Source organism: Polistes fuscatus, unplaced genomic scaffold (assembly GCF_010416935.1).
Source record: "Polistes fuscatus isolate 324 unplaced genomic scaffold, CU_Pfus_HIC Scaffold27, whole genome shotgun sequence".
Classification (NCBI taxonomy): Eukaryota; Metazoa; Arthropoda; class Insecta; order Hymenoptera; family Vespidae; genus Polistes; species Polistes fuscatus.
The window spans coordinates 854,897-977,750 of record NW_025113104.1 but is presented as its reverse complement, the minus strand read 5'-3'; the positions used below and the strand labels follow the sequence as shown (position 1 = coordinate 977,750).

General features: G+C 33.6%; 5 protein-coding genes and 10 long non-coding RNA genes across 17 annotated transcripts in view; 10 read left to right on the top strand and 5 right to left on the bottom strand.

The window, feature by feature from the left end:
• Positions 1-5,108: 5,108 nt before the first annotated feature.
• On the bottom strand, positions 5,109-5,816 carry LOC122518928. Its single transcript, XR_006304187.1, has 3 exons — positions 5,637-5,816; positions 5,214-5,400; positions 5,109-5,138 (listed from the first exon to the last, which is right to left on the bottom strand). It is a non-coding gene; the product is annotated as an uncharacterized LOC122518928 (long non-coding RNA).
• A 5,381-nt stretch (positions 5,817-11,197) lies between these two features.
• Positions 11,198-12,359, bottom strand: LOC122518937. The gene is made up of 2 exons (XR_006304196.1): positions 12,142-12,359; positions 11,198-11,515 (listed from the first exon to the last, which is right to left on the bottom strand). It is a non-coding gene; the product is annotated as an uncharacterized LOC122518937 (long non-coding RNA).
• A 6,002-nt stretch (positions 12,360-18,361) lies between these two features.
• LOC122518859 (4-coumarate--CoA ligase 1-like) lies at positions 18,362-21,235 on the bottom strand. The gene is given in 7 exon segments (XM_043637976.1): positions 18,362-18,950; positions 19,079-19,155; positions 19,157-19,605; positions 20,138-20,432; positions 20,514-20,645; positions 20,786-20,997; positions 21,063-21,235. Coding segments are annotated over 7 exon segments (1,398 nt in total). The 5' UTR covers positions 21,177-21,235; the 3' UTR covers positions 18,362-18,831.
• A 13,036-nt stretch (positions 21,236-34,271) lies between these two features.
• LOC122518931 lies at positions 34,272-34,962 on the top strand. The gene is made up of 3 exons (XR_006304191.1): positions 34,272-34,443; positions 34,575-34,757; positions 34,842-34,962. It is a non-coding gene; the product is annotated as an uncharacterized LOC122518931 (long non-coding RNA).
• Positions 34,963-35,039: 77 nt separating this feature from the next.
• Positions 35,040-35,296, top strand: LOC122518933. Its single transcript, XR_006304193.1, has 2 exons — positions 35,040-35,128; positions 35,240-35,296. It is a non-coding gene; the product is annotated as an uncharacterized LOC122518933 (long non-coding RNA).
• Positions 35,297-40,734: 5,438 nt separating this feature from the next.
• On the top strand, positions 40,735-41,254 carry LOC122518930. Its single transcript, XR_006304190.1, has 3 exons — positions 40,735-40,788; positions 40,918-41,100; positions 41,185-41,254. It is a non-coding gene; the product is annotated as an uncharacterized LOC122518930 (long non-coding RNA).
• A 20-nt stretch (positions 41,255-41,274) lies between these two features.
• LOC122518932 lies at positions 41,275-41,637 on the top strand. Its single transcript, XR_006304192.1, has 2 exons — positions 41,275-41,471; positions 41,581-41,637. It is a non-coding gene; the product is annotated as an uncharacterized LOC122518932 (long non-coding RNA).
• A 215-nt stretch (positions 41,638-41,852) lies between these two features.
• Positions 41,853-42,866, top strand: LOC122518858 (cytochrome P450 4C1-like). Its single transcript, XM_043637975.1, has 5 exons — positions 41,853-41,864; positions 41,944-42,012; positions 42,121-42,295; positions 42,395-42,571; positions 42,659-42,866. The coding sequence occupies exons 1-5, from the start codon at positions 41,853-41,855 to the stop codon at positions 42,820-42,822; spliced, it is 597 nt and encodes a 198-aa protein (XP_043493910.1). The 3' UTR covers positions 42,823-42,866.
• A 4,831-nt stretch (positions 42,867-47,697) lies between these two features.
• LOC122518927 lies at positions 47,698-54,457 on the top strand. 2 transcript variants are annotated; one of them, XR_006304185.1, is made up of 2 exons: positions 47,698-48,451; positions 54,201-54,457. It is a non-coding gene; the product is annotated as an uncharacterized LOC122518927 (long non-coding RNA). The 2 variants fall into 2 exon arrangements; XR_006304186.1 differs by lacking the exon at positions 54,201-54,457 and adding an exon at positions 48,914-49,015.
• A 22,766-nt stretch (positions 54,458-77,223) lies between these two features.
• On the top strand, positions 77,224-82,124 carry LOC122518857 (probable cytochrome P450 4ac2). Its single transcript, XM_043637973.1, has 8 exons — positions 77,224-77,305; positions 80,212-80,394; positions 80,481-80,550; positions 80,640-80,760; positions 81,234-81,302; positions 81,411-81,416; positions 81,464-81,629; positions 81,961-82,124. The coding sequence occupies exons 1-8, from the start codon at positions 77,224-77,226 to the stop codon at positions 82,122-82,124; spliced, it is 861 nt and encodes a 286-aa protein (XP_043493908.1).
• LOC122518936 lies at positions 80,668-80,928 on the top strand. The gene is made up of 2 exons (XR_006304195.1): positions 80,668-80,760; positions 80,872-80,928. It is a non-coding gene; the product is annotated as an uncharacterized LOC122518936 (long non-coding RNA).
• Positions 82,125-100,205: 18,081 nt separating the features above from the next.
• Positions 100,206-105,094, bottom strand: LOC122518856 (cytochrome P450 4C1-like). The gene is made up of 9 exons (XM_043637972.1): positions 104,986-105,094; positions 104,810-104,879; positions 104,593-104,719; positions 104,414-104,483; positions 101,163-101,269; positions 101,016-101,084; positions 100,733-100,907; positions 100,460-100,633; positions 100,206-100,372 (listed from the first exon to the last, which is right to left on the bottom strand). The coding sequence occupies exons 1-9, from the start codon at positions 105,092-105,094 to the stop codon at positions 100,206-100,208; spliced, it is 1,068 nt and encodes a 355-aa protein (XP_043493907.1).
• An 11,681-nt stretch (positions 105,095-116,775) lies between these two features.
• On the top strand, positions 116,776-118,089 carry LOC122518923. Its single transcript, XR_006304183.1, has 3 exons — positions 116,776-117,250; positions 117,325-117,546; positions 117,884-118,089. It is a non-coding gene; the product is annotated as an uncharacterized LOC122518923 (long non-coding RNA).
• Positions 118,090-119,233: 1,144 nt separating this feature from the next.
• Positions 119,234-122,854, bottom strand: part of LOC122518922 (cytochrome P450 4C1-like) — a 9,830-nt gene continuing 6,209 nt past the window's right edge. Inside the window, exons 4-12 of one of the 2 annotated variants that reach the window (XM_043638077.1) lie at positions 121,778-121,960; positions 121,623-121,692; positions 121,406-121,532; positions 121,226-121,295; positions 121,014-121,120; positions 120,866-120,934; positions 120,583-120,757; positions 120,311-120,487; positions 119,234-120,223 (exon numbers count right to left, since the gene is read on the bottom strand). In XM_043638077.1, the coding sequence (XP_043494012.1) occupies positions 120,060-120,223; positions 120,311-120,487; positions 120,583-120,757; positions 120,866-120,934; positions 121,014-121,120; positions 121,226-121,295; positions 121,406-121,532; positions 121,623-121,692; positions 121,778-121,960 (1,142 nt within the window). In that variant the 3' untranslated portion in view covers positions 119,234-120,059. The remainder of the gene's footprint in view (positions 120,224-120,310; positions 120,488-120,582; positions 120,758-120,865; positions 120,935-121,013; positions 121,121-121,225; positions 121,296-121,405; positions 121,533-121,622; positions 121,693-121,777; positions 121,961-122,854) is intronic. The other variant, XM_043638078.1, reaches the window with a different exon arrangement.
• Positions 122,524-122,854, top strand: part of LOC122518924 — a 1,790-nt gene continuing 1,459 nt past the window's right edge. Inside the window, exons 1-2 of the long non-coding RNA XR_006304184.1 lie at positions 122,524-122,672; positions 122,743-122,854. The exon at positions 122,743-122,854 is cut by the window's right edge and continues 1,459 nt beyond it. This is a non-coding gene — a long non-coding RNA (uncharacterized LOC122518924). The remainder of the gene's footprint in view (positions 122,673-122,742) is intronic.

Here is a 122,854-nt window from a genome sequence, read left to right as displayed (position 1 = left end):
TTCATACCCACCCTCGGATTTACCAACGAGACGTCGGATCCAGTATCCACCAATATCCTGCACGGCTCCCCATTCACCTTCCCCGCGAAAATAACCGACTCCTGTTCTTCTTTCGCGTGCACGTCCTCCACCTTCCTCACGAGGGGCCTAGATGCTTCAACCGGACTGGACCCCGTCAATCCGGTTCCTGTTAGTTTCCCTTGCGCCTGCCTTCACGGCACTCCTTCTGGAAGTGACCCGTCCTCCCGCACTTCCAACACGAACTTGCGTTTGCGGAACGCGTTTCCCGCGGAGCCGCCACCTTCGGTCTCCCTTCCCGGCGGAGAGAACCACCCCCGCCGGCGCACCCATCCGAACATCTCTCCGTCGTCCTTTCAGCCCTTCCGCCACCAAACGCATTGAAATCCTGCCGCCTAGGCATGGGCTTATAGGCGCAAGCTTCCCCACGTTGAAAGCGTGATACCTCCGACGACCTGGCTCTGTAGATCGTTTCGAGCTCCAACGCCCTCACCGCTGCAACACGCAACGACTTGACCCCCTCGACTTAAAGAGTCGTCCGAACCTCAGGGTCCCTGATCGCATTCAGGAATTGGCCGCAAGCGATCTTATCTTGAGTCTCGGCCGTGCACTCTGAGTACACAAATCGGGCCAGGCGCTCCAAATCCGCGGCTAGCACTGCCAAATCCTTTCCAGCCTTCTGCCTCCTACTCGCGAATTCCGTGTAGCTCTTCTGCTGATTCAGTCGCTCCCCGTAGCGCAGCTCCAGCCTTGACTTCAGCGCTGCAAATGAAAATTCCTCGCGGTCCCCGAAAGCCTGTAGAACCGCGCGCGCCTCTCCCCGTAAACTCGTCGCGAGAGCCAGAAACTCCGCTCCTTGAACCCGCTCCTTTTCCTCTGCCTGCCTTCCCCGACGACCTCTGGCAGCCATACAAAACTCACGCACTCGTTTCCGTACAAAACGGATCAAAACGTATCCCGGACGAGCCCCCAAAAATGTAACGCTCCCGCCCAAAACACAGATTTCGAAAAACAACAAGAACAGAACTTTATTAAACAGCGCGAACTCTTACAACCGATAAGGCCCTTTCTACAGTTTCCCGTTTTACAAACACGTCCGTGCTTTCCGAGCTCCTGTCAAGTTCTCCCGATCAACAACTCGTTGCTCGGAAACGGCCTTCACGTCCTTTTTCCAAGGACGGCTCGAAACAGGGTCGTAACAATATGTAAAAATATCTTCGATATTACTATCGTATTTTTTATTTAATTATTTTTTTCTCCTTCGTATAGAAAGGAATTCATGGAAAATTTATTTTATTAACAAATAAGAACAGTTAGAATTTTGTATTTTTGAAAATACTTTCGATATATTCAAAGATAATATTTTCTTTATTTAATAGAAAGGAAATTTGAAATATTTTATTTTACCTACGCATGCTCATACTTATCATATTAGGTTGTCCCGCAAGTTCTTTCCGCGCCTTGCTATGTATGACTTTGAGCCGGCTATGTTTGTAGACATGCAAGCTTATCTATTGTCAATTGATAGCATCGATTTCAGTCTTCTTACAGCTCTTTCAAAGTACATTTCGTTGCTGACAAAGTCTCTGCTCAAATCTTTTTCTACGTCGTTTAATATGGATAGCAAAAAGAAGCATTTGCGACATGTTATGCTTCATTGCTTTAAATATAATAAATATTTTATATCCAACGATGTGTCTTAGACAATGCTGTTAGGTAGTTCGAAAAAAGATTTCGTTATTTTCAACGGAAAATAAAAATAATTTATACATATTTCGAATTCAAGATGTTTTGAAATAATCGTGAACGATCGAATTTGATAAATTTAATTAATGGACTATTTCTCGCGTTGTTATGAAACGATTAACAGTATCAACCGGTACTTTATGTTGCCCTAATCTCATTCAACAGGACGAAACTAAACGTGCCGTATCTTTCTAATCGAAATTTCGAAAACTAATTTCAATCCTCTTCGTAAACTGCATATAATTTTGTTCTATCTCGCACTGCATTGTAATCCTTACTATAATAAAAGATATTGACTCTGATTTCTCATTTCTGATATGATGCAAAAAGAAAAAAAGAAAAGAAAAGTAAACTAGTTGATAGAATTTTAAATGATTTTTAAGTTTGTAATAAGATTTGATATCGATAAATGCGATTAACGAAATTTCTGTGCAGAAAACAAAAAAAAAGGAAAAAAAAGAAACAAAATTACTCTACGAACAACCTAATATTCCATTTTATTTAAATTTTTTTGTTATTTATCGCAAAAAGACTTCGTACATAGACCGTTGTTGCAGGGTTCACAGTTCAAGCTCTTGTCGCTTAAAAGGGTAGGTAAATATATAAATATGCAGATTTAAAAAAAAAACAACGATCAATCTTGCAGCAATATCCAAACGATTTTCTCATATATTATACTAAATTAAGAATCCTTTTGCCATTCTATTTATAAAGAAGCAAAAAATTGATTTTTATTAAATAGCGAGAAGTCTCCTCGTGCGGGGTGGCCTTCCTTCCTCGACGAAATTCCGATTTTGCGCAGATTCGAGTTCTTTTATCTACTTTACCCTTTCTCGTTTATCCTTTTTTTTTGTTTCTTCTTCTTCTTCTGCTTCTTCTTCCTTTTAACCGTATTTTTATATTCGGGAAAAAAAAAGAACAACAAATTTCTTTTCAAAGACGAATTCGTTGTTAACGGAAATCGATGAAATCCTTTTTTATCGTTCAATTATTTTTACATCATTCTTAAAATTAATAAAAGGTTCGAAAAATTTCAATAAAACGAACATTTTTTTTCTGAAAATATTTTGATGGTTTCGTTTTATACACGTGAACGAGCGTTTAAAATTCTTTTCTTGTTAATACGATATTCAAACATTTTAATAATCCGTAATTGCTTCGTGCATATAATCAAAACATATTATTTATATTATTTTCATATGATTTTGTATTTACATGGGAAAATCGATAAATCGTACGATTAAAAATTATTTACAAAAGAATTTTGAGGTTCACTCAATTAAAAATCTTGTTAATAATGAAAACAAAAACCTAATTTATGTATTTCATTGACACGTGTTTGTACTCGATTAAATTACTATCGAATTATCATCTCACAATCGATAATCAATACGGAAAATAAAATATTTGATTTAAACTGATTACACGTTTGATAGTATTTAACATTGGAAATTCTCGTGTATGTGTGTGGGGGTGTGCACGTTTTGATAATATATTATATTAATTAATGTTTTAATCAAGATAAACTAAAATTATATTTGCAATTTTATATACTCGAATTCAATAAAAGGGTTTTGTTCATAAAATTAACTTGCTAAATGAATTCTCATTTAATATTACGAATATCATCGCTGTTTAAACGATATCAAATTCGCTAAAAAGAAAAAAAAGAAAAAAAAGAAAAAAAGAAACGTGAAAAATAAAATAGGCACTCTAGTTATTTATCTATCGCGATATTAACATTTAATTATTTGATTTAAATATTTTCTATATATATATATATATATATATTTAAAATGCTAATTGTGTTATTAGTTAAAAATAAAATTCTATTTTTATTTTTTATTTTCCGTATTAGATTGAGAATGGATAGTAGGACAAGCAACAGCATTAATAAAACACGAGATGATCGTAAACTTAACCTTGAGCTGAGGTCAACGTGCTACTGTATCATTCAAGCGTACGACTCGGTAATGTAAACAGCTATCCTTCCTACAGCTTGACTCTCTTTCTATTTTTTTAGGATAAAAAAATAAATACTTTTTATCGTCTAAAACAATAATCGTAAGAACGAAACGGAATAATTCATTTCAAATAAAATGTTAGTACAAATGTTATCGTTTAATGATTTAATTAATTCTATGGATTAAAAGTAAAATATATTCCTGTTTCTTTTTTTATATTAATTTGATGTTCATGCATTTTTGTAAATCTATAACTCTATATATATATATATATATATATATATATATGACGATTAAATTTATCTAAACCTGAAATAATGCATGCAGGAAATATTTTCATTTTTATATTATTTAACAATCTTTGTTTTTATTAATGTATGTTGTGTTATTATAAATTCCTAATTCTATCTTGTATATAATTCATTTTATATACACCTATTCTCTAACTTAAATTTAAATATATGTTTTAATATAAATTAAAATCTAGGTAGATTGACACGTATAAAATAAATTCGCTAATAATAAAACATACTATTACTATAAATATATTATTTAAATATCATAAATGTGTGTGTGTCCTGGCTTCTTAAAGTGTGTGAATCGCGAGTAACTAAGTTTAAAAGTCACAGAAATTGCAGCAGAATTAAACATTTTTTAGACGTGCGAAAACCGAAAATTAATTTAAAACCAATTTAACAAAACTACGCGTGTGATATGTCTGTGAGTTTATTATAGTAAAAGAGAAAATAGTGTAGAATCTACATTTACGCTCGTAAAAATATTTGTTAGGATAAACGGGATTTGAGAAGCTGTGATACATTAAATACTAAACTAATATTAAACTAATACTAAACTATTATCTAATTAAAAAATAATACTATGATGTTTTTACTTATACTTATTTGTTCATACGATTATTTTAGTTAACTAGATTTTTTATTATTATATCTTATAATTAATTATGGATAATATCCTCATTAAGCTCTTTAAGAATATTTTTTAAATTATAGTAATGCGCTTTCTAAAATTTAATTTATGATTTATTTATATCTAATACTATTTCTTAATATTAAAATTCTATTCTAACAATGAGATTCAATTCTTAAATATTAAAATTTTATTTTAATAAGAACTAAGTGCTATCGCACTTTGTAAAATTTTTGAAAATATTTCCATACTTGTTTTGATACTCCTTTCAGCATTTATGAGAGTAAGACTTTGTAAGTATGGCAAATATTATTTGCATATCGAGCCACCATTATCTCTGAAAGAATATTAGAAAAATTCCTAACATACCAATTGTAAAGTTTTGTTTCCTGCCATTAGGGATTCTCCTCTCCTCAGCGGCTTACGGAGAAAGTCATCTCGTCTTCTTTTTTCATTCGCTGATCATTAGAGAACCTTGGAATCCTGTGGCATATAAATAATTGATTATTTTAATGCTAATAATAAGATTAATATGATGACAAATATAAAAATTTCGACCTTATCAGTATCCATTCCATCTTCTTCTTCGTACCAGCAGGAGATTTTTCTTCGAAGCGTTACCGTAGAAGATGTTCGATCATGTTTGTAGATTCATGTAGAGATTCATTCTTCTTGGAGAGTTTTCTTTAATTTTGTAGAGCAGATTATCATTGGTTGTATACATCTTCTTTCTTGTAGAATTTTCCTGTAACGGAAACCAACTAAGTTGAAATATCTAACCAGGTTATGCATGCATATTAATTAAAAAATACTCTAACAGGCTTAATTAGTTTAAAATACTGTACATACACTTACACGAATGCTTCTGAGCAGAATTTTATCATTGTTTGATTTGTAATTCATTATTGGAAACTGACATTAAACCTCTATTTGAACAAGATTAATCTAAATATGCAAATTATACTAAATAATATAAATTACCTTTCTCTTCAGCTTCTCTTTTTATGATTACTGGTTTTAAAAATGTTATATTTATAATATATTTTTCTTTTTTCCATTATTTTAATAGAATTAAACATTACTTTAATCACTTTAACAAAACTTTTAAGATAGAAAACCGCCTACTAAACTTTGCAATTTGACCACTAGTTGACGCTACGTGTAGCGGAAGGAACCGGGAACTTGAATTCTATTGGTTCAAACACTGATCGCCACTACTATTTTTTATGTAACATTTATTTATTCATAAACTATTACAAAACAAGAACGGATAACAAAAATGCGTTGTTGATCGAGCACGTGTAACTTCTTAATTCATTTCTTTATTTATCATAACGGAAGAAGAAAGTCTTTGTAACTATGGAAACATTAACGTTCCCATAGAAACGTTGTTAGCCGTGATAGAGTGCTAGCGCTAAAGTAGCTTGGACAAAGAATCAGCGGTGAGGATGGCAGCGCTAGTCGTCGCATAAAATAAGATAGAAATCTGCTTATCGACAGCAGGCCGCCACATACCTCAGACGTGTATCGCCATCTACTCGTCATCGTAGCTATTAAGGAGTGAAAAATGTTCCGTTGGATTTCAAGTTCTTCCATTAATTATTTATTTAATTGCTAAGGTATGTTTATTTAAATTAATTTTAGATATATATGCATGTTTGTAGTAATAAAAATTACAATTAAGATTTCTAACAAATCTAAAATTAATCGAGGTGATAAAAAAATCTAAAATCATACATCTAATCTAACCTACATCTAACCTAAATAGTTCAATTTTTTGATGTCCCTGTTTTATCCTTTTTTACTACTTATAAGGGCGATTTATTATTTGAATTTTATTAGTTTAAACAAATAGTGCAATGTATAATGATATTTTTAGTAAATATAATGATTAGTTTCGTTAGACATGTGTTTCATATACTATTAAGGTTCTCACTTTACATTTATTATAATAGTGTGTGTGTGTGTGTGTGTTTGATAGGTTCTTATTAATTATTTTTATTATATTTGTTTATTCGTATACTTTTTTTTATTAATATTCATAATGATCTTATACTTGTTTGTTTCTTTTTACAGATTGTGAACGTGACCGTAGCATCGAAAGAAAATCAACTGAAGGAAGAGATCTTCTTCGAAAGTTAAAATTCATAAGCGTACATACTTGCCGAAGAAGTAGACGACATGACGCTGATAACAAATAATAGTAATACTTATTATATATGCATTTATAATTCTAACATTTGCAAGATTATAACAATATTTTAAATATATCATAAAATGCATAAATACTTCTAGGTCAATGGCCTCGCTTCGTTGAAACAACTAGTTCCTGTTCGATCACTAAAGTTAAGCAACGATGGACATGGTTAGTATTTCGATAGATGATTGCTTTGGAATACTGTGTGCTGTATGTTAATAAATACAGAAATACTTACAATTAATCTTTATTTTTTGTAGGGAAGACTTCTAAATAAATGAAGGTAAATCCATCTATGAAATTATGAAGTTATGAAATACGCACTATGAAGTGGAACAAGACTGAAATTTCCATCGAATGAAAGTCCTTGTAAATGCAGGAAAAGCGGAAGAAGAAAAGTATGTTATATTTTCATATTTAAGTAATTACTATTAGTATAAATATTTTACAATGTTCTTATTTACATTGCGTTTTTAGGAAATTGGAAGGAGAATTAATGGCTCAAGATAGAAGAAAAGGTATTACAAAATAAGATATAAAATTTTTAATGTAATTGATTAAGAACAAAAAGTTGTGTTTTATACAAATATATACGCAACAGAGTTGAGCGAATTATATTTAAAATATCATATAAGGTAACAAAATTATTTATAGTGTTCACAGAGGTGCGTTAAAATGCATATCTATAATATGCTATCTTTTTTATTTTCTGTGTAATATTTTCTATTTTCCTTGTAAAAAGGCAATGCGTATGCATCATGATAAATACAAGGATTATCGTCATTTATTAAAGTTCTTCTATGCAAGACAAGTACTAATATCAGTGTGCACCATCGTTGGCACCGTTGTAATTCATAAATCACCTGACATCCGACATGAAATACAGAGTACTTCTAATTCTTTTACTGACATTTAAAAGATTATTAAGATGAGTTACATTTAGCATATTCAAATTTTGTTTTTTTTTTACTATTGTTCAAATATTACAGACTCATACATACATCTGTTGGTAATTATGACAGTACACTAAATTAAAAAGTATAATAAATCAAATGTATGATTTAATCTATTTATATCATAAAATCAATTTTATCAATTTCTTGATTTGTAGTCAATCGACTGTCATTATTACCAGCACACATATACAAATGATATATCACATAAAAATACTGCAACACCTATCAATAGAATTTTCAAATTATAAACAATTCTGTCGTTTCTAACGTGTTCTACCATCAAGCAAGGAATTCATCGACACCATACCTGCCACTAACACACACCATAGGATAGAACAGAGAACAGAGTATAGTCTATAGAATTCACGATCAATCCTATTCTTGATCTGTCAATTTTCGTTAAGGCTTGTCAGTCTTCGAACGGCTTCAATTAAATGAACCGATGGGAACGAGTTGACCTTCACTGTCGAAATTTGAAAACGAATATGTTAAACGAGTCAAGCTCGTTTATAATCGATAGAAACGTTTGACTCAAAACTGTATATATATATATGTACATGTAAATAGAACATTTGTAAGACGGAAGTAGATTGAACTTATCTAAATTGAGTCCTCATAGTGCTAACGCGGTTAGATTAGTCTCTCTTGCATATAGATCTGTCCGTTTGTCCGTCTGTCTGTATTTCTGTCTGTTTCATTTGTCCATCTATCTGTCCATCTGTCTATCCTCTCTCTCTCTATTCACTACTGTTACAGTATGAACTAACGTGTCACTGCATGCACCGTGAAATTAAATGATCTCGATTAACAGAATCGGTTGGAATATCCGCTTGAACAAAAGTGGATTTTCACGAAAATCTCTTGGGGAAAATATTCCTCCTCTCTCTTCCCTCTCCTATTTTTTTTTTTATCTTTCTTCCTCTTTTTTTTGTTTCAATCCATGCAATTATCTAACGTTCCGGTACTCTGGTATAAATGAACATTTTTACTAATCACTACGATTGCATTAGAGAATAAATATGCAAATATTTTTTAATGATGTATAATAATACATAAGAAAGATAATATAAATGATAATAAAAATAAATAGGAAATAAAATAAGAATATTAATACTTTTTATTAAATTCTTTTAAATATTACCAATGTATATTTTTAAGTTAAATAAAAGTAATATAAGTGAATGAGAAGCAAATATATGAATATTAGGGCTTCTTTAAGTTTAAGTAAACTTTAATATATATGTTAAATAATTTCGATCTAATATTTTATTAAATTCAAAAATTAGAAATTCGAAGTCATCACTGATCAGGAACGCTAAAAAAAATGTACTTTTGTTTAAACAATTCAAAATATTAGTAGAGTATATTAGATATATATATTATCGATATATCTTAAATAATTGTTAATTAATCGAAAGAAATGCCTATTGTTGTTTAAAAACACGGAGTATATGATCGGAGTACCATCTTCTTCGAAATCAAACAATAAACTGTCTCGTTATCCTCTATTTTATTTAATGTTGTTTATAATGACTTTCTAAAAGATGCGCATGTTTATACCGAAAATAATATTCGTAATTAATAGAATTTCCTTTTAAGGAAAGTCATATAAATAAAATTTAATAAAAGAAATTTCATAGAGGATAATTACTCAGTTCAACGGTAGATTTCGAAGGGGATTGTACACATATCATATATTCCGAGTTTTTAGACAACAATAGGCATTTCCTTCGATTAATTAACAATTATTTAAGATGTATATCAAACTACAGACCAGTGTAATTCGTTTTAAAGCAGGAAATTAATACATCGATTGCAATTATCACTATTATAGAAATAAATGAAATTTTCGGATAACAATATTGCAAATTTATCTGTTGCATGATTTCTAATATCAAATGGTGATCGTTAAAAATAATTATTCACCTATCTTTTATTATCTTTCATATATTTCAACTATTAAAAGTTTCGCCTTCAATTTACCTTTTAAAAAAAAGTATTTCAGTAATTTTATTAAAATATAATTAATAATAGATTCAAATGTTTTCAATTAATTGTATGTAAATTTGAAGTGTAATATAAGATCTATTTATTCCTTCGTATAACAGTTATGCACATTTTTTGTTATTGTTATAAATTTCGAATGATGGTTAATAATGGATTATTGTAAAGACAGTAATAGAAAATCTTGTATTATTTTTCATATATTTTAAGTAGGTATAAAATTTCGTTGGATAAAAGAGCCATCAATCTTCATCCGGTCGGGAGTAATATAATTAGTTCACGTTTTCCGCGGTATAAATATTTTCGTATGTAGGAACGGGTTATCTTAGAGGTTCATTGCTTTGACCATCCTCTAAAATAAATGCATATTCATGACACGCATAAACAAGGGAAGACCAACGGTTGTGATACACTCTCAACCTATGTATTTGTATATGTAAGGTACAAATACATCTGCACACACATACACACACACTTTATATATATGCACATATACGCATAAACACATAAATAGACGTAAATACATGTACATAGATACTCGAAACTTTTAAGAGATTCATTTCATAGTTAAGTACCGTACAACGTGGTACGTAAATGATTAAGTCGATTATACGAGGAATGCCTGGAATTTCGTAGCAAGGTTTAATTAGATCATCAATGAGTACGATCGTCGATTGGAAAACGATTGCTTCCCGTCGAGGGAAGTGCGTTCATCCAACGGATTATAAACTGTATTCGAGTATATTCTCAAATTGATTTTTTTTATTTTTTTTTTTTTTAATCATCTTAATCGAAAATTCAATAAACTTTACCAGAAATATCCTTTCAAAATAATTACCGATATTAATTAATATATATACATTTAAATTTAATAAATAGTACTAATCTCAAGAAATATAATGTGTGCGTGTAAAGGGGTGAGAGATGAGAGATGGATATGAAACATAATTTTTAGTTAAAGTAATAATAATAAAAAAAAAGAATGTCGACACGATGTAATTCAAGTTTTGCATAAAATCACGAGAGATTATTTTCTATTTTTTATTTGATATTACAAAAGTTAAGAATGAATAATATGAGGGATTACAAAGTTGAATATTTAATCACACGGGTGAATAAATAAATTTGGTAAATTATAATAATACGTAGTTGTATTAATAAAATCGTCGTGATTGTTGAACATTATCGGTGAGCATATCTTTTATAGTAAAATCAAGTTTGCTTTATGGGAATGGTAGTGATGGTGCTGGTTTAAACTAATTAGGTATACAGAAATGGCATCTCGCTTATTGAAATACTGTGAATCAGGCTTTGTGTGACCTCAAGTTATTACCGTGGCAGAATTAGTTAACAATTCTCTCTCCCTCTCTCTCTCTCTCGTTTCCTGTGCTAATTACTTCATAATTTGTAGTTATAATAAGATTAATTTAAATACACGATGAAATATGATAGTCGAACCGTTGTAAATTCATTAAATACATGAAATTCTTTTCATATTTTTACATAGATATCGTGCAAAGGTATTAGTATAACTATATAGAGGGTCGAACCCGATAGGTTCGAGCTGACCCGTTACGACTAATTTCGCATGTCGTCCGGTGAAATGTAGAAGCCAGTTTTATTGGCTTTAGACAGGACCGTACGATATCCCTGGTTATTTTTCACCAAAAAGCTGCACAAAATTTCCACTACCTTGCTGCAGTCTAGCGAAACAAGCAATGAGCAGTTACGAACGCTTACAATGCGACAATTTCCTCTCTATGTATGTACATGTACACATGCATTCATGCATGCATGCATACAAACGTATCTGGAGAGTGCATTTCAAAGTTGCATGGTCAGTGAATTTGTAACAATATTATAAACATGTCGAGAAAATGTTCAAGACGATTATAATAATAATAATAATAATGTAATAAAAATGGTAATGTTAATAACTATTATATTTTATCAAGAAAGTTTCGATTAAATAATATGTGTGTGTGCGTGTAGAGATCTTGGTAAGGGGATTGAGGGGGATGAATATTATAATATTTATGTAAAGTAAAGAAAAAAAAAATATATTAAAAATTATTTTATTTAAATTCTATTCCATGATCAAGAACAGTTTCATTTTATATATTAAAATCGGAAGTAATGATTTAAAAAATAGTGCGACATTATATTTTCACCTTGCGTGGAGATAACATGAGAAATAATCTACGATCGGAAAATAAAAGGGTCAGTCTCGTTTCAACGTAAACAGTTTCTCGCCTTTGTTATTCGCAAAATAACGTAGAAAGGGAAAAGACATGGTTATCGTCGACGTCGTAGTAGCTAATTAACTTACAACTCGGAGTTTGTAGGGCTCGTAGATAGTAGTTGTTGTACTTGCTTTCATTTTAATTCCGGATGTATATGTACTTTAGAGAAGAAGAGAAAGAGAGAGAGAAAGAGAAGGAAGAAGGGGTAGGGTGAACGAGTTTCCACGTCACATAAATCGACGAAGAAGGGCGCGGTTGGTAGTAGAATGCGATTGCTAAAGAATTATGGGGAAGCGTAGTTCCGTTTTCAGAGAATGCTAATTTCAATAATAGTTTCACGCGCTTTACTCTTTTTGTCCCTTGTAGAAAATGAACAAAAGACTGCATAACGGATAGAAAGATGGAAAGAGAGGGTGAGAGAATAAGGGAGAAAGAAAGAAAGAGAGTGAGAGAGAGAGAGAGAGATAGATAGAGAGAGAGAGAATAAGGGACGTTTATATAACACAAAACAACAGAACGTAACGTGACACAATAAGGGGTTAGAGGGTGGGGTTTGGGAGGGGGGTGAAGGAGAGTAGGGAGTAGTAGTAACTCCCGGGTTGGGTGATGCGCGAATGCACACGAGCGCACGTTTATACGACTCCACGAAGCGGTTATTGTCCCAATTCGGGGGTCGCTTTGCGGATAATGGCTGCGCTCGAGAGGTCATGTGAGCCTGACGTTCCAGCATGTCAACAGCAACTATGCATCATCGGATGTCTGGCGCACGTAAACGCGTCCTCCTCCATACACCCCTCTCCCATCCCTCTCCCATCCCTCATCCCTCACCCTTCCCAACTCCTCCTCTTCCTCTTCCTCATCCTCCTACTCCTCCTCATCTGTTCACCCTCCTCCGCACGCTAGCGATTTCCTCCAGCTCGTATCTGTTATCCGCTTCTCCACCATATCACTCGACGCTTCCATCCTCCGTCGGATATACAGGCAAGCTCGTTCATTATAATAAACAAAGGATCGGCCTCCGCACGGTGATATATCGATTCGATTTTACGTCCTGTAAGACTTTGATTTTCCATTCGGTCGACGACGATCATCATGACGAGATACCTTCGATACGTTTAACTTACATAATCATTTATTCGATACCATATATTATGTATTATGTATATATATTTTCTTTTTTGTATAGGTATACCGTGACGGTTTAAATGTTAATACATTTTTTAAGTTTATTGGAAAGATTTGTTGTACGCGATCTCTACGAATAAATCAATGTTCGTGCGTGGGCGGATACGTGAAATAATTTTCTTTTATGTAGATATATTTTGGGAAAATTAGATTTTGGAAATGTTGTCGAAGAATATTAAGTATGATCATTTATATTCAAAATTAGAAATTATAATTTATTTTTAGAATTAAAATTTTTGTAAATGTTGTTGAATCTAATATAAAAAATTGTTAATAGTTTAGTAAAAAAAGATGCTTTAACGATTCAAATTCGATCGTAATAACGTTAATTTATTTATTTTATTGTTGTATTTTATTACACGCGATTATAATAGTTATAATTTTTTTGCAGTTAAAATTGGTGTTATTTCCAGTCAATAAAGATTACTAAGTTGTTAGAAGATTGACGTTGTTCTCGTAATCACAGATTATTAATAATACTTCGTGTGTGTTATAGGAAATTTGTTTTCAGTTGAAAACGCAAACATAATATAATGAATAGTTCGGTTACATAGGAGATAGGAAGAGTATTTCCCTTAGTAATAGTACGATACCTGCGCGTGACAACATCATACGGCTTTACTCTGTACTAACTGCTATTATTTTCTCTTTGATCATTCCTATCAAATAAAACGTAGCTTTTATATAAAATAATTCATCTCTTGTCCGTCTATCGTATAATTGAAATTTAATTAAATTATTTAATAAATGAAATAAATAAATCTTACTGTTGTAGCACGAATGATGCTTCGCCCTTTGTCTACTTTTAGGATTATCTTACTGTGATAACTTATCTTCATTCGCTTAGTAAATGATAAATATTTTATCCCCAGTACCTACGTGATGGACCTTTATTCGGATAACATCATAAACTAAAGAAAACGTATATATATTTTCTATTTTTTAGTTTATAACTGGGCATGTAAATAATATGTAATCTGATATAAAATGTAATTTAAGACTGTGGGTCTCCAAAGCAGCAACCTGTTTCACGCGATGAAATCTAGAAAACATTATTACTTATGATTTATCTTTATCTATATCATGTAACACAAATACTATCGAATTAATAACTACATATTTTGATATAATTCAAAATGATTCTATTTGGAAATCGCGTTTGAATATAAATTATATAAATATTTTCTTTTCGATATCAATTTTTCCAAATTTTTGTACGTATTACGAATGTTTTCCCAACGATATCAAAAAATATGTTATTTTTAGATAAATTTATATTAAAAATATGAACGAAATGTGTCGGGGGAGTATATTCGTGTTATTTCATACGAGATGAAAAAAATACATTTAATAAATTTCAATAATAATAAAAATCATTTAACGCGAAAAAATCGTTAGAAAATAAGCGAAGACTTAAAAATATTCAACACATAGAACGAAAATCAGGAAAGTTACTTTAAAAAAGTGATCGATATTGTACGGAATGACCCTTTTCGGAAATGCCGATATGACAAGGTGTCCGGCACGTGATCGTACTACGTTAGGTTACTTTTAGAAACGTGTAAGAAACGAGTTTAACGTAACACACCTCTGTGAAATTGCGTCAAGTTTATAGAAAATGGATGAAAGGGATTAGGAAGTGTGGCACGTATCTTGGAGGCTGCGAAATGTTCAAGAAGAAAAGAAATAGAGGAAAATAAGAATGAGAAAAGTGAGTTAATACCAATCCCATTCCATCTCTTTCTCGCTCACTCACATTTTACATTTTTTACCTTCACTTTGTCTTACCTTATCCTGTACATACAATCCTATCTCTTTTCCACTCATTCTTCTCACCTTCCAATTTTAGACATAACTCGTTCTCTTTCTCTCCTTCGTTCCCTCGCACACCGAAACACACACATAAATCTTCGTACAAACACGTATATAGAGGTAACTTTAGCAAATGTGCTCTAGTATATAGAGGTTTAAACGTGGTACAAAGTGCAGGCTCGAGCCCTGGGCTGCATATCTCAACCCTAGGAATTGGAGTGGATGGCGAACGTGGGTACAATAGTTCGCATTGTATTGGATCCAGTCGAGCGATAAGCTGTCTTTCTCTTTCCTCTTTCTCTTCCTCTCTCTTTCTCTCTCTCTCTCTCTCTCTCTCACTCTCACGATCTTTCTCGTAGCGTTCTTTTACCGTTCGGTATCCATCCTGTACCCATCCTGTACCCATCCTGTACCACCGATTCCTTCCTCCCCTTCCTTTCATGCTATATCATTTTCATACGAAGGTTTCGCGAGCACGTTATTATCCGCGTTATGTCCGATAATCTTGGTTATATCTATTGTCCACCTACAATACGCACACACACACACATATATATATACGTACATAGATAAATGTATATACCTATGTATTATGAATCGTGTAACGAATGTACTAGTATTATCGCATATATGTAACCGTAGGTAGTAGTAAGGGCCGATTTTGTATCTGGCTCCTGTAAATCGGTAGTAGTCGATCGAACATCGGTTAAAGTGGCCATGCTCGATGCATGTCACGAATGGTTAGGTGAAAGTAGATTGGAATGATCTCTATATATCGAACACTAACGGATACTACGGATAAATCGCGATCGATGAATGAATTGATCGTATCAATCATGTTGGATCCGTAAGCGTCATCATCATCATCATCATCACCATCATCATCATCATCATCATCATCACCATCATCATCATCATCATCATCATGGTTGCTTTAGTTGTCTCGATCGTTACACGTTCGAGAACCGGCGTTAATGTTGATTTTGAGCTACGCATCTACGTCGTTTCCGCTTCTGCTTCGAATTAATTCCTCGAATATTCCCTTCTCTTCTCAACTACTCACCTTCTATGTATATATGTGTAGGATTCGTGAAAAAATTGGGCCGTTGGACAGATTGGACCGGGACTCGAACCCGGATCTTCCGCTTTCCGGGCGACTGCTCTTTAACCAACTGAGCTATCCAGGGCCCACTATCCAATCTCCTTACGAACGCCTACCCAAGTGTTTGGCTTGGAGGTGCTCGCATCCCACATTCTACCCCCCCGCAACTACATTCGACCCCGAATGTTCGTCATTTCGACATCTTATAAATCTTTTCAACGAACCGACAAACCAAAAACTGCGTCCAACCTCGATCCCCAATACAGACTTAACCACGCTGTATAACCCACACGAGGGTGCCACACACTATTTCGCGCGACACGAAAATTGTCAAAATATTCCCAACCTCGATCCCTAATACAGGCTTAACCAATGCTGTATAACTCACACGAGGATGGAAAACCCCTTCCCTGAACCATCTATCCTTCCTCGTCGTAGACCTCTTACTACACGTCTTACGTCTTTAGTCCTGAACGCATTGCTGTCTAAAGGCCGACTTGCCTAGTTCCCCAGCCAATCGTTCACGTCGCCACTATACGTTTTACGTCGGCCTAACCTCCCTTTGATAGATGTTCAATTAATTATTTCTCCCTAATTATTGCCCGGTCGTAGAAGTGTGACACGAAGCAAACCTCCATTCCGGCTGAGCCCCCAAAATGTAGGATTCGTGAAAAAATTGGGCCGTTGGACAAACTGGACCGGGACTCGAACCCGGATCTTCCGCTTTCCGGGCGACTGCTCTTTAACCAATTGAGCTATCCAGGGTCCACCGTCCAATCTCCTCACGAACGCCTACCCAAGTGTTTGGCTTGGAGGTGCTCGCATCCCACATATGAATATATGTATATATGTATATATGTATATATATATATTCTCTTTTAACCCTTTCCCTCTCGAACATTCATCCCTGCCAAATGCGTTCGCAGCGTGAACGTATGGCTAATTATAATTTAATTTTGCGTTTAATCGTACCGAACACTGATCATCCTATCAACATTACAACACGTTTCAAAGTCTTTTAGATAGAGAGAGAGAGAGAGAGAGAGAGTATTGTAAGTAGTAGTAGTAGAGGTACGTACAATATTTATTTCGTTAGATCGTTTGAATTCATTTTTTCAAATAATTACTATTCGATTTTTTTATTAAAGTTCATTCTTTAACATTACTCGAGACATCGATGTTTCGTTAAGTTTAATAACGGTGTAATTTTGATGGTACAACTTTTGTGTTTCTTTTGTTTTTTCAACAAGGAGAACAAATTTTCCATAAGATTTTTTTTCCAAGACACCATTAGGACGAGTACTTAAGGGTGGCGTCGAATTTGACGTTGTTAACGTCAAATGAAACCTTTACGCAATCTTTCATCCACCTATTGAACCTAACTTTGATGCAACTTTTATCGTAAATTTATAATTAAATAGTATTTAATTGAAGCGCAAACTTATTTCCATTTTTATGGATAAAAATGTAAACGATGTTGAACTTTGTGAAAAATCGAATAAATTATCTCTATTGCAGGTAAGATAGTTTATTTAATCGTATTCAAATAAGTAATATACAATGTTTTATTTTTCCCTAATTGAATTAACATTAAATATATATATGTATGTATCTTTTAAAATATCCCCATAACGATTAGATAATAATTATATTTTAAGATACGTGCATATGTAATAACGAATGAATTATTGAGATATTTGTTATTAAAAATTACGAGATATTTTTCTTCAAACTTTATTACACCTAACCTGTTACACATTTTTTTTTCTCTGTAAGAGAATGGTTCAAAATGTAGAAACACCTATTTCCAAAAACGGCGTAGAAGTTCGTTAGGAAAGCACCGTGAAAAATAGAATTATCGTTTAAATCGCGGCCACTGGCAAGTTGGAAAGGGAATTAAACGGCCTTCGTTCGCCAAATAATTGATGCACGTCAATTAGATTTGTCAGAGGGCTATCGTTGTAATTAAATCAACAGGAACGTTAAGCACGAATGCACAGACGATGTTAACTACGTGTATGTATTGTATGTTCATACGTCATATATAAGTATCGCACATTCACGTGTCTTCAATTGTAGTTGTAAAGAGTTTCTCTGATGTAAAATTTAAATTTCTCCGATAGTGGACACTGTTAATTAACGTTCGAATCAATTCAATTGAAATTTATTTCTTATCTTTTTCTTTTTTTTTTTCTTTCTCATTTTTCTTTTTCCTTTTTACCCACCCAATAAGATTCTTCTTATAAGATATGAATTATCGAACAATTGTTATCTCCAATATTATTAACGAAATTAAACTATTTTTAAACCTAACATTTATAAATATTACAATATTTTTATTATACGTGTATACATTATTTCACATTTGGGGTTGACGTATTTGACTCGAACGCAACAGGTATCACCACTTTATTTCGCATACCCATACGAAACTTAAATATTATCATTGCTCGTTGTTATTAGATTTTCTATATCCGACATAGTTCAAATAATAAATTACATTCGTTTATAAAGCAACTTCATTATCAATTTATCGATCGTAAATGTTGCATATTTGGACTAGTTGATTTTTCATAATATAATTTAATATACGAAGTATTCATTTGATTCATTTTTGTTAATTTCTCTATACATGTTTATATAATATTCGATATATAAAATACGTTTGTTCTTCTATTTACAAACGAGATGCCAAATTTCTAAGTTCTCGGCGCATTACTTTTCCCGTTGAATTTCTTGGAATAGATTCGAGAAAATGTACGCCACCTCTCAACCATTTTTGCGGTGACAATTGATCTGCAAATGATATCATTTTTTGTAATGTTAACAATTCGATTATAAAGAAAATTTGTCCTTATAATTTAGTTAAATTAATTCAGTTAAAACGATATAATAAATAAAAAAATGTCGTTATATGCACGTACTTTTAACGAAGTCAATAATTTCTTGAGGATTAATTTTGGAATTAGGTTGTTTGGCTATGAAAGCTGTTGGTAATTTCGCCAGCAACGGCAACGTCTTTACCAGCTGGATGAGAAAGCAAGAGTACTTCGATTTCAACCGGTGATACCTGATAACCTTTATATTTAATGAGTTCCTTTAATCGATCGATGACGTACAAGTCACCTGCTTCGTTGTAATAACCAACATCACCGGTATGAAGCCAACCATCCTTATCGATCGTTTCATTGGTAGCTTTGAGATTATTGTAATAACCCAACATTACAATATGATCACCATTGACGCACAATTCACCCTTCTGCATTGGTCCTAAGATCTCTTGTGTTTCTGGATTGATTATTTTACATTGTACACCGGGTACAATGTTACTAAGCGCGGAATCATTGTTACCAGTTTTGTCACTGATACCGGTCACCACCGAAAGTTCCGTCATGCCGTAACCATTTTCAATTGATTTTACGTGCAATCGTTTTTTCGCTTCCATCAGGATCTGAAAAAATGATTATCGCGCTCGTATTATTTTATCTATCCCTAATAGTAATTATTTTCATTTGTTTTATAAATTTACAACATTGTTTATTTGTTACCGGAATAATTGACGTAAATAATTATGAAAAATATCATCGGGGACGTGTCGTTAATAATTAAAGAACAACGTACGTAATATCAATCTATAAATGTAATTCCTACGAGACACGGTAAACGGCTTTTTTCCCCTCCCCCTCCCGTTAGTAGCGTTTTATTTCCTCTTTCTTATTTTTTTTTTCTTTTCTTACTCGGGAAAACGAGAAATGGTTTTCTTTGTTCACTTTTCCGCGTCTCAAATTCGACTTCCCTTTTTCCTAGAGCAAAAGTAAAAGACCGGCTTTGGCATTTAGCACTTACATTCCCTCTTTTTCCTGTCCCCACCCCCTCCAACCCCTTTCTCTCTCGTTTTCTTTCTCTACCATTTGATTTTATTTTTCCTTTCGATAACTTATCGGACCTTACACGCCGGACTATTACAGAAAAACGTAAGTTACTTCTTTTGGTAAAGGAGCTGCACCACAGAATGCTCTTTTCACGCTTCGAAAATCATAGGTAGCTGCTGCCGGATGTTTGGCAAGAATAATTAGCACCGACGGTACCAACGGTAACAAATTTATACGATATTTTTCGATAGATTTGAACATTAGATCCGGTGTGAAATTGGTTATTCGGACTGCTGTGGATCCGTTATATGTTATCAATACCATCATAGCAAACCCATAACCGTGATAAAGCGGCAGGAACGCTAACATTCTTGTATCTCGCGTAATATCTAAATAATTAGGTGTACTGAAATTCAAAATGATTGTATTTTAAAACTTGACCATATTGAGATATCGTTTAATTTATAGAATATTATTGTAAACTTACCCAACAGTAGTAGCCATATTTAATAGATTCCAATGAGATAATGCAACACCTTTTGGTAAACCAGTTGTACCACTTGAGCACAAAATAACAACCGGACGTTTCTTGTTATCACCGATATCAACGAGAGTGTAGCTCAACTAAATAATAAATTTGATCATTATAATTAGCTTTATGTTCAATTGTTCAAGTTGAATTATTATCTATAGTTTCAAATGTCTAACAAATTTCATTGAGATATTGAAAAGTAATCATTATTGTATATAATTTGTTGCGAACCTTCTGTATAGGTAGGATTCATCGGTGCAACAACAGCACCAAGGTATATGCTCGCATACGCTGCAACCAACCAATTGCAATGATTTTCGGCAATGATGGATACCTTGTCTTCGACTTTGATGTTGCGTTTTTTTAAAACCTCGGCTAGTTTGACCGTATTTTCCAACATATCTTTATAAGTTAGAAATTGACCAGTTTCAGCGTCAATCTGCACATTAGGGAATCATTTAATTAGCATTCAATTAAATTTAATAGAATTTTGTACTTGCTTACCTCAAAAACATGGTCATAGTGTTTTCGTAAATTTTCTAAAATACATTGTCCTAAAGAAATATTTGTTTCTAAGGTTCTAGGTGGTCCTTTGAGTATTCTTGCGTTCTTAGACATCTTTGTTGAATTTTTCTATTCCTGCTACGATAAAAAATGAATTTCATTTTGACATTATCGACAATTGATGTTAATAAAATGTGTAAATCGTAATAGCATTAGAACGGTCATAACCCAATCATTATCTCATAGTTTTCAGAAGTGTAGCTTATTGTTGGTAATGGTAATAACACTGTCACTATCAGATGGGTTCACGTACAAATCCTATATGCTGGTTAATCGATACTAACGACAGTAATAACCCTGCGATAACATTTCCACAGCTGTTCGAATACACCGAAGTTAGGCCAAATAGATGGATCAGTTTGATCTTCTAAATATCCGTCCAAATTCATGAAATTATTTCCAACCTTCAAAAAAAAAATCGATCCTCCTTTCCAGAAAATATATTTTTCGATTGTATCATACGACACATTTGTTTTGGAAATATTAACAAATTTATAATTCAAACAACTATCAATTGCTAAAGATTTGGTTTAGACAAAAAATATATAAAAGTTACGTAGATTTAGTGAAAGTCTCTTTGATCTCGGAATAAATCGGACGAGAATAGCATTAAGCAATATCGGAGTATTCTTATATCTTGAAAACAGAATATTGCTGAATGGGATCAGAGAGACCAACTGTTTCAAAGGATCAGATCTAACAGGCGCAGCCTATAGAATCTAACAATGCCTTCAGGTCTATTGGTATCTATTTGAACAACTAAAGACATCAGTGGATAACGATGCCATTGCAGATAAGACATGTAGCAAACGTGTTTCTAAGAGAATCGTTACAGAGTTTGAGATTTCGTTTTAGCGAATTCTCAAAGCAAAAGGGAGATTGAATGCTCGTGTTTATTTGATTTTGTAAATTTACAGTTCGCAAGGGAATTTACGTAACACGTATACGTACACACTCTGCTTTTTTATATTCCATTAAATATACAATTTAGGCGTATGCCTTTAACGTTGAATAACAATTAATAAAACAAATTAAAAAACGATTGATATTTTATTTCAAGATTGCGCCCAAAGTATGGAGATGCATAGTTCACTCGAGAATACATGGTATAAACATGCAAACCATGCTCAAGTACATTTAAAATTCAACATTAATTCCAAGTGTATAGGGAAAATATTTGAACCAATTTTAATCTTGCAGGTATGTCATGAAAACATTTGGGTCTTGTATGTTGGGATAGAAACTGATAGAATGTGTGTATCAGAGTGTTGCAGGGGGATATCCGAGAGACGAGAGTAGCATCCCACGTGGATGTCGTCACACTGTTTCCAACCAGTAAGTGAGGAAGGAAGGAAGGAAGGAAGGAAGGAAAGAAGGAAGGAAGAGAAGAAGGAGAAGGAGAAGGAGAGATGAGAATGCATTGGCGGGAATCATTGAAGTGCTGGAGATTCACTCTTCAGGGTTGGCTTCTAGTCTGGACGTGTACGCGGAAGTGGTTCCATGCAGGATGGAAGGTAGGTAGGGTTGACCAAGGTTGTCCTGGGATGGAGCCGCGTGCCACTCTGATTGTAGGCGGCCATACTGGGACACGCGAATCGCATACCGGCAATTCTTGGTTTCATGCGGCGTGCCTAGACACCCCTGGAATACTTATGACCGAATAGACCGAGAGACCGAGCTGGCTTACTGTTAGAGTAGGTACAAGGGAACAGGTGAAGTGAGTTGGATAGGGGGTTGAGAAGGTGTCAGAGTCTCGGCTTTACTTGTACACTTAGAGAGAAAGAGAAAGAGAGAGAAGGAAGGGAGGGATTGAGGTGATGGGGGGACAAGAGGGGAAAGAAGAGACAGGGGCTCCTTTTTATATAAAGCTTCCACGGTACCTTTCAGCCTCCCCTCAGTTGGATTTTGTCTGCATAAATGATAAAAGTCTGGCGCCGAACCATTACTCGTATTCTGGCGAAAGAGTTTAAACGCTGTCTATCTTCTTTTTTTTCTATTCTTTTTTCATTTTTCTTTATCTTTTTTCTTTTTGTTTTTATTTTTCATTTTTTTTTGGACTTTGGAAGGATATAAAGACTATTTGTAACAGTCGTTTTAGACCATTCCTTCGCAATCAACGCGATAGACAATACGCATTGTGAAAGATATTGTTAAACCTTGCTCGCTCTCAATCAAATTCTAATTAATCGAATAATAATAATAATAATAATAATAATAATAATATCGTAAAATTATTACTTTTTAATTGGATTATTATCGTATTAACAATAATCTTATCTCCTATTATCGGCGGCATTAAATAAATTATTTGATTGACTTAATTGAGGAAATAAATGTAAATATAAAAAATAAAACAGGTTTATTAGGTCTTGCGGTATAGTAGTAGATAAGCGAGAACTCGAGTTATGTATCGTTAATTACTCATACGAATGAGAGAGGGACGGATAGATAGATAAACAGACAGAGACGGACAGACAACCAGACAGACAGACGGGCAGGTAGAGAGACAGAGAGAGAGAGGGAGACACACGTTTACTATACTTGTGTCTGTCTTCTTAATCGTTTTCAGAACAGATCCTGAGCAATATATCTCAGAGTCTCCAGACATATCCGTCAGAGCAGCCACAGCTGGGGATGCGATCTGCAGCCAACCACCACCCATCCTTTCCCCTACAACCTACCCCCGTTACCCTTCTTCAAACCCCCCCCCCGCAAGCAAACCCCTGTGTATCATCGTCATCCGCGTTCGTAGAATCGAGCGATTTCGTAACTTCTCCTTCTCTTCGTTGCGTATTAATGCGCGGCTAAGACTTAACGGAATTAACGATGGCCTCTTTCTCGCACTTATTGAATAAAGGATGCTTCGACGATAAGTACAACGACTGAGAAAGAGTCTGAGTAACAGAGAGAGAGAGAGAGAGAGAGAGAGAGAGAGAGAGAATTCAGAATTTTGATAACATGTGACTTTATCAGGAATTCTCGAGCGCGCAGGTAGTCTGTTTACTTAAGATAATGGCGAAAGCGAAATGCCTGGGCGTGGATGGAAGGGTGGAAGAGGGAATGAAATAGAGAGAGAGAGAGAGAGAAAGAGAGAGAGAGAGACGAAAGGATATTTCAGCAAGCTACGTTGAGTTTCTGCGTGGAGATGGAAAGGAAGGTGGAGCTTCGGAGTGGGGAAGATTTTCGTGGTATATCAGAGAAGTAGAGGGGTTGTGGAAGTGAGTTGAAGGTTGATAGCGAAGGGGCTAAATGCGAGAGAAAGAAAGAGAGACGAAAAATAAGAGAGAGAGAGAGAGAGTGAGAGAGAGCGGGAAGGGGTGGTTTACCGGAGGAAGAGAGTGAAAAGGCTCGGAGGACGAGAGAAAGAGAGAGGGTTGGCGTTAGGTGAAATAGGGTGACAGGGTGAGGAAGGGGAAGACGATGAGATTCTCTCGCAAGGCTACAAGAACTTCATTTTTCGAGTCATTACGCCCCGTCCTACCCCGTCCGCCCCTTCTCCGCCCCCCTCTTTCTTTCTTCCTTCCTTTCTTTCTTTCTTTCTTTTCTGCTTTCCTTCTTCCTTCTTTCTTCTTTCTTTCTAAAGGGTGCGTTCGCTCAACCCGCGTGCTTTCGCTTAAACCCCCCCTTCCCTTCCCTTCCCTCTTCCCCGTTTGCCTCTTAAATTAATTTATATCGAAATTTAAAATGACGCTCATCGGGCCGAACAATAAATAACAAGGACGAAGTCGCGCGCGCACCCCCTCTTTTCCACCACCATTACCATCACCACCACCACCACCATTACCACTACCACCATCACCACCACTACTACAACCCCCTTCAATACACACTCTCCAGGCTATACTTTTTCAAACGTTGCGATTTCGGTTTGATTGGTATTGTTTAGGAAATTCCCTATCTTAGCGAGAGATTTAATTCTCATTTCAATCTTTACATTCTATTTCTATTTCTCTTTATCTTTATATTATTTTCTTGCTTTGTTTTTATAATCTAGGTGTTATCTAAACACGTGATGCTTATTTAGTTATTATCTCGAAGCGTGATACTCATTTAATTATTATCTAGAAACGTAAGTGCTTATTCGTTTATAAATAAGAGGATAAATATCACGTGTTTTAATTGATTACAACTTGCAATTATCCGTCGACCGATTTTGTTTTTTCTTTTTTTTTTAATAAGTTTTCTTATTATTTTTTTTGTTATATTTTCTCATGCAATGATTAAAATTTATATCGTCATGCTCATTTTAATTATGTATTATATTAAATTAGTTACATATATGTATGTGGGAAGGGAAATTAGACAAAGGGGCTATGAATTAAGATATGAATATTCGAGAACGATCGTTACTAAATATTCGAATAAGTGAAAAGACATAAGAAATATCGCCCTTTATTGTGATGGTGTGAGGGAAATGAGAGAGTATGAGTGAGTACGTTGCTATGTAAGTTAGTCATCGTATAGCCTTTAAGCAGCAAACAGCTATTATTGCATTTACATGGAAACATTCTATTCACTTTGTATTGAATCCTACATGTATGTATATTTTATCTTTTTTTTATTTTATTTTTTGGGTCATAAGTTGAAATAAATATCAGACATTTTATCGTGCAATAATTTAAATTGCATTGTAACCATGACTTGTGCTTTTATGATACTAAAGTTAACTGAAACATGAAATGTTATACCTTTATAGCCCAATTGTAGTCATAGGCCAGTCAACGCGGGCCTAACTTCCAGTTTTTTAGCTAAACGCGTGCATCTTTGTCCTAAGGGTAAGTTGACGACGCTGAATCGAATGGTGCTAATTTTATTTAAATTTGATCCCGAGGTTTTGAGAAAAAGGGTAAAAAAGGGTAAAAAATGGCCTTATCTTAGAATCTAGGCATTTAATCGAAAAAAGTTTCAAACAAAAGTTGTAGAGAATTGAAAAATACTAAAAAAATGTTCTATGAGTTATCTTCGTATTTTCAAAAATAAGCGAATAAAATTGGATTGAAGATGGGGAAAAAATTGTAAGAGTGGGAGAAAGCAAGCTTATCCCTCCGTCGCGTTTTACACGCGAGCGAGCTAGTATGCGTGCGAGCGTCCGTGTGCACTAATAAACAAACGAAGGATCTTCGGCAATCTTCGGGACTCTCGGTCTTGAATGAAAGTGCGAATGAGAGAACAAACCAATATTTCTCTCTTTTTATTTATCATGCGATAACGAGTATTATTGTCCTTGGCCATCGATTGTTGAGCGTTCTGATATTTCTCTTTTTATATTTTTTCTTTCGGTAGCAAGAATTTTTCTTCTTGTCCATCGAATGTTGAACGTTCTATATATCTATATATATCGGAGTATAGGCGCGGCATTTTTAAATCGAATCTTGATGCTTATTGCACGCCGTTTCTTAATTTATTGTCAAAAATAATGAACCTTGAATAAAAAAAACTGGTGTGTGTACTTATGTACGCACGTAAGAAGTTATACTTCTTTGCCGTACAAAAACGAATATAGCCTCAATAACCTCAAAAATAACTTCAAAAAAAAAAATTCAAAGAAAAAAAATAACTTAAAGAAAAAAGTAATAATAATTATTATTATTATATATATAAAAGAATAAAAAAAGAAAAAAAAATATTAATATATAGATATCAGTCTACACTAAATATAAGAGAGATATATCGAATTACTTTATGCGTCAACAGCCATGGCGCGGTGATTGAACTACTTCCCGCTCGATCATTTTAGTAAAGCAGCGCTAAGTACGATTAGTTCTTGGATGGGTGACCCACTTTGAGAAAAAAAAAGAGGAGGAAGAAGAGAAAATACGTATGTATATGAGAACTAAACCATATTAGAGCCAAAAGAGATCTTTTTTTTTCTATTCTCAATGATACAGTATTATTGTATTTACTTGAAATAACATTCTTCTTTTTTGCAGTTCATTACAGTAGCGGTTCTATGTTAAATATTTTTCTAGTATATTTTGGAACAACTCCGCCTGCATGATCGCTGGGCAGATCGAGATCAGCGATCATGTTGCCGGTCCTAAGCCCGGGAAAAGGAGGAAGGTTGTTGGATCAGGTTAGCTCCCTACCCAACATAAAAAAAAAAATTGCTCATAGAAATGGTACTCTGCCTCGGAATAGGACTGATCCACAGATGACGACCCATGCAATCAAAAGGACAACGAAAAGAACAACGAATTGGAAAAAAAACACATAATACGTCTAGCTACCTGGAAAATCAAATCATTCAATAATAAAGATCAAGAAACCCTAAAAGAACTGAAAGGTAATAAAATGGATATATGCGCCTTACAAGAAACCAAAAAGAAAGGCAAAGGTCAATTGCAATACGATGACTATTTAGTGATCTATAGTGGGGTAGAAAAACAAGTCAGAACAAAGGAAGGGGTAGCCATCGCAGTATCTAAGAAATACAAAAACAACATACAAGAGTTTAGCTACGTATCTTCACGAATATTGGTGGTAAAAATGAAAGCGGAAGACCAAAAATTAAATATAGTGTCAATTTATGCATCCGAAGATAATAAACCAAAAGAAGAAAGAGAAGCCTTCTACGACCAACTACAAAATATAGTCGGATCATTACCAAATAACCAACAAATAATAATCCTTGAAGATTTTAACGCCCGCATCGGAAATGAAATAATACCTGGATTTAAACAAAGGTTCAACGAAAATGTGTTAAATGATAATTGAGAACTTATGACACAATTCTGCACATTTAACGAGCTAAGGATTAACATTACATTTTATAACCACAAAGAGCAATACAAATTCACATACAGAAACACCTGAGGCTTCTGGTCCACAATTGATTATATTGTTACCAATAGATACATCCAACCACACCAAATACTAGATATCAGGACGTTAAATTCCGCGAATGTAGGAAGCGATCATAGCCTGCTACTAGCAAAAATAAGAATGAAGTTTAAACCCCAAAGCAATCTTGCCCGAGCAACTCAAGAACCGAAAATAAACATCGAGTCACTATGGAACTTACCAACTAAACAACTATATGAGAACAGGTTAAAGGATAATATCGAAATAAACCCAATAAAAGAAGAGGATAATATAAACACAACCTGGAAGAAACTGAAAACTAACATTTTAGAAGCTGCATATGAAGCCCTGGGAACACGAGCTGTAAAAAACCGGGCTAGAATGATCAAAACTCCTTGGTTCCGCCCAGAGATTAAGGAAATATGCAAAAAAAAGAAAATAGCATACCTTAACTATAGGACATTACGAACACCTGAATCATACGAAATGTATAGACGAATCCGGAATCAAACAGCGACATTAGAAAGGCAAACAAAACACCATCATTGGGAGATTTTTTCGAAGAGAATGGAGAGTGACTTTTATGGACTCCAAAAACAAATCTAGCGCTTTATTAGAAATCAAAGAAAACAGGTCAATGAAATGGTCGAAACAAATCAGATCACAAGAGAAACCTGGATTAGTTACTTAACAGAACTCAATAAATCAGAAGACCCTCAAGTGGAACTAAATACGCCAGAAATAGTAACTAAAAACGACATACAAATTGAGTCCAATGATGAAGAAACAGCTATCCGAAAACTAAAGAATAGGAAGAGCCCAGGGCAAGATGGAATCCCAAACGAACTACTAAAATATGGTGGCCAACGTCTCACACAATAGTTAACATTTCTAATCCAAAAAATACTATACCAACACAGAATACCTGATGAATGGAGAACTAGTACAACTATAGTTATGTTTAAAAAAGGAGACAAAAAACTCCCTACAAACTACAGGGGAATAAATCTTTTAAAAACTTCACTGAAACTAACAACAAAGGTTATAACGAATAAAATTAACAGCTTAACGAATCTAGAAGACGAACAACAGGGATTAAGATTAGGCAGATCGTGCACAGACGCGATTTTCATCATAAGAAAGATAATAGAAAAATCAATTGAATACAACAGACCAGCATACGTGTGTTTGATTGATTTGGAAAAGGCATTCGACCGTGTGCAGTTAAAGGATGTTATACACCTCCTTTATAACCGGCAAATTCCGAATAATCTCATCAAGACCATAGAGAACATCAACAGAAACAATAAGATCCAAGCAAAGATAAACGGGGTCCTGACTGAACCTATTGATGCAGGTCATGGTATCCGACAAGGGGATTCCCTAAGCCCCCTTCTTTTTAACATCATTATGGACGAAAGAATAAGAAATCTAAGACTACTAAAAGGATACAAAATGGGCAACGAAGAAATAACCATCCTATGCTACGCTGATGACGCTGTATTAGTGGCCGAAAATGAGGATGATCTACAACGTCTACTACACCGATTTAACTGCATAGCCAAATCATTCAATATGAAGATATCGATCTAGAAAACTAAATGCATGACAACGTCAAAGACACCGTTAAGGTGCAAACTGGAAATTGAAGGGAAGGTTATTCAGCAGGAAATGAGATTTAAGTACCTAGGAATAGAAATCTCAGGGTATGGTGATGTTGAAGCAAAGGTAAGAGAACAGACAATGAAGGCATCCAGAACAGCGGGTTGTTTGAATGACACAATATGGCGAAACAATATATAGAGATATAATAATAACAATATATAGAGACCAAAGCAAGAATTTATAAGGCAACGGTGAGACCTATTATGACATATACCGCAGAAACTCGACCAGACACAGCGAAAACGAAACAGTTACTAGAGACAACTGAAATAAGAGTTCTTCGCAGAATAGTTGGAAAAACACTACTGGACCGAGAGAGAAGTGAAGATATAAGAAGAACATGCAAAGTGGAGAACGTTAACGAATGGATACTAAGTAAAAAAAAAAGAATGAAACGAACGTATTAGCAAAATGGACAACAGAAGAATCGTCAGAATTGCACGGGATAAGTCACCGGTTGGCTGCAGAAGTACGGGGCGCCCACGAAAACGATGGTGCGACAATTTAACAGTACAATAGGCAGAAAAACGTCGTTACGAAACAGGCAACTTGCCTAAACTAAAGAATGAAGAAGAAGAAGAAGATGTATAAATACTTTTTGTATCTCTAGACAGTGTGCGCGCAATTAATGGACCAGGAGGGAAAAGACGTAAAGTTTCCTTGATGACTCGTTCTAAATATTTCATTTTCTAAGTATCTTACATTGAAATATGAATATTTTTCGGATTGCTTGAGCCGTACAAATCGTACAACTCTTCGTATACTTGATTCTAGAATCAAAAAAGCCGAATACATGATACAAGTTTTATATAAAAATAAATATGATTTTTAAAAATAATGACATATAAGGTACTGCTTAAGAGCTATCTGTGCGTACTTGAATGTCCGGAAACGTGGCCAGCATTAAAAATAAAAATGAAAGTATATTAGTGGCAGTATCGCTTCCCTAAAAAATAATACATATTGTATTGTACTTTTAATGGATGAAAAGAAATTTTATCTAATCTGAAATAAATTCATCTTACTGTTAAAACTATTGTATTTATTTCATCGCGAATATCTGCTTCCGAATATTCTCCGGTCTCGTAAAATGATTTGAAAATAGCGTCTAGAAATGAACTGGTATCTTTTCCTTTAATTAAAGAAGGGCATATTTATATATTATTTATAATTATTATAAAAGGAATTATTCTATAGATACATTATTAAAAGAATATTTTTTCAAATGGTTATTTTTACTTGAATATAGACATTTTCCTTCCTGGGTAAAGTTTTCCTAGTGCTTTGACTCCTTCTTTTTCTTTATAATCTTGATGAATGAAAGTTATATACATGAATAAAATATTAATTTTTTTAGAAAAATATATATTAAGGAAAATTGAGATAATTAAAAGTGTGAATAATCGTTTTGTTTATACCTCGCTCGTTATTTTATTAATGTGGGAAAGATATTCTTGTAGACGTTTTCCCTTAGATGAATTGTTAAATAAAATATTTGGATGTAACCAGAATTTCAGTGCTCTTTGTATAGTTATGTCCATAATTCTAAATAAAAATAAAATTCACAACAAGAAGACAAATATGCAATAATAGTAGATTACAATAGAAATAAAAAAATATTTTACTAATTATTACTTCGACATATATTCACCAAGTTTATAATCCGGATTGCTTTGCAAATTTAAATCACTTTCCAATAGGCTTTCTGTCAGTATAAAAAAAAATTGTTTTTAGAAAATTTTAATGGTTCCATACATATTTTTTAAACTTTTCAAAATATCCAAATCTCACGGAATATTATGTCTAACGTACAAAGATGTATGTAATGCATGAAATCAATGTTTTTTCCGTTAATGGTTTCTAAAATGTTATTTAGTCTGTTTGAATTTTTTACCATTGAGTCCACATAAGAAGAAACCATTTTTTCTATGAATACTGGATTTAAGATTTTTCGATGAATCTCCCATATAGATGCTTTGAATTAGAAAATATTTCTTACTTTAATTTTTTATAATGTTTTTTTTCCCTATATATTTATTAATTAAAGAAGAAACAAAGGAAGATCCGTATATATAGATGTCTGGGTGTGTGGACATTATATGCAATCATAAACAAAGAAAACTATTTTTACCAGAATTCCTCTGGAAGACATACTTAAAAAATACTGTATTGTAATTTGATATAGATTGTTTTTTTGTATTAATAAAGAAAGAAGAACGTGTAAACTTATAGTTTACCTGGTGCAGTAAACAATCCATTACCCAAAGAATTTTTTACAAAGTCATATGCAGAACTTTTTTCATAACCGTTAGAACTTTTTGATAGAAACTAAAAAGAAAGCAAAAAATTGATGTAAACAAAAGCCGAAATAAGAGAAAATCTAATTCGAGCAAACCGTTTCTAACGAAGTGCAGTAAATTTGATAAATCTTACCTCAATACTTTCAGGATCATCGAAGATTATGACTAATTGAGGGCCTAACCACAATAGCCACGGCGAAGGATAGTTTTCAGATAATTTCTTTACTTTATGAGATATTTCTAATTGTAAGACAATGTCATTCAATAGAGATCGCATAAATATAAACATTATAAAAATATACCTTTTAAATCACCAAGAAATAGATTCAGGTTTCCAATTAAAGGGTAAGCTTTAGGTCCCGAAAATTTTTTTACCATGTTATACTCACGAAATCTATTTATATTTCAGAACATAGAATAACATTATTATTGCTGTTTGAGCAATAACTTTATTCATATATCACATATTTAGTTAAACAAATACAAAATTATAAAACAAGCAAAAATAGTTTTAAAATACTGCAGGGCCCTCTCTTGTAGGCCAAGAAGTGATATTAAGTTTAAACTCCGCAGCGACTTCTTGTATCTTACGAGATTCAACAGATACTAGAAAAGAATCATCACACGGGGAACCTATTTAAGCAAGATCGAGATCATACTTTGTCCAGGCGTCAAGATGTCAGGTTAAACACGTGTTGACAAAATTAGTCAAGAAGCTGTATTTTATTAATTTATTTATTCCGTGCGTATCGATACTAGTTTGCATACTCGGAATGAATCGTCTACGTAGTTTCTTAAACTAGAAAAGAGAAGTTAATCGATGTTAGGAACATAATTGCTTCTTAAAGAAATCTTCTCTTTCCCTTTTCTCTGTTTGACCTTGTATTATGTTAATTAGTAATTACTAGATAAACGAGATACATTAAGAGGGAAGGAAAAAGTGTTTCGAATAAAGGTCAAATTGAAATGACTTTTTTTTGTATTATTATATAATCGTTTCGATTAGTTATAAGTTAATATTCAAGATAAAATAGACAGTTTTTCTTATCTTATTAAAATGTTTAATTAATGTTTAATTAAAGAGCAAAACGTCGAAAAACCCTTACAATATATCAAATATTCAAATTGTGTTACCTAAAAAATGGCCAGATTTGCTCTTTTTGACTGGCCTATTAGTTAATTTTCGCCTAATGTATAGTAGGTATTAGAGATTGACTGAACGAAATTGGGATTTTTGTAAACTACATGCATTTTGCTGACCACTGACTCTCAGACTATTATGATTTTGTCTAACAATAACTTTCTAACGAATTTCTATTGAATCTGCTTCAGCCAAGACAGTGTAATAAAACACGTAGTAGAAATACATAACAAATCATACGAGAAAAACACGTGCCATAAAAAAAAATTATTCTAGCACATTAATTAAACATTTTAATAAGATAAGAAAAACTGTCTATTTTATCTTGAATAATTATAACTAATCGAAACGATTATATAATAATACAAAAAAAAGTCATTTCAATTTGACCTTTATTCGAAACACTTTTTCCTTCCCTCTTAATGTATCTCGTTTATCTAGTAATTACTAATTAACATAATACAAGGTCAAACAGAGAAAAGGGAAAGAGAAGATTTCTTTAAGAAGCAATTATGTTCCTAACATCGATTAACTTCTCTTTTCTAGTTTAAGAAACTACGTAGACGATTCATTCCGAGTATGCAAACTAGTATCGATACGCACGGAATAAATAAATTAATAAAATACAGCTTCTTGACTAATTTTGTCAACACGTGTTTAACCTGACATCTTGACGCCTGGACAAAGTATGATCTCGATCTTGCTTAAATAGGTTCCCCGTGTGATGATTCTTTTCTAGTATCTGTTGAATCTCGTAAGATACAAGAAGTCGCTGCGGAGTTTAAACTTAATATCACTTCTTGGCCTACAAGAGAGGGCCCTGCAGTATTTTAAAACTATTTTTGCTTGTTTTATAATTTTGTATTTGTTTAACTAAATATGTGATATATGAATAAAGTTATTGCTCAAACAGCAATAATAATAATGTTATTCTATGTTCTGAAATATATAATAAATAGATTTCGTGAGTATAACATGGTAAAAAAATTTTCGGGACCTAAAGCTTACCCTTTAATTGGAAACCTGAATCTATTTCTTGGTGATTTAAAAGGTATATTTTTATAATGTTTATATTTATGCGATCTCTATTGAATGACATTGTCTTACAATTAGAAATATCTCATAAAGTAAAGAAATTATCTGAAAACTATCCTTCGCCGTGGCTATTGTGGTTAGGCCCTCAATTAGTCATAATCTTCGATGATCCTGAAAGTATTGAGGAAAGATTTATCAAATTTACTGCACTTCGTTATAAACGGTTTGCCCGAATTAGATTTTCTCTTATTTCGGCTTTTTTACATAAATTTTTTGCTTTCTTTTTAGTTTCTATCAAAAAGTTCTAACGGTTATGAAAAAAGTGCTGTATATGACTTTGTAAAATATTCTTTGGGTAATGGAGTGTTTACTGCACCAGGTAAACTATAAGTTTACACGTGCTATATATATATATATAAGGATCTCTCTTTGTCTATTTTTTAATAAATAAATATAGAGAAAAAAAAACATTATAAAAAATTAAAGTAAGAAATATTTTCTTATTGAAAGCATCCATATGGAAGATTCATCGAAATATCTTACATCCAGTATTCAAAGAAAAAATGGTTTCAACTTATGTGGACTTAATAGTAAAAAATTCAAACAGACTAAATAACATTTTAGAAACTACTAACGAAAAAAACATAGATTTCATGCATTACGTACATCTTTGTACGTTGGACATCATATATGGTGAGATATGGATATTCTGAAAAGTTCAAATATATGTATGGAAATATTAAAATTTTCTAAAAATTATTTTTTTTTTACTGACAGATAGCCTATTGGAAAGTGACTTAAATTTGCAGAGCGATCCGGATTGTAATCTTGATAAATATATGTCAAAGTAATAATTAGTAAAATATTTTTTTATTTATATTGTAATCTACTATTATTGCATATTTGTCCTCTTATTGTGAATTTTATTTTTATTTAGAGTGATGGACATAACTATACAAAGAATAATAAAATTCTGGTTACATCCAAATATTATATTTAACAATTCATCTAAGGGAAAACGTCTACAAGAATATCTTTCCCACATTAATAAAATAACGAGCGAGGTATAAATAAAACGATTATTCACACTTTTAATTATCTCAATTTTCATTAATATATATATTTTTCTAAAAAAATTAATATTTCATTCATGTATATAACTTTCATTCGTCAAGATTATAAAGAAAAAGAAGGAGTCAATGCACAAGGATAACTTTACCCAGGAAGGAAAATGTCTATATTCAAGTAAAAATAACCATTTGAAAAAATATTCTTTTAATAACGTATTTATAGAAAAATTCCTTTTATAATAATTATAAATAATATATAATTATGCTCTTCTGTAATTAAAGGAAAAGATACTAGTTCATTTCTAGACGTCATATTTAAATCGCTTTACGAGTCCGGAGTATATTCGGAGGCAAATATTCGTGATGAAATAAATACAATGGTTTTTGCAGTAAGATGAATTTATTTCAGATTAGATAAAATTTCTTTTAATCCATTAAAACTAGAAATCAATTTGTATTATTTTTTAGGGAAGCGATACTGCCGCTAATACACTTTCATTTTTATTTTTAATGCTGGCCACGTTTCCAGACATTCAAGTACGCACAGATTGTACTTAAGCAGTACCTTATTTGTCAATATCTTTCAAAAATCAATTATATTTTCATACAAAACTTGTATCATGTATACGGCTTTTTCAATTCCAGAATCAAGTATACGAATAGTTGTACGATTTGTACGGCTCAAGCGATCCGAAAAATATTCCTATTACAATGAAAGATACTAAGAAAATGAAATATTTAGAACGAGTCATCAAGGAAACTTTACGTCTTTTCCATCCTGGTCCATTAATTGCGCGCACACTGTCTAGAGATACAAAAGGTATTCATACATCTTCTTTTTCTTTTTCATTCTTTAGTTTAGGCAAGTTGCCTGTTTCGTAACGACGTTTTTCTGCCTATTGCACTGTTAAATTGTCGCACCATCGTTTTCGTGGGCGCCCCGTACTTCTGCGGCCAACCGGTGACTTATCCCATGCAATTCTGACGATTTTTCTGTTGTTCATTTTGCTAATATGTTCGTTCCATTCTTTTTTTTTACTTAGTATCCATTCGTTAACGTTCTCCACTTTGCATGTTCTTCTTATATCTTCACTTCTCTCTCGGTCCAGTAGTGATTTTCCAACTATTCTGCGAAGAACTCTTATTTCAGTTGTCTCTAGTAACTGTTTCGTTTTCGCTGTGTCTGGTCGAGTTTCTGCGGTATATGTCATAATAGGTCTCACCGTTGCCTTATAAATTCTTGCTTTGGTCTCTATATATTGTTATTACTATATCTCTATATATTGTTTCGCCATATTGTGTCATTCAAACAACCCGCTGTTCTGGATGCCTTCATTGTCTGTTCTCTTACCTTTGCTTCAACATCACCATACCCTGAGATTTCTATTCCTAGGTACTTAAATCTCATTTCCTGCTGAATAACCTTCCCTTCAATTTCCAGTTTGCATCTTAACGGTGTCTTTGATGTTGTCATGCATTTAGTTTTCTGGGCCGATATCTTCATATTGAATGATTTGGTTATGCAGTTAAATCGGTATAGTAGACGTTGTAGATCATCCTCGTTTTCGACCACTAATACAGCGTCATCAGCATAGCATAGGGTGGTTATTTCTTTGTTGCCCATTTTATATCCTTTTAGTAATATTACATTATTATTTCGCCAATAATGATGTTAAAAAGCAGGGGGCTTATAGGGAATCCCCTTGTCGGATACCACGACCTGCATCAATCGCTTCAGGAAAGGCACTATTTATCTTTGCTTGGATCTTATTGTTTCTATAGATGTTCTCTATGGTCTTGATAAGATTATTCGGAATTTGCCTGTTATAAAAGAGGTGTATAACATCCTTTAACTGCACACGGTCGAATGCCTTTTCCAAATCAATCGAACACACGTATGCTGTTCTGTTGTATTCAATTGATTTTTCTGTTATCTGTCTTATAATGAAAATCGCGTCTGTGCACGATCTGCCAGATCTGAATCCCTGTTGTTCGTCTTCTAGATTCGTTAAGCTGTAAATTTTATTCGTTATACCCTTTGTTGTTAGTTTCAGTGAAGTGTTTAAAAGATTTATTCCCCTGTAGTTTGTAGACAGTTTTTTGTCTCCTTTTTTAAACATAACTATAGTTGTACTAGTTCGCCATTCATCAGGTATTCTGTGTCGGTATAGTATTTTTTGTATCAGGAATGTTAACTGTTGTGTGAGACGTTGGCCACCATATTTTAGTAGTTCGTTTGGAATGCTATCGTGCCCTGGGCTCTTCCTATTCTTTAGTTTTTGAATAGCTGTTTCTACATCACTGGACTCAATTGGTATGTCGTTTTTAGTTACTATTTCTGGCGTATTTAGTTCCACTTGAGGTTCTTCTGATTTATAGAGTTCTGTTAAGTAACTAATCCAGGTTTCTCTTGTTATCTGATTTGTTTCGACCATTTCGTTTTCCTCCTTTCTTTTATTTCTAATATATATCGAATTACTTTATGCGTCAACAGCCATGGCGCGGTGATAGAACTACTTCCCGCTCGATCATTTTAGTAAAGCAGCTAAAAGCAAATATTGCTCAACGGCCGGTTATGCGACATTGATGTCACGCACAAAGCGTAGCTCTACGCCCGGCGACATTTCCAAGATACAGTAAGAGCAGTTGCTCTTTGGATGGATGTAACTCAAAAGTTATGAGCTTTAGCAAGATTTTGTAAAGAATACTTTCGTTTTGAAATTGCCCAAAATATAAGAAAAAATTAATTCATCTCGAAAAACTAAAATTTTTTTAAAAATTGTTTGAACAATGGGTTATAAAAAATTGAATGCTTGACTTTTCGACAAAAAAATTATGATATTCGGATTCTGCGGATCAAAATACATAATAAGAGTTTACTTTCATTCATCGAGCTCAAAATTTTACGAAAATATAATACCGTATCCAAATAAAAAACTTTAAATGCGTTTTTCTCGAAACTCTGTGTTTGTCAAGTCGGTGACTACTATAATTGAATAAACACTTGATGGATTTTGAGGAAATTTCTACTACTTATTAATAGAACTAAAAACTAATCTAGCACTAAAAGGATTTTCGTTTATGTGGAAAATTTTAATTTTTGAACAATTTTTTTTAACAAAACATTCATGATTTTTTTTTGAAAATCGAAAAAAATGTAAAAAGCCGTTATTTTTGTTAATTTAAAAAATAAATAAAAAAGCTTTGATGAATGAAAAAATTTTTTATTAAAATAATGATTTATATTTTTTTTGTTTTCTTTTGGATGATCTGGTAAGATGTTCTGATGGTCACCGCAAAGCACTACTTGCAAAACGGGGTCTAACAAAGATGGCGATATTTTTATAAATAATTATTATTTTTTTTGAAGTTTTGTAGAAGTCAAGTAGAAATATAATATAAAAACTCCGTGTAACCAGTTTTATAAAATCAAGCTTCATTTTTATTAAAAAGAAATTATTCAAAATTCTCCTTTTTTCTCTCCTCTGACTGCATCTCACCCCTTCAGCGAGTTGCAACAAGACTGTATGTTTTACAAATAGAGCAATCATAGATATACATGAACGTTCATAAATTTTGTAAAAATGTATCGAATGTATCATTACCAGGTGGTGCTCGGTAATTTCTTCTAAAAGCTTCTATTTGTCGATTGTCACTTATTACACAAATGTACGAACGTATTGCCTATCACCAGGCGTTTAATACTGTAAGCGCATGTAATTATATTTTTATAGTTTTATTATAATATCAGTAATTTATTTCAGTATCAGGATATTCCCATATACAGCACATAATTTCTTTCGTGCCTGGGATTCGTTCTTGCCTTTTCGGAAATAATACAATAAAATATGTCTGAAGTGTACGTCTTGTTTTCCATGTTTAAATTGAGATAAACACAACATTAAAGAATTCATTGATGTACTTTTTATACTAAATTAAAGGTAAAAGTCTAAACAGTAAGAAAAAAATAAAGGTTAGGGGCTTTGAACACGTTAACGATAACGAAGAAAATTTTTCGTAACGCCCGAACGTCGATGCGTATAAATACATTTTAAATTTTATTTTTCTTGGAACTTCCTATAGTGACTGCCATAACCTCAAAACCGTTACAATATTGTCTGCAATTATTTTTTTATAATAATAATAGTAAATAATAACATATCCAGATGACAGTCTTGTTAAAATGCTTTTAAAGTTGATCTAAATTTTGTAACTGTGCTATCTGGGTAACGCTATATGGACCGTCGCCGAGGTTAATTAATTTCCGCCTAATGTATATTAGGTATGAGAGATTGACTGAACGAAATTTGGATTTTGGTAAATTACGTGCAGTATGCTGGCCACTGGATCTTGGATTATTGCGTTTCTATGTAACAATAATTTTCTAATGATTTTCTATTAAATCATTATCAGACAAGACAGACGTGTAATAAAACACGTAATAGAAATACATAACATATCATACGAGAAAGACACGTGCGATCAAAAGAAAATTTGTCTAGCACATTAATTTAACATTTTAATAAGATAAGAAAAACTGAGTATTTTATCTTGAATAATTATAACTAACCGAAACGCTTATATAATAATACAAAATAAAGTCATTTCAATCTTACCTTTAACCGAAAAACTTCATGCTTCTCATTTTATGTATCTCGTTTGACTAGTAATTATTTATTTGCATAATACAAAGTCAAATAGAGGGTAGGGAATAAAACAAGATTTCTTTAAGAAGAACCTACGTTTATAACATCGATTAACTTCTGTTTTCTAGTGTAAAACACTACGTAGATGATACATTCCGAATATGCAAACTAGTATCGATACGCACGGAATAAATGAATTGATAAAATACAGCTTTTTGTCTAATTTTTTCCATACGTGTTTAACCTGACATCTTTGACGCCTAGACAACGTATGATCTCGATCGTGCTTAAATAGGTTCCCCGTGTGATGATTCTTTTCTAGTTTCTGTTAAATCATGAAAGATACAAGAAGTCGCTGCGGAAGTTAAACTTAATATCACTTCTTGGCTTACAAGAGAGGGCCCAGTTGTATTTTAAAACTATTTTTGCTCGTTTTATAATTTTGTATTTGTTTAACTAAACATGTGGTATATAAATAAAGTTAGTGTTTCAACAGCAATAATAATAATGTTATTCTATGTTCTGAAATATATAATAAATAGATTTCGTGAGTATAACATGGTAAAAAAAATTTCGGGACCTAAAGCTTACCCTTTCATTGGAAACCTGAATATATTTCTTGGTGATTTAAAAGGTACATTTTTATTCTATTTTTATAATGTCTATATTTATGCGATATCTATTGAATGAATTTGTCTTACAATTAGAAATAACTCATAAAGTAATAAAATTATCTGAAAACTATTCTTCGCCGTGGAAATTGTGGTTAGGCCCTCAATTAGCCCTAATCTTCGATGATCCTGAAAGTATTGAGGTAAGATTTATCAAATTTACTGCACTTCGTTATAAACGGTTTGCCCGAATTAGATTTTCTCTTATTTCGGCTTTTTTACATAAATTTTTTGCTTTCTTTTTAGTTTCTATCAAAAAGTTCTAACGGTTATGAAAAAAGTGCTGTATATGACTTTGTAAAATATTCTTTGGGTAATGGAGTGTTTACTGCACCAGGTAAACTATAAGTTTACACGTGCTATATATATATATAAGGATCTCTCTTTGTCTATTTTTTAATAAATAAATATAGAGAAAAAAAAACATTATAAAAAATTAAAGTAAGAAATATTTTCTTATTTAAAGCATCCATATGGAAGATTCATCGAAATATCTTACATCCAGTATTCAAAGAAAAAATGGTTTCAACTTATGTGGACTTAATAGTAAAAAATTCAAACAGACTAAATAACATTTTAGAAACTACTAACGAAAAAAACATAGATTTCATGCATTACGTACATCTTTGTACGTTGGACATCATATATGGTGAGATATGGATATTCTGAAAAGTTCAAATATATGTATGGAAATATTAAAATTTTCTAAAAATTATTTTTTTTTTACTGACAGATAGCCTATTGGAAAGTGACTTAAATTTGCAGAGCGATCCGGATTGTAATCTTGATAAATATATGTCAAAGTAATAATTAGTAAAATATTTTTTTATTTATATTGTAATCTACTATTATTGCATATTTGTCCTCTTATTGTGAATTTTATTTTTATTTAGAGTGATGGACATAACTATACAAAGAATAATGAAATTCTGGTTACATCCAAATATTATATTTAACAATTCATCTAAGGGAAAACGTCTACAAGAATATCTTTCCCACATTAATAAAATAACGAGCGAGGTATAAATAAAACGATTATTCACACTTTTAATTATCTCAATTTTCATTAATATATATTTTTCTAAAATAATTAATATTTCATTCATGTATATAACTTTCATTCGTCAAGATTATAAAGAAAAAGAAGGAGTCAATGCACAAGGATAACTTTACCCAGGAAGGAAAATGTCTATATTCAAGTAAAAATAACCATTTGAAAAAATATTCTTTTAATAACGTATTTATAGAAAAATTCCTTTTATAATAATTATAAATAATATATAATTATGCTCTTCTGTAATTAAAGGAAAAGATACTAGTTCATTTCTAGACGTCATATTTAAATCGCTTTACGAGTCCGGAGAATATTCGGAGGCAGATATTCGTGATGAAATAAATACAATGGTTTTTGCAGTAAGATGAATTTATTTCAGATTAGATAAAATTTCTTTTAATCCATTAAAACTAGAAATCATTTTGTATTATTTTTTAGGGAAGCGATACTGTCGCTAATACACTTTCATTTTTATTTTTAATGCTGGCCACGTTTCCAGACATTCAAGTACGCACAGATTGTACTTAAGCAGTATCTTATTTGTCATTATCTTTCAAAAATCAATTATATTTTCATACAAAACTTGTATCATGTATACAGCTTTTTCAATTCCAGAATCAAGTATACGAAGAGTTGTACGATTTGTACGGCTTAAGCGATCCACATGATGTGCCTATTACAATGGAAGATACTAAGAAAATGAAATATCTTGATCGAGTCATCAAAGAAACATTACGTCTATTTCCTGCAGCTCCATTTATTGCACGGAAACTATATATAGACACAAGAGGTATATTTACATATAATAAAATATTTTTTAGTATATATTTTTGTCCATTGACATTACTGTCTTATATAGTAATAATATGTATTTATTTATTTTATTAAGTGAACGACAATGTGATAATACCAAAAAATTGTCACGTAGTTATTTCAATATTTTCACTGCACCGAAAATATAAATATTGGACTGATCCGTTAAGATTTAACCCGGATCGGTTCTTGCCGGGAAATTATAACGAGAAATGTTTTCGTCCGTTCAGCTTTGGGAAAAGAGGATGTATAGGTAAAAACATATTTTTATCCATTCTTGAATTAGTATTCTAAATAGTTGATCAATAAAGTATTAGTTATTTTAATATTTCTTTTTTAGGTCAAATATTTGCTATGATTCAAATGAAGGTAATTGCTGCTAGTCTATTGAGAAAATTTACTGTTCGAATAGACGACCCAGTTTCCGTTGAAAATATTGACCTAATATTCAGAATAACTTTGCAACCAACTGAAACTATATTCTTGAGATTTAACAAGCGATAATATTTATAAATTTTGTCGAAACTATTTTCCTAATAAAATAATTGTAATACTTAACTATACAAATAAAAAATAATTCCTAAAAACTATACGTTTCCAGTTTTCATTCAGAATATCGGTATTCGTATTCTTAACAATAGAGGATGCAATATCACAAATAGACTGAAAAATAATTGTATTTAATTTATAATTAAGTATTTTACAAAATAACTACAGAGACATTCAAATTGCTTTTATCGATGAGTTGGGTATAATGAGTATATTTGATTTTATTTGTGGGGGTCAAAGTATTGCATAGTCATTTTTAAATTTTATACAAAATATTATTAGTTTTAATGAAAAGAGTGAGTCTTTTCACTGCATGCTCGGTTATAGGTCAGGGTGAATAATAGTTAAAACGACGTAGTACAAGTATGGATCTTATATTTTAGCAATAAAAAAGAATATACAAACTCCATAGCGAGGCAACTAGCAAGAAAACTCTTATATATTTTACTTTTTCGAAAGGACTTTCGCACTCTGGTCTGGTTTCTGTCTATTTAGCCAATATACAGTGGAAGAGGAAGGACTCTCTTTGTCCAACAGGGCGTTTCTTATAAAATTACGGATTACTTATTAGTTATCAATAGATCTTTTTTTTAAGAGTACGTAACGCCTTAGAGTTGGTGTACATCCCACTCTAAGGTCCTCGGAATTTTCCTGTCCATACCTTCACGTGTAAACAAAAACGAGGACAAACATTAGATCTCTCCTCTTGAGGGGATCTCAATAATCTCTTAGATTATTACTATTTCCTGTAAACTAAAATCGAGAAAGAATTATATATGTTATCGGCATAGTCGGAAATCCGTCATTGCTAATAATACCCCGGCATTGTCATCAATGCAAAGCGCCTTTCAACAAAGTTGGAAATGTATTCATATTTCTAACATTTCCTAGAAATTCTCCCTAGAATATTTCCTTCTAAATTCACTTATCTTCCGATACCATAGGGAACAAAAGGTACAGATTTTCCGAGGGAATCTATATGAATATCGGTCTAAAGGTAATATATCTTCTCCTACGATAGATAACAGTGGGCCCTACATAATAATACACCAACATTGACTAAGTTTCGGTTTATAGAGATACGCATAGTATATAGGCCAGTCAACGCGGGCTTAACATCGACTTTTTTAGCTAAACGCGTGCATCTTTGACCTAAGGGTAAGTTGACGACGCTGAATCGAATGGTGCTAATTTTATTTAAATCTGATCCCGAGGTTTTGAGAAAAATGGTAAAAAAGGGTAAGATATGGCCTTTTCTTAGAATCTAGGCATTTAATCGAAAAAAGTTTCAAACAAAAGTTTTGGAGAATTGAAAAATACATAAAAAATGTTCTAAGGTTTATCTTCGTATCTGCAAAAATAAGCAAGAAATATTGAAAAATAATAATTGTAGAGTGGGGGAAAGCAAGCTTATCCCTCCGTCGCTTTTTACACGCGAGCGAGCTAGTTGCGTGCGAGCGTGTGTGCACTAACACAAACGAAGGATTTTCGGCAATCTTCGGGACTCTCGGTCTTGAATGAAAGTGCGAGTGAGAGAACAAACCAATATTTCTCTCTTTTTATTTATCATGCGATAACGAGTATTATTGTCCTCGGCCATCGATTGTTGAGCGTTCTGATATTTCTCTTTTTATATTTTTTCTTTCGGTAGCAAGAATTTTACGTCTTGGCCATCGAGCGTCGAGCGTTTTGTATACGAGTGCGAGTGAGAAAGAAAACCGATATTTCTCTCTTTCTATTTTTTCTTTCGGTAGCGAGAATTTTTCGTTTTGGCCATCGTGCGTCGAGCGTTCTATATATCTATATATATCGGCGTATAAGCGCGGCACTTTTAAATCGAATCTTGATGCTTATGGCACGCCGTTTCTTTATTTATTGTCAAAAATAATGAACCTTGAGTAAAAAAAAAATAATTCATTTTAACAGAAACTATTATTATTTAGTTGAGAGTAAAAATAATGAATTAATTTTGTGTCTCGCCATTAAATTAATTAGAATAATTAATTGATATAAATTCTTTGCCTCACAAAAATTTATTTGTATATCAAATTGAATACGTATTCTCTTTAAGACGAAATTTAAAATTTAAATATTTTTCCTATTAAATTATGTATTTTATAAAATTTTAAATTACTGACTTTTTGTCTCGTAAAAATTTATTAGTGTATCAAATTAAATACATATTTGAAAAAGAAGAATTTTATATCCACACATAAAATTAATTCAAGATATATATGAAAGGATATTCTAAAAACGTGGAATTTATTTTTTGTCTATACATAATTTTAATTCATTTTTATTATATTATAAGAAAACAGTAATGCATTCTGATTCATCTTCGAAGTCTTAAGAATTGTACGAAAAAAATTGAGCAATTATCAATTGGTGCGTTAGCGTAAGTAGTAACGTCTTCGCTTCTCGCGCTGGGTATTAACGTTCAATTCTTCGTGGGGGAATTATTTTTTTTATAAGTTTTTCTATTCTTAGGTTATATAAATTATTTTTACATTTCCTAATTTCTAATTATATATAGAAAAAAAATTAAAATTATTACAAAAAAATTCAAAGCAATAAATTTTTTTACATCCTGCACAAATAAACGAAGTTTATTACTTAAATTACAAATTCATCCTGTAAATATCATCCTAAAAAATGTATCGTTTCGGCACGTTAAAAATTAATTTTTGTTATTTATTGGATATTATTTTATTTATAATTGGTAATTTTATTACTCGCGTAATAATGTTGATTTCTTAATAAAATTTATATCGTTAGTGCAAAATTTGAAAAAAATCTGAGGTGAGACTCACTGATCGTCTCCTTGTTAAGGATAGAAAAACTTATAAAAAAAATAATTCCCCCGCGAAGAATCGAACGTTAATAAACCAGCGCGAGAAGCGAAGACGTTACTACTTACGCTAACGCACCAATTGATAATTGCTCAATTTTTTTCGTACAATTCTTAAGACTTCGAAGATGAATCAGAATGCATTACTGTTTTCTTATAACATAATAAAAATGAATTAAAATTATGTATAGACAAAAAATAAATTCCACGTTTTAGAATATCCTTTCATATATATCTTGAATTAATTTTATGTGTGGATATAAAATTCTTCTTTTTCAAATATGTATTTAATTTGATACACTAATAAATTTTTACGAGACAAAAAGTCAGTAATTTAAAATTTTATAAAATACATAATTTAATAGGAAAATATTTAAATTTTAAATTTCGTCTTAAAGAGAATACGTATTCAATTTGATATAGAAATAAATTTTTGTGAGGCAAAGAATTTATATCAATTATTATTCTAATTAATTTTATGGCGAGACACAAAATTAATTCATTATTTTTACTCTCAACTAAATAATAATAGTTTCTGTTAAAATGAATTATTTTTTTTTTACTCAAGGTTCATTATTTTTGACAATAAATAAAGAAACGGCGTGCCATAAGCATCAAGATTCGATTTAAAAGTGCCGCGCTTATACGCCGATATATATAGATATATAGAACGCTCGACGCACGATGGCCAAAACGAAAAATTCTCGCTACCGAAAGAAAAAATAGAAAGAGAGAAATATCGGTTTTCTTTCTCACTCGCACTCGTATACAAAACGCTCGACGCTCGATGGCCAAGACGTAAAATTCTTGCTACCGAAAGAAAAAATATAAAAAGAGAAATATCAGAAGGCTCAACAATCGATGGCCAAGGACAATAATACTCGTTATCGCATGATAAATAAAAAGAGAGAAGTATTGGTTTGTTCTCTCACTCGCACTTTCATTCAAGACCGAGAGTCCCGAAGATTGCCGAAGATCCTTCGTTTGTGTTTAGTGCACACGGACGCTCGCACGCACACTAGCTCGCTCGCGTGTAAAAGCGACGGAGGGATAAGCTTGCTTTCTCCCACTCTTACAATTTTTTTCCCATCTTCAATCCAATTTTATGCGCTTATTTTTGAAAATACGAAGATAACTCATAGAACATTTTTTTAGTATTTTTCAATTCTCTACAACTTTTGTTTGAAATTTTTTCGATTAAATGCCTAGATTCTAAGATAAGGCTATATTTTACCCTTTTTTACCCTTTTTCCCCAAGATGCCGGTTGCTGATCTTATTATAATTAGCACCATTCGATTCAGCGTCGTCAACTTACCCTTAGGTCAAATTTTGAAGCGATCAGCTAAAAGGTCAGTTTTTGGCCCGCGTTGACTGGCCTAATGTCGCAAATGCTTCTTTTTGCTATCCATATTAAACGACGTAGAAAAAGATTTGAGCAGAGACTTTGTCAGCAACGAAATGTACTTTGAAAGAGCTGTAAGAAGACTGAAATCGATGCTATCAATTGACAATTGATAAGCTTGCATGTCTACAAACATAGCCGGCTCAAAGTCATACATAGCAAGGCGCGGAAAGAACTTGCGGGACAACCTAATATGATAAGTATGAGCATGCGTAGGTAAAATAAAATATTTCAAATTTCCTTTCTATTAAATAAAGAAAATATTATCTTTGAATATATCGAAAGTATTTTCAAAAATACAAATTCTAACTGTTCTTATTTGTTAATAAAATAAATTTTCCATGAATTCCTTTCTATACGAAGGAGAAAAAAATAATTAAATAAAAAATACGATAGTAATATCGAAGATATTTTTACATATATATAAAATATGATAAAAATGAGCTCGCGTGCAAGTAAAATAAAATCCTTGAAACATCCTTTCTATTAAAAAAAATAAAAAAAAAAAAATAAAATAAAATAAAATAGTATCTTAGAAGATATTATTAGATAAAAAAATATAATATGATAGAAAGAATGAGTCTGCGTGGGTAAAAGAATATTTGTGATATTTTTGTTTTCTATATTGATAAATAAATACGAAAATAAAATAAAATAAATATATAAATGTTAGAGAGTACGCGTAGGTAAGAATAAAATGATTTCGAGATATTGGAGAGGAATAATCGAAAGTATCTCGAAAGGTAAAGTAAGAAGTAGATGTGGTAGATGTTCTCAGGATGGATAAAGATGATTCGGGGATGAGAACGAGCTAGAGGGAGGGTCTGTACGATTCGTGATACGCCCCGCGTTATATGCTTGCGCTTCTTCGAACGAACCGTTCAGTTAGATTCAAGCCGTGAACGAGGTAACTTCTGTGACGCGAAATCATTTTAACAACAAAAGCTTTATTTCCTTTAACAACAAACTCTCCTCGTTATTTGATTATTCAGAAGAAAATTAAAAAAAGAAATAAAAAGAAAAGAAAGAAATAAAGAAAAATCGTAATTGTTCTCACGTTACGAAACATATCATCCCCTGCTTCGATCAGAATTTAATCTCGTTCGACCTAATTGATATTGACCTTGAACGTTATTTCGGTTCTTTATAGTGAAATATTTCTACGTAAGGTTTAAGTGAGTTTTCCCCAGTGACGTTGTAAACACACGGTAGATAAAAGAAAAGAAAAAAGAGAGAGAGAGAGAGAAAGGAAAAAAAGAAAGAAAGAACGAATATAATAATTCACCCCCGAGACAGCATGAATCCCAAACTTCGTTCATCTTTTTACTCGGAGGTGAGAGATTCCGAGTTTTATTCGAATTTATTTATTTTTCTCTTCCTTTTTTTTTTTTATTATCGAATGGATACAGTTAGATCGAATTGTTTACGTTGTATCTCTTTTAATAATTATATTGTCAAGTATATTAACGTCGCAATATTAAACACCTTCATCGATTGTTCTACGTTAGAAAGTTCTATGTTTATCTATGATAATGTTTTAAAGTTATTTTATCGTCACGTGAATAAACGTTTACGTGTTTTCAACACTGATCGTATCTTTTTACTCTTCACAGTTATGTTTTATTTTTTTCGTGTTTTCATGTATTCGATAATCTTTTAATTAGGAATTGTGTATTCAAGAAAAGTAATCTAGAGTATCCGTTTATTTAAGAAAGAAATAATCGATATTTTGTCATGACAAAGGCACAAATCAGAATGTTGAATTATAGCAAAAGGGGTTTTTCATTTGTTGCAGAAAATCAACGAATATTGGATCGTTGCATATTTTAAAACCGTTCGTTTCAATCAAAGTTAATTTAGTTTAAAAATAAACGTATTATAAACAACAGGAATGGAATTAAATGAAAATACGTAAGATGGGAAAGAGAGAGAAAATATCTTCAACTACTTTCCTTATAATCAATTATTTTTCGTATAATAATAATTATTATCATTATTAGCGTGCTCCTGTATTCTCATACGTATACAGAAATATAATTGTACCTTTGGGTCCGCTTAAATGTACAATTAAATTTGTGTATACGCATAAGAATACTCGTGTTTTATACGGATAGTTGTTAAATACCATTCTTGCCATTTTAAGAACATTAGCTGTGATAATTATCGAATAACCATAACCGTTAATCGCATCTTATTTACAATTAATTTTATTTAATTGAGTGCATGCGTTTTACACCTATTTAAAATTGTTCTTAGAAGAAACAATGGTATTACCAGGTTCAACTATGATATCGATTACGATGAGGTATGATTAAAACTAACGTTGAACGGTATTGTTACCTTGATTGTTATTTTATTTTTAAAATACATGGAAACAGAGGAATTATTTGGATTTATTTGCTTTTCTTTTTTTTTTTACTTTTTTTTTGATTTTTTAATTTATTTCATCCTTCTCGTTTTTTATGAAAAGAATAAAAATAAAAAAAACGATATGTATCGTTAAAACGAATCGAGTTAATGTTTTACGATATGTAATAAGTGACGGTGATGATTGTTGCGTGCACAAATGAAAAACCCCAAGCACGCACGCAATGCTTTGGTAAATTTAACGTTTTGCCTTGTTTGCTTCTCGGCAAAAGGATAAAATCATTTTAATTGATAACCTTTGAAACACGTCGCTTTATTTTTATCGAAACGCAAAATTAAATAAACCCGTTGTTATTATTTGTTACTTTTTTCTTTCCCTCTCGCACAATTCCCTCTCGCAAGTGATCTTACATTTGCGTTAAGATACAAATTTCTTCGTATTGTTCTATTTCATATTTCGTGATGCACTGAGAGAGATCCAGAAAAAAAAGAAATGTAGAACTATCCATATTAATCATAAAAGAAAAAAAAGAAAAAAAGAATACGTAATTTTCTTTTAATTAAAAATATAAAGCGTACGATTTTAATACGAGAGAATATATACGAGGGGGTGGGTTGGAAAAATTTGAGCCTCAATCAAAACACAGCAGGAGTTTTATTTCCTTTTCTTTTTTCCTTTTTTTTCTTTTTTGTTAATTAAAGTGATATTGATAGACAAAAAATGATTTTGACTATATTAAATTTAATATTTTTCAACCCACACACTTATATATATATATTTGCATAAATATATACATAAATGTACACATATACATATATATTGAAACTATGAAAAATATTGATAATTAATTTTTGATCTTTTTTCTTTTTTCATCTTCTATTATTTTTGTTATTTTTGTCGAATAAATATGCGGTAAGTTTGAGATGATATGAAAGATAAATTATACTAAAAGGTTCTTGCAATTTCTTAACTCTCTCTCGTTTATAAAGACGCGTTTGGTTTTCCAGCTTCTTCCACTAGATTCCAAGCCTATCAGAAATTAATCATACGTTAGGAGATTTATATCTTGCAGTATGGTTGGATGTAAAACATTAGTTCCGCATGTGTATGTGGTTGGGTACAATGTACATCATCACGAAAACTTAACTATGACATCGGGTTTATCGCTTGATAATTTTCATGCTCTCACGGAATTGCACGAAAACAATTGCACTCAAGGTGCATGCTCGGTGGACATATGTAATTTCCTATTTTATACACACACACACACACGCACACAAATATTACTTTCTCCAATTTTCAAAATGTTTTTATTTAATTCTATTCTACATTTCGTTTTGTTTTCTAGAAACTCAAATTACTTTAACGTTTAAAATTTTATTATTTTCAAATTACGTTAAACGTTTAACTCGAAAGAAAATTCTTTTTCTCGCGCGTATACTCGTAATAATAAAATATTTCAATATTATCAAGTTTTACACACACGAAGAAACTTCTTTACAGAAAATATGTTCTAAATTTTTTTAGAAATTCTTAAAACAAATGTACACAGTGGATAAACAAAAAAGTTAAATTTCTTGCACGTACCTCCTACGTAACTGAATATTTAAATCTTAACAAGTAATCCAGAGCAATTTTCGTTCCGATTAATTTTATATATTTATAAAAAAAGAACAAAAAGAAAAAAAAGGTAACTTTCAAGAAATAGAATTAGAAAGATAAAAAGCTTTCGTTTCGGCCATGACAATTTCACAGAAGGTGGTTGAATTTTAAAGAGAAACGATAATACAAGGGTTCTAAATAAAGAATCTCCTTCAAATTGTCTTTTTTTTATTCTTTTTCTATTATTTTTCCTCATTACAACACTCGCTCCTGTTTCTTTTCTTCTTCCCCCGTTTCTTTGACTTCACTAACTTTATTACCTTCCTTCCTTTCTTTCTTTTTTTTTTTTATATTCTTTCCCTTTTATTTTATTTTTTGTTTTTTTTTTAAGTTAGAAATCTCGTATAACTATAGGGCTGTAGGGTAAAGTATGTGGTTTAGAAACAAATGATTTCAGTAATTCAACAAAAAGGATGATAAAAATGGAAATGTTTAAAGGAAGAAAGAAAGAAATAAAAAAATGATAGAAAATGGTATGAAAAGAAAGGTAGAGAAATCCGGTCATTGATCCGTACTCGGGTTAATGGAATCTTTGTCCGTAAAACCGCAGAGAATATTTTGGTCGTTCGATAAACGCCCACCGGAGTTTTTTTTGGTCGGTGAGAGACAGTCAATGTGTTCATCCCCGATGCGGCTACAACCACATTTTACTTTTAATCATATTGTTTTGCGACGGTTCGATTGAAATCCAACGATATGTGAGGAGGATGGTGGTGGTTCGTTTAACTGTTATCATATATAAACAATAACAAAATAATATCAAATAAATAATCCAACCCCTATTTTTTTTATTAATATTTTCTTCTTGTCTCTCTTTCTCTCTTTCTCTCGTACACACATTTTTTATTCACGTTTTGTCTTTGATTTATTTATTTATTTAAATGCGTTCGGTTGAAGGATTTAATTTACAAACGATATTTAAATGATTGTACAAAATAAAATAAAAAAATAATTTGATATTTTGCGTTACGGTACAATTGGTGGTGTTATTTTAAATAATCATACTGGGTACTAATAATTAGTGCAAAATACTGTAATAATTTGCATTCCTTTTTTTTGTACAAAAATACAAAATACAATTTCTGATTGATACATAAAAATGATAAATGTCAAACAAACAAAAATAAGAGTAGTTGTAGATATATATTAGAAAAGGTTGAATAAAAATTGGTTAGCAGGTTCAAGCAATAAATTGTAAGATGAAGCGACGAGACTTATGACGGTTGTCTCATTTCTAACCTTCCAGGATAATATAAGATTATTTCCACGTGCAGTGGTGTCGACGATAGAATAACAAGTCCCTTGGAAAAAGTGGTGGAAACCGAATGTCAAAACACAGAGTGCGTAGTATATCTCTGGAAGTTACATGTAGAGAAGGGTTTAAAACGTGAGAGAGATATGTTACCAAGGGCTTATCTCCTAAACCCAGCAATATGTCATACAAGAATGCTTTGTACAAGGATATCGTTATCCCTGCTCCCACATGTAAAGTCCCATTCTCAATCCCCATACCTATTCCCATTCCAATATTCCTATCACCTACCACCAATCATATCAACCCTAAAGAGTTTGAATGTTATCATTACAATGAGATTAGAATAGGAACCTATCCGTTTTGTGATAATATCAAATTTAATATTGGTTTGGGGATAACAAAATTTGTTCGTATTTTCGTTAATCTCAAAGATATTTTTTTCATATATTATATATTTCTCGTTGATTTAATATTATTCTGATTTTTAAAATATTGTCCTATAGATTTTATGTTTGTTTTACATTTTTTTTTTAATTTTCTTAACTCTTTGTTTTTTTTTTCTCTTTTTTCTAAAGGGGATAATATAACATTACATTGTTTTCTCTTCTCAAGGATATTTAATTAATTATTTTCCTTGGACGTCATTATTATTACGGTTAATATCAGGGAAAAAGTTTGTTTCTTTTCTTGTCATAATTAGTTAGTTAGAAGCTGTATTACGATTGTAAGATTGAAGTGGTTTGCTTGATGGTATAATTAAAGAAGTTTATTGAGCGAATAAAACAAATTTTAAGTACTTTATAAGTGTTGAAAGTTTTCTAAGGTTCTTTATATTTTTTTGTGTGTTAATTTTTATTTGTAAGGAATATATATATATGTACGATCGGAATCGATCGTGAGCGAGAAAGTAACATTTTGTAAAACGCGCCTTTAGTCCGATATTAGCGATCGTATCCCCACCACTCGGCGCCGAGCGTGTGCGCGCCCTGCTGGGCCCATTATCGAGGACATTCGTTCAAGTCTTTCGCCAGACGCTTAAGAGAACACTTCATTTTTCCAACGAACATAGTAGACGATTCAACATCCCAGGGTCGACGATAGAAAGGTGACGGACCGCAGAGGCGGTAATTAACGATAAAGAAAGGGAGAGGCGATACGAAACGGTAAGAAAGTTCTTTATTGGTACCAATCATCTTGAACGGATAAACGAGAGGAGCGGCACCACGTGCTTTGCCCGTAGGTGACCGCTGGTAGAGAGAGGAGAAGTTAACCACGGGTTTATCCGTGGTTGATCATCATTTTAACGTAATGTAATATTCAAACAGGGTTTTTATGCCGTAAGGCTTTTCCCTGACGAGCCAATAAAGCATTAGCATTTTCATTGGCTCAACCACGTGTTTTATTTTGTTCTAATTACCCTTTCACCTTCCTCACAATTAGCTGAATCCAATCGCCGGAGGACTCCACGTAGGAGGAATTTTTGGCAAATACAATATATATATAAAATTAAAAATTGTTCTAATGAATATAGAACGACGTTTGTAATTTGATATAATAATTAATTACATCTGAACAAACTTCTCTAGTTCACAGATAGAACAAATCAACATTATTATATCAATTGAATTAATATTGATAAAAAAAAAAAGAAAACATCTTGCAAGGTATTTAAAATATATAATAATGTAAATGTAATAAAAATAATCGCGATACGAGTGGACAAATTTTGATGTGGGTGAAAATAAAAAACAAAAAATAAAACAGAAATAACAAACAAACAAACAAAGTTTGTTAAAGTTTTAGAATTGAGACAATGTGTACGTGATGTTACACCGAAGCGCGTCGTCGCGACGCCGTAGGGTGTCACGAAGCGTTGCAAATTCGAATCATCCTGCCGGTGCATCACCAACGATTGCTAACAGAGGACGACGTGCAAGCGTAGCTACCGAAAAGCCGGATCTTTTGACTCAAATCAGTCCCTGCGGAACTATGGAAAGGCAGAAATCACCAAGAGGAAGCGTCGTACCAAATAAAGCCCTCGACGTTCAAAATGATTTACCAGAAGAGGTTGTGTTATTTTACTCACCCCCTTTATACTTATATTTCACTTTGATAAGACGTGCATGCATGCCTTGCGAAATCAGAATTTAAATAGGATCTTATTTAGAGAAATCGTTTTTAAAGAAGTGCAGTAAATTTGACGGATCTTACCTCAATATTTTCAGGATTATCGAAAACAACCGTTAGTGTAGGGCCTAACCATAATCGCCAAGGTGATGGATAATTAGAAAACATTTTGAACAAATTACCGGTAATATCTAAAAAAAATATATTTAACATCGTTAGTGTACATGTAGACATTATATATACATATTAAATACAAATATACCTTTCACATCACCAAGAAACATATTCAGGTTTCCAAACAAAGGATAAGCTTTAGGGCCCGAAAATTTTTTTGCCATGTTATACTCACAAAATTTTTTTATTATATATTTAAGAGCATAGAATAACATTGTTATTATTGCTATTGAAGCGATAATTTTATTTATATACCACATTTTTAATTAAACGATTACAAAATTATAAAACAATCTAAAATAGTTGTAAAATACTGCTGGGCACTCTCTTGTAAGCCAGGAACAGATATTAAGTTGACACTCCACAGCGACTTTTACTATCTTTCGTGACTCAACAGAAACTAGGAAAGAATCATTAGACGGGAAACCTATCTAAGCAAGACCGAGATCATACTTTCTCCAGGTGTCAAGGTTACCTTTGACTCGTGTGGACAAAATTAGACAAAAACCTATATTTTATCTATTCATTTTTTCCGTGCGTATCGATACTAGTTTGCATAGTAGCAATGTATCATCTACGTAGTTTTTAAAATTGGAAGAGAAGTTTATCGATTTTATAAACTTAGTTTCTTCTGAAAGAAATCTTTTTTTTTTCCTTTCCCTCTGTTTGACCTTGTATTAGGCTAATAAATAATCACTAGACAAAGGAGATACATTAGGTGAGTAGCAAGGAGTGAATTGATTTATGGTCAGATTGAAATATTTTCATTATGCATTATTATATGAAAGTATCGATTAGTTTTTATTAATCGAGATAAAATTCGTAGTTTTTCTTATCTTACTAAAATGGAAAATTAATGTGCTAGACAAATTTTCCTTTGATCTCACGTCTTTTTCTCCTACGATTTATTATATATTTTAATTACTTGTTCTATTACACTATCTTGTCTGATAATGACTCAATAGAAAATTATTAGATAATTATTGTTACATAGAAACGCAATTATCTAAGAGCTAGTAGTCAGCAGACTGCATGTAATTTACCAAAATCTTAATTTCGTTAAGTCAATACCTACAGTAATATTAATACCTACAGTACATTAAGGGGAAACTAACTGAGCTCCGTGGCGGTCCATATAGCGTCACCCAGGTTACACAGGTACAAAGTTTAGACCAACTTCAAGAGCATTTTTTTAAGACTGTAATCTGGAAATTTTATTATTTATTATTATTATTATTATGCAGATAAAATAATGGCAGAAAATTGTGACGGTTTTGAAGTTAGGGCAGAAACTTTTGACAGTGCCAAAAAATATTTTAAATGTATTTTGTATACGATCTGAACTTTTTATTTTATTTATTATAGTATTAGAAGCCTATCTTTTATTATAGTATATTATATTTATTTTTTTTTATTTATTCTTACTCCGCCCCTTTCGGGTTTGAAGGACTTCCCTTACAATCTCCCTTCTACAATATCTTATAATACTTTGCCAATTAACCATAAACATATTATATATAACATCCTAGATAAACTATATTACCAACATAACAACTTAAAACTAACAAATTCAACTTAATAACTGACTTAATATAAAAACAAACAAAAATTATCTTAACACTCTTCTCTCAAACCCTCTCCGCTTCCCTTCTCTTTCCTATCACTCGTTTTAATATTTCTGCCTCCTTCGCATCCTGACTTAGTATCTCTTCTATTCCAACCTCGCTCCTCGTTACTTCACATGTTCCCGGTATGTGCATGTAATCTTTCTCTCCTTCATTGCACAATCTAAACCTCTTCTCCTCCTCCCCTTTCCAAAACTCTCTGCCTTTGCATTCATTCCCGCATCTGAATCTTGCTATTATTTTCCTATCCCTCGTTGACATATCCTTTTTCATATACTCTGGTTCTTCCTCTATATATTTCCTCTTATATACTTGTATATCGCATTATACCTTGAGTTATCTATCTTATCCCTTCTCTCTTCCTTGAATTTCCTTTCCATGTTCAATAATATCTTTTCTCTTACCTCCTCTTTGAACTCCATACCTCTCATATATCTTGATTCCTTTATTCTCTCTCTTCTTATTATTCCGACCCTCATCTTTGACTCTTTCCCTATTTTCTCTCTTTCTCTGTCTCTATCCCTTTCTCTTATACATTCCTTCACCAATTTTATATCCGAATCCCTTATCTTCTATTCGAATTTTAACGCTCTTCTTAATGCTTTAATTCTCATTTTTTCATATTTACATTCTTCCTCCACTATATAATTTGGCGTATTACTATCTAACCCTAAGGTCCATTTCATATATCTTCTTTGTACACTTTCCAACCTCTCATCTTCCTCCCATCCCCATATTTCCGTTCCAAATAACGCTACACTCTCCACTAACGCTGTAAACAATTTCTTTCTTCTTTTGTAGCTTTTTTTAAATATCCTTTCTCCTATACTCCACGCATTCTTCATTACGATTATTGCTTTCCTCTTCCTCTCCTCCATGTGCCTCTCATTCCTTCCATTCTTCTGTAGTATATAACCTAGGTATCTTATCTCCTCCACATCCTCTAATTCACTATCACCCCACTTCCACAATCTATCCTTTCCTTTTCTTTTTTCAAATACTATAATTTTCGTTTTTGTTTCGCTTAATATCATCTTCTTCCTTTCCAGATACTTCTTAAACCTTCCTAGCATACCTTTCAATTCTTCTTCTCTATCTGCTATCAATACAATATCATCCGCATATGATACGTTCCACACCTTCTCGTTCCCAACTCTACATCCTCCTTCTTGCCCTTTTCTCATCTCCTCTTCTAAGTCCGCCATATACACATTAAACAGAGTTGGACTTAACGGGCATCCTTGTCTTACTCCCTTTTCCGTCAAAAATTCCTCCGCTTCTTCCTCTCCTACTTTGATTACATTTATTGTTTCTCTGTAAATGTCCATAATCCTCCTACTTAGCTTAATCCCCACTCCCATCTCCCTCAACCTCTCTTTTAATACTTCTCTGTCCACCCTGTCAAACGCCTCTTTAAGGTCAACAAAACATGCAAAAACTTTTCCTTTCGGTTTACTTAGCTTATCATCTACTATATGTTTAATTGTATATATCGCTTCTACTACTCCTCTCTTCTCTCTAAAACCAAACTGGCTCTCCGCTAATTTACCCTCTATCTTCTTCTTCAACATTTCATTCAACATACTAGCATATATTTTATATGCTGTGCATGTTAATGTTACTCCTCTGTAATTTTCTATAGTATCTTTATCTCCTTTTTTATAAATCATGCACAATGTCCCTCTTCTCCACTGTTCCGGTATTTCCCCCTCTTTCCATATTTTCGTCAACAACTCCCACAGCGCTGTCTACACCTCTTTTGGCATATATTTCCACACTTCATTCTCTAACTTATCCTCACCCGGTGCCTTTCCTAACTTAAGTTTATTGACCTGTCTCAAAAATTCTTCCTTGTCCAATTCTTCTTGCTCCTCTATATGCTGCCCTACCTCTTCCCTCCTTCATTCCCTCTGTTCTCTTCCCCTTCTTTCCTTCCCTCCTAACTTTTCCATGAAATGTTTTCTCCAATGTTCTATCTTGATCTTTTTGCTTATCTCTTCTTTCCGCTTCTTTCTGAACCTGTTAATATACCTCCATACCTCTCCTTCACCTGTTGCATTTTTTAACTTCTCCTCCTCTAAACTTTCAAACCTTTTCCTTTTTGCCTCACACCAATTCCTGTACTCTCTTTTTTTGCTTAAATAAAAACTCCTTTGTACTTCCTTTTTCCTCCATGACTTCAGAGTTTTCCTTAATTCCCTCTTTTTTCCTTTCCATTCCTTATCATACCATTTTCTCTCTCCCAACTTCCATGCCTTGACTCGCTTCTTCATTTTAGGTACTGCGCTTTCTATTACCTCCTTTATCTCTTCCCACCACTTTCCTTTATCTCTATCTCCTCTTCTTTTCCCAACCATCCTTTACACCTTTCATGATACTGCTCAATCACCTCCCTGGACCAAATTCTTCTTTCTATCTCCTTTTCTACCTTCTCTTCCTCAGCCTTTAATTTTACTTCTTCCTCTAAATATACTTCTAATGGCATATGATCTGCCTCCGTTCTATGCCCTATTCTCATTTCCTTTATCTGGTCAAAAGCCTCCTGATTCCCAATTGCATAATCTATCACCGATTCCCCTCTGCTTCCAATATATGTGAACTCTCCTTCTTCTTCTTTCTGCCCAGTTACTATGCACCATCCTTCCTCTGCTATTTCCTTTACAAGTCTTCTTCCTTCCTCATTTATTGTCTCATCTTTTGACTGTCTTACTTTAACTCTCTTACATTCCCTACCCGTTTCTTCTACCCATCCTCCCTCATTACCGGTTCTTGAATTCCAATCTCCCACTAACAAAACACATCCTTTTTCCTTTGACTTTACTTTTCCTCTTATAATTTCCATTGTCCTTACTATATCTTGGCTGTACACCCCTACTATTTTCCAAATCTGTCCTCCCTGCCTTATCTCCTGCATAACTATATTCTCACTCCAAACCTCAAATTTCCTACCCATCACCCTTTTTATAGTATATTATATATTATACTATAATATATATATATATATATATATATTATACTTATTATAGTATAGAAGCATTTCTGCCGTATAAAATATAGGCTTCTAATAATATAATAAATTAAATAAAAAGTTCAGATCGTATAGAATATACATTTAAAACTTTTTCTATGTAACAATAATTTTCTAATAATTTTCTATTGAATAATTATCAGACAAGATACTGTAATAGAACACGTAATAGAAATATATAATATAGTAAATTATAAAAGGAAAAGACGTGCGATTAAAGGAATATTTGTCTAGCATATTAATTTAACATTTCAATAAGATAAGAAAAACTGTGCATTTTATCTTGAATAATTATAACTAATCGAAACGCGCTCTTATATAATAATGCATAATGAAGATATTTCAATCTGACCATAAATCGATTCACTTCTTGCTACTCACCTAATGTATTTCGTTTGTCTAGTAATTATTTATAAACATAATACAATATCAAATAGAGGGAAGGGAAGAAAACAAGATTTCTTTAATAAGAAACTATGTTTATAACATCGATTAACTTCTTCTAATGTAAGAAACAACGTAGATGATATATTTCAAGTATACAAACTAGTATCGATACTCACGGAATAAATGAATAGATAAAATACAGTTTTTTTTCTAATTTAGTCCACACGTGTTGAACCCGACATCCTTGACGCCTGGACAAAGTATGATCTCGGTATTGCTTAAATAGGCTCCATGTCTGATGATTCTTTCCTAGTTTCTGTTAGGTCACGAAAGATACAAGAAGTCGCTGCGGAGTTTAAACTTAATATCACTTCTTGGCTTACAAGAGAGGGCCCTGCAGTATTTTAAAACTATTTTGGCTTGTTTTATAATTTTGTATTTGTTTAACTAAATATGTGATATATGAATAAAGTTATTGCTCAAACAGCAATAATAAAAATATTATTCTATGGTCTTAAATATATAATAAATAAATTTCTTGAATATAACATGGCAAAAAAATTTTTGGGACCTAATGCTTATCCTTTGATTGGAAACCTGAATATGTTTTTCGGTGATGAGAAAGGTATTTTTTCATTTAACATATATCTATATACTGTCTCCATTTTTACGCCAACGATGTAAAAACAAAAAAAAAACAAACAAACAAAACTTCTCCTTATTCCTATAATATCATTTGTACTTCTGAGGAATGCACTTGTAGATATGTAGTGTACGAGGTCGGTGGTCCTTTATGAGGTAATCAATCCAATACCGATATCCTTGCCATTATCTTGTTTCTCCTTGCCTTTTCAAACAAGCCCAAAAATCATCAGAAGGAGCTCCTACTTATCGTACATCCTTTTGGTTCGCTTCATCAGCCGAATCGCTTCTGTGGTGTGTGTGTGTATGTATAGGATCTTGGTACGGGTTGATGGGGGGGGAGTCCGTATGCCATGCTGTGCCTGTGCGCGATAATGTATTCTTTTCAACGTTGCTTAAATAGTAATTTGAAATTCTATAGGATATCAAAGGATTATGGTCAAGCTGAGGAAGAGCTGCAAGGATTCTTCGGTTTCAGACTTTGTGTAAACGCGCTTTGCATTGCTGGCTGTGGCTACGTACAGCTAGTAAGGGCGGATTTACGGCTTCGACGGTAACATATATATATCGACGTAAAAGCGCGGCGCTTTTAAATCGAATCTTGATGCTTATAGCACGCCGTCTTTTTATTTATTGTCAAAAATAGTAAACTTTGAATAAAAGGAAAACAATAATTCTTTTCAACAAAAACTATTATTAGTTAGTCGAGAGTAAAAATAATGAATTAATTCTGTGTCTCGACATAAAATTAATTGGTATAATTAATTGATATAAATATTTTGCCTCGCAGAAATTTATTTGTATATCAAATAAATTTGACAATAAATAAAAAACGACGCGCCATAAGCATCAAGATTCGATTTAAGAACCTTTTTTATGTTTAATTGAATAAATATGGATTATGTTACGATCAACAATCGAGATTTTACGTGTCCTCTGCTATCTGCTATCCAGCGCTTTTAAATCCTCCACGTCCCAGTCGTTAGCTCTAGAAAATAATGGATTAAACTTGGACGTTACGTTTCTCGACATCGATGCCATTCGAGAAAACGCGAATGCCGTTCTCGAAGCCATCTTCGATCTTTTGCAATGGTTCAACTTGCACGAGAGCGAGATCGCGTTGAAATTCGAATTGCGCGAAATCGACAGCGATATCACGCTATTCAATCGTCTCAACGTGGCAATTTCTAAGCTAAAACAAATGCGTTCGTCGTTGGACTCGTGGTATGCCGATTTTCAGAATTAATTCTTACAAACGGTCAATCTGATCACCAGATATCACGAATCGTTGTCGCTCATACAGAGCAACGTGTTCGCGTAGACCTCATCGATAGCCGGATAGTCGCAAAATTGCGTGACTGTGGCGAAACAACGCGTGTCTCAGGTCAAAACGATGCAACGACAATTTCGCATTCTCATACAGACCGAGGCGAAGATCAAGGCGCAATTGATCAAAATCCAATCTCGCGTGGAATCCTTTTACAGCGGCATAATAATCGTACCGTCCAACAACAAACTAATGAATTTGAGTAATTTCGTTACTCTGGTGAAGGGACTGTCGTCGAAAGAGACACCGTTGCACTCGGTCTAAACGCGCTTGGCCGACATCATATCCGACAGCAAGCAAACGTTTTCCCTCAAAACTACCGATCCCAAGCCCATAAAAATACAGTTGACAACGATTTACGACATTGACGGCAACTTATCGATAGATTCGACCATCGAACGTTTGAAAAATCTCAGCCGACAAGTATTGTATTTCGAGAATACGAGAGAGGAAATCGACATTGTCGCTTCGTTGATACAGAAACTACTACCTAAAACCAATCTGTGCAAAGAGGAAGCATTGAACATAATCGAAACGATCAAGACGACGCGCAAGCCGTCCAACGTTATACCATTTTACAAGTCGCGCATTCGCAAACGTAAAAACATATTCGCCCATTTGGAAGACTTCAAATCGCTCATCGACAATTTGGACGGGCGCGACAACATTTATCGGTCCGAATTGGTCGGCATTTACAACGAGATGAACGACGAGGAAGAAAAATACGTGAACATGAGTAGCAGCAACGACGATGACGACGAATACGATTCGCAAAGCGGTAGTAGTAGCAGCAGCGGCAGCGACCTCTATGGCGACCAAGCGTAGAAATGGCAAATACTACGGGAAATTAGTATAGCCAGTATCATGTATATTTATTTTGCCGATACGTCGGGTGCTCGATCATTGCCATTTATTATCTTATTAATATATTTATTTTATTATTTTATTTTTATTATCTATATATTATATATCTTATCTTTATTATCTTATTATTTTCAATTATGGGAACGACGATAGTATCGACGATTCGAATGTCGGCGTTGTCGGACTCGACGACAACAACGGCATCGAATTAGGCATGGTAATATTGTCGAACGACAGCGCGATAATCGTCGATCGCGAACCCCAACTGACTATATCGCAAATCGAGCCCAACGTTCTAATAACGGCGATAAAATTTATCGCCAATTTGTATGTGAATCAAAAAATTACAGATATTCGTAACGAACTGGCCAGATTGATAGATCCAGTCTACGATTCGATTAGCAACGATAATAGCAACAGCACTACCAACGAGGATTAAAACGGCGGCGACGACGGCGCCGATACATCCCCGATACCTACGAAAAAGTTACAAAATCAACCATTATTCGTACAAACTGTATCTTACGTCGTTAACAATCCGTCGTCGTCCGATTAGACGATCGACACTGCTACTATGACAGCAACTTTCGATCAGCATCATAAAGTAACGCTCTTTTTATCGCGCACAGGTCGCGATATCTTTATCGAGGCGAGAATTCAGCGAGAATTGTTCAAACAGATACCTTCCTTGGAGACTGTAAACGTTTAAAAGTAGCAGTAGTTATAGTAGTACTATTAACGATAGAAAAATGAGTTTAACGTTGAACTCGTGGGAGAGCGTATTGGAATTAGCTAGACGTTTTTACATGCCCGATCTGCCGACCTGTTATTTTCCTCGACACTTGTCCCTGCTGTTAGACGTGTTATGCTATCTGACCCGGCAAAAGACCGCGATGATCGCAGTGGGTACGGTATCGTTGCTCGAGCCTGTATTCACCGTGGACAAGATGACAATTATTTCGAGACCATTGGTGTCCTATTGTATCAATCAACCGGTCAAAGTCATACAGGATCGCGTGTGTATGTGAAATTGGTCGAAAATGTTGATCTGTTCGACGACATAGCATTATCAACTAATAATGAGAAGAACAACAACAAAGATGATAATAGTAACATCAGCGGTAGCAACGATGCCAATGCGTCCTCTTGCTTATCTACCGCGTATCTCGTCAAAAGCTTCAGCGAGGAAAACACGTACGTTGGGTACACACCATACGTATCGTACTGATGTTGGCTCATTAGCAAAAACATGTCGTGAAAAAGATACCGTTTACCAGTCACGAGCATTTTCGCGACATCGAATTGGCAAATCTCGACGATATCGTGACCAAGAAGTCGTCGTCGTCGCCGTTCGAAAATCATCGACGATACGATCAGAACGGCAGCGCGCCGTTCTCGGCTCTCTGGTAGATGACTTGAATATTTTTTTCCGCGCGTACATATGTGTGCGTGCGTGTACACGTATACGCACTACACGCTTCCCCATGTGCGCGCGCGTCCCCACCAGCAGCAGCTTTAGCGGAGCAGGGAGGAAAAAATCTTGGCTTCACCGGCTGCATGGCTTCATATGACATATATATATACGATGTCATATATGTAGGATAATTTTGGGCAGCTCCACTTTTACACTTTCTTACCCTGATACTCTTTACTTTCTTCTTTGATACTCTTCACTCTTCACTCTTATACTCTGATACTCTTATACTCTTTATTCCTCTTACTCTGCGATTTATCCGCTATCGTTAACTCTGATCTCTTTTACTCTTCTATGCAACTCCTCTTCTACGACTAACTCTTTATTTTTTACTCTTTACTCTTTACACTGATGCTCTGATTACACTCATGATCCTCTGATGATCTGATGATTCTCTTATACGACTTTCTCATCTTATATATTCTTCTCTTCTCGTATCCCCCCGCATCCACGCTAAATACACGCACGTACTCATACTCTCTCATTTCTTTCAAACCAAAACAATAAAGGACAACATTTCTTATAACTCTAACTAACCGAAAAACAACTTTACTTATACTCGAAGAAAAATTACGCGTTAGAAAAATTACGTCTTATTCGTAGCGGAATATGCGAGAGCGAATACGCGATACCCACGGTGGTCGATTGGATTCTTCGCTAGAACAATATGATGTTTAAGAAGGTGATAATGACAAAAACCTTACTAGAAATTCCCGAACCCGTTTGATACGACATCGATATACCCAATGCCAAACTACATTTGTATCTTTCCTCGCCGATGTACGATAGTTTCTGCATGAAAGTTTCCGATGCACTGGTCTCCATTACGTCGGGCGTCATATCGTTGGAACAATACAATCCGATATCGTTGATGCATCCGTCGTTGCGACTTATCGACTCGGCCATGATAAATTTCGCGATAATATGCGATTACGTAGCCCAAAATGTGATATTTGATTTGTTGTCCAAACCGAACGACAAATTGGACGGGGCCGATATACACGATCATTACAATCAATATGTTACAACGCTCCACTCCATGCTGGGTATCACGATTATGGGCACGCAAATGCAACAAATGAACGAAACGTCCAACATTTTGACGATGTTAAATGGTCGAGCAGGCAGCGGCGCAACCACCGCGTCATCGATCATCAACGAATTGTTTTCCAACGATCCGTCGTCGTCGTCGTCTTCGCAGTCGCAATCATCGTCCATCGCTATTCCATTTTCTTACAATAAAAATGATTAATTATATATAGCGGTGCAGAGTCATAGACGAGCATACGATAGAAATTCGTGTACAAGCATTGAAACGAGTTCTCGGTTTGATGGATCATTATTATTTATTAATAGATCTCAACGAGTATCACCCTGGCGTTTACAAAGACGGCAGTATTCTGCCAGAAGCTTATACGCGTGGCTTTCATACGGTAGCAGTTAAACGTTTATGCACCGATTGTCGCTACAGAATCATCTTAAATTTCAATAACCGCGATTTTACGCGGTTTTTATTTTTAAATCGAACCGGATTTTATATAATTTTTGATCGGTTTCACGCGTCGCAAACACTAATGTTTCGCGTGAGCTCGTACGAACGCGTTCGGATACAATTTGACGATGGTATGAAGTTTCAAACATTCGATGGTCTCGATTTTGATGCTGCAGTCGGTAAACGTCGTACCGTTGTTCAACATTTTATTCTCCTTAAAACCGCCCTTGTAGCCGATCAATACTTGCTCGTTTTTGGCTCGCAGTTGATACTCCAAAATGCGACATTCGAGTTTCGATTGTTTTTCGCCGTCCGGCTCATCTTTGAACAACAGACCGTGCACATAATTGCTCAGGAATTTAATATTTTTCGATCGCTGAGATACTCTACGTCGTCGTAATGGCCAACGCGAAATTGTTCCGAGTGTATGATCTCCGTGTTTCGATCCATCACTGCCAATGCGTTCGCCAGTAACTTATGATTACACTAAAATCCGTCTATTTTCATTAGATACTTGATTTGTTTCATGTTTAGATTCAATTCTTCGTCGGTTTCTCGGTGTCTACCTCGAGTAGTTTACTCGTCAGCGGAAATTCGCCAAATCCGTTCTTGTTCGCGTAATCATCCTGATCTATGGCATACAACAGAACACCACCTATATCTATACCTATCGTATGAGAATTTCGTTCAACTCTTGCAGATCTAGCACGTCGGAATAACTGAGAACAACGATTTTCGCCTCGTTGAACAACCTGGTGCCTTCGATCTTCACGAATATCGATTTGAAGTTGGGGAAATCTGTGCTAAACTCGAAGAACGAAGCTACACCGGCTTCTTAGGTTCATGTCGTGGACGGGGATGGATCGATCGAGGGTATACCGCTAACTTTACCTGACGCCTGAGCTTGGACAAAATCGCCGCTAGCTATTTTATAGCAACGACCGCATATGGAAACGCCTATGTTCAATTTATTCGGCGAATATCCGATCTTTAAGTAACGCCACAACGAGTGATTTACGTCGAAATGCGTCGAGGTTAGTCGTTTCGGCTGGTTGTGGCTGGTTTTGCCGCCTTTCGTGTAAACGAAATAATCGTATACTATTACGTTGATATAATCGACTATCTCGGAGACGCGTTTCATGTCGGGCTCGACCGATATGTTCTTGTCAGCCGCCGCTGTAGCAAGGGTTATCATCTTATTGGGGCCAATTTCAGCGCGCAACTCCTCCAACATCACTATGAAATTGGTCTTTTGATGGGCATACTTGCTGTCGGACATACCGGGTATTCGAGATCAATGTCGATGCAGTCGAAACCGTGTGTATTCATCATTTTTATCGCGCTGTCTATGAAAATGGCACGTCGTTCGGGCGTTTTCATAATCTTGTCCCAGATCTGTTAAAACGGTTTCGTATTCTCGACACCCTTGTCTTTCTCATCTTTAAAAGTTTTTCGCGTCTCCGGACCGAAATATGTCCAACCGCCTATACTGAAGAGTATCTTTCTAACGCTACCCTTTCCGCGTGAAGCCACTATTTCCGAGATACCTTTGAGCGAAAGATCGGCCCTAGGGTCGAAATAACGTACGATACCGTCATCGTCCACGGGGAAAAAGGCGTACACGATGTCGGTAACGTATTGCGTGGGAATATTAGACGGCAGAAATGTCAGGTCTTAGCGATAACGCGTCCAATTCGTGTAATAAGCGATAACGCGCGTCGGTAGAGCTCGCGACGCGTTCGGATCGTCGAACTCGTCGTTGGGATCGCTGGTCGGATTGTTCTCGTCAGGTTGGCTGCCGTTACCGCTACCGCCACTGCCACCACCAATCGTAAATCTCGGAGTTTTGAAGAGCGTGAATATGATGACACCGAGCAAACATAGAACGACGATCACGGAAAATATGATCTCTTTTTGGTTGGTTGGGCTTTTTCGCTAGTTATGACTATCGACGACGACGGTACGCGAGACACCGGCATCGCCGTCTTAGTAGCAAACAACCTACTACGAGCATTACCACAGGGCAACATGATATTTACTACTACTACTACTATTTTATGAGCGCGCAACAGGAGAAAAACGAGGATGAAATAAAAAAACTAACAATTTATTTCTAATAAGTTTACTATACTAAGAAATTTTTGTTACATTCTTGGCGTTGTTTTTGTTATTTTTATTGATTACAATTACATTTCGTCGTTGATGATTTTTACCATTCTTACGAAACTGAAAACTACGCTTAAACGTGATATTTGCCATTTGGCATATAGTTTCGATCTTTTTCTGAAATAAATGAAGCAGTCTTACAATTTTGCATGTATCGTTCGTATTGTTCGTTGGACGGTGATAACAGCAGCATAAAGTCTTCGTTTATCTCCGTAATATCGCCAAAGTCTAGTCTGCAATTGGTGCGAAACAACTTGATTCCTCGCTCGATCATGGATTCGAGCCATGCCCATAGTTCGTAATCCATTTCTCGTACGTTCATGATTAGGTCGCGTTTCGCTTGAAGCATCGACTCGGGTAAATCGTTGTCGTTGTCGTTTTTCGAGTCTATTGCCGCGTTACATTCCAATAATATGTCGAGTAACGAACTACACCAGTCGGGAACATTATCCGCGATATTAATGTTCGTGAAAAAGGAATAAGATTTGTTGTCGCTGCCGATCATTGTTGTCGACGTCGTAGTTACAAATTTACTTCTTATCGGACAATCATGCGAGCGACAAATGCTGCGTCAGTCGTGACGAATCGCGGACATTGGTTCTCGTTAACGGCTACAGTTATGCCAGCTTGCTAGACAAAACTGAATTCGTTGGCGCGGATAAAACTATGACCGTATACCGTCGAACCGACCACATTTACGAGATCCTTTAAAATGTCGATTTACCATTATAACCGTCCCGTCGATCGGCTAGTATGAGAAGACTTTTGTCGTAACGGTAGCCGTGCAATAGGCGCGACATGAATCGCAATACCACGCGGCGTTCGTCGGCAACGGGGAAAACTATTTCGAAAAAGTGTTCCACACTGGCACGATGTTTCAGCGCCAAAGCGCGAACGTACGACCAACTGCAAGTAATGAACACCGCATCCTCGGGTCGCGTTCTACGCAACGTCGTACCGTGTTTCACCACGTAGCCGTTGGCCAGAGTGAATAGATTGATTTATTTCTCGCATGTGCTTTGAAGCAACAACGTGCCCTGACTCTTGAGACGTTTTGAAAGCACGCGTCGCAATGCCGTCGACGTCGAATTGATGGACAAAAATTTGTGATCCAAATGATTCAACGACGATATCTTCTCCTTAATCTTCGTGCCGCTACGTGACGAATAAATCGTTGAGAGATATTATTATTATCACCGTCATAGAAGACGTCAATTCACCCACGAATTCGCATCAATGGGATCACTCTCATAGACAGCGATGTGCAACGATGCGACGAGACACCTTCCCAGTGGGAATAAAAAGAAGACGGTGTCTTCCAAAATCTTTCATGATTTCAGTATTGTCGACTTCTTCTTGTCATTGTTGAAAATAATGCAGTCTCTCTTCCAGTAATAAAACGATTTGTCACATTACGCCGAACCGAGCAGCCTACAGACGAGATAGAAATTATTTGTATAGGAATTCTATGGGAATAAAGAATTCTAAAGGTGTTGATAATCTAGAGAAAAAAAACCTAAATAAATAAGTAATATAATCTAAAGGAAAAACCTAAATAAATAAGTAATATAATCTAAAGAAAAAAAAACCTAAATAAATAGGTAATATTTTCTAAAAGCTTAGGTTACAGGCGATAGAAATAATTCTAAGATATTCGGTCTCCTCAAAAGAAAGGGTCTCATGCTCGTTCCCCCTTATGTAAACAAATGCAAGTTTAAACGGGTAAAATTCCGATAGCTTTGAAAGATACTCTCTCGCTAAGGCGTTACAGGCGTTAAAAGAAAGAAATATCGATGACCAATAGGGAATCTGTGAATTTAATAAGAAACGCCCTGTAAGAAAAGGAGAGTCCTTCCCCTCCCACTATATGCGGGGTATAAGAGACGGACACCAGACCGGAATAAGGGCTTATTATTAGGAGTATACACGAGTAGTAATATTAAAAAGTTATAGGCTTATATAGAGAGCTACATAAAGAGTGATATACGGATAGATGCATAAGAACGAATAATTTATAATAAGCCTGAAGTCAGTAAGTGTTTAAACCTTAAGTGCGACGATATATATTGTAACGCTCCCGCCCAAAACACAGATTTCGTAAAATAACAAGAACAGAACTTTATTTAACAGCGCGGACTCTTACAACCGTTAAGGCCCTTTCTACAGTTCCCCGTATTACGAACACGTCCGTGCTTTCCGAGCTCCTGTCAAGTTCTCCCGATCAACAACTCGTTGCCTGGAAACGGCCTTCACATCTTTTTCCAAGGACGACTCGAAACAGGGTCGTAACAATATATAAAGGGAGTTTTTTACTTGTATTTTGTTCTATTTTCTTGTGTTTTGTTAAAATATATGATCCATATTTTGTACTACTTCGTCAAAACTGTTATTCATCCCGACCTTTAATCGAACACGATTGATCATCTATGCGATGAGAGTAAATTTTCTAATGCTTTGAATAAATATTTTTCAAAAGAAATTTCAAGAGAATTGTAGTATTTGTTTCTTTCAGAAACAAGATTATTATTTTTACCTTTTAACAGACTCGTGTCTTGCTTATTCTTTGTAACTGTGGTTGAATTCTGTTCGCATGATAATTCACATGAAATCTCTAGGAAAGAGATGTTCCGTCATTGTCGGAACACTTAAAGGAATTTAGCGCGAAGGAAAATTCTGAACATATTCATAGAGATAAAGATACCAGACAAAAGAATCTACACAGTAATTAGAGAATATTTATTTAGGATCACGGGGTTTTCCTTCGTCGACAAACAGAAGATTATCAATAGATACGTAGCGATCGCGTTCGGTATCCTATCTTATTTTCTAGAACTTGGAGAGAGTTGGTCGGCTACTCCCACTCCAAGGTCATAACGGTGCTCTTGGTGGGACATACCTTAGAAGTGGCAGGGGAAAACCGCTATGTCCCAAGTTAGTTGCTTCAGTTGTCCATACTCGTTAGGCGGAATCACGCACAGATGATCCGCACGTAAGTCAATCTATTAAATAACATCAGCTAAGAGTAAAAATCAGAAGTTACTGTTAGTAATAAACAACGAAATTCGGGCAGATGGTGATACAGGGTCCAAGCGCTACACTGATCTGTTGTACAACGGGTATTAAATATATATCTTCAATTCATTACATTTGAAGTGTATTATTTCTGGATCAACTCCTTCTATCTTTACAACGTGGAAGTGGAAAAGGATAACGGTCCTTTTTCGAGTAAAGTGAGAAAGCTCGTGCACGAGAGCGTGCACCGTACGGAAGTGAGAACCAACACGACCGTACTACCTCACACTATTTGTTAATATATAGTCCATTATCGATTTCTGTCCTCTCGTTAGAGAGAAGTTAGTTAGCCTGTCCCCGTTGTCATTCAAGGTGACCTCTTTGAAACGATTTTTAATCCCATTTATCACCTTATTACCGATCCTTGCATTAAAGTCCCCGAGTATTACAGTCTCGTCTTGACTAGCTACGTTGTCTAGGTCCGTTTGCATCCGTTTTCATGTATTACATAAATACACACACTTTTGTTTTTTTATTTGGCTTTTTAGTTTCATTAATAAACCTATCCTTGGTAACGTGACTATTTGATGAGGAAAATATCGAGCGTAACAGATAAAAAAAAATAACTTTGGACGAAACAATGTTAAAGTTTCAAGAAAGCTTGAGAATGATCAAATTAACCTATAGTTTTAGGTTAAATGTTAAGAACATCTCTTCATAGCATTATGTCGCGTGACTGAATTTTAACTTCTGCATTTCGAGGGTAGTCAGTTGCTAAAAACTGTTGTGTTTTTGGACAAAACTAAGTGTATATACGTATTCGTTACTAGGACATTTGTTTCGTGAAACGAGTGAATAACTTAAGTCAAAAAGAGGCGAAAAGAGCAATAAACGTCGAAGAACAATGTAATTGTATTACGCGTCTTCTCCTCAGATCACTTTGTAGTACCACTACTTCATGCAAATTTTACCGTAGTACCACTACTCCATGCAAATATTACCACAAGTTTTAAAGTAAACTTTTTAACCTACACGCCGCAATCCATATCCGCGGCGCCCCGGTCTCAATCCTTATTCTTTTGTTTTGTGCAAAAAAACCACATTGCTAATAAACAAATTGCATATTTAGAAATAAAATATGATAAGAAATAAAGGAAAGAAGCATCAAAAGAGAATAGAGATGTTAGAGACAGTTCAATTGGGCGATTGAAAAGAAAATTGCGTAATATTAAAATTGAGTTAGAAAGAAAAACCTAAGTATAACCGTTAGATGTTATATTTTTTGTTACAACGGTGATATGGAAAGGTTATGGTTTTGGTCAAGTACCCTGTGAAAGAGGAACAAGTTTCCGTCTTGCCATAATTTTCGTCAGTAGATGTGGATATTTTATACATATTATTAAATATGTTGGCCAAGTATCAGAAATCACAGGAAGAAAAAATGCTTTTCTTTCTCATCTTTTTACTGGCGAGTGAACAATTTTCCTTAGGAGGTTATCTCAAGAAGATGGCAATGTTAAGTTATTTAGATAAATAAATAAGCAGTTAACAATCAAGTATTGCAAAAAGAATAAGGCGTTTAGTTGTTAATAAAATTTTCCGCATATTAGGCAAGAAATACTCGTCGTCGTCGTTGTCGTCGTCGGGGAGTGATGTTGATGCACCGATTTGTCAACGTAGAGAAGATTCACCCTTAGAGCGAATTTTGGACGAGCTGAATAATATTGTTTCAAAGACAAATCTGCTAGAAGACAGATCAGGTTAACTACGATCTGCGGAGGTGGTTGAGATTGCATTTGCAGCAACTACCAGCAAGTCGTTTTAAGAGATTCATATCGGTTTGGGAAGACCTATGCCATGACCAAGTAGTAATTGAGTGAAATAAAGGGTACAAGATACCATTTAATCGAAAGGTTACTCAACCTATTCCTCCTAAGAAGCCATGGTGGTCAGCAATTGAGCAACAGTTAATCGCTGAGCAAATTTAGTAAGTTTTTAGAGAAAGGTGCTAGTAGGAATTGACAAGATTCACCCGCTCAGTTCATATCGAAAATTATCCTCGTTCCCAAGCCAGATGGGTCTTACCGTTTGATTTTAAATTTGAAAAATCTCAACGGGTTTATTTCGACGGAACATTACAAATTAGAAGATATAAGGAAGGTTAGGAACCTAATAAAACAAGATTGCTATATGGCAACACTGGATTTAAAAGTTGCGTACTACCTAGTATCAATAGATGTCAATATAGGAAATATTTGAGATTTAGATTTAATGGTGAACTTTATGAGTTCACGTGTTTGCCTTTCGGGCTTAGTACTGCGCTTTACGTTTTTACAAAGATTTTAAAACCAATGTATGCAATACTGAGAAGACAAAGTTCGATCCCTGTGAGATATTTAGATGACGCATGGCTTATGAGCGAATCAAATACTGGGTGTTTGGATAATTTAAACCAAACCAGTAAGTTATTGAGAAGGTTAGGATTTATAATAAATGAGGAAAAAAGTCAACAGAGGCCTCCGACAGAATGCAGATTCCTAAGTTTTATATTAAATTCAGCCAGAATAAGTCGAACTTCCAGATCCAAAGAAAAATACGCTTAGTCGTTTAATAAAAAATTATAAGAACCTACAGGTTTGTAAAATTCGGGAGTTCGCATCTCTGATAGGAACTTTGAGTTCTTGTTGGCCTGCTATGAGATACTGATGGGTTTATTTGAAGGATCTTGAACGCGAGAAGACTTGGTTGTTGGAACAGAACGGTGATAATTATGAAGCACGCATGAGGGTTCCGGTTTTTCTTACAGATAGACCTATCCTGATGGGAAACCAACATAGAAATGGCTTTTGATCCGAAAAGGATGTCAGAATTTTTCCTAGATATATTTACAGACGCATTGCTCTCAGGCTGGGGAGTATATTGTAATGGGCAAAGTACGCATGGGTTCTGCAGTGAGATGGTTCGATAATCTTCCATCAATCACCTAAAATTAGTTACGGCGTTCTTTGGATAAAAGTGCTTTGCTAGTAGGAAGAGAAATTGCGATATTCTTTTACGCATAGACAACACAATAGCATTTGTATATATTAATCACATGGGTGGAACACGAATTGAGTGTCTAAGTGGCACCGCAAAGTCTATTTGGTAATAGTTTGAGGATCGAAATCTTTGTATTTTCTCTTCTTACATTCAGTTTAAAGAGAACAAGATCGCGGGTCAGGAATCCTGAAGATTAGAGCCGAAAACAGAATATGAGTTTAACGGGGTAGCTTTCAGAAAAATTAGTAAAAATTCGGTTGTTCAGAGATAGATTTGTTTGCTAGAAGAATAAGCTCGAAATATCGAAGATATATCATAAAAAAAAAAAAATTTCTGAGAAAAGTATCATATGAAGGTGCCCGAGGAATCCTGATGGTACCGAATTGGCCTTCCCGAACCTTGACTCCACATCCACTATGGCGACAACTTTCCCTGGTAGCATCCTTGAGTGAGTCATCAATGCGTCAGTATGAGACGTAAGAAGATTTTTATGCAGCGAATTCGAAAGAGCGGCTAGTTATGCTCTCATTAATTCTATGAGGTCAGCAGTGACGCGGCTGTTTGGTCCAGAGATAGGCCAAGATTCAAATATGAAAAGGTTTTGCAGAGAAGGATCAAGATTAAAACCGGCACAACCCAATAGTGACAATGCTTTTAGCATTGACGACAGAGCACAGAATGCAAACCCTGTTCACAGTGGAAATATCAGAGTGTTAAAGGATCAGCTGGAAATAAAGATTCCGCACAGTTAAAGTCAACAAAGCATGATAAAAAACAACCGTCCTTGGTTCTGCCGATCTTCAGGGATGACCCTTCCGCCTGTGTAGTTAGCTATTAAGCAATACTTGATCAAAACTGAAGAGTTGAGAGGTTGAGAAAATAAGCTATTCATATCTTGGAAAAAGCCGCCCAGGGCGGTTATGTTTCGGACGCTCAGTCGCTGGATAAAGAGTTAATGTGGACATTTTCATAGCATACAGCACTTGTCACGCGGCATCATCATCGGCCAAGAGGAGTGGAATTAATATAGATCTCATTAGGTGCATGGCAGAATGGACTGCGGAGTCGAAGAAGACTTTTGCAAAGTTTTACAATCGAGAGATTATACATGACAAAAAACCCAATTTATTGTTTTTACCCAATTTTTTACCCAAGCTATCCTGGGCAAAAGATTAGTATAAGGGGAGTGTTCATAATTTATGCAATTTTTTAAGTAATCTTTGGTAAAATGTTAGACGTTTTATTTTGATATACTGTGGCTAAGCTGCCGTATAGGTTATAAACATCTACCAAGTGATCTGAGGAGAAGGCGCGTAATACAATTACGATAGAATTTTACATAAGTAAGTTCGTTTAATCGTTAAATTTTACTCATTTAATTAATAAAATACACATTTAACGTTTTATTTTCTGTAAATAAATATCAAATATTTAGCGAACAGCGATTAATGAAGAGTCTGTGCAGAGTATAGTATTTAGTCGTTTTAAAAACAATGACATTTTTGTGTAATATACACTATCGAATTTAGTCTTTGTTAGTGTACTTTCCACGAAATTAGGCAATAAAATAAATAACCCATGAGGCAAGATTCTTTTCTTTTTTTGCATAATTTTTCCACATTTGTGTTTCTTAAACTATCTCCGTCCAAGTCGAGCGAGGAGAAAATAAAGAATTTTACGTGTAATGGACAGTGCTTTTTGCTATATTTATTGACAGCATTTCAGTACATTTAAAATACTTTAACGAAGAAATTGACAAATCCATCTTCGTTCTCTGTAAATCGAAGAAACCATCGAGTTGACCTATAGTTAAAGCATCTTTAAATATTTTGTCAAAGTTTATGGCTTTGCTTAAATCAACCTCTTGTCGAACAATGAACGTTGCTCCATATTCGCGCCATTTAAGAACCAAGTTTTCGTTACCTTGTTTTGATATATTAGAAACAATGATTAATTTTCTAGCTCCTTGTTCGATCATCCATTCGATCAGTACTTTTCCAAAGATATTGAAACCGTCGATAACGAGGTAGCATTTATCGCTATGAAAGAAAAGTTGTGGAATGAAGTGAGAGAATTGTTTTTCTTCTTGCAAGTTGACCAAAACCTGTAAAAAAATACATTCGTATCATAATTATCAAAAAATCGAACGTATTATTTTATAAACTTTATATATAATTAATTACCTTTCAGTAACGTTCACAAGCCTCAATTTTTCTTTCTTCTGTTGCTTCCTGAATTATCATTTTTCGTGATATAATTGGTTTTATTATTCCTGTTTATATAGCTTTTCTCGTCAATTCCACTGATTCTCTCTTTTTTTTGTGGTAACTTAATAATGTAAAACGAAAAAGATTGAGATGATGATGATCGTTCTTTTTTTGATCTGGATGCAAGGGGTAAAGGGCGTTACTATTTAGATAACAGTTTGTCAGGATTAATAGTTAAGAGTACACATATATTTAATCAAACATAAAATCACTTAAACATAAGGCTTCAAAATAACATAATCATAAACGTAAGAAAACATAAAGCATAAAAGACGTAACACATAAGACATAAGAACTAATAATCACTCAATAAGAACACATAACACTTCAACATAATACGACCACTTAATATCTCGACATAATACCATAAGACTTCTTAATACTTAATCATAATATATAACTCCAGTGCAATCATAATACTTTTCGAAGCGCAATCATAAGACTAAGACTATTCTTTTCTTATGCATCGGTCCTACCGCCGCCGGAGGGGGAAAGGGTACGCAAGGCGGTCCTAGTCCCTTTTCCGACCCATTATTGGTCATCAACCGTCTTTCTTTCAAATCCACGCAACACCCCAGAGTGGGAGTGCGTACAAAGCGTTTCAGTAATCTCCACAGTCTAGACCACCAGACGTTACTTGATCGGAAATAAATATTATATTCCTCTCTTAAGAGGACCCTTTCTTACGAATTCTATAGTTCCATAAGTTCCTTATTCTATCTTAAACAAACTAAGATTAGATTATCCTATATCCTATCCTAAATTAATATTACTCCGTTACAATAAGGTTGTTGAGGTACCGGTGCCTTGATCGGTACAGCGTTATTTATTTATCGTGAATATGCCGATAGAATGTGATATCGATCGTTGTTGAGTAGTGATGTATCGAACGATGCTCCTACGATGAGCTGCTTGATGATTTCGTTGCTTCGTGATGTGTTGCTGCGATGCTCGCGTGATCGTTCTCGAATTTCTGCAGCATCGTCTGAGGCCGATGCGTTCTTCTTGAGGAAGTTCTCGTTGAATGTTCGTGTTAGAAAGTCTTTCTTGTAATGTCTCTCTGTGCTATTGTTTCAAGGGTTTTTATAGGGATCCGATGATCCTCATCCCTTCCCCAATTGGATTGTCCAATAGTAGCAAGTCTTTCCGCATAGTCCATCGATGAAGAAAGTTAACGTTTTTTAGAGAATCTGGCAATGGAAACTATTCAGCGGGAAGGACTTAGTTTTCTCTTGGTTTTCTCATGTGTCGCTCAGCAAGCAGACCTCAACTTGAGAGGTATGCTGGTCGATGGGTTCGTTCTACAGATACCTCTCGAATAATTTATAGATTTTTTGGACAGTTATGTCTTCCAGAAGACGCTAGAGGGTCCTTTCTAAATCTTCGAATACGAATCGCATGATCCAACATATTATCGAAAAACTAATACTATACGACTCCTTCTCGCAGTTGCGACGTTCGCAACAGAGGTTTTGTAAACGTTAGCTATATACATTTACGAATCGCATAAAATTATATAGCGGTAATGGATTGTAATTAGACCTTTTAAAATCGTAAATCATTACCAAATGTTTAAAATGTTTAACAATATACAAACAATTTTCCATATTGTCTAACAATAAGATGTTTAATCGCGGGCGTCCAGTGGAAGAATAAGACGAGTATCTTTGCTAATTGCCCAGTAGGGCATCCTTAGACACGGCTTAAAGAGCGGGGAGGCGCGAATAACAACATTTCGATGCACTCTCTCTAACCAACTAGAGGCATGATTGTTATCGCTTCGATATTCTCTAATTGTAAATGATGTAGGCGCACATTTTTGTGAACATATGCAAAAACCTACGATCTTTACGGATCGTACAAACGTTAATCCTTTTCATACTAACAACGTAATTTATTCGTATTTCTTTATAATCTATATTCTCAATAATCTTTATTCGTATTTAAAATTTGTAGGATTTAAAATGAACGTAAATGACTGATTATTTTCTTAATTATCTATAATATTATTCTTACGATTATTAGCGTCAGCAACCAGTGCATTTATTTTCACGTTATTTTTTTAACTGGATGAATTTAGAGTCCAATCAACCAAATACATTTATATTTTTTAAAAATTATTTTTTTTGTATATGTCTAAATGTTTGCATTATTTTATATCAAGGATAATATTTGAATATTTAACAAAACGAACACCAATGTTAATATTCTACAATATTACATGAATTTTCAAAATTGCATATTTATATACGAATGTGTGGTGTGTTTTTTCTTTTTAAGTTTACTTGTATTTCTCTCTCATCGAGATAAGTATAATTTTCTTTCAAAATTATATACTTAGAAATAAAATTATTTTTTATTTGATATAATTAGAAATTGTTTTAATTATAAGTAATATTACATACAAATTTTATACAGTAAGTAATAGAAATTTAGATGGAGACGATATTCAAAAAGACTAAAAAATTTGTATCGTAATTCCTTTGTAAGCTTATTGAGCAAGCTCTCTATCTCTTTTTGGTACGATGTTTGTAATAGTCTTAAAAAAGCTTAAGTTTTAATTAAATGTACAACCAATACGGTTGAGGGGAATAACAGAAGAAGACCAAAAATAAACAAATAAACGAGTAGTCACTCTCTGAGATAGTAAAATGAGAACTAAAAAACAGACTAAAATTAATTTTTAAATTAAATTCGAAACAAAAGCTGTTCCTTCTTTTTTTTCTTTTTTTATTTATTATTGTTAATTTGAAATAAAAGGTGTTATGTTTAAACGTAACAGAAGGACCATACGAATCGTATAAAAAGATGCAGAGAAAAGACTCACTCATATCATTCAAAACTAATAAATTTATATTAAATTAAAAATAAGTATATGATAACTTGACTTCTATGAATGAAATCAAATATCAATTATTGTTATTATTATCAAATAATGATTAAATGCGTTTATTTGTTAGCCTATTTGTGATATTGCATCGTTTATTGTTAAGAATACGTATACCGATATCCTAAATGAAAATTGGAAACGTATACTTTTTAAAAATTATTTTTTATTTGTACAATTAAAAATTACAATTAATTTATTAGGAAAATAGTATCGACAAATATGATAAATATTATCGCTTGTTAAATCTCAAAACAATAGGTTTCACTGGTTGCAAAGTTATTCTGAATTTTAGGTTAACATTTTCAACTGAAACTGGATCGTCTATTCGAACAGTAAATTTTCTACTTAGACAAGAAGCTATTACCTTCATTTGGGTCATAGTATATATTTCTTCTTCTTCATTCTTTAGTTTAGGCAAGTTGCCTGTTTCGTAACGACGTTTTTCTGCCTATTGCACTGTTAAATTGTCGCACCACCGTTTTCTTGGGCGCCCCGTACTTCTGCGGCCAACCGGTGACTTATCCCGTGCAATTCTGACGATTCTTCTGTTGTCCATTCTGCTAATATGTTCGTTCCATTCTTTTTTTTTACTTAGTATCCATTTGTTAACGTTCTCCACTTTGCATGTTCTTCTTATATCTTCACTTCTCTCTCGGTCCAGTAGTGTTTTTCCAACTATTCTGCGAAGAACACTCATTTCGTTTGTCTCTAGTAACTGTTTCGTTTTCGCTGTGTCTGGTCGAGTTTCTGCGGTATATGTCATAATAGGTCTCACCGTTGCCTTATAGATTCTTGCTTTGATCTCTATATCCATGCTTTTGTTTCGCCATATTGTGTCATTCAAACAACCCGCTATTCTGGATGCCTTCATTGTCTGTTCTCTTACCTCTGCTTCAACATCACCATACCCTGAGATTTCTATTCCTAGGTACTTAAATCTCATTTCCTGCTGAATAACCTTCCCTTCAATTTCCAGTTTGCACCTTAACGGTGTCTTTGACGTTGTCATGCATTTAGTTTTCTGTGCCGATATCTTCATAATGAATGATTTGGCTATGCAGTTAAATCGGTGTAGTAGACGTTGTAGATCATCTTCATCCTAACGGATGAGGTTATCGCCACCAGGTAAACTGTAACCAGGTAAACAGTAAACCAGGTTTACTGCACTATAAGTTCACACGTGCTATATATATATATATATAAGGATCTCTCTTTGTCTCTTTTTTAATTAATAAATAAATAGAAAAAAAAACATTATAAAAAACTAAAGTAAGAAATATTTTCTTATTCAAAGCATCCATATGGGAGATTCATCGAAAAATCTTAAATCCAGTATTCAAAGAAAAAATGGTTTCTTCTTATGTGGCCTCAATGGTAAAAAATTCAAACAGACTAAATAACATTTTAGAAACTACTAACGGAAAAAACATAGATTTCAGGCATTACGTACATCTTTGTACTTTAGACATAATATTAGGTGAGATTTTGATATTTTGAAAAGTTTAAAAAATATGTATGGAACCATTAAAATGTTCTGAAAACAATTTTTTTTTATACTGACAGAAAGCCTATTGGAAAGTTATTTAAATTTGCAGAGCAATCCGGATTGTAAATTTGGTGAATATATGTCGAAGTAATAATTAGTAAAATATTTTTTTATTTCTATTGTAATCTACTATTATTGCATATTTGTCTTCTTGTTGTGAATTTTATTTTATTTAGAATGATGGACATAACTATAGCACTGAAATTCTGGTTACATCCAAATATTTTATTTAACAATTCATCTAAGGGAAAACGTCTACAAGAATATCTTTCCCACATTAATAAAATAACGAGCGAGGTATAAATAAAACGATTATTCACACTTTTAATTATCTCAATTTTCATTAATATATATATTTTTCTAAAAAAATTAATATTTCATTCATGTATATAACTTTCATTCGTCAAGATTATAAAGAAAAAGAAGGAGTCAATGCACAAGGATAACTTTACCCAGGAAGGAAAATGTCTATATTCAAGTAAAAATAACCATTTGAAAAAATATTCTTTTAATAACGTATTTATAGAAAAATTCCTTTTATAGTAATTATAAATAATATATAATTATACTCTTCTCTAATTAAAGGAAAAGATTTCAGTTCATTTCTAGACGTCATATTTAAATCGCTTTACGAGTCCGGAGAATATTCGGAGGCAGATATTCGTGATGAAATAAATACAATGGTTTTTGCAGTAAGATGAATTTATTTCAGATTAGATGAAATTTTTTTAATCTATTAAAAGTAAAAATCAATTTGTATTATTTTTTAGGGAAGCGATACTGCCGCTAATACACTTTCATTTTTATTTTTAATGCTGGCCACGTTTCCAGACATTCAAGTACGCACAGATTGTACTTAAGCAGTATCTTATTTGTCATTATCTTTCAAAAATCAATTATATTTTCATACAAAACTTGTATCATGTATACCGCTTTTTTAATTCCAGAATCAAGTATACGAAGAGTTGTAATATTTGTACGGCTCAAGCGATCCAAATGATGTTCCTATGGAAGATACTATAATACAATGGAAGATACTAAGAAAATGAAAAATCTTGATCGAGTCATCAAGGAAACATTACGTCTGTTTCCTGCAGCTCCATTTATTGCACGGAAACTATATAGGGACACAAGAGGAATATTTACATATAATAAAATATATTTTAGTATATTTTTGTCCATTGACATTACTGTCTTATATAGTAATAATATGTATTTATTTATTTTATTAAGTGGACGACAATGTGATAATACCAAAAAATTGTCACGTACTTATTTCAATATTTTCACTGCACCGAAAATATAAATATTGGACAGATCCGTTAAGATTTAACCCGGATCGTTTCTTGCCGGGAAACTATAACTCGAAATGTTTTCGTCCGTTCAGCTTTGGGAATAGAGGATGCATAGGTAAAAGCATATTCTTATACATTCTTGAATTAGTATTCTAAATAGTTGATCAATAAAGTATTTGTTATTTTAATATTTCTTTTTTAGGTCAAATATTTGGCATGACGCAAATGCAGGTAATAGCTGCTACTCTATTGAGAAAATTTCTTGTTCGAATAGACGACCCAGTTTCCGTTGAAAATATTGACCTAAAATTCAGAATAACTTTGCAACCAGCTGAAACTATATTCTTGAGATTTAACAAGCGATAATATTTATAATTTTTGTTGATATTATTTTCCTAATAAAATAATTGTAATAATTAACTGTACAAATAAAAAATAATTTTTAAAAACTATACTTTTCCAGTTTTTATTTAGGATATCGGTATTCGTATTTTAACTACAGGGATACAATATCACAAGTAGACTGAAAAATAAACATATTAAACTATTAATTAAGTATTTTACAAAATAACTCGAAAGACACTCAAGTTGCTTTTATCCATAAGTTGAGTATAATGAGGATATTTAATTTCATTTGTAGAAATCAAATTATCATATAGTTATTTTTAAATTTAATATAAATTTATTAGTTTTGAGTGATAAGAGTTAGTCTTTTCTCTGCATCTTCGGGTTCGATTCTCACTGTCCGAATAATGTCAAAAAATACGCTTCTCGATTCGATTCATTCTTTCGTAACACCTTTAACAGCTCTCCTACTTCGAAGTAACGATAATAAATCAAAATAGAAATTCATGCGTGCAGTTCACACGCGATAGAAGTGAATCCTTCATAAAACTAAACTTCTGTGGAAGAGCAAATAAGAAATCGACAAGGTAAGAAATACATCTCCGATTCGTTTTTAAACACTTTTATTATTTTTTCAGGATAAAATTTATATTTTGGAGGAATGAACGTTTTTAATATAATAGCCTTATCAAGTCTTTTTTTCGTACTTTACCTGTACGAAATAGCAATGCGAAGTCGCAGTATTTATTCAAGATACTTTATTTAAATAATAATACACCAGAATTCACATCATGTTAAGACAGAATCTAGTGGTAATTTGGATAATAAAATTCTGATGCTATTTTTGTATGATTGATTGACTAATTGAGAACAAAATTAATTACTTTATACTGAATACAAATTATGTGAAATAATGTGAAAAACGGAGAGAATATATGTAGTGATACGTAGTTTCCGATACCGATACCTCAGACTGCTTTTTGTTTTTTCCTTTTCTTTTAGAGGCAGCCCAAACATTAAAAATAGGAGCTCCCTATCATCGTTTCTCCTCCCGGTTCGCTTGGTCAGCCGATCGCTTGTATGTGTATGTGTGTGTGCATGTTGCCCAGTAATGTATTCAATCTTTAAATATTCTTTAGTATTTACTCAGAAAGCCCAATCTCCCTTTACTAAATAAAAGGAGTAATGATCATCCGGGACCAAAATCTTGACGTTAAAACCAAGATTTTGAATCGTCCTAATGTTGAAGAAAGAAAGCTACAACTCGTCAACATAGTTGCATTGGCTCTGTTTTACGCTAAACGATTTTGAACATATGTGACCGTTGAAGTCTTAAGTCCGCCCTTATTAGCTGTACCTAGCCACAGCCAGCAATGCAAAAAGCCTTGAAACAAAGGGGAAATGAAATTGGATCAAAGTGAATAGATTGAGTCATTGTCTAGGAAATATAATATTGTAAAAACGAAACTATATTCTACGCCAATGGAACAAAATTTGAGTTTAGAACCCGCGCAGCCAGCATCAAATGATTTAAAATATAGAAATTTAACCGGAGCATTATTATCCATTAGTACGTGAACAAGATTAGAAATTAGCTTTAGCGTAAGTTACTTAAGTCGTTTTCAAAATTGTTATGATGAGATACATTATAAATATATATTGAGAATTTGAAAGTATTTATATTTAACAAAGGAACTTAAACTTACATATAAAAAAGATTTAAATGCTGATGGAATGGATTGTTTTGTTGATGCTGACTGGGCTGGAGATAAAAACGATAGAAAATCCACGACTTGATATATTATAAGAATTTTTGGAAATGTTGTTTATTGGAAATCTAGAAAACAAGGAAGCGTTACTAAATCGTCGGCAGCAGCTGAATATGTAGCTTTATCAGAATGTGTGAGTGAAATTAATATTATAAAACATTCATTGAAAGAATTTCAAGTAAAAAATGAAAAACCAGTTAATATTTATGAAGATAATTCTGGAACAATTGCTATAGCCAAATTTGGTAATATGACAAGAAATTCAAAGTATATAGAAATACATTATCATTTTGTAAATGCTATGAAAAGAAAATTATAAAAATTGTAAAAGTAGATTCAGAAAATAATATAGCGGATATTTTAACGCAAGCTTTAGGTCGCAATAAATTTGAAAAAATAAGGATAGCATTAGGAATAGCGTAATGGTTTATGACAAAATAAATCTAAGGAGGTGTGTTGAGATTATTAGATTTATTTTATTATAACATGTATAAGAAAAGAGAAAGTAGAAACTAAATATAATTCGTTTGTTGCGTAAAAGTGTGCCGAAACCGTGGAAGGAACGAAAAAATGATAGAGGGGATAATGTATATATATAGACAACAAAGGAACTGATAGGAAGCAAGGTTTAAAGATGAGAAGCAAGGTTTTAAGATGAAAAGCAAGGTTTTAAGATAAGAAGCAAGATTTTAAGTATAAGGCAAGATTTATAGTAAAATGTAAGGTTTAGAAGGAAATAGTAAGATTTAAAGTAGTGTATATGGTGATTATATTAAAATATATATAAATATCCTAATTTTTCTTAACAAAGTTTATTTTGCCCGGTTTATTAATAATTTCGCAGTTGTATAACCCTTAATGGATGACGACTTTTTCGACCGGGTGAGGTAGCAGGAAGAAGCAATTTTTGCGAATGTGTTGAGTGACTTACATAATATAATAAAATGATCTTACATATAAATTATCTCATAAAAATGTTATATTTCGATTGTTTATTTATATTTACATCTTTAAAACTTTATTTTTACAAAAATTATGTTCTGTACTTTCGCTGTGTGTGATACTTTATGAAGTATCGTGGCTTATCTGGACATGTATCACAATAATATGAAGTTTCATGTATTCCACCTGGTTTGTTTCGGGTAGAACAAACTTTACAATCCTTCTTTGTTCCAGGTAAAATGACATGATGTGTTCCATTCAGACGAATTTCGTCGGAGTCCGAGGTCGATGTTGAAGCTCGATTTCGTGATTGCCGAAAGTTTCCTCTCAATCCTTTACTAAATTTTCTCGAAACTATAAATGTGGAAATAGCTGTTCGTTTCTTTGCTGTTTTACTGTTTTGTACAGAATGTACGAGATAATCAGACAACTTTCCATTCCCCAAAAGAATAGTTTGCGCCACCACTTCAGGGACTTCCTCATAAAGCAGTACATCGAACAATATTGATCTGCTAGATCAACCCCACCTATGAATTTGGTGTATTTTATGACAGCATTGGGTTTTCTAAGCACGGCTCGGACACCATGCCGGACTATTCGTTCAACAGTACTCATTTCTGAATTGTAATAATTCGTCAGTAAGGTGTCGAGCCTCATACCTTTCCAAGTCAAAATCATATTATTATTTCTACGATACGTTACTGTAGATTTTCCTTTTGAAAGTTGTCGTTTTTTTATTGTATCTGGCAATTCTTTTCTAGTTGTTAATATTGTCCCAGTTAAATGACATTTCAGTTTGTATAATTCATTAGCTATTATGTAACTTGTATAATATCGGTCGGTAAACATGTGGTATCCTTGAGCACCAGGAATTTTATTTGGCATCATTGTAAATAGGTGTAAGGGAATCCTTGTCGAAACTGGAAGGTCTGGTCTTAGTAATTTACTGTCAGAGCTACACTCATCAAAGAATGTTTCAATATCTTATCTCTGTTATGGTATGTCATTTAATACATTGTATAAGAGACCACCGATAGCTAAGAAATCTTTCCTATAACAAAATCTAACATATACACCGAGGGTCGCCTCTCACTCGCCACTCGGTTTGCCGCACGAAACATCGTGGCGATTGAGAGTCGTCTTTCGTCCGTTAAGGGATAACATTATTTTTGTTTGCCAATTCAAAAGTCTGGATGTCTTATCTTTTATTAAAGTTAACCATACTAGTTGTTTATGATCAGTAATAATTTTAAAATGTTGGCCGTGTATACGTAAGGCCTGTGGTGAACGACCGACGCCTTGATCGGTTCTCCAGTGTTTTTTATTATCACTTGAAAATGCCATCACGTGTGAATATCGAGAGTTGTATATTTGTTGGGAATAAGGATAGGATTATAATTACAAATAAATCAGATGTATTTGAGCTCCAGCCAGTAACTAAAGAGTACACTTTATTTGGCTCGTTAGGGAAAAGCCTTCCGGCATAAAAACCCTGGTTGAATTATATACACGATGAATCCTTACAACGGCGATGAATGCCTTACAGCTAGCTTGCCTATCGGCGGCTATCGTGTGATAAGATGCGTATTCAAAAGGCAGAATAATTTCTGACCACGTGTAGGACTGCCTTTTTCCTTTGTCGCTCGCAGTACTTCGATGATGTAATCGTTGCGCAAGAGAGTAGTTCTCTTCGATGTAATTCTTTGCAGGTCTCGTGGTAGAATAGGACGAGGCGCGAGAAAACGCGGGCTTTATGGGAAAGGGTGATGCAACGCGCGGACCAATTAACGAAAAGACAGATAACGTAGCTGTCGATGCATATGATTGGCCTAATAGATGTGCTGGGATAGCGCGTGCTAGAAAAAAGAAGGAGCCCTTACAAAGAGCTCTCGGTGCTCCTTGGTTTTATCGCTAAACTACGATGCTTTCTTGTCGCCGGTGTCGTCACGCTTCGGCAGGTCTCGACACGTCTTGACACATCCCGACGCTCGACCCACTCACTCGTTGCGTAGAATACGCAACAGCCTGTATTCAATAAAACAATGTAAAATAGCTAAACATTCTTTTTCAATTGTTGAATATCGGGTTTTAGCTGATTTTAATAACCTGGATGTATACGCTATCGGTAAATCTTTCCCTATTTTACCCTGGCTAAGAACGCCGGTGATAGCGTAATTTGATGCATCAGTTGTAATAAGAAAAATTTTAGTGAAATCTGGATGTTGAAGTATCGGTTTAGAACATATAATGCTTCCTTTAAAATTTCAAAAGATTTTTCTTAAAGGTGTGCCCATTTAAATTCGCAATTCTTTTTTAGTAAATCTGTTAAAGGTTTGGCAGTTTTTGAAAAATTAGGAACGAATTTTCGATAATACCCTGCTAGGCCTTAAAATTGTTTTATATTTTATGGATTTTTTGGTGTTGGAAATTTTCTAACTGTTATGATTTTTTCCAGATCAGGTTTTACTCCGTCACTACCTATTATATGTCCTAAATATTTTACTTTTCTTTGCAAAAATTCACATTTATCCGGCTGTAGTTTTAAGTTTGTCCTACTGATCCTATCCATAGGTGTGTCGATTCTACGCATATGTTCATCTAAGTCTTTTGAATAAATACCAATATCATCCAAATAAACGAAAAGAAATTCTCCCTGTAACCCCGTTAAAACTTCATTCATTGCCCATTGAAAGGTTGATGGAGCGTTTCTTAAACAAAAAGGCATTCTTTTAAATTGGTAATGGACGTAAGAGGTTGAAAAGCCCGTCTTGTGTGCATCGGCCGGATGCAATTTAATCAATTTTTGCTTGGGTTTGTTCGTTAAATTCGTCCCCAAAAATTCCGTTTTCTGGTAGCGACATGCTTTCCGGTACCAAGTGAAATAGTACGTATACCTTTAAATTAATTGTTCCCAAAGTAGACATTCTTTGAGTAGTAATGCATAATAATGATCGAGTTATTTCCGTACTTATTATTGTTCCCGTAGGGATGAAATTAACTTCTTATAAATTTAACTGTCAGCCCATATTTTCCAAAAATGATTTTTCTTTATTATATTCCGTCCTACCCGATACAAATTTGGACGTCCCAAGCCTTGGCCTGCTTATGTAGACGTCTCCGGAACCGGATCGTGCAAGATCCCGGCGATTAGAAAATTTATTGGTTTTATGGTAGATAGGATTGCGGGTTTTGTTGTTTAGTAGCTGTTTCTCTGGAGTCATTAATTGAATCAATTGGGTTATGGTGGATGGTGTAAGATGCAGCATTATTTCTTTGCCTATTTGGATTGGAATTAAGTCGGGGGTTATCGTAATTAATCGGGGGGAGGGATTGAATCTGTTTTGGTTGTGAATAGTACGTAGGGGATTAGGATGTTGTTGATAATTCGCGGGAAGTGATTGGTAATTTGTGGTTAGGGTTTGGTAATTAATAGGTGGTGGATATCTATTTTGTGTGAATAGTTTGCTAGGGTGTTGTTGATTGAAAGATAATCTTGGTGGGTGGGAAAAATTTTGTTGATGATAATTTTGTTTTTCGTCGTAACGTTGTCTTAGTCGCGGGCGTAATATTGGTTTTTTCTGTCGTATTCCTGGTTAATACGTTTGTTATCATAACGTGTACTGGGTCGTTAATTGTTTTGATTAATATTTTGTGTCATCCTGTTGTCTATTTGCTGTTCCCCGTAAGTGATATCGCAATTCTACTCTGATAATGTAATCTCAAGAATGCCTTCATCCAAATTTTGAAGCTTATCGATTCGAGATTCGACTTTATGGTGTGGTTAAAGCCTATTACAAAATGTCTTACTATATCTTGTTTTCTTTGTTCTATTAACCCTTTTGTTACTACGAACCACTATAATGGCTTTCTGTAAGATGCTATTGAGATACTACGGACCACTATAGTGGCTTTCCATAAGATGCCATTGAGATACTACAGACCACTATAGTGGCTTTCCACAATATAATTGCAATGTATTAATACCAATGCCAATATAAATTAAAGAGCTCATGCTAAGATGTTATAAATACCCTGGAAAACGATTTATTTACAAATACCCTTTAGAGAAAAATTTTTTCGTTCGAAAACATTCAAGCAGCTTGGGTTCACCGCTGCGGTACTCCCGCTGACGGTCGGCGTCGAGTAGCGTGCGGTGATGTCGAAGCACTTCGTTCGGCGGAAGTATCGCGGCGGAGAATCCGCCCGTAGCGAAAGGGTTAAGTGATCTGAAGTGCTATATTGATTACAACTTATTAAGCTTACCATTGCTGCTTCTAATTCTTTTACTCTGAACGCGTATTCCACGACTGCTTCATTTTGTCCCTATTTTAATTTATTTATTTCTCCCCAATAGTCATTAAATCTTTTCCGGAGGGAGAATAACCGTTTAAGCCCTTGAACAAAAGCGTCTACTGACTGAAATTCAATGTGTGCAATAATGTTTCGGCGACTCCCGTCAGTCTGTGTTTAAAACCATTAATTAAATCTTCACTTGAGTATCCCCTTAAGGTCACAGCCACCCGTTCGCAAGCGTTAGTAAATGTATGTACTGTAATGTTACGATCGTCAAATTTTGGTATCGTCTCTAAATGTTATTTCTTTTTAAATAATGTCATTTGGGCTTAAGGGTCGGGTTGGTTTGGAAATCGTTTCAAATGGAGGTTGAGTAGTCGGCGGAATAGGATTTGTTTGTGCGGATTGTGTTGCCGACGCGCGTTCTCGACTTAGTTGCGTCGCTAATTCCTCCCTTTCCTTTAATAATTACCTACGCTCCTCCTTAAACCGAAGTCTTTCCAACTCAAGTCTCTTTCTCTCTTCGTTAAAACGCTTTCATTTCCCAGTGGCCTCTTCCGCTATTTAATCTACTCCATCTGGATTTGATTTGGATTGACCTCGAGTTCCCTTTACCATTTTTATTATTATTTAAATTTGAAGAAAAACGAACTTGATTCAACTTCTGACAGCAGTTTGTTACGTCCGGAGACGCAAAACGTTAAAACATACTAACTAAAGCCTGTTTTGACCACTCTGCGTGCACCGAGTATAGCCAGGAACAGGCAGGTTCGTCTTTCCCAAAGGTTAAATAATAATAAAGATAGCAAATAATGTTTGAATATAGATAAATAATAAAACGAATGAGGAGGAATTCGAAGGAATTTTAAAGATGAATGCTAATTTCCGTTCACCGTAGCTCTGGTTCTAAAGATATTTTAATTTTGGAAACATTTACTTACAAATGTGTTGAGACAAATAATTGGGTCTTAAATTTAGTTAATAGTTTACTCTTATGGATTGGTTCACAAGTATAAAATTTAGAAATTTCTTCCGTTGTTTCTCGGTCGGTGAAGTATTCCCAGAATTTTTTTGCATTCGTAGTAGCTGAGCAGCACGCTAATATACTCGCACATACTCCTCCAGACACAAACTTACAATATTTCAGATAATAATAACTTATAGTAAATGATTAGCAACAAGAAGCGATGAATGAAAAGACAATAATTGTTCTGTCGACATGAACCATTAACCGACTACCACTACTGATACTATTGGGTATACCAGTAAGTATTTTATTATATGTATTATATTGTTTTTATTTATTTTTTTTATTTATTATGTATTTATATTGTTTCCTCAACTTTTCTTTCATAGCGATAAATGCTACCTCGTTATCGACGGTTTCAATATCTTTGGAAAAGTACTGATCGAATGGATGATCGAACAAGGAGGTAGAAAATTAATCATTGTTTCTAATATGTCAAAACAAGGTAACGAAAACTTGGTCCTTAAATGGCGCCAATATGGAGCAACGTTCATTGTTCGACAAGAGGTTGACTTAAGCAAAGCCACAAGCTTTGACAAAATATTTAAAGAAGCTTTAATTATAGGTCAACTCGATGGTATCTTCGATTTACAGAGAACGAAGATAGATTCGTCAATTTCTTCGTTAAAGTATTTTAAATTTACAGAAATACTCGATAATTATAGCAGAAAGCACTGTCCATCACACGTAAAATTCTTCATTTTCTCCTTGCTCGACTTGGACGAAGATGATTTAAGAGACACTAATGTGGAAAAATTATGCAAAGAATGAAAAGAATCTTGCCTTCATAGGTTATTTATTTTATTTCCTAATTTCGTGGAAATTATACTAACAATGACTAAATTCGATAGTGTATATTACACAAAAAAATATAGCGGGTGGGTACTCCTACACGATCCCGGTGGAGGATAGACCTACTTCAGGGATGCGACTCTGCCTACGCAAGCCTTGGATTATCTCCCAAGACCATACGGGGGAATCCATTGTCCCATCCAGTATCCTTATCTAAACCTATAAATTTCCCTAACACACCATCCTTACACCATCTTCCAACACGTCTTTAGCCAGCGAGGAAGATTAAGGCTAAAAACCTCTCAATATGAGAGAGGCTTTTGTCCAGCAGTGGACAGTATAGGCTGATGATGATGATATTACACAAAAATGTCATTGTTTTTAAAACGACTAAATGCTATACTCTGCACAGACTCTTCAATAATCGCTGTTTGCCAAATATTAACAGATTATTCCCCAGATGACAAAGAGAATAATATCTTCGTTGGGGAAACCGACAACGAGGTAATTCATTTTATTTTTATGTTATTAATGTCATTATCTATTTTTTGTTTCGATTAACTCTTACGATAGTATTATCATTATAATTATTATAATTATTACTGTTATTTTAATTATAATTATTTAATATATTACTATTATTATTATATGTAAGCTTTATATCTCATTATTTATGACTGTGTTTAAAATTATTTAGCAACGAATTCATGAAGGGAATCCACAAGAAAAGGAAATACGACAATTTCGACAATATCTTTATAAGTATGATTAAAAAATTGTGTAAAATTATACAGGAATTATGTAATTTTTGTCAATTATACGCTTATCTACTTTTAAACAGCCTTCTCGTTTTTTCCTCTTTATATAAGCAAATTTTATAACTTATTTTGGAAAAGGATAATAATGATATTTATTTACAGAAAATAAAACGTTAAATGTGTATTTTATTAATTAAATGAGTAAAATTTAACGATTAAACGAACTTACTTATGTAAAATTCTATCGTAATTGTATTACGCGCCTTCTCCTCAGATCACTTGGTAGATGTTTATAACCTATACGGCAGCTTAGCCACAGTATATCAAAATAAAACGTCTAACATTTTACCAAAGATTACTTAATAAATTGCATAAATTATGAACACTCCCCTTATACTAATCTTTTGCCCAGGACAGCTTGGGTAAATTGTTTTTTGTCATGTATAATCTCTCGATTGTAAAACTTTGCAAAAGTCTTCTTCGACTCCGCAGTCCATTCTGCCATGCACCTAATGAGATCTATATTAATTCCACTCCTCTTGGCCGATGATGATGCCGCGTGACGAGTGCTGTATGCTATGAAAATGTCCGTATTAACTCCACTGTTTTTTAGAACAGTCTTTATCCAGCGACTGAGCGAACGAGACGTAATCGCCCTGGGCGGCTTTTTCCAAGATATGACCAGCTTATTTTCTCAACTTCTCAACTCTTCAGTTTTGATCAAGTATTGCTTAATAGCACTAACTACACAAATGGAAGGGTCATCCCTGAAGATCGGCAGAAACAAGGACGGTTGTTTTTTATCATGCTTTGTTGACTTTAACTGTGCCGGAATCTTTATCTCCAGCTGATCCTCTAACACTCTAATATTTCTACCGTCAACTGAAGCCAGGGTTTGCATTCTGTGCCCTGTCATCAATGCTAACAGCGTCACCATTTTGGTTGTGCCGATCTTAATCTTGATACTTCTCTCCAAAACCTTTTCACATTTGAATCTTGACCTATCTCTGGACCCAACAGCCGCGCCACTGCTGACCTCATAGAATTATTGGAAGCATAACCAGCCCCTCTTTCGAATTTGCTGGATAAAAATCTTAATACGTCTCATACTGTCGCATTGATGACTTACTCAAGGGTGCCACCAGGGAAAGTTGTCGCAATGGCGGATATGGAGTCAAGGCCTGGGAAGGCCAATTCGATACCACCAGGATTAATCGGGCACCTTCATATGATACTTTTCTTAGAAATTTATTGTGGGATGTGAGCGCCTTCAAGCCAAACCTAAATAGGTATTCGTGAGGAAATTGGACGGTGTGCCCTTGGTAGCTCAATGGTTAAAGAGCAGTCGCCCGGAAAGTGGAAGATCCGGGTACGAGTCCCTGTCTAGTCGGTCCAACGGCCCAATTTTTTCACGAATCCATATTATTAACATTATATCCTATTAAGATTATTTTTTTTTTTTATATGAGATATCTTTGATATTTTGAATTTATTCTGCTAGCAAACAGATCTATCTCTGGACTACCGAATTTATTACAAATTTTTCTGAAAGCCCGGAGTTCCCGTTGAACTCATCTTCTGTTTTCGGTTCTAATCTTCAAGATTCCTGACCCGCGATCTTGTTCTCTTTGGATTGAATGTAAGAAGCGAAAATCCAAAGATTTCGATCCTCACACCATTACCAAATAGACTTTGCGGTGCCACTTAGACGCTCAATTTTTGTTCCACCCATGCGATTAATATATACAATCGCTGTTGTGTTGTTTATGCGTAAAAGAATATCGCAATTTCTCTTCCTACTAGCAAAGCACTTTTATCCAAAGAACGCCGTAACTAATTTTAGGTGATTGATGGGAGATTCTCGAACCATCTCACTGCAGAACCCATGCGTACTTTGCCCATTACAATAAACTCCCCAGCCTAAGAGTAATACGTCTGTAATATATCTAGGAAAAATTCTGACATCCTTATCGGATCAAAAGCCATTTCTATGTTGGTTTCCCATTAGGATAGGTCTTTCTGTAATAAAAACTGGAACCCTCATGCGAGCTTCATAATTACCACTGTTCTGCTCCAACAACCAAGTTTTCTTGCGTTCAAGATCCTTCAAATAAACCCATCAGTATCTCATAGCAGGCCAACAAGAACTCAAAGTTCCTATCAGAGATGCGAACTTCCGAATTTTACAAACCTGTAGGTTCTTATAATTTTTTATTAAACGACTAAGCGTATTTTTCTTTGGATCTGGAAGTTCGACTTATTCTGGCTGAATTTAATATAAAACCTAGGAATCTGCATTCTGTCGGAGGCCTCTGTTGACTTTTTTCCTCATTTATTATAAATCCTAACCTTCTCAATAACTTACTGGTTTGGTTTAAATTATCCAAACACCCAGTATTTGATTCGCTCATAAGCCATGCGTCATCTAAATATCTCACAGGGATCGAACTTTGTCTTCTCAGTATTGCATACATTGGTTTTAAAATCTTTGTAAAAACGTAAAGCGCAGTACTAAGCCCGAAAGGCAAACACGTGAACTCATAAAGTTCACCATTAAATCTAAATCTCAAATATTTCCTATATTGACATCTATTGATACTAGGTAGTACGCAACTTTTAAATCCAGTGTTGCCATATAGCAATCTTGTTTTATTAGGTTCCTAACCTTCCTTATATCTTCTAATTTGTAATGTTCCGTCGAAATAAACCCGTTGAGATTTTTCAAATTTAAAATCAGACGGTAAGACCCATCTTGCTTGGGAACGAGGAAAATTTTCGATATGAACTGAGCGGGTGAATCATGTCACTTCCTACTAGCACATTTCTCTAAAAACTTACTAATTTGCTCAACGATTAATTGTTGCTCAATTGCTGACCACCATGGCTTCTTAGGAGGAATAAGTTGAGTAACCTTTCGATTAAATGGTATCTTGTACCCTTTATTTCACTCAATTACTACTTGGTCATTGCAAAGGTCTTCCCAAACCGATATGAATCTCTTAAAACGACCTGCTTGCAGTTGCTGCAAATCCAATCTCAACCACCTCCGCAGACCGCAGTTAACCTGATCTGTCTTCTAGCAGATTTGTCTTTGAAACAATATTATTCAGCTCTTCCAGAATTCGCTCTAAGGGTGAATCTTCTCTACGTTGACAAACCGGTGCATCAACATCACTCCCCGACGACGACAACGACGACGACGAGTATTTCCTGCCTAATATGCGGAAAATTTTATGAACAACTAAACGCCTTATTCTTTTTGCAATACTTGATTGTTAACTGCTTATTTATTTATCTAAATAACTAAACATTGCCATCTTCTTGAGATAACCTCCTAAGGAAAATTGTTCACTCGCCAGTAAAAAGATGAGAAAGAAAAGCTTCCTGTGATTTCTGATACTTGGCCAACATATTTAATAATATGTATAAAATATCCGCATCTACTGACGAAAATTATGGCAAGACGGAAACTTGTTCCTCTTTCACAGGGTACTTGACCAAAACCATAACCTTTCCATATCACTGCTGTAATAAAAAATAAAACATCTAACTGTTATACTTAGGTTTTTCTTTCTAACTCAATTTTAATAATACGTAATTTTCTTTTCAATCGCCTAATTGAACTGTTTCTAACATCTCCATTCTCTTTATAAAGCTTCTTTCTTTTATTTCTTATTATATTTTATTTCTAAATATGCAATTTGTTTATTAGCAATGTGGTTTTTTTGCACAAAACAAAAGAATAAGGATTGAGACCGGGGCGCCGCGGGCATGGATTGCGGCGTGTAGGTTAAAAAGTTTACTTTAAAACTTGCGGTAATATTTGCATGGAGTAGTGGTACTACGGTAAAATTTGTATGGAGTAGTGTTACTACCAAGTGATCTGAGGAGAAAGGGCGTAATACAATTACATTGTTTCTCGACGTTTATTGCTCTATTCGCCTCTTTTTGACTTGAGTTATTCACTTGTTTCACGAAACTAATTTCCTAGTAACGAATACGTATATACACATAGTTTTGTCCAAAAACAAAAGAGTTTTTAGCAACTGACTACCCTCGAAATGCAGATGTGAAAATTCAATCACGCGACATAATGCTATGAAGAGATGTTCTTAACATTTAACCTAAAACTATAGGTTAATTTGATCATTCTCAAGCTTTCTTGAAACTTTAACATTGTTTCGTCTAAAGTCATTTTTTTTTATCTGCTACGCTCGATATTTTCCTCATCAAATAGTCAAGTAACCAAGGATAGGTTTATTAATAAAACTAAAAAACCAAAAAAAAAACAAAGGTGTGCGTAGCGCTTGTGTGTAGCGTAGATCAGTGTAGCGCTTGGACCCTGTATCACTATCTGCCCGAATTTCGTTGTCTATTACTAACAGTAACTTCTGATTTTTACTCCTAGCTGATGTTATTTAATAGATTGACTTATGTGCGGATCACCTTTGCGTAATTCCGCCTAACGAGTATGGACAACTAAAGCAACTAATTTGGGAAGTAGCGGTTTTGCCCAGCCACTTCTAAGGTATGTCCCACCAAGGGCACCGTTGTGACCTTGGAGTGGGAGTAGCCGACCAAATAGACAATTCTCCAAGTTCTAGAAAATAAGATAGGATACCGAACGCGATCGCTACGTATCTATTGATAATCTTCTGTTTGTCGACGAAGGAAAACCCCGTGATCCTAAATAAATATTCTCTAATTACTGTGTGTAGACTCTTTTGTCTGGTATCTTTATCTTTATGAATATGTTCAGAGTTTTTCTTTGCGCTAAATTCCTTTAAGTGTTCCGACAATGACGGAACATCTCCTTCGTAGAGATTTCATGTGAATTATTATGCGAATAGAATTCAACCACAGGTACAAGGAATAGGCAAAACATGAATTTGTTCTTTTTCTTCATTCTTTAGTTTAGGCAAGTTGCCTGTTTCGTAACGACGTTTTTCTGCCTATTGCACTGTTAAATTGTCGCACCATCTTTTTTGTGGGCGCCCCGTACTTCTGCGGCCAATCGGTGACTTATCCCGTGCAATTCTGACGACTCTTCTGTTGTCCATTCTGCTATGTTCGTTCCATTCTTTTTTTTTTACTTATTCCGAGGCAGAGTGTCGTTTCTATGAGCCGCAATTTTTTTTTTTTTTTTTTACGTTGGGTAGGGGGCTAACCTGATCCAACAACCTTCCTCCTTTTCCCGGGCTTAGGACCGGCAACATGATCGCTGATATCGATCTGATCAGCGATCATGCAGGCGGAGTTATGAATTTGTTAAAAGGTAAAAATAATAATCTTGCTTCTAACACGTTCGTCGCCACGTCACCCAGATCTGGGTGACGGGTATGCTTCCGTGGGGACCCCGTCACCCAAACATGGGTTACGCTCATCTTATTCAAGTTAATACGACTTTCAGGTGGATTTTTAAAACGAATTTAATGGAATCAGTATTGAAATGTAAATATAGGATATACAACATAAAAATACTACAAATATACATACTATACTATACTTTTTACTAATTTATATAAGATAACATATTGCATTATACTATCTCGTATGGTGTGCGTTGAAACATTGTAAACATATTTGTGGTGAATTCGGACATTTGGAACAATAGGTCGTAGTTTTTTTTACTAAATATTAGGTTTACCGGAAAGTTCTGTCCGTTTTTAGATTGAAACAAAAGGAAAAAAATTTTTTATAATACAACAAAAGGTAGACTTGATTACAAAAAATCAAAAGGAAAATTATCGAAGTATCAAATGAATATCAAAGTATCGAATGGAATATTATGAATGGTATGAATGGAAAACGATACTCGAGTGCCCACTCGAGTTACATCCCTGCTATTTCCCGCTTATCACTCTGTTTATGTTTCGGCGCTCCGACAGTCGAATTTGGGTCTCCGGAGAAACTCATTGCAATCGCACTTGGCGACGAAAGTGCTAAAAGATATAAATATTATAATTTTCTTGAAAAATATTTATTCTAAGCATTAGAAAACTTATTCTCCCCGCATAATTTATCAATCATTTTACTGAAAGAGAGAGAGAGCATTATTTTCAATAACAATAAGAAGAAGCCAACGGCATTGAAATTATTAAAGATTTTGGAAGAGAACATCTTCTTTTTATTCACACTGGGAAGAAACTATATGCATTTATATTCTATCAAAAGAATAAAAGAAAGAATGTGGGCATCTTAGCTATTTATAAATTATTTTCTAATATAATTCTTATTAAATAATAATCCCTTATAGCTTTTTGACCAGTGTCAATATACATTTAAATTTCTGTTTCAGATTTCGAGATTTTTAAAACTAATGCAGAGTAGTGTAATGCCTATTACTATCCTTAGAAAAATGTATCTAAAAGAAAATATCCATCACAAACAATCGCGGAATGTTGTAAGGAGTATAGGCTGCGAAAAAAATGTTTTGTTTCTCCAAAGAAACGTATCTTCTTACGTGCGTACATAAGTCCAAAAACTAGCTTTTTTTTTATTCATTAACTCCATACATCTTTACATATTGTCCGTAGAAATTTGGTAAATTGTTATATAAGTGAAAAAGACAGCACGTGGACAGTTTCTCTAATGAGATAGCATCGCTATTGTCATTTATTTCGATGAGGTTTCATTTTTTACTCATGCTCCTGGGTGTATTCTTTCGAACCTTCTAGAGATATATTGGTTGTAGTTATCTTTGGCTAGCGAGTTTATGTGCGTATCAATTCTACTTTTATATCTGCAGGTTGCCTTGGTTATTTCTTCTTCTATCGTGTTAATATTTTGGTCCTTTCCTATCTTTTCGTTACGGACGTACCATGGAGAATTCACGATTGTGCGCGGCTATGGATTGTTGAGTTTCGAGATTGGCAATGTGACTTTTCGCTGCTATACTCCATAGCGGTAATCCATATGTCTAGATTGGTTTTATTATAGTTTTGTAGATTTAAAAAAAAATAAACTATGCGGTTAAATCAAGAACACTTTTAATCAAAATCTTTTGAGTTACAAAGATTACTTGTGTTGAAATAGTTTTTTCTTGTTCATTTTTTGAGTTTTCCATTAACTAATTGTTATTTTTCCTCTTAAAAAATTTTATATATATATACGTTTCTGTGATATTACTATTTCCATATTCTTCTTACCATCTAAATTAATTCATGTGAAAGTTTCTTATGCGTGCAATACTAACAATTGGAAATATTCCCTGAAGTATATCTATTTTATGAGATTAATGGTTCGTATAATGCTTTAAAAAGAATATTAAATAAGATGTAAAATAAAATAATACTTGTAGTTGAATATTTTTTAATGTTATAAATTGTTAATTTTCCCTAATATTTAAATACTTTGATGCTGCATTCAGAATGTTCGAAAAGTATTTCTAACAAAACTATATTATATGGAAGTATATTACTATTCAACATATTTATAGGATCTTGAAAAAATTTCCTATTACAGCAAGTATTACATTTTCTTGAATTTAAAAGAATTAACTATCTAGAATCGTTTAACGTATCGTTCATACGGAAATATTTTTCTTATATAAAAACAATTTTAAATCACAGGTCATCGAAAGCCCTAGTAAAGATTTCTTTTATACAATAATGCATTGACAACCCAGCATAATGAATAGTAAACGCATTTAAATTGCAGAACTAAATCATAATTAACAATTTAAATTAGACTTATTCGATTGGCTTTATAAACAGCGATTTCAATAAATAGCTTATTTGGCATACGAATTAGTAGTTGATAGTGTTGATACATTTAGCATATATGAGATTAGAAGGCTTAGAAGATAGTGCAGTTGACATTTCTGGAGTATCAGGTAATTTTCCAAAGAGTGACAATATTAACGATTTAAAGTCGAATCTGATGAATGACGAAGATTGCGTGTCTTCAGATCATACAATGTGAAAATTCGATAAGAATATATATGTTAAATTATATTTCATACAGAAATTTATTACATTAAAGAAATTTATTTTTGAGTAAATTGAATTAATATTTTTTAGATAATTCGTCTAAAGTACCATCGCGTTTAGGAAGAGTTTCTAATGTATCCTTACTCGATAACTTTTTTTTGCAATTAATGCAATACAGACACAATTAATTCTTCGAGCTGTGTATTTATTGACAGTGAGAATCGAACGCGAAGATGCAGAGAAAAGATTCACTCTTTCCACTCAAAACTAATAAATTTATATTAAATTTAAAAATTACTATATGATAATTCGACTTCTATGAATAAAATCAAATATCCTCAATATACCCAACTTATGGATAAAAGCAACTTGAGTGTCTTTCGAGTTATTTTGTAAAATACTTAATTAATAGTTTAATATGTTTATTTTTCAGTCTACTTGTGATATTGTATCCCTGTAGTTAAAATACGAATACCGATATCCTAAATGAAAACTGGAAACCTATAGTTTATAAAAATTATTTTTTATTTGTACAGTTATTTATTACAATTATCTTATTAGGAACATAGTATCAACAAAAATTATAAATATTATCGCTTGTTAAATCTCAAGAATATAGTTTCAGCTGGTTGCAAAGTTATTATAGATTTTAGGTCAATATTTTCAACGGAAACTGGGTCGTCTATTCGAACAGTAAATTTTCTCAATAGACTAGCAGCTATTATCTTCATTTGAATCATAGCAAATATTTGACCTAAAAAAGTAATATTAAAAAAGCATGTACTTTGCTGATCAACTGTTAAGAATACTATTTCAAGAATGCATAAAAATGCGCTTTTAACTATGCATCCTCTTTTCCCGAAGCTGAACGGGAAGAAACATTTCGAGTTATAGTTTCCCGGCAAGAAACGATCCGGGTTAAATCTTAACGGATCTGTCCAATATTTATATTTTCGGTGCAGTGAAAATATTGAAATAAGTACGTGACAATTTTTTGGTATTATCACATTGTCGTTCACTTAATAAAACAAATAAATACATATTATTACTCTATAAGACAGTAATGTCAATGGACAAAAATATATACTAAAATATATTTTATTGTATGTAAATATACCTCTTGTGTCCCTATATAGTTTCCGTGCAATAAATGGAGCTGCAGGAAACAGACGTAATGTTTCCTTGATGACTCGATCAAGATTTTTCATTTTCTTAGTATCTTCCATTGTAATAGGAACATCATTTGGATCGCTTGAGCCGTACAAATCGTACAACTCTTCGTATACTTGATTCTGGAATTAAAAAAGCCGTATACATGATACAAGTTTTGTATGAAAATATTATTGATTCTTGAAAGATAATGACAAATAAGATACTGCTTAAGTACAATCTGTGCGTACTTGAATGTCTGGAAACGTGGCCAGCATTAAAAATAAAAATGAAAGTGTATTAGCGGCAGTATCGCTTCCCTAAAAAATAATACAAATTGATTTTTACTTTTAATAGATTAAAAAAATTTCATCTAATCTGAAATAAATTCATCTTACTGCAAAAACCATTGTATTTATTTCATCACGAATATCTGCCTCCGAATATTCTCCGGACTCGTAAAGCGATTTAAATATGACGTCTAGAAATGAACTGAAATCTTTTCCTTTAATTAGAGAAGAGTATAATTATATATTATTTATAATTACTATAAAAGGAATTTTTCTATAAATACGTTATTAAAAAAACTCCGCTTGCATGATCGCAGATCAGCAATCATGTTGCCGGTCCTAAGCCCGGGAAAAGGAGGAAGGTTGTTGGATCAGGTTAGCTCCCTACCCAACGTAAAAAAAAGAAATTTGCTCATAGAGAAGAGTTTTTGCCTCGGAACAGGACGGATATACAGATGACGACACATGCAAGGAAATGGACAACGAAATGGAAGAAAGAACATATAATGCGACTGGCTACATGGAACATCAAGTCATTCAATAATAAAGATCAAGAAACCCTGAAAGAACTGAAGGATAATAACATAGATATTTGCGCCTTACAAGAGACCAAAAAGAAAGGCAAAGGACAAATACAGTACGAAGACTACTTAGTGATCTATAGTGGTGTAGAACAACAAATCAGGGCAAAAGAAGGGGTAGCCATCGCAGTGTCTAAGAAGTATCAAAATAACATACAAGAATGTAGATACGTATCTTCACGAATCTTGGTTGTAAAAATGAAAGCGGAAGACCAAAAGTTAAATATAGTGTCAATTTATGCACCCGAAGATAATAAATCGAAGGAAGAAAGAGAAGCCTTCTACGACCAACTACAAAATTTAGTCGGATCATTACCAAGTAACCAACAAATGATAATCCTTGGAGATTTTAACGCCCGCATCGGAAACGAAATAATACCTGGAATAAAACAAAGGTTCAACGAAAACGTGTTAAATGACAATGGAGAACTAATGACACAGCTATGCACATTTAACGAGCTAAGGATTAATAATACATTTTACAATCATAAGGAACACTATAAATTTACATACAGCAACACCAGAGGCTTCAGGTCTACAATTGATTACATTGTTACCAACAGATACGTCCAACCAAACCAAATATTAGATATCAGGACGTTAAATTCCGCGGATGTAGGAAGCGATCATAGCCTGCTATTAGCAAAGATAAGAATGAAGTTTAAACCCCAAAGAAATCTTGCACGAGTAACTCAAGAAGTGAAAATAAACATCGAGTCACTATGGAACTTATCAACCAAACAACTATACGAGAACAGGTTGAAAGAAAAAATCGAAAAAAGCCCAATAAAAGAAGAAGATAACATAAACATAGCCTGGAAGAAACTAAGAACCAACATTTTAGAAGCTGCATATGAAGCCCTGGGAACACGAACTGTAAAAAACCGGGCTAGAATGATCAAAACTCCTTGGTTCCGCCCAGAGATTAAGGAAATATGCAAAAAAAAGAAAATAGCATACCTTAACTATAGGACATTAAGAACACCTGAGTCATACGAAACGTATAGACGAATCCGGAATCAAACAGCGACATTAGTAAGGCAAACAAAGCAAAATTATTGGGAGATTTTTTCGAAAAGAATGGAGAGTGACTTCTATGGACTCCAAAAACAAATCTGGCGATTTATTAGAAATCAAAGAAAGGAGATCAATGAAATGATAGAAACAAACCAGATCACAAAAGAAAATTGGATTAACTATCTAACAGAGCTTATAAATCAGAAGAACCTCAAACGGAACTAAATACGCCAGAAATAATAACCAGAAGCGACATACAAATTGAGTCCAGTGATGTAGAAACAGCTATTCGAAGACTAAAGAATAGGAAGAGCCCAGGGCAAGATGGCATCCAAAACGAGCTAATAAAATATGGTGGTCAACGTCTCACACAACAAATAACATTCCTAATCCAAAAAATACTATGCCAACACAAAATACCTGACGAATGGCGAACTAGTACAACTATATTATGTTTAAAAAAGGAGACAAAAAGTTGCCTACAAACTACAGGGGAATCAATCTTTTAAACACTTCATTAAAACTAACGACAAAGATTATAACGAATAAAATTAACAGCTTAACGAATCTAGAAGACGAACAGCAGGGATTCAGATCAGGCAGATCGTGCACAGACGCGGTTTTCATCATAAGACAGATAACAGAAAAATCAATTGAATACAACAGACCAGCATATATGTGTTTCATTGATTTGGAAAAGGCATTCGACCGAATGCAGTTAAAGGATGTTATACACCTCCTCTATAACCGGCAAATTCCGAACAATCTTATCAAGACCATAGAGGACATCTATAGAAACAATAAGATCCAAGCAAAGATAAATGGCGCCTTGACTGAACCGATTGATGCAGGTCGTTGTATCCGACAAGGGGATTCCCTAAGTCCCCTGCTTTTTAACATCATTATTAACGAAATAATAAGAAACGTAAGACTGCTAAAAGGATATAAAATGGGCAGTGAAGAAATAACCATCCTATGCTATGCTGATGACGCTGTATTAGTGGCCGAAAATGAGGATGATCTACAACGTCTACTACACCGATTTAACTGCATAGCCAAATCATTCAACATGAAAATATCGACCCAGAAAACTAAATGCATGACAACATCAAAGACGCCGTTAAGATGCAAACTGGAAATTGAAGGGAAGGTTATTCAGCAGGAAATGAGATTTAAGTACCTAGGAATAGAAATCTCAGGATATGGTGATGTTGAAGCAGAGGTAAGAGAACAGACAATGAAGGCATCCAGAATAGCGGGTTGTTTGAATGACACAATATGGCGAAACAAAAACATTGACATAGAGACCAAAGCAAGAATCTACAAGGCAATGGTAAGACCTATTATGTCACATACCGCAGAAACTCGACCAGACACGGCGAAAACGAAACAGTTACTAGAGACAACCGAAATGAGAGTTCTTCGCAGAATAGCTGGAAAAACACTACTGGATCGAGAGAGAAGTGAAGATATAAGAAGAACATGCAAAGTGGAAAACATCAACGAATGGATACTAAAAAGAAAAAAAAAATGGAACGAACATATTAACAGAATGGACAACGGAAGAATTGTCAGAATTGCACGGGATAAGTCACCTGTAGGCCGCAGAAGCACGGGACGCCCACGAAAACGATGGTGCGACAATTTAACAGTGCAATAGGCAGAAAAACGTCGTTACGAAACAGGCAATTTGCCTAAACTAAAGAAAGAAGAAGAAGAAGACGTTATTAAAAGAAAAATTTTTCAAATGGTTATTTTTACTTGAACATGGACCTTTTCCTTCCTGGGTAAAGTTATCCTTGTGCATTGACTCCTTCTTTTTCTTTATAATCTTGAGGAATGAACGTTTTATACAAGAATAAAATATTAATTTTTTTAGAATAATATATATTGAGGAAAATTGAGATAATTAAAAGTGTGAATAATCGTTTTATTTATACCTCGCTCGTTATTTTATTAATGTGGGAAAGATATTCTTGTAGACGTTTTCCCTTAGATGAATTGTTAAATAAAATATTTGGATGTAACCAGAATTTCAGTGCTCTTTGTATAGTTATGTCCATCATTCTAAATAAAAATAAAATTCACAACAAGAAGACAAATATGCAATAATAGTAGATTACAATAGAAATAAAAAAATATTTTACTAATTATTACTTCGACATATATTCACCAAGTTTACAATCCGGATTGCTTTGCAAATTTAAATCACTTTCCAATAGGCTATCTGTCAGTAAAAGAAAAATAATTTTTAAAAAATTTTAATAGTTCCATACATATTTTTTAAACTTTTCAGAATATCCAAATCTCATCATATATTATGTCCAACGTACAAAGATGTACGTAATGCCTGAAATCTATGTTTTTTCCGTTAGTAGTTTCTAAAATGTTATTTAGTCTGTTTGAATTTTTTACTATTAAGTCCACATAAGAAGAAACCATTTTTTCTTTGAATACTGGATTTAAGATTTTTCGATGAATCTCCCATATGGATGCTTTGAATAAGAAAATATTTCTTACTTTAGTTTTTTATAATGTTTTTTTTTTCTATATATTTATTTATTAAAAAAGAGACAAAGAGAGATCCTTATATATATATATATATATATATATATATAGCACGTGTGAACTTATAGTTTACTTGGAGCAGTAAACACTCCATTACCCAAAGATTATTTTACAAAGTCATATACAGAACTTTTTTCATAACCGTTAGAACTTTTTGATAGAAGCTAAAAAGAAAGCAAAAAATTGATGTAAAAAAGCCGAAATAAGAGAAAATCTAATTCGGGCAAACCGTTTATAACGAAGTGCAGTAAATTTGATAAATCTTACCTCAATACTTTCAGAATCATCGAAGATTAGGGCTAATTGAGGGCCTAACCACAATAGCCACGGCGAAGAATAGTTTTCAGATAATTTTATTACTTTATGAGTTATTTCTAATTGTAAGACATATTCATTCAATAGAGATCGCATAAATATAGACATTATAAAAATAGAATAAAAATGTACCTTTTAAATTACCAAGAAATATATTCAGGTTTCCAAAATGAAAGGGTAAGCTTTAGGTCCCGAAATTTTTTTTACCATGTTATACTCACGAAATCTATTTTTTATCTATTTAAGAACATAGAATAACATTATTATTATTGCTGTTGAAACACTAACTTTATTTATATACCACATGCTTAGTTAAACAAATACAAAATTATAAAACGAGCAAAAATAGTTTTAAAATACAACTGGGCCCTCTCTTGTAAGCCAAGAAGTGATATTAAGCTTAACCTCCGCAGCGACTTCTTGTATCTTTCGTGATTTAACAGAAACTAGAAAAGAATCATCAGACGGGGAACCTATTTAAGCAAGATCGAGATCATACTTTCTCCAGGTGTCAAGGATACTTTCAACTCGTGCTGACAAAATTAGACAAAAAGCTGTATTTTATCAATTTATTTATTCCGTGCGTATCGATACTAGTTTGCATACTCGGAATATATCATCTACGTAGTTTCTTACATTAGAAAAGAGAAGTTAATCGATGTTGTAAACATAGTTTTTTCTTAAAGAAATCTTGTTTTTTTCCCTTCCCTCTATTGGACTTTGTATTATGCAAATAAATAATTACTAGTCAAACGAGATACATAAAATGAGAAGTAAGTAGTGTTTCGGTTAAAGGTCAGATTGAAATGACTTTATTTTGTATTATTATATAAGCGTTTCGATAAGTTATAATTATTCAAGATAAAATACTCAGTTTTTCTTATCTTATTAAAATGTTAAATTAATGTGCTAGACAAATTTTCTTTTGATCGCACGTGTTTTAATCGTATGATATGTTATGTATTTCTATTACGTGTTTCATTACACGCCTGTCTTGTCTGATAATGATTCAATAGAAAATCATTAGAAAATTATTGTTACATAGAAACGCAATAATCCAAGATCCAGTGGCCAGTATACTGCACGTAATTTACCAAAATCCAAATTTCGTTCAGTCAATCTCTCATACCTACTATAAATTAGGCGGAAATTAACTAACCTCGGCGACGGTCCATATATCGTTACCCAAATAGCACAGCTACAAAATTTAAATCAACTTTAAAAGCATTTTAACAAGACTGTCATCTGGATATGTTATTATTTACTATTATTATTATAAAAAAATAATTGCAGACAATTGTAACGGTTTTGAGGTTATGGCAGTCACTATAGGAAGTGCCAAGAAAAATAAAATTTAAAATGTATTTTAACGCATCGACGTTCGGGCGTTACGAAAAATTTTCTTCGTTAACGTTAACGTGTTCAAAGCCCCTAACCTATATTTTTTTCTTACTGTTTAGACTTCTACCTTTAATTTAGTAAAAAAAGTACATCAATGAATTCTTTAATGTTGTGTTTATCTCAATTTAAACATGGAAAAACAAGACGTACACTTCAGACATATTTTATTGTATTATTTCCTAAAAGGCCAGAATGCATCGCAAGCACAAAAGAAATTATGTGCGGTATTTGGGAATATTCTGATACTAAAATAAATTACCGATATTATAATAAAACTATAAAAATATAATTACATGCGCTTACAGTATTAAACGCCTGGTGACAGGCAATACGTTCGTACACTTATGTAATAAGTGACAATCGACAAATAGAAGCTTTTAGAAGAAATTACCGAGCACCACCTGGTAATGATACATTCGATACATTCGATACATTTTTACAAAATTTATGAACATTCATGAATATCTATGATTGCTCTATTTGTAATACATAAAGTCTTGTTGCAGCTCGCTTAAGAGGGGAGATGCAGTCAGAGGCGAGAATAAAGGAGAATTTTGAATAATTTCTTTTTTATAAAAATGAAGCTTGATTTTGTAAAACTGGTTACACGGAGTTTTTATATTATATTTCTACTTTACTTCTACAAAATTTCAAAAAAAATAATAATTATTTATAAAAATATGACCATCTTTGTTAGACCCCGTTTTGCAAGTAGTGCTTTGCGGTGACCATCAGAACATCTTACCGGATCATCCAAAAGAAAACAAAAAAAATATTATTCATTAGTTTATTAAAAAATATTTTCATTCATTAAAGCTTTTTCATTTATTTTGTAAATTAACAAAATAACGGCTTTTTACATTTTTTTCGATTTTCAAAAAAAAATCATGAATGTCTTGTTAAAAAAAATTGTTCAAAAATTGAAATTTTCCACATAAACGAAAATCCTTCTAGTGCTAGATTAGTTTTTAGTTCTATTAATAAGTAGTAGAAATTTCCTCAAAATGCATCAAGTGGTTATTGAATTATAGTAGTCACCGAATTGACAAACATAGAGTTTCGAGAAAAACGCATTTAAAGTATTTTATTTGGATACGGTATTATATTTTCGTAAAATTTTGAGCTCGAAGGATGAAACTAAACTCTTATTATGTATTTTGATCCGTAGAATCCGAATATCATAATTTTTTTGTCGAAAAGTCAAGAATTCAATTTTTTATAACCCATTGTTCAAACAATTTTTCAAAAAATTATAGTTTTTCGAGATGAATTAATTTTTTCTTATATTTTGGGCAATTCCAAAACGAAAGTATTCTTAACAAAATCTTGCTAAAGCTCATAATTTTTGAGTTACATCCATCCAAAGAGCACCCGCTCTTACTGTATCTTGGAAATGTCGACGGGCATAGAGCTACGCTTTGTGTGTGACATCAATGTTGCATGACCGGCCGTTGAGCAATATTTCGCGTGTAACACTTCTGTGGTGTAACCGGGCAGCATAGTGTTAAAAAAACTGGTGTGTGTACTTATGTACGCACATAAGAAGTTATACTTCTTTGCCGTACCAAAACGAATATAACCTTAATAACCTCAAAAATAACTTCAAAAAAAAACTTCAAAGAAAAAAAATAACTTAAAAAAAGAAATAATTATTATTATATATATAAGAAAGAATAAAAAAAGGAAAAGGAAATATGAAAATATAGATATCAGTCCACACTAAATATAAGAGAGATATATCGAATTATTTCACGCGTCAACAGCCATGGCGCGGTTACAGCATTAGTTCTCGCTTCGATCATTTAAGTAAAGCAGCGCTTAGTACGATTAGTATTTGGATGGGTGACCCGCTTGAGAAAAAAGGGGAAGAAGAAGAAAAGAAGACAAACTTCATGCCGTATACTTGAAATCGCTTTGCCGCGCGTCGTAAATACTGACAAACTTCATGGTGTCGTTTTTCCAGACGCTCGGAACAAAATCACTCCTCATTACATTTTCCTCAACGCGCCAAAAGAAGTATAACTTCAAAAAAAATAATTATTATTATATATATAAGAAAGAATAAAAAAAAGAAAAAGAAAATATGAAAATATAGATATCAGTCCACGCTAAATATAAGAGAGATATATCGAATTATTTTACGCGTCAACAGCCATAGCGCGGTTACAGCATTAGTCCTCGTTTCGATCATTTAAGTAAAGCAGCGCTGATTACGATTAGTATTTGGATGGGTGATCCGCTTGAGAAAAAAGGGGGAAAAGGAAAGAAGACAACTTCACGCCGTATACTTGAAATCGCTTTGCCGCGCGTCGTAAATACCGACAAACTTCATGGTGTCGTTTTTCCAGACGCTCGGAACAAAATCACTCCCCATTACATTATCCCCAACGCGCCAAAAGAAGTATAACTTCAAAAATTTAAAATTTGTATGTTATCTATTATAGTATTCGGAGCCTAAATTTTATATAGTAGATATGTTTTACGGTATTATTAATTAAAATAACATCGCTGCAGTCAACAAAACCTTATCTACAAACAATAATAAGACTAAAGTATAATGACGATAAAAATAATATAATTCAAATTTATATTTGTATTTTTTATCCGTTTAAAACGAAATAGGAATTTGATAAAAGAAAGTAATAGTTTTTTACGCAATTAAAAAATAATATATTTTCATATCTATAACAAATTTTATGTTGTTCTATCCATCGATGTCATCTTCGGAATCATTTCCATCATACGATGGATTTTCATCTTCCACTCAATTGATTTCATTAACATGTCGAGCGCTACGCGAATTCCTAAGGAAATACCCGTCTGGCCACGCGCGAGTTATATGATTCGGTCTCCAGGCATCTGGTTGCCGAGCGGCCAACGTCCTTATCATCATAGGTAGAATAAACATCCTCGATGCCCGAGCAAGGCGACTTGAGATAAAGGGCCGTTCAATTGGAATGCGATGGGGGGGCACAAGGAAGTGCTTACCACCACTTCTCTCGTACCGGCGACGAATTACTCTTTGTCGGGCATTCAATCTGTAACGACGTATTAATCAGTAAAAGTATTTTAACCAACTTCTTTTAGTTTGATTATTTACTCACTTACCTGAACAAAATAAATCATTCGTTATTACTTACGTGTGTGAATTCATACCTCGTACACTGTAACATAACTGGCGCAGCCGGTAGGATACTGTGAGGCTGACAAATCCGGATTCTCCGCCATACCTTTGACGGAAATCATCAAAGAGGAGGCAGCAGGTGTTTTAACCCCATTGTCACAGTCCACCACGTCGAGCTCTGAAGCCCACCTGCAAGCAAAGTGTCATCTGGAATCACCAAAGAAAAGTAGTAAGTCTTCGGAATTCCTTTCACTCCATTTCATTATAACCCTACCTCAAATACGATTGTTACGTAAAAGCAATTACTATAAAAGTGATACATACGTACATATAGAGAAAGCGAAAATCAAAAGAATCAAATAAGCATTACGAATATACAGCGTGTCTTTTATTATTTAATACTTACGTTATATAATTAAAATATAAAATGGCTCAAAATCAAAATGCACAAATTAGTTTAGAACAATTTAAACTAAGACTAGAAATATGGCGGGACGCGATTCCCATTTATGAGGGAGGAACAAGGTTTTTATCGCACTTTTTACAAACATGTGATAAGTTTGTCGAGAATTTGATAACGAACGACGACGCTATAAATACATCATTATTTGCGCTTATCAAGTCAAAAATACGGGGGGAAGCATTGGATTTAATAGTCTCAAATAACCCGGCAAATTGGGCCGCGTGTAAAACACTTCTAATAAATAGATATAGCGACGCTACTTCAGAGGAATTATTATTTAGCAAACTTAACACATGTTACCAATTACCGAATCAAAGCTACGAAAGTTATGCTGATGAGATCAAACGGCGATTGAACAAACTGAAGGAGCATATTCAATTAAATATTCAAGACGCACAATTAATCATCATGAAATGTACGTTTTATGAAAATGTTGCAAAAAATGTATTCATTAGTGGTATTAGAGAACCCTATCATACACATCTTACGCACTTCGAATTAGGAGATATCGAAGCCTGTCTAGCGAAATGTAGGAGACTGGAAAGCTATGAGCAACAAGCGGCATTCCTCAATTTTACAAAACAACGAGAGATCAAATCAAAACCTAACGGTTTCGGTTCAGGCAATCAATCAAGGAATTCTAATCTCTTCAACGTACCCGGAACATCGGGAAATGGAAATTTATTCCGACCATTTCAGCCACAGCCAGTAACTGCACGGGCACCACCCAGAGCCATAACAAATTTTGAAAATAATTTTGGAAAAGGTGCTAATAATCAACCTGGGCAACAGAACTATAGATTTACACCCATGTCGATGGGCGCTGGAAATACCAGTGGGATAAGGGGGAATCTGGTTGGTAGATCGAATAACTTACCGACATCAAATAACAACGTAGCTAAACCGAATAACTTCGTACCAGGAGGAAGTAATTTCTTTAGGAATACGGGACCTTCTCATTTTATTTCGGAAGAGCTATATAATCAGGAAGAACAGGAAGAAACACCAGAATGTCAGGAGGAACTGGACGAGACACCGGACGAGACACCGGACGAGGACATGGCAACCGTTTACACCTCGGACGAAGACTCGGCCTTCTCTTTGCCCATAACGGAAAAAAACATTCACATGTTTAATTACAGTATAATAATTAAATCAGGAAGAGATTATGGAATAAAGACGACCAAGGATAAACTTAAAATACAATACACGGTAAAAATTAATGAAAATGACGCAGAGACACAGTTGCTCAAATTTTTCAGGGAAAACATCCACACTGATAAACAATATGGGATTTATTTCGCGGACGGAAATCTAGAAACCATCACGTATAGGTTATTAAGGGAACACTTCAACGGGAGATTGAAATTGATTAAAACCAACATCTGTACGCCTGTAATAGACCGGAAAAACTTCGTGGAAAAACTAGAGGAGTATCATAACCAAAACCATAACGGCATACAGGAAACTATAGCTCACTTTAAAAGAAAATTCTATACCATAAATATGGACCGTATCATTCAAAATTTCATAAATCAGTGTGAATTATGCTTGGAGAATAAATACGAAAGAAAACCCTATGAAACGGAGTCCTATGGCCCCATAATTGCCAATAGACCACTACAACACATACATATGGATATTTTTCATATTGGGAAAGAAAAGTTCTTAACCATCATAGACATATTTTCCAAATATGCTCAGGCCTATCACTTGATGGATGGAAACGCCACAACCATCTTAAATAAATTAAGACATTTCGCTTCACACCATAATTTTCCTGACAAAATCACCACGAGTAACGGCAGTGAATTTAATTCGGCTGTGTTCAGGGAATTTTGTCACATACATAAAATAGACTACCACCAAACTACCATTAATCGTCATACATCGAATGGACCCATAGAACGTTTGCATTCCACTTTAAAAGAAAAGTTGGGTATCTTAATGGAACAAAATCCCAGAGAAGCGATCAAAAACCATATGACTACGGCAATTTTAATTTATAATCAAAGTATCCATTCAGCCACAAACTTTACGCCTTTTGCTCTTTTATACGGACCATACGAAGAGTTGCATAAACATGTAATCGAACCGGAAGCTGACACAATCGAAAAATATAATGAAATACGAAAAAATGAAATTTTTCCTTTCTATAATATCTTATATAATAAGCAGATGGATAAACAAAATTTACCTAACGACTCTGATAAAACATTAGAAAATAAGGAAATCTATATTAAAACGCATAAACAGCAGCGAGACAAAACGGCAGCTCGCTATCACAAAGTGCTTGTAAACAAACAGAAGGGACCCGCGTTAGAATGTTATGTACATGGTCAGCCCCGACGTTATAATCTAAGAAGTGCCAAGAAATTAAGAAAAATTTCTTATTCACAGGACCATGAAGATTGTGCGGATTCTACTACTCGCGACAATGCTGTAGGGGGTGACGGCGAAGAAGAAATGAATTCGACTCACTACGATTTCCGACAGGGAATTGGGAGAATCATATCGGAATATCACTATATACATTTCAATCTAAACATCCACAATCTCCGGGGCACATACACACAAATCCTTACAAATTACCACATGCTATCCCTAAGACAGGAACTTAAAGAGTCGGGATTACTAAAGCAGGCAGCAATCATGTGCGATGAGATACGCCAGAATCTCGATCAGATAGCACCCCTTAATAAAAGAAGCAAGAAAGGCTTGGTAGACGGATTGGGCACAGCGATTAAATATTTTTTCGGAAACCCGGACGCGGAAGATCTAAGAAAAATCAATAGTAATCTGGATTTACTTAATCATCAACAACAAGAGGATATTATAACATTAAATAAATCAATAAGTATAATATACAAAATTGGCAAAATATAAACGCTAACACAGAAATTATTAACGGAAGTTTGTCAAACATATCAAAGGCTTTGATTAATCAGAACATCAAATTTAATATTTTTGAAGGAATAACCACTCTTATTATACAGGGGCAGCGCTTTCTCGATATGTTAGGCAAAATAAAAAGATCCTTTATTTTTTCAGAACAATTATTCGATCTGGAAATACTCACGTATGAACAAGTGTCAAATATTCGAACACACCTTTTAGAAATTTATTCTTATAAAGAACTTATGTTACATTATCATAGCTTGTTAGATTTTCGCTTTACTAAAGGAACAATCGTATTTACCCAAGACCATATCATATACACCCTTAAAATTCCTATCCTAAACCCTATCGAATTCACTTTGATCCAAAGACTTGCTACTATCAACAATAATAATCAAACGGAAATAATTACTACGCCTTGGACTTTAATGGGACCTACAATCAGGCTATCTGCAAGGGACTGTCCATTCATTGATAAGGGAGTATATTTATGCAGACAGATAACGACGGCCAAAACAGCGTCGGTCGTTGTGCATGTGGATTCGTTGCTGATGCTTATTTACAAGTTTCTGGAGATTCGACATTAATATCGAGTAACTACCTAATAAAGGTTAGACATGGTGGCAACGAAACGATGATCAAAGGAACACACCTGATACGAGAGAGTAACCTACAAATTCAAGGATACAGATCCGACGAGGATCTGGGGGAAATAGAGCAAGTCAGTCTCTTACAACCTCTTATAATCAAGAACCACCAACTGAATTTTGAACCGCTAAAAACCTTAGTCATACCAACTATAACTACACCAAAATTCATAACTCCTAATAAATCATTCGGACTAGAATTTCATACATCGATAACCTCAATCGCATTAGTTCTATTACTGATATCCGTTATGCTTATTTACTTATTGTATAAATGCAAGAATAGGAGGAGACAACATACCCCAGATGTCAAGGACGGGGACGTCCTTGAACTTCGGCAGGGAGGAGTTATATGATTCGGTCTCCAGGCATCTGGTTGCCGAGCGGCCAACGTCCTTATCATCATAGGTAGAATAAACATCCTCGATGCCCGAGCAAGGCGACTTGAGATAAAGGGCCGTTCAATTGGAATGCGATGGGGGGGGCACAAGGAAGTGCTTACCACCACTTCTCTCGTACCGGCGACGAATTACTCTTTGTCGGGCATTCAATCTGTAACGACGTATTAATCAGTAAAAGTATTTTAACCAACTTCTTTTAGTTTGATTATTTACTCACTTACCTGAACAAAATAAATCATTCGTTATTACTTACGTGTGTGAATTCATACCTCGTACACTGTAACATAACTCGCGCGTTACTTATGTTAGTATTAAATAAAATAATTGTGTCAGTCACCGGTGACCGGTGACATGAAACTTGACGTGTTAAAAATTAAATTCAAATTTGTAAATTGAACCAATCGAATTTAAAAAAAAAAATTTATTATAATTAGATAAAAAAAAGGAAAAAAAAGAAAATTAAATAAAAGCTCACAAAATTATAAATTTAATTACGCTCACTATATATACGATATTACGCACTCTATACCAACGTTCCAAAATACTCTAAAAATATTCGACGAAAAACCGTTACCGAAATGAACTGCAGAAAAAAGACGATTTGTTCGAGGGAATACAATAATACTGTATCATTGAGAATAGAGAAATAAAAAAGATCTCTTTAGTATCTACATAGTATAGTACTCATATTCATACGTATGCACGGGCTGTAGGCAAGGTTTCGTTGTTTGCCGGAATGTTATTACCGTAGAGCATGTCTGCCGTATAAAATATAGACTTCTAATACTATAATAAAAAACGTATTATAACGTATTAACGTATTTTAGATTTGTAAAAGTACATTTAATTACGGATTCTAACGAACTTTGGTAAATCAGTAGTATACTTTTAAGGTGTTATCGTGGTAAAATATTTTTATCTATCGGCCAGCCAATTTTAAGAAAAGAGCTTGTAAAGTTTTTCTTTTTCTTATATCCGTGTTATATTATTTTAAATCTAACCACTCTAATAAGTGGAGCATAGGCGTAAGTAATAGTGTTCTCGCTTCTCGGGATATTAGTAGTTATTATTCGATCTTTTTTGGGGTAAGTATTTTTTTGTATAAGTTTTTTCTATCTATAAGTTTAAAAATTTTTTTTTTCTTATTTCTTAATTTTTAATTATATATACAGAAAAGAGAATTAAAATTATTGCAAAAAAATTAGAAACAATAAATTTTTAACAGGTATATAAAAATATATAAAATTTCAACAGTAACAAACAACAAATATATATACTCTAATTATTAACAAGTTCATGTATATATAATATTAATATCATGCCTTCTAACAGATCAAGTTTGCTTCCTTTGTTACCAAAAGTTTTATAAAGCTACATTGATGATAACTACTAGCACCCTAAAAAAAGCAAAAGACATGAGTTATTAGGGACATTAAAATTTTATATATTTTTATATACCTGTTAAAAATACACCTTCCTTTATTTTATTTGCTCAAAATGATAAGGAATTTTATTATATCTAATTTTTTGTAATAATTTTAATTCTCTTTTTGTTATTATAATTAGAAATTAAGAAATACGAAAAAAAAATTTTATAAATTATAGATAGAAAAAGTTAAACAAATATTAAAACTTCCCCCAAAAAAGATCGAACCACTAACTAATTGGACGTGAGAAACGAAAACGCTACTCTACTTTTACCTTAGGCGCGGCGCCAACTTATTATAAGTAGTAAGATTTAAAAAGAATATATTCAACGGTTATAAGAAAAAACAAAATTTTAAAAGTTCTTTTCTCAAAATTTGCTGGCCAGTTGATGAAAATATTTTACCACGATAACACGTTAAAGGTATACTACTGAAATATCAAAAGTTCGTTATAAATGCGTTAGTGCTCTAGAGTGATGTTTCCTGGCAAGAAAAGGGGCGAACACGATTCGTCCATGACCAAAAATTTTGACGTTAAAACCAATATTTTTATTGTCCTTACATTTATTAATTGTTCTTACGTTCGAAAATAAACAGTACATTTCGTTATCGTAGTTACACCAAGCATGGAATTACGCTTACCTGTTTAAAAACTGTTTAAAAGTAATACTGCAGATGAGATCATTTGCAATATGATTTTTAAATATACTGTTTCTTGAATTTATATATTAACCAAATATAGTATTTTACTTGTGAGAAACGACAAATAGTATTTGCCATCTAGTGTCCAGTCGAAGAATTAACTGATTTTTCATATAAACGATTACATGAATGATACACCAAGCTGGCTATGACGCGTTTCCCAAGGCTTCGTAATACGGTGGCGCCACACACGTACTACGCACGCACACGTGCACACGTTCTTTATTATATTCTATATAAGACGACTTTACTACCTCTTCGGTCGGAAATATGACGGCACACACAAGCACACATTCAAACAACGCTTGTTGAAAAGAGTAGGGAGGCTACGAAGCACCGCTCACAGAGAAGACCGAGATAATAGGGAAGCCAGTATACTGTATTCTATCTCATTCTCTCGCAGGCTAAATCCTATAGTTATAAGTATATGTTTGTCTCTTTTTAATGTCGGTACGTCATTCTCGTTTCATCGGCTGCGTTCCACCGACTGTGTTTCATCGACTACGTCTCATCGGTTTCAAATCACAACGATCCTAAAGATATTTTCACTGAAAAAAAAAACGATTTATTCATGCTAAGTGTAGTTTTATATTAAAACCTAATAATTTATGTCTTTTTAATACATAGAAGGCTCCGAACATTGATGATGAAGGTAATCTTTAATATCTATCTATTAAATGTTTTGATAAACTATGTATTTTTAAGGTTATGTAATATATTTTATAGTTGCTGAAGAAGTTTCAATAAAGGGACGAAACGTTCAACAAGATCAAAACATAACGTTTTGATTTCTTTTTGAAGTTATACTTCTTTCGGCGCGTTTGGAAAAAAATTACAAGAGTGAATTTTTACGATATGCGTGCGCACTGACCAAGAAGTTTATAGGATGATGTTAGTCGGTATTTACGATGTGCGAGCAAAGTTATTTGAATCATTGAACTCTATGAAGTAAGTCGATAAATCTCCTTTACATTTAATGTGAACTGATTGGTATCTATATTCTGATATTTCTATATACACAACGCGTGTTTTATATCGATACAAATAGCAATTTTATTTATGTGTTTTGAAGTTATTTAATTATTACATACAGTGGTATTGATATTAAAAAACTGTGAATATCTTCAAAAATGTTTAAAAAACATTGATTATTCATGAATATTAGTAATAAAAGTCTTTTTTGAGATTAATTGAGATATGTATTATAATTTATTAGTTTTTTGAGGCTAACACTGAGGTATGTATTATTATATATTAGTTTTAATTTGTTTCATTTTTTCTCCAGTGTAATCATCAATTTAGGTTGAAAATGAATAAACTGGATAACATGCTGTGCGATTTTTTATGCCTTAACAATACGATGACAATTTTCTGATTTAAATCTAAGAATACCGATGAATTACAATCATTCTCTTTATCCTGATATTATAACAGACAATTGTAAGCAGAATAGTAATATTCTGTTCAATTAAAATACTTTACCGAGTAAAATATATGTATTATATTATTTTTTAATTCAATTTATGGTGCTCTACTTCTCTTTTTATATTTTTTATATATCATACGTAAATTGCTTTCTTAAATAGCTTTATCTAAGTATGCGGCTGACATACGGACCCCTCCCCCCCCAAACAACTCATTCATCGCTCCCATACACTCACAAAAGCGAGCATGGTGGGGGTTATTGAGACTGCGCGTGTCGCTATAATATGCGTATCTCTATAAACCGAAACTTAGTTAATGTTGGTGTGCTATTATGTAGGGCCCACTGTTATCTATCGTAGGAGAAGATTATATTACCTTTAGACCGATATTCATATAGATTCCCTCGGAAAATCTGTACCTTTTGTTCCCTATGGTATCGGAAGATAAGTGAATTTAGAAGGAAATATTCTAGGGAGAATTTCTAGGAAATGTTAGAAATATGAATACATTTCCAACTTTGTTGAAAGGCGCTTTGCATTGATGACAATGCCGGGGTATTATTAGCAATGACGGATTTCCGACTATGCCGATAACATATATAATTCTTTCTCGATTTTAGTTTACAGGAAATAGTAATAATCTAAGAGATTATTGAGATCCCCTTAAGAGGAGAGATCTAATGTTTGTCCTCGTTTTTGTTTACACGTGAAGGTATGGACAGGAAAATTCCGAGGACCTTAGAGTGGGATGCACTCCCACTCTAAGGCGTTACGTACGGTTAGAAGAAAGACCTATTGATAACCAATAGGAATCTGTAATTTTATAAGAAACGCCCTGTAGGGCAAAGAGAGTCCTTCCCCTTCCACTATATACGGGCTATACAGACAGACACCGGACCAAAGTGCGAGAGCCCTTTAAAAAAAAATATATAAGAGTTTTCTTGCTTTAAGTTGCATCGCGGTGGAGTTTGTATTTTTATATTTTCTTGTTTATTCTTAAAAAATAAGATCCATACTTGTACTACGTCGTATCAACTATTATTCACCCCGACATTTAACCGAACATGCAAAGAAAAGACTCACTCTTCTCATTCAAAACAAAATACTTAATTTTTACAATAATGCTTTTATTTTTCAGAATATTTGTGATATTGCACCCTTTATAGTTAAGAATACGAATACCGATATTCTATATGAAAACTGGAAACGTATAGTTTTTAAAATTTATTGTTTATTTGTAAAGTTAATTGTTACAATTGTTTTATTAGGAACTGTTCGATTAAAGGTCGGGGTGAATAACAGTTTTGACGAAGTAGTACAAAATATGGATCATATATTTTAACTAAACACAAGAAAATAGAACAAAATACAAGTAAAAAATTCCCTTTATATATATATCGTCGCACTTAAGGTTTAAACACTTACTGACTTCAGGCTTATTATAAATTATTCGTACTTATATATATATATGCATCTATCTCTGTATATCACTCTGTATGTAACTATGTATGTATGTAACTCTATATAAGCCTATATAACTTTCAATATTACTCCATTACTACTTTATTCCGGTCAGGTGTCCGTCTCTTATACCCCGCACATAGTGGGAGGGGAAGGACTCTCTTTATCCTACAGGGCGTTTCTTATTAAATCACAGATTCCTATTGGTCATCGATATTTATTTCTTTTAACGCATGTAACGCCTTAGCGAGAGAGTATCTTTCACAGCTATCGGAATTTTACCCGTTTAAACTTGCATTTGTTTACATAAGGAAGAACGAGCATGAGACCCTTTCTTTTGAGGAGACCGAATATATTAGAATTATTTCTATCGCCTGTAACCTAAGCTTTTAGAAAATATTACCTATTTATTTAGGTTTTTTCTTTAGATTATCAACACCTTTAGAATTCTTTATTCCCATAGAATTCCTATACAATATAAAAAAATAATATAAAAAATAATTTCTATCTCGTGCTGTAGGCTGCTCGGTTCGGCGTAATGTGACAGGAACAAATTATTGACAACAATATTAAATATTACCTTTCGTTAAATCTCAAAAAAATAGGTTTCTCTGGTTGCAAAGGTATTCTAAATTTTAGGTTAACATTTTCAACTGATACTGGATTGTCTATTCGAACAGTAAATTTTCTCAATATACTAGCAGTTATTACCTTCATTTTGGTCATAGCAAATATTTGACCTAAAAAAGAAATATTAAAATAACAAATACTTTATTGATCAACTATTTAGAATACTAATTCAAGAATGTATAAGAATATGCTTTTACCTATGCATCCTCTATTCCCAAAGCTGAACGGACGAAAACATTTCTCGTTATAATTTCCCGGGAAGAACCGATCAGGGTTAAATCTTAACGGATCAGTCCAATATTTATCTTTTCGGTGTAGTGAAAATATTGAAATAACTACGTGACAATTTTTTGGTATTATCACATTGTTGTTCACTTAATAAAATAAATAAATACATATTATTACTACATAAGACAGTAATGTCAATGGAAAGAAAATATAGAAAAAATATTTTCTTATATATAAATACCTTTTGTATCTCTAGACAGTTTGCGCGCAATAAATGGACCAACAGGAAATAGACGTAAAGTTTCCTTGATGACTCGATCAAGATATTTCATTTTCCTAGTATCTTCCATTGTAATAGGAAAATCTATTGGATCACTTGAGCCGTACAAATCGTACAACTCTTCGTATACTTGATTCTGGAATTGAAAAAGCCGTATACATGATACAAGTTTTGTATAAAAATATAATTGATTTTTAAAAGATAATGACAAATAAGATACTGCTTAAGTGCTATCTGTGCGTACTTGAATGTCCGGAAACGTGGCCAGCATTAAAAATAAAAATGAAAGTGTATTAGCGGCAGTATCGCTTCCCTAAAAAATAGTACAAAATGTTTTTTACTCTTAATGGATAAAAAGAAATTTCATCTAATCTGAAATAAATTCATCTTACTGCAAAAACTAATGTATTTATTTCATCTCGAATATCTGCCTCCGAATATTCTCCGGTCTCGTAAAATGATTTGAAAATGGCGTCTAGAAATGGACTGGTATCTTTTTCTTTAATTAGAAGAGCATAATAATATATTATTTATAATTATTATAAAAGGAATTTATCAATAAATACATTACTAAAAAAATATGTTTTTAAAAGATTATTCTTACTTGCATACGGACCTTTTTCTTCCCAGGTAAAGTTATCTTTGTGCATTGACTCTTTCTTTTTCTTTATAATCTTGACAAGTGAAAGTTATATACATAAATAAAATATTATTTTATTTTAAATAAGAATATTTAGTTAATGCTAGAAAATTTAAAATATAAATTTTTTTTTTTCATTTTTACCTCGTTCGTTATTTCATTCAAGATTGAATGATGTTCTTTTATCCATTTTCCCATAGATGAATTCTTAAATATAATATTTGGATGTAACCAGAGTTTCATTACTCTTTGTATAGTTATGTCTATCCCTCTAAATAAAAATTAAATTCACAATTAGAAGATAAATATGCAGTAATATTAGATTACCTTATAAATTTTAAAATATTCTTCTGATTATTACTTCGACATATATTCATCATATCTACAATCCGGATTACTCTGCAAATTTAAATCACTTTCCAACAGGCTATCTGTCAGTAAAAGAAAAATAATTTTCAGAAAATTTTAATGTCTCTATTTATTGTTTTTAAGCTTTTCAGAATATCCATATCTCACCATATATTATGTCCAACATACATAGGTGTACGTAATGCAAGAAATTTACGTTTTTTCCGTTAGTAGTTTCTAAAATGTTAGTTAGTCTGTTTGCATTTTTTACTATTGAGTCCACATAAGTTGAAACCATATTTTCTTTGAATACTGGATTTAAGATTCTTCGATGATTTTTCCATATCGATGCTTTAAATAAGAAAATAGTTCTTACTTTAATTTTTTATAGTGTTTTTTTGTCTATATTTAATAAATAAAAAATAAGAAAAGAGAGATCCTCAAATACAGTGATCTCCATTTTGGCGGTTTGGATTATTTGAAATTAAAAAATATGGTGGATTCTTTTAAAGGATAGATTAATAAAAATTAATAATTATTATTAATAAAAATTTTGATTTTTGACAAAATGGTCTATTTGAAAAAAAGTTTTTGTTTTTGACTAAAATTTTCGCTCTAAATTGTCAAAAAAAATAGTAATAAATATTTTTAAAATCATTCCTCCACTCAATACCTGAGGAATATATCTAAGAATATTGTGTAAAAATATAAGATAAATCGGTTGAGTTATTTCTGAGAAATCGAGATCACCGAATTTGAAAATACAGTTTTGAGAAAAACGCGTTTAAAGTTTCAAAGAGACGTTTACACATAGTTAAAAATTTTTGTTTGCAGCTTACATGAAGTGAAGAATATTTGCCGGATCGATTTGAAATTTTCAGAGAATATACTTAAATATATGTACATTCCGAAAATGCAAAAAAAAATCGACTTTTTTAAAATTCTAACTGCGTATAACCCCTTAAGTAACCTGATCTATCTAAAGAAACAAGGAACAGGGGAAACTCAACGAATCGATGCACGAGCGATGAAGGCAATCAGCGTTCAGCGATGAATAAGCGAGGTTTTGTGTTTTGTAATTGAGTTTTAAATAAATTTGTTTTTCCTATATTAAAAATCCTACAAAATTTTAGGGCTCAGCCGGGATTGAGAAGCTATAGTCTGCGAAGTGTAGGATTGCGGAAAAACAACAGCGAACACTGCGATAGCGAGTTTTGTGTGACTTCTTGCGATAGCGAAGAATTA

Excerpts from the sequence above, each read along its gene's own strand:
- LOC122518857 (XM_043637973.1), top strand. The coding sequence starts at position 77,224 with ATGGAAACTATTCAGCGGGAAGGACTTAGTTTTCTCTTGGTTTTCTCA. Across the intron at positions 80,761-81,233 it reads TTAATAAAATAACGAGCGAG|GGAAGCGATACTGCCGCTAA; the intron begins GTATAAATAAAA and ends ATTATTTTTTAG. Across the intron at positions 81,630-81,960 it reads ATATAATAAAATATATTTTA|GTCAAATATTTGGCATGACG; the intron begins GTATATTTTTGT and ends TTTCTTTTTTAG.
- LOC122518856 (XM_043637972.1), bottom strand. The coding sequence starts at position 105,094 with ATGGTTTCTTCTTATGTGGACTTAATAGTAAAAAATTCAAACAGACTA. Across the intron at positions 101,085-101,162 it reads TAAATACAATGGTTTTTGCA|GGAAGCGATACTGCCGCTAA; the intron begins GTAAGATGAATT and ends ATTATTTTTTAG. Across the intron at positions 100,634-100,732 it reads ACTATATAGGGACACAAGAG|TGAACGACAATGTGATAATA; the intron begins GTATATTTACAT and ends TGTTTTATTAAG.
- LOC122518858 (XM_043637975.1), top strand. Across the intron at positions 42,013-42,120 it reads CCACGTTTCCAGACATTCAA|AATCAAGTATACGAAGAGTT; the intron begins GTACGCACAGAT and ends TTTCAATTCCAG. Across the intron at positions 42,296-42,394 it reads ACTATATATAGACACAAGAG|TGAACGACAATGTGATAATA; the intron begins GTATATTTACAT and ends TATTTTATTAAG.